The sequence below is a fragment of the Abrus precatorius genome, unplaced genomic scaffold (assembly GCF_003935025.1).
Source record: "Abrus precatorius isolate BTA unplaced genomic scaffold, Abrus_2018 Scaffold11, whole genome shotgun sequence".
Lineage (NCBI taxonomy): Eukaryota > Viridiplantae > Streptophyta > Magnoliopsida > Fabales > Fabaceae > Abrus > Abrus precatorius.
Window position 1 is genome coordinate 14,935,747 of NW_020874303.1, and position 121,896 is coordinate 15,057,642.

The 121,896-nt window shown below is 32.6% G+C and overlaps 6 protein-coding genes and 1 pseudogene across 12 annotated transcripts; 4 read left to right on the forward strand and 3 right to left on the reverse strand.

The window, feature by feature from the left end:
* The first annotated feature begins 15,550 nt into the window (after positions 1-15,550).
* LOC113855663 (disease resistance protein RPM1-like) lies at positions 15,551-18,358 on the forward strand. Its single transcript, XM_027487294.1, has one exon. It carries the CDS (start codon positions 15,551-15,553, stop codon positions 18,356-18,358), a length of 2,808 nt encoding a protein of 935 aa, XP_027343095.1.
* Positions 18,359-30,250: 11,892 nt separating this feature from the next.
* On the reverse strand, positions 30,251-31,102 carry LOC113855664. Its single transcript, XM_027487295.1, has 2 exons — positions 30,767-31,102; positions 30,251-30,691 (listed from the first exon to the last, which is right to left on the reverse strand). Exons 1-2 carry the CDS (start codon positions 31,100-31,102, stop codon positions 30,251-30,253), a joined length of 777 nt encoding a protein of 258 aa, XP_027343096.1.
* An 11,202-nt stretch (positions 31,103-42,304) lies between these two features.
* On the reverse strand, positions 42,305-50,344 carry LOC113854493 (disease resistance protein RPM1-like). 2 transcript variants are annotated; one of them, XM_027485502.1, is made up of 4 exons: positions 50,263-50,344; positions 49,944-50,018; positions 46,074-48,973; positions 42,305-42,612 (listed from the first exon to the last, which is right to left on the reverse strand). In XM_027485502.1, the coding sequence occupies exon 3, from the start codon at positions 48,924-48,926 to the stop codon at positions 46,119-46,121; it is 2,808 nt and encodes a 935-aa protein (XP_027341303.1). In that variant the 5' UTR covers positions 48,927-48,973; positions 49,944-50,018; positions 50,263-50,344; the 3' UTR covers positions 42,305-42,612; positions 46,074-46,118. The 2 variants fall into 2 exon arrangements, with proteins under 2 accessions (XP_027341303.1, XP_027341304.1); XM_027485503.1 differs by having other exon boundaries at positions 50,221-50,266.
* Positions 44,359-45,422, forward strand: LOC113855666 (annotated as a pseudogene).
* Positions 50,345-66,019: 15,675 nt separating the features above from the next.
* LOC113854494 (alpha-humulene 10-hydroxylase-like) lies at positions 66,020-75,227 on the forward strand. 3 transcript variants are annotated; one of them, XR_003502770.1, is made up of 8 exons: positions 66,020-66,444; positions 67,299-67,498; positions 67,745-68,389; positions 68,746-68,896; positions 69,318-69,467; positions 74,028-74,074; positions 74,204-74,373; positions 74,723-75,225. XR_003502770.1 is itself a non-coding variant. In XM_027485504.1 (7 exons), the coding sequence occupies exons 1-7, from the start codon at positions 66,150-66,152 to the stop codon at positions 74,828-74,830; spliced, it is 1,677 nt and encodes a 558-aa protein (XP_027341305.1). In that variant the 5' UTR covers positions 66,020-66,149; the 3' UTR covers positions 74,831-75,087. The 3 variants fall into 3 exon arrangements, 2 of the variants coding, with proteins under 2 accessions (XP_027341305.1, XP_027341306.1); XM_027485504.1 differs by lacking the exon at positions 74,028-74,074 and having other exon boundaries at positions 69,318-69,452; positions 74,231-74,373; positions 74,723-75,087; XM_027485505.1 differs by lacking the exon at positions 74,028-74,074 and having other exon boundaries at positions 66,025-66,666; positions 74,723-75,227.
* An 8,997-nt stretch (positions 75,228-84,224) lies between these two features.
* LOC113854492 (disease resistance protein RPM1-like) lies at positions 84,225-88,045 on the forward strand. The gene is made up of 2 exons (XM_027485501.1): positions 84,225-87,187; positions 87,822-88,045. Exon 1 carries the CDS (start codon positions 84,329-84,331, stop codon positions 87,176-87,178), a length of 2,850 nt encoding a protein of 949 aa, XP_027341302.1. The 5' UTR covers positions 84,225-84,328; the 3' UTR covers positions 87,179-87,187; positions 87,822-88,045.
* Positions 88,046-91,153: 3,108 nt separating this feature from the next.
* On the reverse strand, positions 91,154-99,315 carry LOC113854556 (dr1-associated corepressor-like). Of its 4 annotated transcripts, none has more exons than XM_027485603.1 (8): positions 99,101-99,315; positions 98,205-98,293; positions 96,830-96,926; positions 95,536-95,608; positions 95,366-95,459; positions 92,544-92,684; positions 92,392-92,449; positions 91,241-92,005 (listed from the first exon to the last, which is right to left on the reverse strand). In XM_027485603.1, the coding sequence occupies exons 2-8, from the start codon at positions 98,231-98,233 to the stop codon at positions 91,535-91,537; spliced, it is 963 nt and encodes a 320-aa protein (XP_027341404.1). In that variant the 5' UTR covers positions 98,234-98,293; positions 99,101-99,315; the 3' UTR covers positions 91,241-91,534. The 4 variants fall into 4 exon arrangements, with proteins under 4 accessions (XP_027341408.1, XP_027341404.1, XP_027341406.1 ...); XM_027485605.1 differs by having other exon boundaries at positions 98,160-98,293; XM_027485606.1 differs by lacking the exon at positions 98,205-98,293.
* Between the last annotated feature and the right edge of the window lie 22,581 nt (positions 99,316-121,896).

A 121,896-nucleotide genomic window follows, 5' to 3' on the forward strand; every position in this document is an offset into this window, starting at 1 on the left:
TTAGCATTTGCTTCTCATAATGTTGTAATTAATACTTAACAAAATTTGAGTTTGGAGCTTTCTCATTATCTCTTGGTGCATGCTTGATTGAGGTAAATCATTTCATATTCAAGTTGTGTACTAGAAGACTAATGTAAAATGCTGCCCAAATTTTGTCAAGTAAAAAATATAACATTTAAGTAGCAATTGTTAATTAAGGTATGAAAAAGTTTGTTCTCAAATGGGATAGGGCCCTACCATGTGAGAGTTAATAAGACATTCACATTTGTAAATATCGTAACCGTAGTTGGAGCAAATATGGATCGAAGTTGGATGGTAGCTTATCGTTTAAGTGAAGAATATGAAGACAGAGTCAAAGAGTTTATTAGATTTACAATTAAGCATGCAACTGATCTCAACCATATTCCCTGTCCTTGTTGGTGTTGTTTGAATATGTTACAAGTAAATGCGGAAGAATTAGAAGAACATCTAATGTGTAATGGAATAGATGAAAAATATACTTATTGGACAAAGCACAGTGAGATACAAGGTGGAAGTACATCAACTAACATGGAATCGAGTGTCAATTAATCAGAGACATTTAGAACAAATGAGAGTGGCCATGCTGAACAAATTTCAAATGTTGTCGAAGAAGATCTTAGAGATTGTCCAAAGATGTTTGAGAGGCTGAAAGATGATGCAGATACAGGCGGTCAGCTAAGGGATATGCTCAGTTGGAGCAAGATTTGGTATGTAATTTTGTGTCATATGTAACCTTGTAACAGTTTTTTGACTCTTATGTTTTCTTTAACGAGGGCATTTAATCTTAATTTTTGTGCAGATTTCTACATCTGGGTCTAATTTGACCTCAGTACCTCAACATGTCTTATGGAAAGCTGCTAGGGTCAACAAACAAGGTGGCATTGATGACGAAGGAGTTCAAAAAATGGTTCATGAATTTGTAAGGGGTTATTGCTAATGTGTTAGTATATTTGTTATATATAAAGTTGTGTATAAATTCTCCTTTAATGACGTGCAAGTTTATGTTATGTTTAATGTAGGAAACCTTTTCACAGGTCACTCTAGACGCTGAGTCTGACTCAACAGTCCGAAATGACATACTCTCTCAAGCACTTGGTGTAAGAGAGCATCCAGGTCGTGTGAGGGCTGTAGGTTTTGGTGTGATCCAAAAATCTGCATTTGGGCCAGCACCATTATGTCCACATCTATCATCTACCGAGTGGCTAAACATGAAGCATTGGGTAGCGCATTTGACCAATGTAGTGACACAGTTGACAGGGGGTCAGCAACTACCCCCATTCATGTCAGGTCAGATGCCGCTTAACCCTACTGCTTCCCCACCACCATGTATGCCACCCCTTTTCAATATTGCTCCTTAAATGCAACCAATGGCGGACATTGGTCCAAAATGACTAGAGATGCACCTTCTACCAGCCATAGAGGTAGCTGCACACCAATTTCATCTGTTGACATTCCAAAGGTATTTAAGCTCCACTAAATCATTATTTACCTTTTAATGTTTACTACTTTTGATTTAATTAGAAAAGAATATAACAAACTTGTTTTTGTAGGGTGATCATGATTGTTTGCTATACTTGAACACTCCTTTTTGCCTGGTTGCAAGAGAGAGAGTATATCATACAGTGGTTGGGGACTCCTTACATAATATAACTCTTCCTCTAGAGCATGGTAAGGTTTCACTAGAGGTAATGCAACGACATGAGGAGGAGTCTGCATTGCCTGTCCCAAATGAACAAGCAAACGTAATTTGCCTGAGAGATGCCATTAGTACTTATGTTACTTGGCCATTTTTCCTAACCACTTTAAGACCCAAGGTATGTATGCAAGTTTCTTTATAGTTTGGACGACTAGATGTTACAATTAATACATATATATTTTAGGTTACCCCTTCATCAATTAAAGGGTTAGGGAAAGAGACAGGCTATTTAAAAGGGTCTATTGCTGGTCCATCTAATAAAGGTAGAAATGCTTGTGTATCATTAGAGATTCTTCAGTTGGCAGAAGCCCAAGGTGATGCACGCTTGCATATGATAAAGCTTTTTGTGAGAAGTGATTAAGCCATTGATACAGCTACAATTCATCTAACAACTCTACACTGGGGTAAAGAGTTTTATGACATTTTGGGGAAGGAAAACATTTTAGAGGTCATACGTCAACATTGGTTGAGTGCTTCTAGCATTAACCTTTACATACGATAAATTACTTTACAAATTTTGTAATTCTTTAGCAATTTATAACTTTTTGTATATTTCATTGTATAATGCATTTCAATTCTACTTTTGCAATAGAAGATATTTGTGTGAAGCTTACTTACATGGGACAACAATGGAAAATAGATTCTTATTTATATCTCCGTATGAAATGGACAAAAAGCTCAACCCGAACCCACATCAACATATAGCTGAAATGTTGAAGCGTCATATAGGTGAAGATCACTTGATTTTTGCACCTTATAATGTTGGGTAGGTCAATCTGATTGGGACTCTGCTTTATGTTTTATAAATTAGCATATAACTTTTAATTCTTGTAATCTTAAACATATATTTATACTATTGGTAGGCAACATTGGGTCTTGGTTGCAATCAATACCTCTGACAAGACTAAGTATTATATTGATCCTCTACGCAAGCAGTTGAAGATCAAAACACATATGCAGAACTTATTTAATAAGTAAGCATTCATTTATGTCAAACAACTATGATTAATGTTAAGTGGTTCAAATGTATGTAAGTTCTTTCATGAACCATTGTTAGTGCTCTTGTCACGTATCGAGTAGAGAGGGAAGTCCAACCCTCTAGGACAAAGATGCATCAAACAAGATGGGTCACTATACAGGTAACACTATATCATACAATATGTTTTTAATTTTTAGGTAAATATTAATAACACTATATATCTATATTAGTTAATGCTGGTTTATTTATTTTTATCTTCCACACAATGTCCAAAGCAAACAAATAATGATGACTGTGGATATTATGTGTGTCTATTCATTGGGGATGCTTTGCATCATGGACAAACTGTAATCCCAGTTAATGTAAGACCCTTACATATGCTAACTGTCTACCATATGCTTATTATTTGACTTAATTAATTAATTAGTTTTTGTATTTTATTGTTTTGAATTCAATACTTTCCAGAGGTGCAGATGCCAACTTTTCCTAACAACAGAATTCATTAAGTGCAAAAAGAGTTGTGTGCATATTTGTACCATAGATATTTAAAGGAGACATTAAGCACAATAGATTTGTAGTATTTTTTTACAATACTTAGACAATTTTTTCAAGGCATTAGGCAAAAAGTGTAAATATGAGATAATTTTTCTCCCGTCAATGTAAACTCTAATTGTAATATGTACATGTGAATTGTAATTGAATAATATAATGTGCAATTGCTTTGAAATTCTGGTATATCAGGCTCTATTTGTAATTTATATTTTGATTGAACTGGTTCTGAATACTGTATGCTTTATCAAGTATGCTAAAAATTAAAATTATGGTAGTTTTAATAAAATAATTCAATAAATTTCCTTAACTTTGGAGAGTGGTTCACGTAAAACTGCTTTGCAAAGTTCGCTTGTGAGAGCGGTTCACCAAATAACCGCTCTCAGAACTAACATAAAGAGAGCAGTTAAAGGAAACCGCTCTCAAAATTGAACTTCGCAGAGCAGTTATGAAAGAACCATTCTTATAAGTGCAAGATAAGAGAGCGGTTAGTTGTGAACCGCTCTCTTTGGTCCACCTTTTGAGAGCGGTTCACTCGTAACCGCTCTCCAATGTGCTATATGAATAGAGAGCAGTTATGCGGTTAACCGCTCTCTTTAGTTAACTTCTAAGAGCGGTTATGCGCATAACTGCTCTCCAAAGTATACATTTCAGAGCGATTATTTGGTAGCACTTATAACTAGATCAGTGCATGTAAATGTATACCTTCTTAAAACCACCACCCAGATATATGATACATACAAGTGATACAACTTGGAAAAGATAACAGTAACATGTTTTGAAGATATAAAATGACAGGTTTTGAAGGTCTAAAGAGCAATTTTACAAATATTTACAAAGAACTAAATGATAAATATATGAAAACTAGTATTATAGATAGAAAAGTCGTCTGTAATTTATAGACGAAAAAATTGGTCTGTAATCCATCTGTGATATATTTTACTATTTTTTTTACTTTTGTTTATATACAATTATTCCTACTTGTTCTTAATTATCACAATTTATAAACATAATAAAAACTACAAAATTAAATCTAAAAATTCAAAAATGATTTATAAAATGTAAAATTTAAATGTCATTACAAATGAAGACATAAGCACCCAAATAAATAATGTTAAAAATATAATACAAGTACCCATCACGAATAATCTGTATGATCATCATCCAAAGGAGCATCGCCATCGGTAGACAAGGAATTGAAAGAGGAATGACGCATGGAGGTGAAAAGTGGTGGAGTTGGAGCTAGTGGAGGAGGAAGAAGATCTGTGGAGCTGCTTGCTCTCATGAGCTCAAAATATGCATGCATCTGCTGCATCATAATATGTTGCTGCTCCATCTGCTGCTAGACCTTTCTTTGCATCCTCGATGCCACCTTCTTCTCTATCTTCTTCTCCATTTTCCTTGCCTACTTCTTTTTCCATCCACTTTCCTTACTCTTCCACATCTCCTCATTCTGCTTCTAGAGTTCTTCATTGAGGGCATGGACCTGAGTGCGGACCATATCCTCCACTTCCTTAAGTGCAAGAGAAAGGACATCTTCAGTGACAGATGCAAGGGATATGGAGTGTGCAAAGTGACCCCTCATGCCATAAATGTGACCTTTATAAAGGTCACCCATTGTTTGTGACCACATAGCATCCTCATCAACTGGCTCTGGATCCTGAGAAGATGTCTCCTTAAGCCTTTGAACATAGTCGTCCTATAGTTCAGTTCAAATAATTAGATATTAGTTTGGAGAACTATTTAATAAATCAATAAAAATAACATATAGTATCAATAACATAGTAAATTGGCCAATAATATGCTTTATTTTTTAGACCTTTGGACAAGTTATATAGGTCAATATCTGCGATACCATTACTGGAATCACGCACCTACACATACCATTAAATATGTCAATTGATTGAATAAGAATAATATAAAAGAGTTGGTAAACTAAATTGTTAGGAAAATTCCACGACGTACATAACTTTTGAACCATGATGGAAATTGATTAAGGCATTCGTGACCATATAATTGTTCATAATATCTATAAACATTGCAACATCATTAATTAGTTTCGACTAACCATGATTGGGAAAAGTCATTAAAGTAATCATAAGTCACTTACGTTCTGAATAGTTGAACTTCATCACAATTTGATAAGATGTGCAAGTGTACGACATTTGATTCATCACCTAAGATCCATCTTTCTACACATTTTCCAGATGCACAACCTGGTTGGTTGAATATAGATAAAGTAGGCTCATTATTGCTTTCCCCCATCATCATTTCGACCAACCCGAGTCCTCCTTGATTGAACATAAATGTTCGAAATAGTATGTACAAAAATTTGATGTCTCCTTTGATATATATGGCCGACATACGGATCCTTCCACTTGAGCTCTATTTTTCATAGTCCTCCTTTTGAGCCCTCTGATTTCTCGTTCAAATGGATATATCCACCTGTATTGTACTCGTTCTAATTTGGACAAAATCATAGGAAAATTTTTCTCCATCACTAATAGGTCTTCAACCCTAAGAGTAGGTGAAAACATGTCCCTAAAGTACTCACTCAACTCAGTCAATGACTTCCAAACATAGTCAAATGCAACAGGTAGAAGACACTCCATGAATATATGACAATAATGACTTTTCATCACAAAAAATATTTCTTGTTCAACATTCACACAACGATTGAGGTTTAAAGAGTAACTGTCAGGAATTTTCAAGTCCTTCACCCACTTACACACATCTTGTCTTTGTGGTAAAGTCAGAGTGTAACTTGCTTTTGGCTTTGACCATTGACCATCTGCAAATTATTGTAACCTTAATTCTGGACTCCTACAATACTCTTCTAAATCTTGTCTTGCCTTTACATTATCTTTAGTTCGACCAGTGTCTATTACAGTATTCATGATATTATCAAATACATTTTTTTTTTCACATTCATCACATCTAAACAATGGCAAACTAAGTTATCCTTCCAATATGAGAGCTCCCAAAATATACTTTGTTTAGTCCATTTATGTGTCATCCTATAACCAGAAAGCTAATGGATTTTCCTACTTCTATTATTTTTGGCAAGTGTTTAACTCTATCCCATAATTGATGACCATTTAAATAGAAGGGAGGGTCCTCATTCTCAACACTTGCTTTCCTAAATTTGTAGGCTTGATGCCCATAAGGATATTCCATATCTAAAATTCTCCTATGACAATCAAACTATGAATTTTTTCCTCTATGTTTCAAAGTAAATGCCTTTGTATCCTCCATATAAATTGGGCATGGTAATTTTCCTTGAGTCATTCATCCAGACATCATTCCATAAGCAGAAAAATCATTTATCATCCACATTAGTGTTGCCTTCATATTAAATTTTGGCTTCCTTGATAGATCATAAGTTACTACACCCTCACACCACAACTCTTTCAACTCATCAATCAATTTTAGCCTTTGGATTTTCTAGACCATGAATTATACAAGTCAAGAACAAATATGAATTTTTCATGCTCATTTCGGGAGGAAGATTACAAGGTGTAACAACAATAGGCCAACAAAAGTATGGTTTATTAAACTGATTGTTTAGAGTGAACCCATCAGCACATAACCCTAACCTTACATTTTTAGGATTAGATGTAAACTCAGGAAACACTTGATCAAAATGTTGCATGTCTCACCATGAGATGGATAAGTCATTATCCTATCACTCCTTTTATTTTCAACATGCCACGTCATGTAAGGAGCTGAGCTCATAGATGCATACAACCTTTTTAGCATAAGAACTAAAGGCAAATAATGCATTCTAGTTTGCGGTACATCTTTATGTTTACCACTTCTACCCCCTCTTCTTGGTTTAAACCTAGGCTTTCCACAAAATTTGCAATTGGTCAAAACAACATCATCTTTGTAATATAGCATGCAGCCTTTCAAACAAAAATCAATTTTGACTTCTTTTAATCTATGTTTGGAAACTAATTTTTTTGCTTGGTAAAAGTCTTTTGGGATTAAGTCCAGTTAAGGACTAAGTTCACTAATTAATGTAGTCCATTGATCAAATAAACTATGACTTTGATTGCCTTCTGACTTTATGCTTAAAATTTTTATTGCTAAAGATAACTTTGAATGCACACATCCATCCCATAAAGGCTTCTTCGCTGCCTCTAAAAGATTATAAAACCTTGCAGCCTCTCTCTATTAGGTTCTTGTTCAGCTTCAAAATCATGAAAAATTCTAAATTTATGACCAACAACATCATAAACCATTTCTTGATAATGACTATTGCTTTCTTCTCAACTTACATTACCTACATCCTCATCTGATTGCAATATATTTGAATTGCCTACTTAATTTTCCATATTAACTACTTCTCCATGCTCAGTGCATATCCAGTAATCATGTTTAAATCCAAACTTATACAAATCATACCTAATTGAATCAATATCTAAAAACTTTCTACACTTGCAGTTAGAACATGGACACCTAACTTTTTGGTTAGTGATGAATTGCTGCGAATTACAATAAACACATATGAATTCCTCTACACCCTTAAAGAATTCAGATTTTATTCCCCTTTGACTTGGGTGCAACCTATCATACATCTACTGACGATTTCTGAGAAACATTTGGATCAAGAACTATTAACCCTAATACAAATACACAATATTATATCAACCTTATATTATACATTACACAAATTTTTAATATAAATTTTAGCAAAATCTCCCCTAATACAAGTCAATTTCCTTACGTTTGTTTACACCCAATACAAAAATCAAAATTTTCACCACACATAACTAATATATTATTTAACAATATATTAATCAATGCATATATAGCACAAACACATCACAATCCTAAACTGTTCTAAAGCACATCCCCTTGTAACTCCACAACATGCATATTCTACAAACTCCGCAAACATAAACAATCCCACAACACACAATAATCAAGTTCAGAGAAGAACCTCTACGCCTTTCCCCCCGAGTCATACAATCTCCAATCTTATAACTCTATCATAGAAATTTTAAATCTCTAAAATACATCAAAAATTAAAAAACTAAACCGATTAAAAGTTAGAGTATCGTACTAGGAATACAATGATGCAAATTATCTTTCAAATGGATGCTCCAATCACTTGCAAAGGCTAAAAAACTGAAGCTCCTAGAGAGAGACACAGAGAGAGAGGCAAAAGAGAGAGAAAATTATGCAAAATGAGGAAGATGGAGGAGGTGCAAATTATCTTTCATAGTGAATGTTTGTAACATGTTTAATGCACACTTTCAACAAAAGTCATCGGAGACAACCTAGGCTTGCATCCTAGACTACATAAAATTTCTGCATACTTTGATAAAAATTGGCAACAAATCTTTATGCAATCTGAGCCATCATCATCATAATTGAAAGAAACTAATCGAGAAGAATTTACGGCAAATGATTTCATCTTTACACTTCTCAGTGTTCTCTTTTAAATTAATTCTAATTCCAGTTTGCTTATGATTGCCAACTACTCATACTAAATCTATTAACACCCAATGATCATGCAATGTTAACAGTCTTTTCCCTTAAATATCACCCCAATGATCATGCAAAGTGAAAGGAAGAGAAAACATAAAATGCTTATGAGCTGTTAATTTAATAACAATTGAAAAGGAAGAGTCCATCTAATCCTTTTTCTTATTTTATCCTATAAATTCATTAACTATATGTGGTATGATTAGGGATGGCAATGGGTAGGGTATGGGTAGAGTACTACAGTACCCATCCCCATACCTGTGTTTTAAAAAAATACCCGTACCCGGCCCCATACCCGCATGGGTATGAACATTAATCCTCGTACTCGTACCCTCTAGGTACTCGCATACCCGTCTTGTACCCATTACCCTCCCTTGTTTGAAAAAAAAATATTTATAAAGAAAAATATGTTTATATAACTTCACATAAGTAGCATAATAATACAAAAATTCAATATGTAGTTGCCGAACAAGGTACAAATATAGATAAAAAATAAATATTCAAAGATCATAAATGTTAAATGTATCTTAATATAATAATTTTCTAAACTAAAATTCGTAGAAACAATAAGAAAAACTAAACACACAAGTTATTTGTCAGTGATAATCCTATCTTGTGTGAGATTTGATTGTTGATAATGTCAGAACGACAACGAAATAGATTTGTACAATGGTTGTCCCTTCGTGTGGGATCACTTAGTAACCTCTTGTGACGACATTAACAACTAACTCTAATGAATAACATTTCATAGTTATTAAATTTTAGCGAGACAAACATTGAGAATGAGAATAGAGTTAGAGTTAGAGTAGAGAAGTTCAATACTAACAACAGAAAGTTGATACATAAAATATTTTTTTTAACTTTTGAATTTGAAATTATAAGAAAAATAATAGATTTAATTAAAATAATATAATATGATTAATATATATATATATATATATATATATATATATATTAATACTAGTATTTTTTAACTCATATACAATACGAAAGTATTTTATCAAAAATATAAATTTTTGAAAAATTATTTTAGTGAATTAAATATTTATAATGTATATAAATTTAAAAAAAAAGAATTTGAATAAAAGATAAATAGTTACAATAAAATTTTATAATAAAGAAATATACGTGTATATTAAAAAAATTATACTTTTTTATCTTAAAAAATTAACAAATAAAAATTAACAATAATTTTTTATATTTATATCTTTTCAAAAACCTCTTTGATTGTGAATAAATAGTAAGAATAATATTATTTAGATTCAATAGATTATAGTTGTGCTTGTAATACATATGTTACATAGAAAAATATTATTTTAAATTAAAATATAAAAATAAAATTTAAATATTATTAATAAATAATAAGTTTACGGTAATAGTAAGTGATTGTAAAATTTATAAAATATTTATAATATATTTTTTATTTATCATTCACTTTATGATTTAAATATCAATATGATTTTAGTAACAAAACTATTTGTGTAAAAAATATTTTATGTGTGTCATATTTAAATAATATTTTAAAAAAAGTCAATCTTATATTAACTATGTAATAATTAAATTGTGTTAGCTTAATTAAATGATATAAAATAGTAAATAAATTTTTCTATTAAAAATATAAACCAAAATAAATTTTTTGGTTTACTTTATTATTAAATATATTTTTATATTAATCTTATATAACTTCACATAAGTAATATAATAATACAAAAATTCAATGCATAATTGTAGAATAAAGTTCAAGCATATATATATATATATATATATATATATATATATATATATATATATATATGGGCCGGGGTGGGTACTTAGATACCTATATCCACACCCATCCCCATTAAAATTTGCGAGTTTTTACCCACACCCATACCCGTACCCATATAGCGGGTAAATACCCTACCCATTGTAGGTAAATTTTGCGGGTATCCATCGGATACTTTACCCATTGTCATCCCTAGGTACGATCACCTACAATATAATTAATTATGGTATATTTAAAAGTTGTCAATCCGACATACAAATATAGCGTAATAGGATAACACCAATCAAGAATGAAAATACAAAATTATCATAAATCATAAAAATCTCATAGAGTCATGCAAAGAATCGACCATAACCCTAACTATAGATTTAGTTAGACTTAATATAAAAGAAAATTAAAATAATAATAAACTAATCCATAGTAATCGAAAAGTGAACACAAACTTATGAGTTTCCAATGGAAAAGAGATCAAGAGAGCTCTTGATTAGACGAGCTCCCAAAACTCACATGATCGTCAGCAACTAGCCAACACCAAGGTTGAAAGATGTGAAAAGAGATGTGAGGTATGAGAAAATATCGAAACACTAATAAAAATGTTTTCTTAAGTCGTTGCCTTTACGTTCCTATAATAGAGTTTAAAAATTCTAAAATTGCTTTAGAATTAGACTTCTCGCAAGTAAGCATGACCATGCACACGGTTGAAAGTGCTAAAAGGAGTAAGATCAAATGAGTAAGAAGAGTGAGAATAAAATTTTTCTATAAAAGCATGGCAGGTGAAGGAATAGGAAGGGAGAACAAATTGAGGGGTATATAGACACACTACGACAGAAATGAGCTTTTGAAGCGCTAATTTAGATAGCGATTAATAAAAATCACTTTGTAATTATATATATTAGAGAGCATTCTCTATTAACCGCTCTCAGATCTATACTTTTGAAAGCGGTTAACAGAGAACCGCTATCAAATCTATACTTCTGAGAGCTGTTCTTTGTTAACCGCTCTCAGAACTATACTTCTGAGAGCGGTTCTCTATTAAGCGCTCTCTAAAGTCACACATTAGAGAGCGGTTAATAAAGAACCGCTCTCTAATCTCATTCTTGGAGAGCGGTTAATAAAGAACTGCTCTCTAATGTTATTAAAGTCATTTATAAATCAACATGCTCAACGCATTTCTTCTTCATAGCTAACAAAGTTGGTCTCTTTCACTGTAGGTTTCTTCTCTGCTCTCTTATGTTTTCTTCATCTTCTCTGTTAGTCTGCTCTCTTTGCCTTATCTTGCTAACAAATTAGTTTTTTTTCTATCTGTAAGTACCTTCTCATTCTATGTTAGTCTGCTCTCTTTATCTTCTTTACGCTAACAAATTAGTTTTTTTATATCTGTATGTATTTCTTTATTCTCTCTTTCTTTCTTCTTCTCTTTTTTAACGGTGAATCATTCATTCTCTCTTTCTTTCTTTTTCTCTCTATTAATGTTAAAAATTATCCTATTAATTTATTCTCTTTTTTCTTTGCTTACTTGTGTTTCGTTCATGCAGATGTGGACTACTTGGTTAATACCAAATATATAAACTCAAGATTCAATTTTGATTTGTGATAAAAATGAAGAAAACTCAAAGAAATTAATTCCAAATTTTGATTTAAACGTAATAATAAATTTTTATTTTGCAACAGAAAACTCAAAGAAATCAATTTCAAATTTCACGGTTTAAATTTATACTTTGGAGAGCGGTTTCACACAGAACCGCTCTCTAATGTTATACCTATACTTTGGAGAGCAGTTTCGCCTGAAACCGCTCTCTAATCTTAATATCTGATAGCAGTTCTTTAATCACTCTCTTAAATATAATACATCTGATAGCACAAGATTTTAGAGCAGTTCTAAACGTTCTTTAATTTAAAATGGAACCGCTCTCAGATCTACATTTTGGCATAGTGACAACTACGATATTGGGAAAGGAATACGATGTACAATAGGTTAACACCCTTGACCTAGATATGGGACATTAGGTCGAACTACATGTAAACATGGGAACACTGATGTAGTGTATCTCATAACGATAAGAATGGGACTAGGTAGAGTTCTAACACTAGGCCCGTGTCTATATAATATGAAAGTAACAACGTTGATATAGATGTGCAGTTGTCCATTGCCCCATCATTTTAAAGTGGAAGAGAGGACGTGTCATTAATAACTCTTTTCTATAATTACAAACAGTAAAAAATCTATTTGAGTTATAGTCTAAGGTTGAATTATAGGCATTAAACTATTTCTAATCTTAAATATTATTATATGTGTATAAGAAAAACACTCATGTAATTAATTTTGCTATATACAAATATGGCATTGAATGATTTTAAATAAATCTTAAATTTTTGCATATGTATCTATAAAATTAAAACTTTTAATATTTATATATAACTTCTTAAAAAGCTTTAGCCAAAATTGTTGACGATAAATTACTAAGCACTTTTGACCCGTGCTTGATAGATGTGAATCTTCGTGGGAAATACTGGTAGACTTATATGGTCATTAACAGTTTGAAATTGCGGACATCGAGATGCCTTTAATGCCTTTCCTTCAAATTGCTTTGGGATCGATGGAGAGTGAGAGATTTTGTTATACCTAATAAAGATAATTGTGTTAAAATGAAGAGAATACGATGATGCTGCTAAAACAAGCCCAACTTTGAAATTAGCAATTCCAATAATCATGATTATACAACACTTTCCGCAATTAATGTTCCTTCCCAAGTGTTTCCACCGTAATCAAAACTTTCTTACAAACATGTCACAACGGTGCCACAAACAAAACATAAAATTAAAGGACAATGGTCCCTTTTCATACTATATACATAGAGGCACTTTCCTTAAACAAATCTTTTTCTATTAATTTATTAACACTACGCTTGTGGTTTATTTTTCTAATAACAAAGTTATGATTGGGTTTTAAAAATATAAATATTTCAAATTTTTTTTGTCAAATTAAAATATTATTATTTTTTTTTAAAAATGCATATTATTTTTAGCACCAACTATTATTATTTTATTAATATTATAGCTATAATATTTAATATTTCTTTCTAATATTATATATTTTATTTTAATAGTTTCATTATATTTTTACAATAACTATATTTTAATAATTAGATTTTGTACCTGTACGGTGACCAAGTTTATATAAAAAGTAATAATTTAATTAATCTAATTGCGTATAGTGTTTTAAAAAAAAATTAAGAAGTATGATATGTGAACGAACACTGTTCAAAAATAAATAAATCAATAGACAAGTGGTCTCTAAAAAGAAATATTTTTTTAATAAAATTTATGATAAACAGATAAATATTAAGTATTAGGCATGACTTCCCAACCCATGCCACGTTTCTTTTTTACCATAACCTCTCTGTCTGAATCGAATTATTTATAGTTTCATAATGTTGTTTAGTAAAATTAAATTTTTATTTATGTTACAGTAATCAATAAAAATAAATTATTTTAAAAATTTAAAATTATATGAGTAAATAAATTTTTAAACTTTTTCCATATTCATAATGTGTGTTTTAAATCAATATTTTTTTATATTTTAAAATTTTATACTCATAAAATTTAAATTTTTCATTTAATAAACTTTTTATAACATTTTATTCTTATATTAATGTATATTTTTATTTTTTTCTATTTGATATATACAATAAGAATCTTATGCTTTATTTAAGATTATTGTATTTTTATATTCTTATTTATGAAAAATAAAAAATGTTTATAAAAATATAAAAAATAAGTGAATATTTTAGAATATAAAATATTAATTAACATTTAGATGATTGAATGAAAACCTAAAAAATAAATTTTAAAAACTTTAAAATAAAATAAAATAGCATGTGACGTTATATTGAAAGAACTTTAATTTACTTACAGGCTTACAGCTTCTATTTATTGATATTTACGTTATAAGGAAAATAAAATTATTAATAATATATTTTTTTAACATTTTCATCTAATCATAGTAAGACTCATTTCATATTTATTATAATATTAAATTTAAAATTTATATCTACAATATATTTTGATTGGTTAATAGTATAATTGTTTTACACTAATAATATATCAAAATTAAACGCCTAAAATAATTTACTGTAAAATTGAATTAAGGGGATAAGTAAATTTAAAACATCTTTAAGATAAAAAATTATTTCTTAATTTTTATATCTTTAAATTTTATGTTGTGCAATTTCATTCATGTACAATATGATTCACAACAAAATGAAGCTTTACTCAAAATATACTTAACATATAACACTTAATTATGTAAGAAGAGTTTTAAGTTTTTACTTTATTTTATTTTATAAAATAAGACTTATAGAATAAGTTCAAGTATTTTATACTATTTTTATGACTCATGGATAACATTTTAACTGTATATTTTAAATTATTTTTTAAGTATTTCTTGTGCGATGCACGAGTCACACACATTAGATACAACTGATTTTTTGAATTACATCAAGTATTGATATGTTTAAAATTAGAGTTTCATGTTCTGATTTATTATGATAATAATTTAAACACGAGCTATGGGGTCTTCATGTGGTAAGCTATTGATGCTTCCTAGTAATGCATTGAATGTCCTCTAATATGATATGATGAGCGTTTAAATTGCCAATTCAGACAGTCATGATTATACAAGACTTTCTGCAAAGTAGCACTAACTTGTTGGTGAGACAGGTAATTAAAACTTTATTACATATTAATTAAACATGTTACATGGTACCATAAAAAAAAAACAACATAAAATTAAATAAATAAAGAAATAGACAAGTGGTCTCAAAAAGAAATAATTTTTTAATAAAAATTAAGATAACAGATAATATTGAGTATTAAGCATGACTTCCAACTGCTACGTTTCTTTTTTATCATACCCTTTCTTTTCTGTCTGAATCGAATTATTTATAGTTTTATACCATTTAAAATTATAACACTTGCTTGTTATAGATTTACATAAAGATGCAAGCTTGGAAGATGAAGTGAAATGAAGGAGGGATAGAAAGAAAAAATGGCAGAAACTGCGGTATCGTTTGCTTTGGAGCAAATGCTCCAACTCTTGCATGAAAAAGGAACTCTAATAGGAGAAGTGCATAAAGAATTTGTAGAGATAAAAGATGAACTCGAAAGCATTCAAGCCTTCCTTAAAGATGCAGATAGAAGGGCTTCTGATGAGGGAAATTCGAAGGATGGAATAAAAATTTGGGTGAAGCAGTTGAGAGAATTGTCCTTCCGCATAGAAGATGTCATTGCTGAGTACAACATTTACGAGGCACATGAAACCAATCATCATCACGGATTCATAGATTTTGTCAAAAAGATTTTTCACTTTGTGAAAATACTAAGGCCTCTTCACCGACTAGCAGATGAGGTTCAAGACATTAAATCATCAGTTCGTGGAATCAAAGAAAGAAGTGAAAGGTATAACTTTCAGTCTGAAGATGGATCAAGCGGCGCTCGAGGGAACCATAGTGGCAAATGGCATGATCCTCGATTAGTTTCTCTTTTCATCGAAGAATCTGAAGTCGTGGGATTCGAGAAACCAACTGAACAATTGGTTGGTTGGTTGATGAATGGAGCAACAGCTCGCACTGTAATTTCAGTGGTTGGGATGGGGGGACTAGGCAAGACAACTCTTGCTAAGAAAGTTTTTGACAACCAGCAAGTGAAAGGACACTTTGATTGTCGTGCATTCATCATTGTTTCTCAATCATATACCGTAGAAGGCTTGCTGAGAAACATGTTGAACAAGTTCTGTGAAGCGACCAAAGAGCCTCTTCCTCAAGGTATAAAGACAATGGACAAGATGTCACTCATTACTGCAGCCAGGCGTTACATGCAAAACAAGAGGTATGTTATCTTTTTCGATGATGTATGGAAACAAGATTTCTGGGATGAGATCCAACTTGCCACCCTAGATAACAACATGGCAAGTAGGATAGTAATCACAACTAGAAACTTGGCTGTTGCCAACTACTGCAAGAAAGATTCTCATGTTCAAGTGCACAATTTGCAACCCTTGCCTCCAAACAAGGCAGGGGAACTCTTTAGCAAGAAGGCATTTCAAAATGATTTTAATGGAAATTGTCCATTGGAGCTCGAAGATATGTCTCATGAAATTGTTCAAAAATGTGAGGGGCTACCACTTGCAATTGTAGCCATTGGAGGTCTTTTGTCAACCAAAGACAAAACTCTGTTTGAATGGAGCAAACTCAGCCAAAACCTTAGTTTTGAGCTAGAGAGAAATCCCCATTTAACTAGTTTGACTAGAATTTTGGGCCTCAGTTATGATGACTTGCCTTACTATTTGAAATCATGTATCTTGTATTTTGGGATATATCCAGAGGACTATTCCATTAGATGCATGAGGTTAGTTAGGCAATGGATAGCTGAAGGGTTTGTTACAAACCAAGACGCAAAACCTTTGGAGGAAGTTGCACAAGAGTACTTGTTAGAGTTGATCCACAGAAGCTTGGTTCAAGTCTCCAAAGTTGACTATGATGGGAAAGCTTTAAGCTGCCGAATACATGATTTACTTCGGGAAATGATCATTAGAAAAATGAAGGATTTAAGCTTTTGTCGTGTTGTTTATGAAGATGATCAACCAAGCTTTGATGCAACAACACGACGCTTGGCCGTAGCAACTACATCTAACGATGCTTTAAGAAGCATTGAACAACACACTTCCATCCGATCCATGTTCATGTTTGAAGCACCATTGCCAGATCACTTTATGGAGAGTTTCTTTGCAAAATCTAAGCTTGTCAAAGTATTGGATTTCGAAGGCATTTCATTGAATTATGTCCCTTATGATTTGGGGAATATTTTCCACTTGAGGTACCTGAGCCTGAGGAAGACAAATGTTAAGCACATTCCGGAATCCATTGGTGAACTACAGAACCTAGAAACCTTAGATCTTAAAGAAACACTAGTGCGTGACTTGCCAGGTGAGATAAACAAGCTTACAAAGCTGCGCCATCTTTTAGTTTATCACAGAGATACCAGTTATAGTATTAATGGTGAAACTGGAGTGAGGCTGAAGGAAAATATTGGAAACTTGACACTTCTTCAAAAGCTTTATCATGTAGAAGCAGACCATGGTGGATTCAACCTAATAATAGAGCTAAGAAAGTTGAGGCAATTAAGGAAGTTGGGCTTAAAGAATGTAAGGAGAGAATATGGGAACATTTTGTGTGACTCAATACAAGAGATGAGTTGCCTTGAATCTCTTTCTATTTGTGCAATAACTGAAGAAGAAATCATGGATTTGCAATTTATCTCATCTCTCCCTCAACTTCGAAGACTTCACTTGTTTGGTCGCTTAGAGAAGTTGCCAAATTGGGTTCCAAGACTTGAGTATCTTGTTAGGTTGTCCATTCACTATTCCAAGTTGAAGGGTGATCCACTGAAGTCACTTAAAGATCTGCCAAGTTTGTTGAGGCTGTCAATTTCAGGTGAAGCCTATGTTGGTGAAAAGTTACATTTTGAAGTGGGATTTCAGAAATTGAAGAGACTATTTCTGGTGGAGTTGAGTAAAGTGAACTCCATTGTTATAGAGAATGGATCTTTACCAGCTCTTGAACGAATCAAGATGATGCGGTTGCCCCAACTGAAGGAGATGCCCTGTGGCTTCCACTTGCTTCAAAACCTTGAACATTTGTATTTGACTGATATGTCAAATGAATTCAACCAAAGCATTGATCCAAATGATGGACCCATGTACTGGGTCATCCAGCACGTTCAAATGGTATCAATTAGAGAGAAGGTCGGTCAAAATGACTACAACTATCACACTATTCGTCATCCAAAGGAGAAATAAATGCAAGTCAAAACATCTAGGACCCGCCTTTATCAAATAAGGTACGTACCCTTTTCTTCTAAAGGAACATACAATATATAGCTTTTATCATATATAGTTCATATTTACCAATGCAAATTTAAAGTTGAGTTATATGTTATTACTCCTTTAATGATAAATATACAACTTCTTTGCTTGCAATTCTTCTGATGACAGGTTGACATATATATAGATATCCTTCGTTTTTATGTTGTTTTTCAAATTTTGTAGGCTTCTCAAGGCGGTGCAAGTTTCAAATTCTCAACATGTCTTTCACAACAGGAGCAGTCATTGGGCTTATATTGCTGTAATGCGTATGAACAACCTCGTTCAATTTCTTTGTTATCTATGGTGTGTTTTGGAGAATTTCTCTCCGCTGTTTGTATGTGTTTTTTCTATGGAATGAAAACATAAATACTATGTAATTCCTAATCTGTGTTACAGCAGGGTGGTATATATTTGCTCCGTCTGTTTTACATTCAGGTTATTATAATATACTTTTATTTATATATTTACGTAAAAGTTTAAGTTAATATTTTTTTTGGGTTTTGTTAATCAATGTTCTTAAAACATTGGTTTACAAATTAGAAGTGAAATTTTTTTATTAAAAATTGTAGTAGACTACATTAATAACTACGGAAGAAGGCGTATTTATTATATTTTTTTGAGAAAAATTATCTATTTTTTTTTCTATGATCAATGCCCACAGGACATTTATTAGCATTTGACTTGTTCTTTTACAAATGTTATTTGATTTATATAATATATTAGTTTAATTCCAGTTTTAATTTCAAGTTAGATTATGTGCGAATTTGGTGTCTGAAGTTTGTTTTAAGCTAATCAAGTTATTTTATTTTTAAAATTATATAAATTTAGATATAGAAGAAAATCAATGGGAGACTAAGTGTGCATAATTTTAAAGATAGAGGGTAATTAGCTTGAAAACAATTCGAAGGGTGCAAAACCACAGAACCAAAACTCCAGTTAAGCCTAAAATATTTATACTAATCAAATACTTTAAGAATTAAAAAATATTATTAATAGAAAGTAAATTAATAAAGTTATTAATTAATTATAATAAAATAATTAATTTTTTTGTCTATATATTTTTTTTCACTCTTTGCAGAGATAAATAAAACCAATTATAGTATATTATTATTGTCCTTTCTTAAAATATCTTTTCTTAATCAAATTGGGGTGTAACATGCATGTATACTATTTATTTTGGTCATGAAATAAATTAAATAAAAAAATTATATATTTTTCTTGAATAATTAAATTTTATTAAAACTATTAGTTCATCCTTTAAAATGATATCATATTTCGGATTTAATTTTATTAAATCTACATTTTCTCTTGGATGTTCCTGAAAAAATTTCTAATTTGTGTGGATTCTTCCCATAATTGTTAAAGAGTTCTTAATCAAATTACCACACACTTGAAATTGAGTTTAATTTTACAAAGAAATACTCCTCTTATTTCTCTAGAAGAGATGAAAATGTAAATAATATCACTTAGTGAATAGTTGACTCAATCTCTTGCTATTTGAAAACATTTTCCACTTCAATTAATTTTTTTTTACATTGAAAGTAAGCATAAGATAACAAATTTAGTTTATCACTAAGATTTTGAATATTCTCCTAAATTCAAGTTCATTATATTTGACCTCTTCTTTAGAAAAAGATAATAAACAATTCTTAACCATTATCTTTCTTCGTTAAATCATCCATATAACATATAAGAAGAAAGTTCAAATATTTGATATTATTCTCTTTGATTAAAATCTCAATTCAACCAATGATTTTATTAGATATCTTGCAACTAAAATTCATCCTTTTCTTATTTAATTTCTCCACCACCACAAATTATTGTTAAAATTAAGGCATGATACACTTTTAATTTTTGGAAAAACTCAAGTAATCTATTTTGGATATAGGAAAGAGTTCTCAGAGATTTTTTTTTTCTTTTAGAATATATAACAATCTCCTGTTAATTTTGAAAGAATTAAAAGACTCTTCCAATGTATATTATTTATGAATTCAATAGAATTCATAAGTATATCGGAAGAAACCCTCGGTAAAAGGTTTTCAGACAAAGATTACTTTCTTCTTTACTGCAACTTCTTTTTTATACAATGTTTCATGGAAGCAAATATTTAAACTTAGCAGGTTAATGTTTTGATAAACATTGAATTCATGAAGTGGTTATGCCATGAACATTTAGCATGTTTCTAATTTAGAAAAATTGTTCTAAGTCCAGTAAATTATTCCAAACCAAATTCTAATGTATATTGGTTAAAGGAAAAGTTTTGAGATTTTTTTTTGGTTATGTTTAGGCTCCAGAATAATTTTTTTGGGACTAAACCCCAGTTTTTCTTTTAAATGTGCTTGGGCTTAGTAATTTATTTTATACTTGGAAAATCTTTGCATGTTCGATGTTCACCTAGCTAACAGGGCAGAAGTTTCAGAAACTTAAGAAAAATGTGTTCGAGTCTCCAATTTATGTTATTTCGCTGGCGCGTATATGAAAATTTGAAATTTGAATTGATTATACATCGGTTCCCAGAAACAACCGATGTAGAATGTACATTTTACATCGATTATTTTTACAACCGATGTAGAAAAGTTTGCATAAATTTAAAAAATGCCACTGCATTTTTTTTACATCGGTTATTTTTACAACCGATGTAGAAAGTACTTTTCACATCGGTTCTTTTGACAACAAATGTGAAAAAATTTGCAAAAATTTCAAAAATGTCATTGCATCTTTTTCTACCTTGTTTAACAAAAAATCAATGTAAAATCCTATTATAAAAAGTATTTTTTTTACTAGTGAATTGATTTTATATGCAATTAGACATGGATCAAGAAATAACATTTTATTGTAAAATAGTATTCTCACAAGAAAATTAAGGATTTTACTTGGCAATTCTTAAATCTCTAACCTCCTTTTTCTTTGCTCTTACTTCTCAACTTCAAGATTGATCTTCAATGACGATACAATGTCTATGTGAAGTAAGAATGAAAGGAGAGAAGAAATGAGAGTGTTGTGTGTGTAAAGGAAAAATACAAAAGTGTTAGAAGAGGCCTTAAAAACAAACTGCAAAAGTCTTTATACATAGAGTTAGAGTAAATCTACTAATAAGTTTCTCATATAATACCTATAACATCCTTATTTATTTAATACAGTAAGGATAGAAAATTTTGAAATTGAAAAGAGAGAAACTAAACTAATTTGTTTGCTCGTAGAATACCAAGTACGGGAATATAAAACTTTCATTTAATGTGCTCATATTTATAAAAATTTAAAATAATAAAGCAATACGAAACAAACAAATTTAAGTGAAAAGTTGAAATAACATTAATGTACATTGTTATCATTTACAAAATTTAACTTCAAAAATACTTTAGAACTCATCTACATCATTTACAAAACACAAAATATGACAAGTCTTAGTGAGCAATGTATCCATGATGAATACACACTTTATAGATATTTTGTTTGGTTTTTATAAAGTTTTAATAGAAAAAAATAGACTTAGAGATTGTAAATAACATTAAAATCTCATTTAGGTAAAAAAAAACAATAGCTTTCTTAATTTTTGTCTTATTTCCATTAATTTTTGTGAATATATTTTGCAATTTTGATCGTTTGAATAATTATATAGGAAATTCTAGACAAATTTCATGAATTTTTGGCTCTTTGGAAAAATATAAACTGAGAGTAACCACTCTCAGATACCAGAGTGATCACTACAAGGAGCTGATTTCAAGGGATAGGCCAGAGTAACCACTTTCAAATACCAGAGTGATCACTCTAGAAGCTCCAGGCCAAGTCTCTATGCGTAAACACTCTCAGAAGTGAGAGTAATCACTCCAGAGACGTCCAGAAGGAAGTCCCTGCGCGTAAACACTCTCAGAAGTGATAGTGATCACTCCAGAAAGCTCCAGACTCAAAGTGCCTACACGTAATCACTCTCGGAAGTGAGAGTGATCACTCCAGAAAGGAAAAAAATCTGAAGTTGCTGCGCGTAAACACTCTTGTTTACAGAGTAATCACTATGGGGCTATGTCAGACTTAGTATATATAGATTTTTAGAAATTAGGGTACGGATCCTTTGCATAATTTTAGATTCTTTTGCCAATTTGGGAGCATTTTGCAGAGCTTGGGATCCTTAGGTGACAACCAAGGGCAATCTTAGGGTTTGATTTGCAATTTTCCTTCACTTTTCTTTAATTCTTGCATTGATGTCATTGAATTCCTTTATCTTTCATCTTAATTTTGTAAGACCCATCCTCATGGAGGGCTAAACTTTCTTGTAATCCTTAGTGAGTTCATGTATTCTTGAATTCCTGGGTATGAATGTCAATATAATTCTCTTTCCTTCATGAATTTATTTTCCCCAACTCTTTGAATTGAATTAATGTTTGAATGAGGGGGACATTGCTTAATTAACCTTAATTCGTTTTAATGAAATTCTTAACTTGGTTTGCTTAATCCTAAGTTAATTTCTAAGGTTGCGTAATCTTAGGGAAAAGGGCTGGAGCCCATGTAAATTGCTTAATTCATATGGGACTTTAAGGTTAATTCATGCTTTTTGAGTCACCCTAATTCAGAGGAAGAGGAAAATTATTGAATCTTGAGAAGGATAGGGATAGAATTACATGAATAAACTAAGGATTGCACATTTTATTGATTGGATTTATTAATTTCATTACTTGCCTTTACATTAAAATTGGAATCACACAAAACCCCCTTGTTTTAATTGTTTTCATAGTAAATGTTTACAACATGTTCAATGTATGTTACAAACTAAAGTCATCAGAGACAACCTAGGTTTGCACCCTAGTTACTACAAATTTTTCTGCATATTTTGATGAAGATTGACAACAAATCTTTATGCAAAACGTGAAAATTATTCATCATCAATCCACCCCCAAAAGATTGTAGAAGATCCTAGTCATCTTCTTCAAACCATTCCTCTATCTCTCAAGATCTCCGAAATCGAGGTCCTCTTCTGAATCGAGATAATGATCACCAAAATCAGTAGTGGCCTCAACGCTTGTGACCCACTCAAAAGTTACCCGGATTGGTCTTCCGAGATGGTCATGATCATGATATATAAACAAATAGGTAACTGCTGTTGGATTCTTGACCGTACCTTTATAAATATATACACATAGGGTATGGTGGATCCTATTATTTACAGGAAAATCTAACAACGCTTTGTAATATAATTCCATTTCCAACATTATAATATGGTGGGGTATATCATCAACATGTACAACTAACTTAAAATAGCATGTTCTTTGATATTCATTAAATACATAATTTAACCTATATTGTACAAAACTATCTATCAGTCTAATCCTTTCTTGAGCTGCTATCATCCTGGTTCTTTGAAAAGTTTTTGTAAGGATGAGTCTTTCTTCTCATTACCAAACATGTATTCACAACAATCAAGTAACAGAAATAATGAAAACTACACTAATTCATCATACATTAGAATTTATGTTTATATGCATACAATGATTAACACTTATTCAATTTATCACATTTCTTTCCTATGAGTACTTTGGATTCTTATTTTAAATTTTTACTGTCCCTGGGATCCCTTGAGGTCTTCTTTAGCGTTTATAGTTGTTGGATAGCCACAACACACTTGTCCTTATTATTTTCCTTTCTCATTCCACTTTCCTCTCATTCCATTTCTTTTTTCATATTTCTCATCGAAACATAACTTGATATCTCCATGTTAATATTTTGTTCATTTTTTCCTCTTTCTATTTTATCCAAGTATATTAACTATATCCTGTACCAATCAAACATTGTTAGAGGTTGATCACCCCTAGACACAGTCCACAACATACATACATATATGCTTAAAATAGAGATCATTCAAATCATCAAACACAAAAAAACATATTTCAATCTAACATATACTCATAATCATGCATCACACCATAACATTTTTATGAGTTCAAATATACTATGTTTTCAACAATGAGACAAAGCTCTCCTTACATTGAAATGAAAGTTTAGAAAGGGATTTGTGAAGAATCTTGCTTAAGAAGCTGAGTTCTTCTTAAATATCACAAGAGATCCTTTTAGAGGTCAGAAAAAAAGAATATACTAAGGAAATGGAAGATCAAGCTTCAAGAATTTACCAAATAGCAAGAGGAATGAACTTCAAAGCTTGGATCGAGAAAGATTAAGGTTTATCAAAGATTTTCTGAGAAAAAGGAAGAGAGAAGTCAGAGAAACTGAGGGTTGATTGTAACTTAGATTATAATCCAAGTTTTCTAACTTGAAAACTCTTAAATATCCCACAACTCATGACATTCTCACTATAGCAAGCCCTTCTCTCACTACAGCAAAAAAACCAAACATTATTCTCTCTTGTTGCCTGTCATTTTAGCTATAGTGAGAGCTCCTCGCCACAACGAGAGTGTTGTTTGATTATTCTTATCCACAACGAGAAAGCTTTAGAAAGCATGATTCTAGATTATCTTTCTGGCTTTAGCAAGACATATCTTGCTACAATGAGAAATCTTGCAACTCACACACCTAAAACTCTCCTAATTTTAAACAACATGCATTAATAATTCACACACAATACAAAAATAATAAAATAGCAAAATAAGGGTGTTACAACTCTTTCACTCTTCTAGGAATTTCGTCCTCGAAATTCACTAGCTTAGAAGAGATAAGGATATGTTATCCTCATTTGGTTTTCAAGTTCCCAAGTTGCATCTCCTTCATTATATGCACTCCATATCACTTTCACTAAAAAGATGGTCTTTCCTTTCAACTATTTGGTTTGATGATCAACAATTCTTACAAGAAATACCTCATAAGAAAGGTTCTCTCGAACTTGGACAGGATCAAGCTTGATTACATGAGAAGGATCAGGGATGTATTTTCTAAGTTAAGACACATGGAAGACTGGATGTAGATTTAAAAAGCTTTGTGGTAAGGCTATTTGATAAGATATAAAGCCAATTCTTTGCAGAATTTCAAAGGATCCACTAAACTTAGGCGACAACTGTTTGGATTTCAAAGCTTTACCGACTCTAATGGTGGGTAAAACCTTCAAAAACACATGATCTCCCACTTGAAATTCTAAAGGCTTCCTTCGACCATCATAGTAACTCTTCTGTCTATCTTGAGAAACTTTGATATTTTCCCTAATCATCTTGATTTGATCATTCTGCCTTTGAACTAAGTCAGGTGCGTATAGAATTGTTTCTCCAAACTCGTACCAACACAAAGACATTCTACACTATATTTTGTACAATGCCTTGTATGGTGCCATCCCAATGCTAGCGTGATAAGTGTTGTTGTAAATGAATTCTACCAAAGGTAGACATTCATCCCAAGCTCTTTGTTGCTCCATTACGCAGGCTCATAAAAATTCTTCAAGAGTTTGGATGGTTTGCTCTATTTGTCCATTGGACTGAGGATGATATGTTGAACTAAGTTTTAACTTAGTCCCTAATTATCTTTGCAAAATTTTCCATAATTTGGAAGTAAATCTCAAGTCTCGGTCAAACACGATGCTTATAGGCACTCCATGTAGCCTAACTATCTCCTTAAAATACAATTATGTTACTTTTTCCATCTTGTACTTTATGTCGATTGGAAGAAAATGATCAGTCTTGATTAGTCTATCCATAACCACTCATATTGTGTCATGATTCTATTTTGTCCTCAGCAAACTGGACACGAAGTCTGATACATGCAAATTGGATTGAAATTATAGCAGTATTTTTTTTCCCGTAAAATTCCTAACTAACAAGTATACTAAATAGTTATAGTAAGTAATAAAATTTAGAAATCAATATGAGTCCTAAGTATCATCCACAAGGATCTTATTTTCAATTACCAATTCACAATTCAACAATTATTTGAGCCACACAATTCATTTAGAAGATTTGTAAACATGTAAAAGTAAGGAATAAAAACAATGAAAGGTGACAATTGTGCTATAAAAATAGAATACGAAATTTGTATTAAAAAGGCTATATAAAAAATAGTTAGGAATCACTTCACCAGATTAGCTTTGGACAAATTAGCCTTGGGCGTAGCTACTCTAAATGCTTGGAGTGAACACGCGCAAGGTTCTATCATAATTTCTACTGTTGGAGTGTTCACTTTTACCACCTAGAGTTGCTACTCACTTGCTCTTTATGGATTTCTTCTTCAAAGTGTTAACTCTATGTGCTTAAAGTGGGTACGCCTAACACATAACACTTAATTCTTCATCTTTTAAGCTCAATTCCTCTACTTTCTTCTCTTCAATCGTCAACTTAAACATTTTCAGCTCAAGCTTCTCCACAGGAATTAAATCTTTTTAAGTCAAATTGTTCAGAATTAGAATAAAATCTAAAATTTTCAACTATTTACACAACTAAGAATATTGATGCAATTTTTATGGTGTTTCTAAGTTTATTTGACACTTTACTACTTATTTATTAACAAAAACTATACTAAAAATATAGTAAAATGTGGATTTATCAAAGTCCACGGAAATGCTATCCTATTTTCACTTAAGAATTTCCAGTGGTTGCAATTCTCCTGGCATACGTTGGTGCTCTGTTTCTTACTTCCGACAGGTTAGACATTTCGCCACATACTCTGCCACCTCTTTCTTCATCCCATACCACCAAAAGTTTTTCAAAAATCTTCGTTGTCCCCATGTGGAAACTCAACTTATTTTTGTGGGCTTCCTCCAAAATCATCTATTTCAGCCCTGCATTCTGAGGGATACACACTTTATCCTTGAATATTATTAATCCATTTGCATCACATTGAAATTCCATGTCCTTGCCTTCATCCCTTTGTTGTATCATCTCTTGTAAATATGAATCTTCTTGTTGCTCAACTCGAACTTGTTCTAGAAAGTCATTGCTGATCTTCAAGGTTCCCAAATAAGGGTTATGGGGTCGTAACTTTATCACCAAGTTCAAATCTCTAAATTCTTTAATTAACTTCCATTCCTTTACCATCATGGCGGAAATATGCAAACTTTCTACTTAACGCGTTTGCAACTACATTTGCTTCCTTAGGGTGGTAGGACAATGTGAAGTCACAATCTTTCAAAAATTTCATTCACATCCGTTGTCGCATGTTCAGCTCTTTTTGGTTGAACAAGTATTTCAAACTCTTATGGTCATTGAAGACCTCGAATTTTACTCCAAAAAGGTAGTGTCTCCATATCTTTAATGCAAAGATCACTATTGCTAGCTCCCAATCATGTGTGTGGAGTTAACTTCATGTGGTCATAATTGCCTAGAAGCATGCACAATTACTCTCCCATCTTTGGTTGAGGATCTGGCAGAATTAATATAGGGACTGATGTCAATCTCTCCTTCAACTTTTGAAAACTTACTTCATATGTTTCATTCCATTCAAATTCTTTCCCTTTCTGGTCAGCTTCATCAGAGGCAATACTATCCTAGAAAATCTTTCAATGAATTTTCTATAATAGCCAGCGAATCCTAACAAGCTTTGAACTTCTGTCGGAGTTGTCGGTCTTGACCATTGAGCCATTGCTTCTACCATAGTTGGATCTACCATGATTCCTTCCTTAGACACTACATGTCTTAGAAATTATATTTACAATAAAAAGAACTCACATTTTGAAAACTTTGGGTACAATTGTCTTTCACTTAAAATTTGCAGAATAATCCTTAGGTGTTTGGCATGTTCTTCGTGGCCCTTTAAATATATCAAAATGTCATTTATAAATACCACCACGAATTGGTCAAGGTGTTGATAGAAGATTCAATTCAAGTAATCCATGAATACTGCCAGAGCATTGGTCACACTAAAAGGCATAGCTAAGTATTCGTAGTGGTCGTAGTGGGTTCTAAATGTAGTTTTTGGAATATCTTCACTCTTCACACATATTATATGATAGCCTGATCAGAGGTCGATCTTCAAGAATACATATGTCTCTTGTAGTTGATCCATTAGATCATTTATCCTGGGAAGAGGATATTTATTCTTGATTGTCACCTTGTTCAGTTAGCGATAGTCCACGTACATCCTTATACTCCCGTCTTTCTTTTTTACCAATAGTTCAGGTGTAACGCCCCGAATTTCAGTAATATTATTTATTGTATTTATATAAATCTAAATGCATATATGTGTGTGTATTGTGTGTATGCATAACTGGATAGGGTTGAAATGGGTTAAGTGCCTAAGTGCAAGGCGTGATACTAGGCTGTTCTTGCTACAGCAAGAGGACTCTCACTGTAGCGAGAACGCCCTGGGAGAAAGGACTGAAACTGTCACCTTCTCGCTGTAGCGAGAAAGAGACAGTTTAGGGTGTATTTTTGGGTGCAGTCTCGCTATAGCGAGATTCTGCAGAAACTAGAGTGCAGTTTTCTCTGGTTTTTCGCTGTAGCGAGAGGGTGTGTCGCTGCAGCGAGGTATCTCGCTGCAGTAAGAGTGTCGCGACCAGAAAAGGATTTAAAGGGGGTAAGGGCTCAGGGAGAGTTATTTCTCCCTCTCCCTTCGAAATTCCTTTGATCCTCTCGTTCCCAAAGCCTTATTCCACCGATTAATTGCCTCAGAAGTCGTTCGGGAGCTTGATTGAAGGTTGAATCCATGTGGGGAACGCTTGGAGGTAAGTTTTAATGGTTAGGGTTTCAATTTTTCATCGCCTTTCTCTGTTTTCGTGGTTCCCCTGGGTTCTCATTGAGTTTCTCCATGTGTTTAGGAAGAAATTTGTGAAGGGAAGCACTTCTTGATGGATTTAGCATGTGGGCCTTCAATCCAAGGTAAGGGGGGACTCTATCCTACTCTTTTGTGCATGAATTGTTGTTATTTTGCTTAATATTGTGTTGTGACTAAGTTAGAGGGTAGGAAATTGCTGAGAAATGTAATGTGGACCATGTACCGTGATGTGTGAACATTATGTGTGTTGACCTGAAATTGATGGATTGTATGTAAATGTTGTATGATAGAATGAGTGCATGCATGCTGAGTGTTGTGAATGGGTATGGACACTTGTGCCGTGTATTTGAATAAATATTGTGAAAATGTGGGCCCAAGGGCCGTGTAATATGAACGATAATTGTAGCTTGCGTGTCGTGTGCTGTGAATTGAATATAGGTTGTGTGCCGTGTGTAAGCATGATTACTACATGCATGAATGAAAATGTGTGAATGGGTGTATTAGCGCTGTTGTAATGTGCTGTGAATGGTTCAGGGATACACTGAAGGTGTGGAATATGAGGACGATAGAAATACCTTAGGGAAGAGACAGTAGTGGTGATACCGACTGTGGAACGGGTGCACCACGGGCCACACACTCTCTTCCTGACTAGACCTTTGACTGTTACCTTTGTTGAGCGACCTGTAATTGCCCACATGGTATCCGTGAGGCGGGGGTAACTGGCGACCATTCATGGTGAAAATTTATGATCACAGTGCCACAGTGAGTGTGGCTGGCGTGCATGTGCATGAGTTTATGTGTTGTACTTATGGATGTGAAATGCTGTCGATGTCGTGAGTGCATCGGTGTTAAATTGACCTGAGCTGTGTGATAATGCTGCTTATGATTGTGTTTATTTAATGTATTGGAAATGTTCTGAAGGTGAGACTCTACGTTGATTGTGTGTTTTTGGGTAGTGTAGAGTACTCACCCTTACATTCATTTTTCAGGTAATCAAGACGATCAGCATCGGACTCAGTGAAGGGATAGATGGACTGCTATAGGACATAACTTTTATTTTGAAATTGTTGTAACTAAACTAGTCTTGTAGCAGTCATTTGATATTAATTTGTAACCCTTCCCTTATTTCGAAGTATTTTATGAAAATTGGTTATTCTAATTGGTGAAATTATTATTAAATCAAAATTAAATTTAAGGTGTTACATCAGACGCTTCCCAAGGTGATACACTGGGTATCGCAAATTGCCTTTCCAACAAGTTTTCTACTTGCTTCTTTACTTCAACTAATTCAATTGGCGACATTCGATAAGGTGTAATGGAGACTGGGCTTGCTTCTGGCATGAGATCAATTATGAACTCAATCTCCCTTTCTAGTGATAATTCGGTCACATCCTTTGAGAAAACCTCTAAGAATTCATTCACCACTGCTATGCTCTCCACCTTCCTACTTCTTTCTACCTCAATAAAGAATAACACCATAAAGGCCTTGGCATTGTTCATGCTCCTTGAGTCACTCCCGCTTAGGAATCTAGAATCTCCCGATACCTTAGCATCGAAAATTAGTGTTTTCTCTTTACAGTTAAGAAGGATATGATTGGATGACAACCAATCCATTCCTAACACAATGTCTAGCTAGGAAAAGGGTAGGCAAATCAAATCTACCAAAAAATTTCTATCATGAATAATTACAGAACAGCCTAAACATACATGTGAAGTCACAACAAGTTGATCTGTGGGAGTAGATACTACAACAGTACAAGGCAAGGAAGAAACAGGTAATTTAAGACAACTTATACAATCCAAAGAGACAAAAGGATGTGTAGAACTAGAGTCAAATAGAACATCAACAAATTTGTCTTTTAGAATACATTTATCTCGAATGAGGTCATCAGATTTTGTTGCTTCAGAGCCAGTCATGGCAAACACCTTGCCTTGAACATTGGACTTTGATCCACCACTGCCCTTAGGTGATGACTTGTTGCTTCCACTGATACTTTCGCTCCTTTGGGGTGCAAACCAATAAGCATTGGTTAGATGCCCCATCTTTCCACAATGGCCACAGACAGTAGTTGGCTGAGGGCAATTCTTGATCATATGAGGTCTTCCACATCAAAAGCACTTCAATGGTTCTCGAGGAACGTTGAAGTTGTAGCTACCTCCTCTACGAGGTGCAGTCCCACTCGCCTAAGATTGGGCTAGACCTAAATAGGGTCTCCTCTAGAATCTTGGAGGTCTTTTGTCTTGCCTCACTGATCCCCTAACTCTATTATCTACAGACTTTTCCTTTGAATTGACTTCATAAACCCGACACTTACTCACCAAGGTAGGAAGGTCCATTACTTGGAATATGCTAACAGCCATGCATATATCAGCTCTTAGCCCATTCTCGAATTGGGCGTATAGATCTTCATTGCCACTTTCATGCATGAAAGTGGGGCCAATATTTCATTAACTCATAAAATTTGACAGCATGCTCCCTTACTAACATGTTTCCTTGTTTCAACTTAAGGAACTCCTTGGCTTTCTACATTTGCAGGTCTCTCAGAAAATAGTTTCCTAAGAAGCAAATTTTGAATGCCTTCCAAGAGATGTATCCATCTTCTTAAGGTAGAGTTTGGCTGGCAAATCTCCACTAGTCCTTTTGCCTCTCCATTCAACATATAAGTGGCATAACCCACTTTATGTTCTTCGTGGTAGCTCATTGCGCTGAAAATATTTTCTATATCTACAATCCACCTTTGGGCTCCTTCAAGGTCAAACTTCCTCTCCAACTTCAGAGTTATGCTTTATGAAAGACGATAGTCTCTTGTACTCTGCTACTTCAGCATCCTAGTTTTGTACTAGAGTTTCTAGCACTCGTGTCATGCGATTCATAATTTCATTTGTAACTCTTACGAGTCTACCTTTACCAGCCATGATTCTATATTAGAAGAAGTCAATCAAACTCATCAACAACTATTATTCATGCCAGTGCACATATACAATCAAGGCAAACAAGTCACACACATCCCTATTTGAAGAACCAAACAGGCTATTCTAGCCAATTAACTCATATTCTTGTTAAACAAGAATATAAGAGCATATAGCAGAAACAAACTAGTTCAATACCCCAATCCAATTTGGAAGATCTGCTCTGATACCAAATTATAACACAGTAAGGAAGGAAAATTTTGAAATTGAAAAGAGGGAAACTAAATTAATTCATTTGCTCACAGAACATTCAGAAATATAAAACTTTCATTTAATATGCTCATATTTATAAAAATTTAAAATAATAAAGCAATAGGACACAAATGAATTTAAGTGAAAAGTTGAAATAACATTAATATACATTGTTATCATTTAGAAAATATAACTTTAAAAATACTTTAGAACTCATCTACATCATTTATAAAATACAAAATATGACAAGTCCTAGTGAGTAGTGTATCCACCCCAAAAGACTGTAAAAGATCCTAGTCATCTTCCCCAAGCCATCTTTTTATCTTTGCAAGATCCTTGGAATCGAGGTCCTCATCTGACTTGAGATAATGATCACTAGAATCAGTAGTGGCCTCAACACCTGTGACTCGCTCAAAAGTTATAGTTGGTCTTCTAAGATGGCCATTATCATTATATGTAAATAGATAGGTCACTGCTGTCAGAGTCCTAACTGTATCTCTATAAATATATAGATATAGGATATGGTGAATCCTATTATTTACAGGAAAATCTAAGAACATTCTGTAATATAATTTTATTTCCAACATGATAATATGGCGAGGTATATCATCAGCATGTACAGCCAACTTAAAATAACATGTTCTTTGATACTCGTTAAATACATAATTTAACCTATATTGTACAGAATTATCTATCAGTCTAATCCTCTCTCAGGGTGCTATCATCTTGGTTCCCTGAAAATTTTTTGTAAGGATGAACCTTTCTTCTTATTACCAAACATGTATTCATAACAATCAAGAAGCACAAATAAGGACAAATACATTAATCCATCAGACATTACAATTTATGTTTATATGCATACAATGATTAACATTTATTTAATTTATCACATTTCTTTCCTATTAGTACTTTGGGTTCTCATTTCACATTTTCACTGCCCCTAGGATCCCTTGAGGCCTTCCTTAGCATTGATAGTTGCTGGATAGCCATAGTTACACTGATACAACATGTGCCCACTCAACCTTTTTTAGCAAAAGCATGATCAGAAGTTTATGTCAAGAAATGAGTGTGAGGTCTATGATGCTTTTACTCTTAGTTGTTATATGTAATTCAAGAAGACCATCCACAACCCTTATTTTTCTAACATTTCTCAAATTACCTCCAACTTCCACACTCCTAGTGTATCTTTGAACTTTTTCCACACTTGTCCTTATTGTTTTTCTTTTTCATTCCACTTTCCTCTCTCATTCCACTTCTCTTTTCATTTTTCTCATCAAAACATAACTTGATATCTCCATGTTAATATTTTGTTCATCCTTTGATCTTTCTATTTTATTCAAGTACATTAACTATATCTTGTACCAATCAAACATTTCCGGAGGTTGGTCATCCCCAAACTCAGTCGGCAACATACATATATATATGCTTAAAATAAAGATCATTCAAATCATCAGATACAAAAAAACATGTTTCAATCTAACATATATTCATAATCATGCATCACACCATGACATTTTCATGAATACAAATATACCATGTTTTCAGCAATGAGACAAAGCTCTCTTTACCTCAAATGAAAGTTTAGAAAAGGATTTGTGAAGGATCTTACTTAAAAAGCTGAAATCTTTCTAAATATCACAAGAGATTCTTTTAGAGGTGAGAAAACAAGAATATACTAAGGAAATGGAAGACTAAGCTTCAAGAACTTACCAAATAGCAAGAGGAATGAATTTCAAAGCTTGGATTAGAGAAAGATTGAGGTTTATCAATGATTTTTTGAGAAAAAGGCGGAGAGAAGTCAGAGGAACAGAGGGTTAGTCGTAACTTGGATTATAATCCAAGTTTCTTAACTTGAAAACCTTTAAATACCCCTCAACTTGCTATATTCTTGGTACAACGAGCTATCTCTTGCTACAACAAGCTCTTCTCTCGCTACAGTGAAAAAATCAGACATCATTTTCCCTTGATGTCTGTTATTTTAGCTACAGTAAGAGCTCTTTGCTATAGAGAGAGTGTTGTTGGGTCATCCTTATCCACTTCTGGCTACAGCGATGATCCCTCGTTACTGCGAAAGGGCTTCAGTGAGCTTGATTCTAGATGATCTTTTGTTTGGAGGGCAAGTGTATCCATCAAAAAATAATAAAGGGTTCTCAAATTAAGTTCCCGAAATATCGTCCCACAAGGATTGTTTTTCAATTACTAAGAATTTCCTAATTCAATTGTTTAAGCTTCAAAGATACGAGATTAATTAAAAGCAAGAATTTATAAAATCAATTATAAAACTAAGAACTAAGAGCAAGGAATACAAATGCACGTCTTGGTTGAACTTATCGGAGAGGAACCTACGGCATATGGGTTTTCTCATTCAATCCTTTATGTTATTTTTCTATTTAACTCTAAATTTGATTTCCTTGTGATTATCAATCATTCATACGAATACTATTACTACCCAATGGTCATGCAATATTAATATTCTTTTCTCTAAATCAACATCTCCAATAGTCATGCAAGACATTAATTTAAGAAAGCTTTAGGAGCCTACGAAATTGTTAATTTAATAACGATTAGAAGAGAAAGATTGATTTAGTTCACCTAATCCTTTGTCTTGTTTTACCGTATAGATCTATTAATTAACCGAGGTACGGTCGCCTAACGATATAATTAATTAGGATTAAGAGAGAAGTGCAATAGGATCAAATCTAATCACGAAATGGAAATCAAATTTAGATTCAAACATCAAAATTCCATAAATTCATGAACAATAGTTTCCATAGCCCTAGCTATGGACTTAGTTACTCATGCTAAAGAAAAGGACTAAAACAATCATAAACAAAGCCATAATCAAAAGAAATAGCAAACTAGAGTATGAGATGTGTTCCCGGTCTTCAAGTACGATCGCTTGAAGCTCCAAGTCTCACCAAGCATGTGCCAAGGATCTCATGCAAGAGAGACGAGATCAGATGTATTCTAGAGCCAAGGCCAAGATGTAAAAACGGTTCTTTTACGATGCATCAGATCTTCCCTTTTATTGGATTTGAAAACCCTAAAAACTATTCATAATTGGGCTTCCCGCAAATGAGCACGGTTGTGCAAGGCCTTAAGCACGACCGTGCATGGGCTCGAAGCATCCTCATGCTTATTGAATGGGTCTGGGCGTGCTGACTACTGCGAAGCTTAATCTTCCATCAATTTGGGCTCATAATGCACCCAAAATCTACTTGCATCCTCTTTATACCAAACTGCACAATTAATATATAAATTAGTGTAAAACCCAAATAAAATAAAGGTCAAATATGAATATATGGGCTGTAAAAGAGGGCCTAATTACAGACTTATCATCTTTCTCGCTATAGTGAGACATATCTCGCTACAGCTTACAGTGAGAAATCCTACAACTGACACACCTAAAACTCTCCAAATTTTAAACAACATACATTAACAATTCACATACAATACAAAAATAATAAAATAGCAAAATAGGGGTGTTATAATAGCAATTTTGAATATTAGTTTCTTATTTATTTATTTAAATTACTTCATTAATTCCTCAGTAAATCGCTAGGTAGCTAACTCTTTATCGTTAACAGACCTTTAAAAAATGTTAACTTTGTCATTAAGTGACAAATAAATGCTAAAATGATGTTGTTTCTCACCTTATCCTCCCTCTTTTCTCTTCTCCTCAAAGCCATGCGGTTAAGGTGATAGCTCATATTTTGTTCCCACATTTTTAGTCTTATTGCATCCTTTACATGTCTTTTCATTCCCTTATTTCTTCCATTTAATATGTTTTTGCATTTATCATGTTAATTAGGAATTTTCGTAAATACTATACTTTTATTCATGTTTTCTATTCTGACCTTTAGTTACTAATTTGGCCATAACTTTTTTCTGTAGATATCCTTTTTGGGTCATTCTTTTTGCATTGGATTCCTTACTTCCAGGGCTTCAATTTGGACATATAGATTATGCTATTTGGAGTCTGGAGCTATTTTCTACGAATTTTAGAAGTTTAGACTTTTAGTTTGACTTTTGTATAGCTTTTGTTTTGCTTTTGTTTTGCGGTTTTGTTGTATTTATTTTTGGCCCAGCTTTGGCCCATTCGGTTTTGCTCTTTCAGAACTACTATTTATAGAGGCCAAGGGCTGATTTGGAAGCACTTTTAATTCATTTTTTTTCATTTTTCAGTTTTTGTAATACTTTTCCCACTTCTAATAGAACCTTTCATTTTTTTCCCATTCTTTTTCTTCTTTTCTTGCACTTTTCCATTCTGAATTCTTATTATGTTGAAAGGCGATTAAATTTCTGTAATTTCCATATGATTTCTTCCATGTTTCTTCTCCAATTACGTTGACAAAGTCCAGATCGCATTTGTTCAAGACGTTTTTTATGCTCCGAGTTTGTTTACTGATCTTACACTTTTGCGATTGCATAGAAAGCATTGTTTGATTGAATTGTGCATTGTTCTTAATCGTATAATAAGCAATTGATTAATTGTTTGTTGTGCGGAAGAGATTTAAACAATTCAGTTTTCATTCTCAGTTTTGGATTTGTGTGTTTTGGATCTTGGTTTGATCATATTTGATTACTTGCATTACAATTTACGTTTGATTCCTTGCGTTTAATTCTCTGCATTTAATTCCCTGCGTTTGATTCTCTGCAATTTAATCTTCTGCATTTAATCATAAAACTCCCCCAAACATAAACGTTTTCATAAACCTTATCCTCCCTCTTTTCTCTTCTCCTCAAAGCCATGCGGTTAAGGCAATTGGATGCCTCCAAAACTTCCATCACCTCTCTTTCTCTCTCTTCCCATCTCCTCAAAGCTATGCTGCTCACAGTGGTTGACATCCCCAAAGCCCCTATCACTTCTCTCTCTTTACCCCTCTCATTGAAGCTATCCCACTACAACTTAACCCCTCATAATGGTTCATAGTTTTGTCCCACAATCAATCTATCTCTCTCTTTATTTGTTTCCATCATCCTCTTCAACCACTAAGATCCAAAACATAAAAATTAAAGCTCATAAATTGCAAGACAAAGACATTATTGTTCTTGTCATCCTCTTAATCTCGGAATTGATAAGAGCTCATAACTTGCAGGCCAAAGTCATTGTTCCTATCACTCTCCTCAATCCCTTGATATCACATATTTTGATGGTCATTTTAACTCTTGTTAATCATAGTTTTATTTTTAAATAGAGGTTTATTGATTATTAGAAATTAATAAACTTAGGACATTAAAATGCAAAAACTTTCATTATTTTTCGATTTTATTCTCATCTTGACCTTTCTATTCTGTACATGGCATAACTTTTGTTACAGAGGTAAGATTGAGATGATCTTAATGTCTCCAGAAAGCTAAGAAAAATATCTACAACTTTGTATCTCAGACAAATTCTAATTCAAAATGTAACAGAGTCAAATATCATGTTAAAGATATTGCGTCTCTACTCTAAAATTTGAATTTTATAATTGTGTATTTTTGAACTTTTGGCCCTATTATATTGTGAATTGGTGGGCATATATAGTGTCTAATCAGTTGTTGTAGTAGGCCAAATTACTTATTAGTATAAATAAATCTTTGTGTAATAAAATATTTATATCATAACTTAGATATTAAAATATTATTATATAAATCTTTACCATTATCTGTGTAATTTAAATATTAAAAAGAGTACTCAAAATATTTAAAAAAAATAACAGAAGTAGTTAGCCGTACAATATATTAAATTCATATATTAAGAGATAAAAAAAATATATTTAGAGTAATAAACTTTTTTTTTTTTAAAGAAAACAAGTTTTACCCACTTATAAAGAAAGTGGCTGAATAGAAAAGGATCATGTATCTAAATGTTATGCAACTAAAAATGGGAAAGGAAAATAATAAAATTAATTATAATACATTAATTTGATAGTATTTATAATGTTTAGATAGTCATAAAATTTATGTAGATCTCACACTTAATTTAATTATTCTCACTTGTAATTTTATTATTTTCTTCTGCTTTTATAGTTTTCAATAAACGTTATCAAATGATTGAAAAGAAAAAACTTATATATTATTTTATAGATAATAAATAAATTATAAAAATGAAAAGTTGATTGATAGAAAACATTTGTTAAAGATTTATCAAGAAAATAGTTTCAAGCAAAGTAAAAAATGTTAAATCAGTGCATCATTAAAATGATGAGAAAAAAAGTAATAGGATGATAATTATGTTTATTACTAATTGAAGTGAATACAATTCAGTTTAGTTAATATTGTTGAAAAATATATTATTGGTCAATTATATGGTGGTTACTTATTGTAAGCGTTTCTATTTAAGACTAGTATAGAAATGACTTTTGACATGAGTTAAAAAGAGTTTTTTACATCAATTAGTATGCCGATGTAGTAAGTGGTGATGTTCCACATTGGTTAACAACAATGTAGAAAAAATATATTCTACATCGGTTATAATGCAACCGATGTAGTAAATACACCTTTTATATTGACTTTTCAGAGTAACCAATGTAGAATATGTAATCTTTCTACATCGGTTATGATCACAACCGATGTAAAAAGTGTTCATTTACTTTTAAATATATGTTTTAATTAATGCAACTCTACAAAACTTGAAATATAAAAAAATATCACACTTTCTGATTAAGAACATCCACAATTATATATATATATATATATATATAATGAATACGTACATATATAAATCAATACATATTGTCTTAATCGATCATTGAAAGTTTACAAAGAAAATGAACTGATACCGAAAATAAATTGTACCCAATGTGTTCTGATATCTTTAATTTCCTCTTCAAGGATTGGATCAAAATTTGCAAATATCTACAAAATCAAATAACAAATAAGCATTAGTTTTATAATTATAAACAAGCAAATATTCCATGTTTTTACATTCAATTATATCGTACTTACCAAATTTCAAGATTCTATAATGCTAGCTGTGATGACAATTAGCATATGCTTCATGATATAATACCCACACTCCCAACTCTGCTTTTGTTTGTGTGACTAGAAGAATAAAAAATATTTTAATATCAAATAAGAAAAAAAAACAAAATATAAAACAAAATTCTAAGGTGAACATACACGTGGACAGATCCATATACGCTTCTTTCTATTCACATTCTTATCCTCTAATAGATTACACGCTTCCATAGATCTAATGATGATGAACATTACCATAAAGAAGTGAGTTAGGTAAATGTTTATGCTAGTATAAATAAGTTAAACAAATTGAATACATGTGAAGATGACTTACAAATCAATTATGGCCTTGATTTCTTTTTTGGGCTTATTCCATAACGAACATAGGAAAATGACTTTGTTACTTTTTGGATAGAGTATACAATTGCCAATGTTGCTTATAAACCAATTTCACACCACATTAGCAACTATAAAGCTAATTATATAACAAAACTAATTTACAAAAACATACTTATAATGGAAGGGTGCAAGGTAGCAATGCTTCTTTCATTCACACAACCTCTTCTGAATAGATTCATGCTTGTTTCCCAAGCCCTAAATTTGAAGAGGGTCAAGGAACCCAAATAAATGATCCACACCCTTTGTAAGTGCATGTTGATGTAGATAACTATAATATGGTACAATAAAAATAAATATTAGTGATTGAACATAGTACACATTAACAAATTCTAAAAAACTAACAAGAATGAACTCACATTAACCATGCTTGAATAACCGAAATGCAAAGTAGCTCCTCACTCATTGCAACCTCCATGATGTCCTTTTGTGTGAGGTATAATGGTATTGAAGAACCATTTCCATTTATTCCAACATCAAAGTCCAACTGCATAGGTTTCTTCCCTAGCTTCATTGCCATTAGGCATAAGCGTTGAAGCACATCAAGTTCATGGTCCTTTTTTTTTTTTTTTAGGAATAGGGGCCTTTGCAGTTTCAACAATATCCTATACAATTATTAATGTTGTTAATAGTTAGGTACATAGGAAAAATTTCAAATAATAATTATGTAAAAAATAAATGAAATGAAGTATACCTCATTAGAAGGAAATTTTTATCTTCACATATGTTCTCAAAAACATGTCTCTGAAAAGACTCTTCCCCAATATCACGTATCATATCTTCCAATTGATTATTCATGTCTACATCAACCTCAGTTGTTTGGGACAAGTCAGGCATATTTCCTAATTCATGGTAACATATCCATGTTGTATAACTCTTGCAAAATTCATCACAGAGCACATATTCTCTTGTATCTTTAACACTCAATTGCCTTAAATTCAAACACTTCACATTTCTTTGCACAAATTGTAAAAACTGTTTGACCCCATTCTCATACTCGTCATCTGTACGTCTACAATTTATTCAACTATGATCCATAGCTACATAAAGAGTTAACAATTGAAGGATGGTTAAACAAAGAAACAAATCAAGTTATGAACCCTAACTAGTAAATATCTATCATTACAATATATTAAACTGAGAAAAGAGAACCACAATTGCTAATTATTCATCAATGACAACAAAAAAGATACATCTCCAATATTAATCAAACATATTTCTAGTCAATGGTTGCTTAAGTCCTTAGTTGAATCACCTTAAAATTTCAACTTCTTAATTTATTTAATACATAGTACACTTCAACATGCCTTATGCAAACTAACTCATCATTGATTTAGTATAACAACTTGTCCAATCCATTAAGACACTCATAGCCTACCATGGTATTCGCTCCTCTTTACAATTACAGTGGCTACTTGCTAATCATACCATAAAATCTTTATAGATTTTGCCCCTTGTATGTTGTTGTACAGCTAAAAATTAATGTGTCCTATGCCTAATTTAAACTATATGATTTTTATCCAGTCTTGTTACACCTATTCCACTAAAAATTTTATTGAGGAGTTTTATCAAACAGGTAGTGTGCGCATGCAGTAAGGATTACCAAAATTGACACATACAATGGCAGAGTTCAAAATCCACTATTCTATGTTAAATAAAAGGAACAATGCAATATTAATCCATATTTATTCTGCAATGAAGGATGGAGTTGAATCCAATAATCAAAGCAAATTAATAAACTATTATACAAATAGGTAAAGTCACTTACTTCAAAGGTAGCCGTGACAAAGTGCGAAGTAATCTTCAGAAAAATGAGATTGTTGCTATCGCTGAGGTTGTACAAGGGAAAAACAATAATCCCTAAACATGAAACTTGTGAGAAAAATGTGTACATGAAGTTAAAACATATAAAATCAAATTCGAAAGTGATTTACGTACCTTATATGACACAGAAGGAAGTTTGAGTTGTAAAAACAAACTTCTATACCTTGCCCGAGAGAGAGAAGAAACAAAAATTGATGTACTCTATATATTGAACAAATGAAAAGTGATTGTTCATAAGCGGTAAAATGAAGTTATAAACACTCTTCTACAATGGTTGTAAGTAACAACTGATATAAAAAATATTTAACAGCGATTGTCAATTACAACCGATGTAGTAAACACATTTAACATCAGTTTTGACATCAGTTTCAAAATTGATGTAGAAAAGTTTGTTAAAATTTCAAAAATGTCACGGCTTTTGTTTTTGTATTGGTTTTTTGTTAACCGATGTAGATTTCTTTTGTAGAAAACCATTTCTGTACCTGTGTAAGCACAGACTTGTATTTCCATAGATGTTTGAATGAACATCTTTCTATACCACAAAATAGTTCTCCCTCGATTCTTGCTATAGTGCAGCAACTCTAATAATACTAATAAAATGATATTTTTTCAAATAAATTTTTAATTTAAATATTTTTCAAATCATGTATACATTCATAAAAATCTGTTCATTAACATGGCATCAACTTTCATGTAGAAAGAGAAAGAATTTTGAAAAAAAATTGAAGAAAGAGAAAAGGCCGTAAATTGAGAGTAAGACAAATGAAATACGTGAAATTTGAATAAAGCAATAGGATAAATTAAAAAATGTCAAATTAATAAATTGATCTTTAGTTTGAATTAAAAAATCGATTGTAATGCTGAAAGATTAGTGATAATTATTGATTTAATGCATAAATAGATAATCACGCATGAATTTTAACAAAAGCAGAGGTAATTTATTTATTAAGTAATTTCTACAATGTCCTCTCAAGTTAAACATAATAAAAAAAATTGTACTATATTTGCACTCCATGGAAAAATAAAATAAGAAACACAAACAAACCGTGAAGAGAAACTTCTACAACAGAACACACTAAATATTGAATATTACATAAAGTGAACGGGGGTTCACATGCATTACGATACTCTACTTTTTTGGGCATTAAAATGTCGAAGAACAAAGAAACCATAAATCCCTTGTTGTGAACCGAATGTTGAATTTGAAACTTCCACCCGCCCTGAGAACCCTACGGATTTTGTAGAACAACGTCAAGACCAAGGAGTTAATATACTTACATTCATAGCAAGTATATCTTATAAGAACACTTAATTAGTGTAAGAAATGAAAACATTCAATGACATATGTTAAGATTAAATTTAACCATTCAAATTATGCAGTTCTTTCGTGTTCTTTTCCTGCATGGCTTATTATATAATCTAAGTATGATTGTTCTTTCAAATATTGGAGTGCTAAGCTACAAATAATGGTGAGTTGAACAAATTTTTTGGACTAAAATCATAATATACTTGTCACCCATTACTTCCTTACTTTATCACCTATGTCCTTGTCATCTCACCTCTGCTAATGCTTGTCTTGTAATAATTATTGCACTAGTAGATTTTGACTTTATAATAATTGTCACAATATTAATTTGCATCTTTTCAATATTTTTTTAGGTAAAAATTCTGATATGTATTCTTTTTTTTTTTTTACTCTCCTAACTAAAGTTTGGGTGATAATCAAGATGCTGAACTTAAGTTTGATACCACAGAGGACATTCCTATGCCACAATCATTTCAGGTAATTTCTTAAGAGTTGCATACAGTTTATCAAGTTCAATTTTTTTATTCGTTATGTATTATAGATAATCATAGTATTTTAACAATATATTTTGGTTTCTTATAAATGAATGGGTGCCAAATGGTGAAGAATTAAAGCCTAGGGTAGGACAGCAATTCGATCCATTAGAAGACGGTGAGAAGTCTTATAAAAGATATGCACACAGTGTCGGATTTAGTGTTCGTTGCTCATCAGAAAGTAAAAACAAAGGTGGATTGAAGCGGTGGACGTATTTTGTTTGCTCAAAAGAAGGTTACAAACTAGATAAAGCAAAAAGTGTGGAACAAGGTGAATCAACAGTTAAGGCTCGAAGAAGTCTTAAAAGAGAAGATGTAATGCGAAGGTTGCTTTTAAACTGTTAGAAGGAGGTAAACATGAACTTGCTTGATTTCATTAAAGTCATACCCATGAACTTGCCTCACCTAGGAAGAGACAGTTTCTTAGATCAGCAAGAAAAGTGAATCCTGTTCATACGAGTTTATTATATGCATATGGTAAGGCAAATGTTGGGCCTTCAAAAACATATTACTTATTGAAAGAACAATTTGGAGGGTATGAAAATGTTGGGTGCACACAAAGGGATCTCCAAAATTTTTTAAGAGATTTAAAGACCTTGACTAAAGATTTTGATGCATATGTATTTGTTGATAATTTTAAGAAAAAGCAAGAGGTGAATCCATCATTCTACTATGCATATGAAGTAGATGTTGAAGGTAGGCTGAAATATGTCTTTTGGGCAGATGGAATTTGTAGTAAAAATTACTCCTTGTTCGGGGATGTAGTTTCATTTGACACCACGTATGGAACAAATAAATATTCGATGATTTTTGTTCCATTTACTGGAGTAAATCACCATCGACAATCTATTACTTTTGGAACTTCCTTTCTAGTAGCTGAGAAAGTTGATTCATTAATTTGGTGTGTTTGAAAGGTTTTTGGATGCAATGGGAGGACATCAACCAAATCTTATAACAGATAAAGATCCTGCCACGAAAATTGCAACAGAGAAGATTTATTATTCTTCTGCTCATAGATTTTGCATGTGGCACATCATGAAAAAAGTTTTTGAAAAAGTAAGAGTTTGCTCGAATGCTAATGATGAGTTCAATAATAATTTACCCCTAATGAATTTGCAGCAGCATGGAAATCTATAATGATTAAATTTGAGTTGCAAAAGAATGATTGGCTCTCGCATATGTATGACATTCGAAATATGTGGATCCCAGATTACTTTAAACGCATATTTTTGTGTGGGATGTTGAGAACAACCACAAGATCAAAAAGTGAAAATTCTTTCTATTGGAACTTCTTGAATTCTAATATTGGCTTGGTTGAATATTGGATGAGGTTTGAGTCTGCAATAGAAGCACAGAGGCATAAGGAGTTACTTGCTGATAATGATTCATTCCATTCATTACCAGTATTGAAGTTGGATCGTAGTTTAGAGAAGCATGGAAGAGATGTTTACACTCATGAGAACTTTTAGATATTTCAGAAAGAGTTATAAACTGCTTGTGTGGACTGTGGAGTTGAAAATAAGGAAGAAAAGGATGAAATGGAAATATTACACATAGTTGACAATGGTGAAGCCAATGGTAAAGTACGAGAAGTGGTTTATAGTGATTTTGATCAGAGTGCAAGTTTTTCATGCAAAATGTTCCAATCTCAAGGCATGCCATGTATACTTTGTGTTCTAAAGGAAAAGGGTTTAAATGAAATACCAAGTAATTATGTTGTGAATAGGTGGAGCAAGTTGGCAACTAGCAAACCGATTTTTGATGTTGATGGCAAGGTCTTGGAAGGGTTTTCTGAACTAAAAAATGAGAGTCAACTCATATCAATGCATGGGATCACTTATTTAGGTGTATGCATATGGCTGGACAATGTAAGGAGAAATTACTTATTGTAATAAATGGAGTTGTTAACATTGAAAAGCAATTGTCTAAGTTTAAAGGTGATTCAATGCAAAGCAAGACCAAAGAATTAGAGTCTTTCATTGGATTCAATCTACCTAAAGAAGTAGAAATTCATCCTCCGCAGTTTTTAAACACAAAAGGAAGTGGTGAACGAATTAAAGGAGGAAAAGAGAAAGCCATTGAACAACAACAAAAAAGAACTAGACTTTGTAAAGCATGTGGCCAGTATGAATATCATAACAGCCGTAATTGTCCTGAAAAATCATCTTTAATTTTAGTAAGAAATCTCCTTCTCATGTAAAGGCCCAAGTGCAAGTGCAAGTGCAAGATTTAGAAAGCAAGTGCAGAACTCAGAAGGGTGATGCTGAAGTGATTTCAATCAAGCATGGCAATAAGGTTGGCAATATGGTGATGGCAGACTTGCCCAAACTCTAACTCGTGCCTAATGTTGGTTTATGGTGATGGTAGGTAAGGTTGGAGATTCAGTTATGGCAAAGTGTGGTGACCATGAAAATTTGGTGAAGGAAAGTGGTTGTGGAGCGCACGGGAATGTCAAAAGAGATAGTAACGGAGAGCATGAAACAAAACAATGAAGAACATGGGAAGAACAACGCACTGCATATGTTTGCAGAAAACGGAAGGTGAAACATAGTGGGTGATAGCTGCGGGAAAGAGAATAGGATGTCACGTGAGCTTTTAGTTCTAAGAATTAATCTGAATGGTTAAATTTAATCTAACAGATATCATTGAGTGTTCTCATTTCTCACAATAATTAAGTATTTCATACGAAATACTCCCTATATATACATGGTGAGAGAGCAGTTGTATATTCGTCATTGAAGAAGATCAATAACGTATAACTCAATTTTAATTTGTGTTGATAAATACAAACTATATATGATAAAAGATCCATTATCTCATATATGCTTTTAGAAGGAAAGAGTAAGAGTACCTTTATTTTTGAGAAGGGGTGGCTCCAAGGTATTTTGAATTCTATTTAGACCTCTTTTGGATGGCAAATAGTGCGATACCTGTAGTTTGGACCAACCTTCTCTCTAATTGATACCATTTGAACGTGCTGGATGACCCAGTACATGGGTCCATCATTCGGATCAATGCTTTTGTTGAATTCATTTGACATATCAGTTAAATACATATTTTCAAGGTTTTGAAGCAAGTGGAAGCCAGGGGGCAACTCCTTCAGTTGGGGCAAGCCCATCATATTAACTCTTTCAAGAGCTGGCAAAGTTCCATTGTCTAGAACAATGAAACTCAGTTTACTCAGATTCATAAGAAAAAGTCTCTTCAATTTCTGAAATCCCACTTCAAAATGCAACTTTTCACCAACATATGCTTCGCCTGAAATCGAGAGACGCATCAAATTCGGCAGATCTTTAAGTGACTTCAGTGGATCATCCTTCAACTTGGAAAAGCGAATGGACAACCTAACAAGATACTCAAGTCTTGGAATGCAATTAGGAAACTTCTCTAAGCGACCAAACAAGTGAAGTCGTCGGAGTTGAGGGAGAGATGAGATAAATTGCAAATCAATGGTCTCATCTTCAGTTATTGAACAAATATAAAGAGTTTCAAGGCAATTCATTTCTTGGATTGAGTCACACAAAATGTTCCCATATTCCATCTTCACATTCTTTAAGCCCAATTTCCTTAACTGCCTCAACTTTCTTAGCTCTGTTATTAGGTTGAATCCACCATGGTCTGCCTCTACATGATAAAGCTTTTGAAGAAATGTCAAGTTTCCAATATTTTCCTTCAGCCTCACTCCAGTTTCACCATTAATACTATAACTGGTATCTCTGTGGTAAACTAAAAGATGGCGTAACTTTGTAAGCTTGTTTATCTCACTTGGCAAGTCACGCACTAGTGTTTCCTTTAGATCCAAGGTTTCTAGGTTGTGCAGTTTACCAATAGATTTTGGAATGTCCTTAACATTAGTTTTCCTTAAGCTCAAGTACCTCAAGTGAAAAATACTCCCCAAGTCATAGGGAACATAATTCAATGAAGTGCCTTCAAAATCCAATACTTTGACAAGCTTAGATTTTGAAAAGAAACTCTTCATAAAGTGATCTGGCAGTTCACTTGCTTCAAACATGAACATGGACCGGATGGAAGTATGTTGTGTAATGCTTCTTAAGGCATCATTGGAAGTAGTTGCAACGGCCAAGCGTCGAGCTGTTGCATCAAAGCTTTGTTGATCACCTTCATAAACAACACGGCAAAAACTTAAGTCCTTCATTTTTCTAATGATAATTTCACGTAGCAAATCATGGATTCTACAGCTTAGAGCTTTCCCATCATAGTCAACTTTTGAGACTTGGACCAAGCTTCTGTGGATCAACTCTAACAAGTACTCTCGTGCAACTTCCTCCAAAGGTTTTACCTCTTGGTTTATAACAAACCCTTCAGCTATCCATTGCCTAACTAACCTCGTGCACCTAATGGAATAGTCCTCTGGATATATCCCAAAATACAAGATACATGATTTCAAATAGTAAGGCAAGTCATCATAACTGAGGCACAAAATTCTAGTCAAACTAGTTAAATGTGGATTTCTCTCAAGTTCAACACTAAGGTTTTGGCAGATTTTGCTCCATTCAAATACAGTTTTGTCTTTGGTTGACATAAGACCTCCAATGGCTACAATTGCAAGTGGTAGCCCCTCACATTTTTTAACAATTTCATTAGACATATCTTTGAGCTCCAAAGGACAATTTCCACTAAAATCAGTTTGAAATGCCTTCTTGCAAAATAGTTCCCATGCTTTGTTTGGAGACAAGGGTTGCAACTTATGCACTTGAACATGGGAATCTTTCTTGCAGTAGTTGGCAACATCCAAGTTTCTAGTTGTGATCACTATCCTACTGCCCTTGTTGTTATTGAGTGTGGCAAGTTGGATCTCATCCCAAAAATCTAATTTCCACACATCATCAAAGAAGATTACATACCTCTTGTTTTGCAAGTAATGCCTTGCTGCAGTAATGAGTGACATCTTGTCCATCGTCTTTATATCTTGAGGAAGAAGCTCCTTAGTCTCTTCACAGAACTTGTTCAACAAGCTTTTCAACAAGGATTCTATGGCATATGATTGAGAAACAATGATGAAAGCACAACAATCGAAGTGTCCTTTCACTTGCTGGCTGTCAAAAACTTTCTTAGCAAGAGTGGTCTTTCCAAGTCCTCCCATACCTACCACTGAAATTACAGTGCGAGCTGTTGCTCCATTCATTAACCAACCAACCAATTGTTCAGTTGGTTTCTCGAATCCCACAACTTCAGATTCTTCTATGAAAAGAGAAACTAATCGAGGATCATGCCATTTTCCACTTTGGTTCCTTCCAGCGCTGCTAGATCCATCTTCAGACTGAAAGTTATAGCTTTTACTTCCTTCTTTGATATTATGAACTGATGATTTAATGTCTTGAATCTCATATGCTAGTTGACGAAGAGGCATTAGAGTTTTCACAGAGTGAAAAATCTTTTGGAGCAAAGCTATGCATCGATGAGGATGATTGGTTTCATGTGCAACATAAATGTTGTACTCAGCAATGACGTCTTCTATGCGGAAAGATAATTCTCTCAACTTTTTCACCCAAATTTTGATTCCATTCTCCAAATTTTCCTCATCAGAAGCCCTTCTATCTGCATCTTTAAGGAAGTTTTGAATGATTTGTAGTTCATTTTTTATCTCTACAAATTCTTTATGCACTCCTCCAATTAGAGTTGCCTCTTCATGCAAGAGTTGGACCACTTGCTCCAAAGCAAACGAAACCACAATTTCTGCCATTTTCTTTGTATCCCTATTACATTTCACCTCATCTTGCTAGCTTGCATCTGTGATGTACATCCAACAGTGAAGTGTTATAAAATTAAAAGGTATAAAAGTAGAAATAATTCAATAAACTGAAAGAAAGGTTATGGTAAAAAATTTACCTAATACTTAATACTTCTGTTCATCATATGTTTTATTAAAACAAAAATTCTTGTATAATCATCACTATCAGAATTGGCAATTTCAACATTGAGCTTGTTTTACCAGCATGGTCTTACTAGAGAGATCACAGACTTACACGTGTGTAAATGATTAGGTTGTTACATTTTTGTGAGGATTAATGAATCTTCAATTGTACATCACATTGGACTGTATATATCAGACCATAACCTTATACATTTTGTAGCATAGTTCATGTGCTCCGTATATAACTTCCATTTTGGAATTGAATGCCGGAGCTTGTATTAATATTTTCGTATTGTCATGTTATAATGATAATAAGAGCTTTACTATTTTATAAGATACATTTTTCTTATCTTTTACTCTATAATACGATAATCTTGTGTAAAGTTCGAACATCATGACAACATAATCCCATTTCCAAATTGCATTTATATATCGCTTTAACCGAATTTCCAAAATGACCTCCCGGTTTAGAAGCATATGAAATGTTTTACTTTGCAAAGATGCAGAACATACTATCAGAAGATAAGCATTTATATATACAATCAGAGCACCCAATGTTTTATCAAAACATGCATATTTTTATAAATGCAGAACATAGAATCATTTATACATTACTCCTGAAAATTCCAGCTCCAAAATTGCTCCTATCAGAAGTTGTAACTTAGGAACTACAGGCAGCATTGATTAAAGGTCATATGTAACACTAGCAATAAACTAAAAGTATTAAATTCAAACTTTTAATCTTATGGATGTCAACAAACAGACACTTCTTCCATGGCGAAATACAGAAATAGCAGCACAGAACTACAAAAATGAACAGCTCAAAAGGACAGTATGTAATTGTACCTCAACGATACTGTGCATGGAACTCAATTCCTCAAATTCAACTATACCAAAACAGAACCCATGCTGCAAGAAACCCTGAATTACAAAAAAGGCTATTAAGCTAAAACCAAATCGAAAAACATGATTGATTGGAGATAAGACACGATTTAAACCATATGAAATCACTGCTCACAGCAACGAGCTATGGAGAAAAAGCTATTCATAACTTATGGAGAAGCTTGATCTCTAAACAAAAATAATTATCGAAATTAAAAATAAGAAATAGCATAATTTCTACCTTTATTAAAAAATAAGAAAAAAACAAGTGAAGAAAATTAACCTTTGTGTGTGCTTGCTCTGGTCTGCATAGAAAAGGAGCATCAATGCGTTTGTCATGATTTGAATTTTCAAAATAGGTGGCCATTTGCACTTCGTTGACTTCTTAGTTCATATCTTTTTAAGTTTACTCAATCATAGCAGGGATGATCAGTTATGTTAGATTATGTGAACTCACTTTGGTATCTTTTATTTTCTAAAGTTTTATTTTTTTAAAAACAGTTATGTATTAATAACGATCCTTCAAAATTTAATAAATAATGTTTTATAACATAATACTATATTTATATTGTTATTATTTATTTTAAAATATTAATTTTATTTTTATATTTTATTATTTTATAACATAATTTATACGCTGAAAATGATGTAAAGTTGATTCAGTTGATAGGAATTTTTAACCTAATAGTTTGATTGATTAATTTTGTATTTTATAAAAAATTTATTACGTGATGTAAGTGTTTAAAGTTATATCTACTGTCAATAAATCTTGACTAATATTTTTAGCTTAATTATAATTTTAATTTCTTTAAAATTTGTTTTGTCTGGTGCTATTTTGATTCTTTTAATTGAACACTTGTTCAAATTTTGGTCCCTCAACTTGTAATTGTATGATTTTGATCCTTTTAATTAATATTATTTTTTTACTTTTATATCTCAACTTTTAATTGTAAAATTTTAATTTTATATTTATTTATTTATTTGCATTATTTAACTTATCATTCAAATTTTAACAGGGTAAGGAGTGTCTATGTTCATTATTGTATTGTTAATTATATTGATAATTTTATATGTTTATGTTCAAAGAAGAAAAAGTTTTTGGAGAAATTTATCAAGGAGACTAATAATATGTTTGGATGGATTGAATGTGAAAGAAAAGAAATTGAGATGGGCGATTTTGTGAAAAAAACAAATTCCTTGTTTGGATGCTTTGTGTTGAAAAGTGGGTCCAAAATGTTTTTTCTCCACCCTTTAGTCGTGATTTAAACAATGGAATGTGGTTATTTTTTTTAGTTTAAGAGTTAAATAATTTTTAAATAATAAAAATATAAAAATAATTTTAAAAAGTAAAGCTACTTAAAAAAATTATATCAAAAGTTCTAATTTTTATTAAATTCAATTTAATATTATTATTATAAAAACATTTTTTATATAACATATTTATTTCTTTTCATTCTCTTTTCTATTCATAAAAGCAAGTAGAAAGAATTTTTTACAATTCTTTCTCTTCTGTTTCTACCCATATAATCAGCACCTCTTTTCCAAACTTATTTTATTTTATTTCTCACTCTCTTATTTCTTTCCTTTCTATTTCACCTCTTATCCAAAATATCAACCTTACAACGATGTAGATTAAAAGATGCAGCACATTTGATTACGAAATAAGAGAGAAAAATATAGTGACCTTATATTGCGGCAAATTTATTATAATATTGTAAATTAAAAAATAATTTATTATTTTATAGCAAATCTGAAACAATTTCTCAATCTGGGGTTTTTTTGTCACGTGAATCAATTTTTTGCCATAACGGCTGGCGAAAGTAATTAATTTTTGAATTTTTTATATGAAATATGACTTCTTAAAGCAGTTAGTTTAAAACCGCTCTCATAACTCTATTTTAGAGAGTGGTTTCTTATGAACCGCTTTCATAACTCTATTTTAGAGAACGGTTCCTTATGAACCGCTCTGAAATTTCAATATTAGAGAGCGGTTCCATTTGAACCGCTCTCAAAAGTCATGTAAGTGAGCGGTTCCATATGAATCGCTCTCAGAAGTACATATTAGAGAGCGGTCCTGCCGGAACCGCTTTCTTAGATTTAAAATGGACGGCTGGGGAGATTTTGATACACGTGGCAACATCTGAGATGATTCGCGCTGCTACTGGCGAAAGTTTATTTCGCCCTGCAGTTAGCGAAACCGTTCAGGCATTGTAATTATATAAAACTAAATATAGTTTACTTGAGTTAAATAAAATAATTATATAAAACTAAATATAATAATTTATACTTAGTTTGATTGTAATAAATAATTTTTACACCTATAATGAAGTAAAATTTTAAAATTGTAAAATTTTAAATGCAGTAATCATAATTTATATGAAATGTATGTATAAAATTTGTATGTAAATAATAAAAAATTTTACTTTTAAAAATGTAATATTATTTATATGATTATAAACTAAATGTAATATATGTAAATTTAAATTATAAAAATAAAAAAATAAAAATATAATTAAATTTTATGCTAGTAATTAGAGTTTTGTATTTATATAAAATTTATGTAGATTTAAATTAGAAATATAAAAAAATAAAAATGTAATTTAATTTTATGCAGTAAGTAGAGTTTTGTATTTAAATAAAATTTGTATGTAAATAATAATATTTTTTACTTTAAAAAACGTAATAGTATTATATAATTATAAATTAAATGTAATTTATGTAGATTTAAATTAGAAATATGAAAAAATTAAAATGTAATTTAATTTTATGCTAGTAATTAGAGTTTTGTATTTATATAAAATTTGTATGTAAAATTTATGTAGATTTGTATTTAGAATAATTAAAAATTTATATATCTTTAGTTATAATATGTATAGAATATAGGTTAGTATATTTAAAAAGAATTTATTTATTTAATTTTGTTTATATACACCTAATTTTTCAATTTATAATATATTGTAATGAATATAATATGATGTCATTACAATGTGATAATGATTTGTTAGAAAATTTGTTTGACCTTTATAAAATATGTATTATTAATATGTTAGTAAAATATAAATTATTATTATTATTGAATGAAATTTTTTTACTAATATTTTTTGTTGTTGTATAGATGGCATCATCTTCACAACAAAGTAGGGTTATTAATCCCGAGCCAGAAGATCCATCAAAATTAACATGACTAACATGACTTTTGAGAGCGGTTCAAATGGAACCGCTCTCTAAAATAGGGTTATGAGAGCGGTTCATAAGGAACCGCTCTCTAAAATAGAGTTATGAGAGCGGTTTTAAACTAACCGCTCTAAGAAGTCATATTTCGTATTTTTTGTGGTGAAACAGATATTAAAAAATTAAAAAATTAATTACTTTCGCTAGCCGTATGGCGAAAAATTGATCCACGTGGCAAAAAAATCTCAGATTGAGAAATTGTTTCAGATTTGTTATAAAATAATAAATTGTTTTTTAATTTTCAATATTATAATAAATTTGCCTATATCTGCACATTATCATGAGACAGTATTTCTACTCAAATCAGTCAAACGAACAAAGACTCGTTGGCATACTTAACATCTACTTCATCACTTTTTTGAATGACAAGTTATCCTTATGACTATGAATACGAATATTATGCACCAAAATAACCAAAAATTAAGAAAATTAAATAATTTAAAATATAACTTATTTTAAAATAATTTTTTATCATATAATATAAAAAAATTAACTAAATATCAACAACTAATATATATTAATAATCATAAATTTAAGACGTAAAACACTTAAAAATAATTTCAAATTCAAAAATATAAAAAAAAAATTCTTTTATTGCGTTAACTTTTATTATTTTGCAAAATGTCTTAGGAAAGAGGATCAAGTAGGGAGGGCACTCCTCCCTCACAAATTGAAGGACTTAACAAAGATTTAAAAAAAATGTTTCAATGGAAAAATGAAGCAGTAAGGAATATTTAAGAGACGTTGGCAAATAATGCAAAAAGGCAGCAACATGATCATTCTCCATATGCCCATGGAGATTTTAATAGTTCTTCAAGAGAAAGAAGAAGAGATAGGAGGAATGATGAAGAAAGGATGTGCGATAAAAGGAGAGATAATAGAGGGAGGATGAATGAAAAGAGAAGGAGAGAAGAAGGTGTAAAGGTGAGATAAAATGAAAGAATTAATGGAGTTAAAATAAAGATTCATAGTTTTCATAGAAGGAATGATGTTGTACATATACTTAGAGTGAGAATTAAAGATAGAGCAAATATTCTCATGTCATGATTATAGTGAAAAGAAAAAAAGAACGTAAAAGTAGCTTCCCTAGAGTTTCATGACTACTCATTAGTGTGCTAAGATCAAATTCCAATGGAGTGAATGAGATATGATGAGGAGCCTGTAGTCACATCAATTAAAATGAAGAATCTAATGTGCAAGAGATTTGTTCTTACATACTACAATAGGGAGCTCCATACAAAGTTTCAAAGTTTGAGGCAAGGTGGAAAAAGTTTTAACGACTACTACAAAGAAATGGAAGTTGTCATGATAAGAGCTAATGTTTTGAAGAAAGAGAAGCAACAATGACCCTTTTCTTGAATGGGTTGAATCATGAGACCATGACATCTATGACATAGTGAAACTTTATCCCTATGTAGAATTTGAATATTTAGTTTATCAAGCAATTAAAATAGAAGCACAACTCAAAAGAAATGGGATTTTGAAAAAGAATGTCTCTTTTTATAACTCAAAAGGATGGAAAGAACGAGTGAAAAAGGAGAGAACATCAACTAAAGACACAACTTTCCAAAGTGATAAACCTTCACCTAAAATTTCTTTTAAACATAGGAAAATCAAATGCTTTAAATACCTTTAAAAGGGCCATATGTCCTCTTGGGAAGACCTTAGCAGTTTGACAAAAAAGTTATTCATGATGGTCATTCTAACAAGTTCACATTTGTACATAAAGGGTGCACAATCACTTTAGTCTCCATGACATCTAGTCAAGTGTGTGAGGATCAAATAGTCTTGAGGTTGAGAAGAGAGCAAGAGAGAAAAGAAAAAAAAATGAAAACAAAAAGAGTGAGTTTGAAGGCAAGCTTAAAAAAAGGGAAAAAAAAATGAAGATACTTACAAGTAAAAAAGAAAAGAGTGAAAAGAAAAGTGAAGAGAAAAATCAATGTGAAATGAGAGAAAATTTGTTTGTGAGAGAAAAATAAGTGAGGAAAGCTTTGTTGGCCTATCAGCCTATGTATCTACTTTTGTGTAAAGAAAGTTCTTATCATTAATTTATTGATTCATTTGCTAACAATATTTTGTCTAGTGATGTTTCCTCTCTTTTGCAGGAATTTGAAAATATCTTTCCTAAAGAATTGTATCATGGCCTGCCTCCAATTAGAGGGATATAACATCAAATTGACTTGATTTCAGGAGCAACATTACCTAATTGAGCTACATACAAAAGTAATCCTCAAGAAACTCTCAAGAGATTTTAAAAAAAAAAGTATAAGGATTGTTAGAGAAAGGATAGGTGAAGGAAAGCCTAACCCCTTGTGTTGTACCAATCATCTTAGTGTTCAAGAAAGATGGAAGTTGGAGGATGTGCACTGATTGTCGGGTCATCAACAACATCATTGTAAAGTATAAACACTCTATACCCATTTGGATTATTTATTCGATGAATTGTTTGGTGCTTGTTATTTTTCTAAGATTAATCTTAAGAGTGGATATCACTAAATAAAAATTAGGGAGGGGAATATATGTTTGCCTTATATTGAATTTCATATAACAGGACATTTCATTCAACTATCATGCATTCACCATTTGAGGCTATTTATGGATTTAATCCCCTCATTTCGCTTGATTTGTTGCCACTGCCTATTGATGGCAATGCCAAAACTAAATTTGTTAGAAAGTTGCACAAAAAGGTGAAGGCTCAAATTGGAAAAAAAAAAAAAAAAAAAGTGAAGCAACAAGCATAATATGCTAACAAGAGTGGATGGACCATTTCAAGTCTTAGAGAGGATTGAAGATAATGCATACAAAGTGGACTTACTAAGTAAATATGGTGTTAATGCTACTTTTAATGTATCTGATTTATTTCTCTTTGATGTAAGTGATGAAAAATCAAATTTGAGAATAAATTCTCTTGAAGAACGAGGGATTGATAGGAATCAAAGAAAGCCCATTGAAGACAAATGTTTGAAGGCATTGGAAGGTTTTAAGGACCAATGATAAGGGTAAAGAAAAAGAGAATAAAAGGAGACCTAAAGAAGATGATTGTTGTCCTATTTGAAAGTAGATCCAATTTAGAGTTAGAAAAATCTAAAATGGTCAATTTCATATCCTTAGAGAACTTAAACTCCAATGGATCCTATTAGGATTTAATTACTATGTTTAGTTTAGTTATTTTAATGTTAGACATAACTTACTTTGAGCTTTTATTTAGGATAAAACTTGTTTTATTTAATTCATTTGAAGTCAGGTTTGTTAGAACAAGAAATCCATTAGAGTTTGTGTTAGTGTTGGTTTATGAGTGCTAGACATATATAAGTTCTTGTAAATATACTTTTAATTAGTTTTTAATATAATTTGAAATTAAACACTATTGTGAGACCGTGTGACTTTAGGTTCTTGAGTGAACCAATTTTTCTTGATCTTATCAAGAGTCCAAAGCTCTTATGGTGATCGTTTCTTTGGCTTATTAATCTTGTGATTGTAGTTTCATCCCCAATCTCTAGTCTAATTCTTTATCTATTTTTGCTTTTATTGTTTTGCTTCTTGTTTCAATTATTATTTTTACCCTAATAATTCTATTTTTGGTCGTATACAATCTAATTTAAGATTGTTTAATTTGACAATACGGATCATGATTGTCATCATAAAATTGTACCAGATGGATAAACTAATGATTGTAAATTATTTGTCATTGATATTGATGTGAATTAATTTTACAAGAAAAGTGGTTGAAAACGCTTAGTACAAAAGTGAGGCAAATATTGTTGGTGTGACCATAAGAGATAGTTAAGTACCCAAGTACTATAAAAGATTAAGTCTAGCTAACTTGTGTGGTCAGCATTGAGAATTATGCTAACCTATCCTGACAAACACTTGAGCATTCCATGATTGGTGTGAGCGTGTAATGCCAGAAGTGACCATAAAGGAAATTGTGCACTAAAATTTATGTTCCCAGTAAGGGAGGATGTAACTATGACATCGTTCGGATTGCGAGTACATAACTCTCAATCTTCACCCCAAAATTAAAAAAATTAGATAATTAATTACTCCATAGAGAAAACACAAATAAAAGACATTGCAATGCTTGATTGACTATTTGATTAATTAATTATGTCTATTTATTTATTCATTAATTAATTGGTATTGCCTTGTGATATAATTTATGAATGTATATACTCATCCTTTCTTTGTTTTATGTCCTTTAACAATGTTATGAATGTAGAATAACTTTCATCCAAGTAGACCAGAGGGGTAAGGGATGAGTTGTTGCAGCTATATGTTATCTGTTATATAAATTATGTGTTTAAGAGTTATTACATAGACCTCTTGTATCTATTATGATATATTAAATATGTTGAGAAAAAATAGAACACTTTGTAACTTATTTAGCACTCTATATTATGACACTGCATAACATTAATGCAATTAATTAATTCTAATATACCTTATAAAAGAAAATTTTAGACTTGTAAATTTACTTCAGACAAAAATAAAAATGAAGATTGTAACACCTTAAATTTAATTTTTAAAATAAATAAATTTCATAAAATGGGAATAATAAAAATATTCATTCAAAAGATTTTCCAAGGCATAATTCAGCAAAGTATTTTAAAAATAAGAATGGATTACAATTTAAGTCAAATAATCACTACAGGACTTAATTAATACATTTTAGTTACAAAACAAAATAAATATGATAAGTCCTATAGCAGTGTCATCCATCCCTTCACTGAGCCCAGTATTGATCGTCTTAGTCATCTAAAAAATAAATGTAAGGGTGAGTACTCTACACTATCACACACATAAACAAGCATAGAGTCTCACCTTGCTCATTCCACATATAAACAATTTCTAACATGTTTTAAATCATGCATCAACAAGTACAAAGCATTGGTTCTATTATTTCATTCTCATTCACACACAGGTGCACTCGTTGCACCATTAAACAGCCCATACATACACATGTGTTCACTACACATTAGCCATGCTCACTATGATCACAATTTTTCTGCCATAGATGGTTGTCGGATAGCCCCCGCTTCACAGATACAACATGTGCGGTCATGAACCCCTTGACAAATGTAACACCTTAAATTTAATTTCCATAAATAAGAAATTTCACAAATTTTTGAGATAATAAAATTTTCATTTTTAATTCAAGTTTCATTAACTATTTCAAATAAAGGAAGGGGTTACAATTTATATCATACAATTGCTATAAGACTTATTTAAATACATCAGTTTTCCAAAATAATATCCTAAGTCCTATAGGAGTTCCATCCACCCCTTCACTGAGTCTGGTGCTAATCGTCTTGATCACCTGAAAAATGAATGTAAGGATGAGTATTCTACGCTACCAAAACACAATCAAACTTAGAGTCTCACCTCCAACACATTTCCAATATCTTAAACAAACACAATTACAGACAGCATTTCACATTCATAAGTACAAAACACAAATACATGCATGCGCACACCAGCCACACTCACTATAGCACTGTGATCACATATTTATACCATGAATGGTCGCCGGTTACCCCCGCCTCACGGATACCACGTGGGCAGTCACGGGTCGCTTAGTAAAGGTAATGGTCAGAGGTCTAGTCAGGAAGAGACATCGGTGTCACCACCACTCCCTCTTTCCCAAGGTATTTCTACCGTCCTCATCTCCCACACTCCAGTGTATCACTGAACCATTCACAGCACATTACGACGGCGCTAACACGCCCATTCACGCATGCAATAATCATGCTTAAACACGGCACACAACCCACATTGCATTCAAATACACGGCACTAGGCCTACATTCATTTCACATTACACGGCATATAGCCAATATTCATCTATATTACACGGCCCTCGGGCCCACATTTGTTCACACACCGCAATACATAGCAAAATTCCATCAACCACATATCCTCTCATCCATACACATAATATTCATATATCACGGCATATGGTCCATATCATATTTCATAGTAATTTCCTATTCTCTAGTCAGCCACATCACAATATTCAACTAAATAACAGTAAATCGCATACAAAGAGTAGGGTAGAGTCCTCTCTTACCTCGGATTGAAGACCCACATCCGAACTCAACTACGGAAATGCCCCCCACATGACTTTTAGCCTAAATACATGGAAGAATTCCCTGAGAACCCCGAAAATCACCAAGAACAGAGAAAGGGAAGGAAAACGAAAACCCTAACCATTTAAAACTCATCTCCAAGCGTTCCCCACATAAATTCGAGCTCCAATCTCACTCCCGAACGGCTTTGGAGGCAATTAATCGGTGGAAAGGGCTTTGGGCATGAGAGGATCGAAGGGAGAGGGAGAAATAACTCTCCCTGAACCCTAACTCCCTTTAAATCCTTTGCTGGTCACGACACTCTCGCTCCAGCGAGATATAGACGTCGCTGCAGCGACACACCCTCTCGCTACAGTGAAAAAACTAGAGAAAACTGCACTCTGATTTCTGCAGAATCTCGATACAGCGAGACCTTCTCGCTATAGCGAGACTGCACCCAGAAATGTACCTCAAATTGTCACTTTCTCGCTACAGCGAGAAGGTGACAGTTTTAGTCCTTCCTTCCAGAGCCCTCTCGCTACAGTGAGAATCCTCTCGCTGCAGCGAGAGCAGCCCAGTATCTCGCCCTATACGTAGGCACTTAGTCTAACCAGTCATGCATACACACATATACACACATCCATGTATTTAATACACATAAAACATCATTATCAATAAAATCAACACACACACACACACACACATATATATATATATATATGCATTTAGATTTATATAAATAACAATAATTAATATTACAAAATTCGGGGCGTTACAACAAAGGTATTAGTTAGGGGCCTGTAGTGCACCCATGCTTACTGTCGGTGTCACCACCACTTTCTCTTTCCTAAAGTATTTCTACCGCCCCATATTTCACACCCCAGTGTATTGTTGAACCATGCATAACTTTTCTCATATTCAAACACAACCACAATCGTATCTAACATGCCATTCACACACATTCCCAACCACTCAAATTATTCACTTTCACACGGCATGTATGCCCACATTCAATTGTATTACATTTGAAACACACAACACTTCCAACATGATTTTGAGTACATTCAAACCATTTCCAACACACACACTATTCAACACCAACCACATTATAGCCAACCACACAATTTTCATCACATTTCCTCACAAATCATGTTCAACGCGAAATATGCATCAACACACACATATCCCTACATTTCATCCTAACCACATTGCAATACATAGTCAAATAAACGAGTACATTGCAGTATTTCACCCTAAATACATGGAAGAATTCCATGAGAAACCGAGAAAACAAAGAAAGGGACAAAGGAATGAAACCTTAGCCCATAAAACTCACCTTCAAATGCTCCAAACACAATCTTCACCTTCAATCTAACTCCCAAATGGCTTTAGAGGCAATTTATACGGTAAGAATGGGTTTTACGTCGAGAGAATCAAAGGAGTTTCGAAGAAAGGAATAAGAAATAAATTTCCCAAACCCTAAACCCTTCAAATACCCCTCTGATTGTGACGCTCTCGCTATAGCGAGATATTCTCATCTCGCTATCTCGCTGCAGCGATGTAACATCTTTCTTTTCTTTAAATAATTTACATCAAATAATTTATGGTTTAAATACCTTTTAACTACTTCCAAATAGGGCTAATTTCAAAAACCTACTTCATAATTTTATTTTATTTTAATGCCTAACTAATTTTTATTCAATTTTATACCTGACGTTAACTTTCTGTCAGTTAAATAGTGACGTGGCTAACAGTTTGCATCACCGTCGATCTCTCTCATCCACCTCACCATTAAACCACCATGTCAGGATCCTATATCAGTATTTTTTAATTTTAACCTAAAAGTTGCGTTTTGGGTGATGTGAGGGAAAGAGGGCCAAATCTAAAACTTTAATTGAAGAAGAAGGATAGAATGAAGACGCTGAAGAGGGAAAAAGGGACAAATCTAAAATTCTAATTGAAGAAGAAGCACAGAACAAAGACTTTGAAAAGGGAAAGAGGGTCAAATCTAAAACCCTAATTGAAGAATAAGCAATGAACAAAGATGTTGAAGACGAACTCGAAAGGAAAAAGAAGAAGCAGAGAAGGAAAAAGAATGTTAGGATTCTCTATCGTGTGTTGTCGTTATCCATATGGGGTTCCATTTCGATTCTTCGTCTTAAGGAAATAAGTAGTGTGGATGGTTCATCGTGCTCATCTTCTGCACAAGCTGTGACTTGCAAATGTAAGAAGCCCACTATAATTTTGACCTCATAGAGTAAGGATAATCCTGGTATAAGGTTTTGGAGATGCTCTAGTTGGAATGTAAGTTCAATTGGTTGTATTTGTTATGAATTTGTGATTGTGTTTATAAATTTGTTTATATTTGGTTTGAAGGAACCTAATTCTTGCAATTATTTTTGTTAGGTTAAAGAGCTTGTAGATGGGGACAATGGTTTGTTATGTTGAAAGAAATCCATATAATTCAAAAGTTGAAGGCAAAGATCAATGATTTAATGGAGGTTAAAAAAGCAACTGGGGAGAAAATGGCAAAAACCAAAGAAGAGATGGTGAGACTTCAGCAAGAATGTCATTATCTCCATCAATAACTTGCATTAATGAAGCTTAAAATATCCCACAAAAAGACAAAGATTGTTGTTGAGATTGCTATTGAGAGGAATAGGGTGAAGATTTTAGGATATTTAGTGATTGTGCTTTAGTTTTTCATTACCATTGTAGGTATTGTAGTAGCAATGAATATTGTGGTATGAAAGTTTTAAATGTTGACAGTTTGTAATTTAATGAAGTGAAAGTTGTTTTGAATATGGTTGAATGAATTCAATGACATAAGATTTATGCTCATGACTCTGTTCACTGTATTTTTTATTTTGTTCAGCCTATTAAATTTGGTTCAATGACATAAGATTTATGCTGCACATTGTTTAATGTAATCAAAAGGTATAGAAAGTGGTTCATAAAAAGGTACCCATTCACATGAATACTAACTTAAATAAGCTACTACACATTGTTTCTAAGACAATATAACATAAAGTACTATTCCCTCTCCCAAAATGGTTCCCAAAAAAATACAATTTTCATTCAGATCTAGTTGGTTGACTTGGTGCAGTTGATAAAGGTGGTAGAGTTGACCCTTTATTTAGATATGTAGAAATGACTTGATTCATCTAATCAAATAATAGAGGATTAGCCTCTTTAAAAATTTTGGTGCTTCATGGATGTTGGAGGTGGAGATGCTGATGTTGGGGGTGGGGATGTTGATGTTAGGGGTGGTGATGGTGTTGTTAGGGGTAGGGATTAAGCACATCATCAAAACCAGAGATGCACACGGTCAAAGTACATGACCATGTACAGCGAGACCCTCTCGCTGCAGAGAGAATAGCCCAGTATTACACCCTGCACTTAGGCACTTAGCCTATTTTCGGCTTATCCAGTCATGGATACAATATATATCCAAAATACACACACACACACACACACACACACACACACACACACATATATATATATATGTATATATATATATATATATTTATATAAATAATAATAATTAATATTACAAAATTAGGGACGTTACATATAACACTTTCTTAATAATTGCCCCTATGATCCCTTGAAGATTTCATAACATAGATAGCTGCTGATTAGCCACAATATCACATATACACGTGTGCCGCCCTGGCTCCTTTAAGCAAAGGTATAGTCAGGAGTTTCGTTAAGAAATAAGAGTATGGCCTGTGAATGTCTATTTTTTAGCAAATTATTGTGCACTCTTTTATCGTTAACATTCACAATCCTCATTTCTTCAAGATTTTCTAAATCTTCTCCGGAATCTATACCCCAAGTGTATCTCTATACTATCTATACTTATTCCCTTTCTATTTCTCAACATTTCTCATTTTCATATTCTTTTTATCGATCAATATGTTATAATATGTGAGTTATGATTTATATAAATTCATGGATCACAATATATATTATAATACACCCTTTAATATGCTATAATATATATTGTAATCACCCTTTTCAAGTTCATCATAATCATGCATCTCATTCTTTCTCTTTCATATATCACATACTTTCAGAATCAACACTTCAATTATTCATGTGAATTCACTCAATTTGAATACATTCCAGCTATCAATTCATATATATATATATATATATATATATATATATATATATACACATGTGTATATATATATATATATATATGTATATATATATACTTATTGCATCATACTAGTCTACTAAGAAAGTTATCACACAACATCACACCATACAATCAGTACACTATATCAATCTAGCACAGAAATTATCATAAATCTCACAGCATACAATCAAACAATATGCCGAAGGTCGAACAGATTTGGACTCAGTCCAACTTGTACAATCTCAATATGGTCTTCTAACCTAAAGTTCATTATTTTGTGTCCTTTATTACTTAACTCACATACATTTTAAGTAGCTTAGTTCTAAAACTTCTTAATGTTATTCTAGCCCATATCTTTTTCTAGGAATCTGATTTCATTAGTTTCAAATAAATCCAAAACCTTTCTTTATACTAAAAATACATTTTTCACATATGATTTCATAAAAATTATAGATTATTACAAAAATAGGTTATTCAGATTCTTCTAAGATCTCTATATATCTATATAAAACTAAAGCTCGAGAATACTCCCCTTACTTGGTAACGGTTCCGAGAGATCTACAAAGAGGTTCCATGATATCAATGAGAATATCGTCTGAAAGATGAAGTTTCCTAAGTGTTTTAAGATAGATGTCTTATTATGAGAAGAAAACCGAAGAAAAGGAATAAAATAGAGATATGAGCTCTAAGAAACTTACTTAGATCTGAATGAAATGGATGTTTGAGCTCAGATCTGGAAGAGATTCCAAGAGAGTTCTCTTTAGAGAGAGGAAGGAGAGAAAACAGAGAAAATGAAGAGAGAAAATCGTTTGGTGAGAAATAAATGTTTTTGAGGCTGAGGTTCCTTAAATATCCTTCTAAACTCGTGCGATCTCGCTTGAGTGATAAGATTCTCACTTGAGTGAGCTTCCATCCTTGCCTTAGCGAGACAACTAGACAGCGAGACTATTAATTTTTCTGATATTCTGGCTTGAGCAGTAACACTCTCGCTTGAGCGAGATACAATCTCGCCTGAGTGAGATCTATCTTCCTTGAGCGAGATTGAGTCCAGAGGGTACCCTATCTTTCCTATGACTCCTCGCCTGAGCGAGCTTTATCTCGCTTGAGCGAGCTACTCCCAGCCTGAGTGAGACCCTTTTCTCGCCTGTGTGAGAGGACAGTTGGGGCAACATTATCTCATTTCACTGGAGCGAGAAAGTTCTAGAACATTCTCCTTTTAGGAAATCTTACGTCGCTTGAGCGAGATATCTTTTATTCAAATTCCTATTTTTCCTATCCAAGAGTAACAAAATTAAGGGTGTTACAATTCTTCCATCCTTTTAGGCATTTCGTCCCCGAAATTCACTTACTAATGCTCATATTTTCAAAATTTCTCAAAATCTCAAAACTTTAACAGATCCAATAATTAATAAAACGTTTCTTGAAATACCAAATTCTAGTGAATTTAGTGAACTATTTTTTTATAATTTATTTAGATATAAGCTTTATGATTAGGTTTTACAATATAAATATTACAATCAATAGTTACATCTTTTATCACCCTTTTCCCTTCAAGAATATGAGCTTGCTCTACTATGCAGTGGTATTTAATGACCTATTGAAGGTCTCAGTATGAAATAGGTCATTAAAAAGGTTAATAGGCCAATGTCTAAAAGTTTATGACAGATAATAAGCTAAACTTAAATTTTAAAATTATTAAATAGATTTAAACCTATTTATGTAAAGTCTTGCCTATCTTATCCTATTTCTATTCCCACCTTCAAATAATAAAGTTCTACAATTCAGTCATGTAATTCTACTTTGTAAGGTGAAACGACATCTTCTTAAACATTGATTTTTATAAGACAAATGAAATAGAACTCCAAAAGATAATTAAAAATGCCTTTAAGTTGCTTTAAGAGTTCAATATTAACATGATGAAGTATGCGAGTTTTAGTAATACTAAATCTATTCTAAGTCATTATGTGATTTATTGAAAATTGTTGATAAAAAATTTATCTTATCTACTTACATATAAATAATTTGTTGAAGTCTCTTCCATCTCGCTAATAAAAAATTATAATAAATAATGTGTATTCGTAAAAAAAAAATTATAATAAACTTCAGTACTTAAATTAAAGTTATTGATTTGTTAGACAATCTCTTTCATTCAAAGTTAATTATATTTAAATTTAATTTTTATTATATAAAATACATGTAAACCAATTAATTTTAAGAATTACATGTAATATGTAATTTATTTTATTTTATTTTTTAAAAAAATTCTAGAAAGAAGAAAATCTTAATTAACCTTTTTAATAAATATATTAAATTTTTTATTAAAAATAATATATATATTTATATTAATATAAGTCTAAAAATTTTATACTTAATCAAAAAATTTTATTGTTATAATTTATTATTTAATAATTATTAAATATAAATTAAATAAAAAAATTATTAAAAATTATTAAATTTATATATATATTTATTTATTAAACCTTTTGGTACGTGTGGGTCACATCACGAAACTGATGATAGTCGAGGCATCGATTTTGGGCCACGTGGTTGCTCGCATCACCACCCCAATATTCTGATGATCGCCATAAGAACGTGACACGACCATATTCCAACAGACACAAACGTCGTCGTATGGTTGTGTCCGTGACCCCGTGAGAGAACCACTAACAAGAAGTCAGAGCAAACAGGAACTCCATCATCATTCATTCACTCATTGGATGAGAAAATGAGTAACGCTTCATGTGCTATTGAGTCTTCTCTGCCCACAACCTTCTTGGGTCTTCTTCTTCTTCATCACTCTTCTAATTGTGTGATCCACACTCCTTCTCAACTTCTCAGAGACTTTGCAACACGAGAATTCAATGCCTTTCTTTGGCTCTTTCTCGTTGTTATCACCACCCTTTTGCTTAGAAGACTCTTCAGCCTCTTTAGTTTGTGGCACAGAGCTAAAACCATTCCTGGACCTCCCTCTCCCTCTTTCTTTGGCCACTGCAAGCTCTTTTGCACCGATAGTCTCACTGGTCACTTTTCTTTCTTTTTTTTACTGCCCCGTGAATTGGTTGAATTTGCAGTTATTTCCAGAATCACTTTTTTTTTTTTCTGTGAGTGTTATACGGAACTTGTGAAGAGAATTTTGGGTTTGGTCTATTAATCTTGGTCAAGGTTGTTGAATCGATATTAAATTTGAATCGGGAATCATATGAAGGGTAGGATACTTGGATTTGGAGGCTCAATGAAAAATGGTTATTTTCTGAATCAGTTTTTTGGGTTTAGCCTGTAAAGCTTGATTTTGCAACTTATTGGGCGGTTTGCTTATATGGGGTCTTGTGTTGTGCTGGTATGTGATCTGTTTGGAAGTTGATATCAGTTTTCTGTTGTTGCTCTTTCGGGAATTTGTTGTGGATCAAAATGGTTCGTTGAATATTGTGAAGTTCATGCCTTTTTGGTTACGAGTTGGTAGGGTTGATGGATCGTGTTATATATGGAAAGAGAAGAAGAATTTGTTCATTTGCTTCCTTTTGGTTGTTTAACAGAATTTACATAATATTTCTGATGCATGCATCATCACCCTTTTGTTAGTAGGAATTAGGAAGTCATTACTAAAGTAAAAGATGGCATTAGAGTTCAAAGAATAGTTAATATCGGTTTCTTTCTTTCCTTTTTGATTTGATGATTGAGATATTTAATACCAATCTTTTATTTTGCACCTGTATTTCTTGTTGAATATGGATTAAAGTTTTTTGTTGAATAATGTCAAACTTGGCTTCTTTTGCATGTATAGTATTATTTTTTCCTTTGGTTTTGAGTAATGAATGAAATTATAGCCTGATCAGAATCTTTTGACTAATTATATACTTGGCCCTTTGATTTCCAGATGTTCTGTCAAAATCCCATGAGAAGTATGGACCAATTATTAAGCTCTGGTTAGGTCCCATTCAGCTTCTGGTGTCAGTTAAGGATCCAATGCTGATTCAGGAGATGCTTATAAAGGCTGAGGATAAGTTACCTTTTACTGAAAAAGCATTTCATCTGGCCTTTGGGCAATCAAGCCTCTTTTCCCCTTCCTTTGAGAAGGTGACATGTGAACTGTAATATTTCTAATTGGAGTTATGAGATGAATTATGTGATTTGTTCTGCAATATTAAAATGCTCTTTCGGTTTTAAGACCTTTTGAGTTCTGATCAAACTACTCTTTTGTTCTTGCATAATATGTTTTCATTAAGCATCTCAAGTGTTGTCTTCTGATATCATAGATCATGTCGTTTTATGTATTCTCATTCTGACTATAGCAACTTGGAATTTAATTTAAATTGTCTTTAGGTGCAAACGAGAAGGGAATTGTTGGCAACAGAATTGAATGAAAGATTGGTGAAGATTGCTGATATGATACCTACAAAGGTTGCAGACTTTCTCACAGATAAAATAGAAAATATGAAAACCAAAGGAAGTATTGATTCTAGGTTGGTTTCTCAACACATGGCTTTCACCATAATGGGATCCGCATTCTTTGGAGATGGTTTCTTGGCCTGGCCAAAGGCTGCAATGTATGAGGAACTGCTTATGATGATTGCTAAAGATGCTTGCTTTTGGGCCTCCTATAATGTTACTCCTTTCTGGATACGTGGATTTTGGAGGTATCAATGTTTATGCAAAAATTTGAAATGCTTAACTCAAGACATCCTTCAACATTGCAGAAAAGGCTGTAAATTATTTGGTCATATGGACCAAGAAGTACATAACAACAGTTCCAACAAAGAAATGAAGTCAGCACATGGTGCACAATGCTGTTCTGATGATGAATTCCAAAATTCCTATTTCTTTCGTGACCTTAACAATCATCAAGGTGTTAAAGAGGAATCTTGTGGGAACATCATGCGTGTGATGTTTCATGGATGTCAAACTACAGCTGCTTTAATTGCGAATGTATTAACTAGGCTTGTCATGCATCCAGAAATACAGGATAAGGTTTCAATCTGTTTTTCCTGTCTTCGTTCCTGTCTTCACTTGCACTTTACCTCTTATTTGGCATCTGTTTGTGGCTCTTTCTTCTATGTCCGTCTGTTTTAGCCATGGAAAATATTAAATTTAATTGTGTTGAGATGAAATTTCTTAAACAGATTGTTGCACGTTTAACAAACAGTTATTCTATTATCTTTTTGAAGAAAAACCATATTTCTGTTAGACTAGGATTTCATTTATATGCTCAAGGGTTGTTTACTGCATGATTTTCAACAACAAATGCTGCATTTTCTTAGTTGATTGAGCATATTCTTGATATTCGCAAGGTGTTGGCAGTTATTTATTTTCACGTGCTTTTTCAGGTTTATTCAGAGATTAACATGATAATGAGAAACCCATCGAAATATGAGCATGAAGATGTTTATAGGATGCCTTTGTTATTGGCTACAGTATATGAATCTGCACGTCTTCTTCCCTCTGGTCCCATGCTGCATAGGTGTTCTTTGAAGCATGGTGAGATATTGCTCTGAAGCAAGAGTACTGTACAGTATGCAATTATTTATTTAAGCCAGAGCTTCTGGTGTAGAAAAACTAGTCGATTTATAATCTTTTATGGTTTTCTGTTTAGTTTAGGCACTACATACATGTTCTTATTTGTGCATTACTACTTTGTTACGCACTAACATTGTTTGAGGGAGAACAGTTAGGAGCTTGTATCTCATCTCTACTACCGCTTGATAAGTCATTATTAGTAGTTTTATGCATGATTTAAAAATACAAAAATTAAATTCAAATATTCTATTTCCGACATTTCATTGAAATGCCTGGTATGATGTGCATGCATGATGTGTTAAAATTTTCAGGATTGCCTTTAAACATTTCTATCTAAACTGCTGCTTGTATTTGTTTTCATTAATGTTCATTTTTTTGTCAGATTTGAGCTTTGCAACTGGTGTAACAATACCTGCTGGGGCTGTATTGGTTGTACCTGTTGAATTGGTACAGAAGGATGACTCCAGTTGGGGAAGTGATGCAAGTGATTTTAATCCATACCGATTTCTCTCAACTGGTACAAAGGGATTAGGTATGAGTCTTGATGCTTCAAAACCATAATTTGTATATCAGGAATAAAGATTCAGAGAAAAAACAAGAAAAAAAGATGAAAAGAGAAACACACACAACACAGTGTGTGTGTGTGTGAGAGAGAGAGAGAGAGTGAGAGAGAGAGAGGAACATAATTATATATGTTGAAATATTCTATAACAAAAAGTTAGACTGAAACATCTAAGGTTCAAAAACATGGGCTCGTGTCTAACACCCTAACCTTACCCCGTCAAACACACGGTGGTTCTATGAAAGCAAATTCATCAACGACTTTGTCTCTTTTGAACCTTTCAAAATTTACCTTTCCATATATCCCCACAAGGCACAAACTAAACAACAGAAGGGATGCTGAGTGTGGACGTATCATAACCAAAGGCTGGAAATTGTTGAATCAGATTCATAGGTGTGGGGGTGGGTAGCTGTTAGAACTGGTACAGCAAGGAAAGAGAAAAAATGACTGAATTGTATTACTAAGAATTAACATAGTTCTGCACCCCATGTAAGTGTAGACTGTTATCATTCAATGCCAGAAATGCTTGAGTGATCTTGGCAACTCTCCTACACAAACTTTTTCACTTCCAAAAAGACACCTCAATTCTCCTAACTATGACCTTTATAACAGCCATCCCTTGTAACTTCCTCCTAACTGCTTCCTAATTATGAGCTAACTGATCGTTTCTCTAGGTTGGGCCTTAATATTAACTAGCTCACTCTTCCTTTTCCTATAATATACTCTTTTCATTATGGGCTTATTGCTATCAAAACTTTCCCCCAAAGCTTTCACCTTGTCCTCAAGGTGAAAATATGGAAATTGAGACTGCAAAAGAATAAGTTGCGCCCAAGAATCTTCACATTCTGCTATACCTTTCCATTTGATCAAAACTTCAGGATCCTCTTTATCATTATACTGCCATCCTAAGATGTCTTGTGGATGGGGTTGTAACTCCCATTCTGCAGTTAGCTCTTTTGGTAAGGAATGCGGTGTAGCTAGGTCCAAGACACTTTCTTTAAAAGGCATACATGGAAAACTGGATGAATTCTGCTATAATCAGGTAGCTGTAAACAATAAGCTATTGTACCTACCTTCTGTAGGACTTGATAAGGACTGCAAAATCATGGCACTAACTTTTCATTGCATTTTCTAGCCAAGGACTTCATCTTATAAGGGTGTTTCTTCAAGTATACCCAATCTCACACCTGGAATTTCACTTCTCTCCTTTTCTTATCTTCCTGTGATTTCATCCATTTCTGTGCTGTCTCCAATTTCTGCTTTAACTATTGCAGCATTTCATCCTTATCTTGTGCAAGTTGATTGACTGCTTCTATTTCAGAGGGAAAAGTGTCACATCTAGAAAGAAGAGGTGAATCTCTACCATTTAGTGCCTAAAAATGTGTCATTTTTGTTGAGCTGTTATAATTGGTGTTGTACCAATATTCTGCCTAAGCCAAACCAAAAGGCCATTGTTTGGGATTGGTGCCTGAAAAACAGAACAAGTATGCTTCCAAACATTGGTTGACAACTTTTGTTTGCCATATGTCTGCAGATGGTAGCCAATGCTGTACTTCAACTTTGTCCCAGCCTATTTAAATAATGCAGCCCAAAAATGGTTGAGAAATAATTGATCCCTATCTATCACAATAGAAGAGGGGAATCCATGTAGCTTAACTATCTCTAAAGGACTGCACAGACCTGCTAAAAATATGCTTAAAGCCACTGACTCCACTCTCGCCAACAATTCATCAAAGGCCTCCAAATACTCTCCCAAAGTGTTTGTTTGCTTCAATCTTGTTAATTCTGATAAAGGATCAATGTAGTTACCCTCATCAAGCCTACAACCCATAACAACAACTACTAAGCCTTATCTCGCTAGGTGAAGTCAGTTGCATGGATCACACAACATCATTGAGCTCGGTCAAAAAATAAATTTTTAGAAATTTGGTTAATCATTTTTTGGGTCTCCCTCGTTCTCTCTTTGTCGGACTAAAAGTCATGCAATCCACTCTCCTTACTGACACCACCAAAGGTCTTTCTGCATATGCCTAAATCACCTTAAATAATTTTCAATCATCTTTTTCACTATAGGTGCTACTCCAATATTCTCTCGTGTATTATCATTTTGTATCTTGTCATTTCTCATGTGTCCACTCATTCACCTTAAACATTTTCATTTCTCTCTCTCTCACCTTTTTTTTTTATGTTGTTCCTTTAAGGCTCAACATTTACTACCATATAGGATAGCTAGTCGCACTGCAGTACGATAAAACTTTTCTTTTAGTTTGATAGATATTTTATAATCACAAATAACTTCTGCTGGTTTTTTCCAGTTTAACCACCCAACTTGTATTCTGTGACTAAGGATCACATCATAAAGAATTTGTCTCCAATTCAATTTTCTTTATTTCTCTGTACACTGTACAGTGGAATGTTGTGGCCATGCAAAAGCCTTCCCCTCCATAGTCATCATTAGAAGTTTAGATTTCTGAGTTTCACATACATCTTCTAATGCAAAGTAGTGCTCACATTTGGCTCTCCATTCTTTGTACCCAATCCCATCAAAAGGTGGAAAAGGAAACTTGGGTGCCTTGGTAACCAACTTTTGTCAAAATTCGCATCTTTGTCTTTTCTGTTATAAAACATTTCCAAGACTTGGGTCATCTTTCATGTTGTGTTCCATCATCTTTTCCATCATTTCCTTGAGTGCTGCAATGGATTGTTCTATCAAATTCAGTTGCTCCTTAGTTTCTCATTGCATTTCATCAAATTGTGTCTCAAACTCCTTCAAAACCATCTTCTTTCTTCACCCAATTGCAGAACAAGAATTTTCTAAATAAGAACCTGTTTTCTTTCAAGAATCTTGCACAACATAACTCCTTGGGTGACTTTAGATCACAAACACTCCAACTCGAAATCAAGCGTTAAGTGTTGAAATCAAGAATCAAAATCTTGCCTCTAAACCAGATTGGAGCTCTGATGCAGTGTTAGAACTGGTACAGCAAGAAAAGAGAAAAAATGATTGAATTGCATTACTAAGAATGAACACAGTTCTGTACCCAATGTAAGTGCAGACTGTTATCTTACTATGCCAGAAATATTCAGGATACTGATAATTCTCCTACACAAACTTTTTCACTTCCAAAAAGACACCTGAATTCTCCTAGCACTCAGTACCTTTATAACAACCATCCCTTGTAACTACCTCCTAACTGCTTCCTAATTTTGAGCTAACTGATTGTTTCTCTAGGTTGACCCTTAACATTAACTGGCCCACTCTTCCTTTTCATATAATATACTCTTTTCATTATGAGCTTATTGCTATTAGTAGCTGAGCAGAGGTTGAGAGAGAAGTGGAAGACAATGTGTTAGCATTCAATTTTGCCTGACTATAAAAAATACAAATACAATAACAGCAAAATCTATACCACTCGAAGAGATCTGTTATATGGATCACATGATGTTATTGAGTTTAGTCAATTACTAAATTTTTAAAAATATTATTTATCTTGAGATACCTTTTAATGATTTCGTCCAGGGTTCTTGTTCTTTTTTTTACTCTTTTCATGAGGCTAAAATCATACAATCAACCCTTTTCACTAGTGCTTCTAGTGGCCCTTTTTGCTTGTCTAAACCACCTTAGCCGATTTTTTGTTAAATTCTCCTAAATATGTGTTACCTGAATCTCGACTTGTGTATAATCATTTGTTATATTGTCTTTCTTCATGTGGTCACACTTCCATCTTAATATTTTCATTTATATTACCTCCACTCCTTTTTTTTTTTTTTTTTTTTTTTTTCATTTAGTTCCTTTAAAGCCCAACAATTACTTACCCTACAGTTTTTTCATTTAGTTCCTTTATAGTTTGATAAACTTTTTTTTTTTTTTTTTTTTATCTTGGTAGGTACTTTGTAATTATAAATAACTCTTAATGTCATATCTAATTTTAACTTCCAAATCATTTTCATTTCATTACTTACTAAACTTGTAATGCATATATTTTGTTTTGTTCCTACTCAAGCTAAAACTCTTTGATTCCAATGTTTGTCTCCAAAATTCTAAGTTCAAAGTTAACCTTTTCCCTTGATTCCTCAATCAAGACTGTCATAATCTCTGTCATTATTAAACTCAAGGTTTAGTCATGATGTAAACAAGACGTATAAGAAAGTTATTAGTCATGTTTCTCAGAATTCTCACTTATAGCATCGCATCATACATGTCATCATTAATCAATGTATGAGTTTTGATAAGTTTTATGCTGGCTGCTATGGGCTGAACACAACCCACCCAGGCTTTAATGGAAAAAAAAATGCCGATTAAATAAAAATTGTTTTGCAAGTACCAATTCCTGGTCTGTAGAAATTATATTGGTGTGTGTTCTTCTATACTATGTATGGAGATAGAAAATGATGATATTTTCCGTTGTTAATGCATGTGTTTCTTAATTCAAGCTTATCCACTATGATGTAGAAGTTGTTTTAGGTCTCTGTTTGAGTGGCTTTTGTCAGCTCACCGTTCCTAGTTTTTTTTTTTTTTTTTCCATGTAGTTGGGGACATGTTGAAAAGAAAAAGATTGCATACTTTGGGATGAAAAGTGACTAGTTTGGCAAATATAGAATTCAACCCCTTTTCATCAAAACTTTTCTGATATGTCCTCTATAAGTGGTAGGGGAGATTTTGTTGCTCATCTGTCACTAATTATTTGATATTGTAACTTTTTCAGGAGCCATCGAAGAACCTTCTGTCACAGGATTTGACACATTTGTACTAAATGATCCAAATGAAAATGCAGCATTTCTTCCTTTTGGATCTGGTACACGTGCTTGTGTTGGGCAGAAATTTATTATCCAACTTGTTGCCTCATCGTTGGCATCTTTGCTAAAAAAATATGAGGTTCGTCCTGTGAATCAGGAGTATTGCTCTTGCTACCTATGTTATGACAGGGAGACATGAACACAATCTTTATCATAAAACTGCATAACATCGAACATATAAATCTTGTCAATTTGGAAAAAGCAAAAACATAATCGGGAATGGAAAAAGTGAGGAAATGGATGTTATATAGCAAACAGAATCAATGTCAACTATGTGAATGCAAATAGTTGGTGGTACACTTATTGTGATGTGGCAAATAGTGGCTTGTAACTTATAAGAAGTTTGCGTTCTTTCTTCAATCTGAATATAGATATAGTGTTTTATTGGTACTTAATATATAACATATATCATTGTTCTTTGAATACAGATAAGGTTTGACTCAGGATCTGAAAATGAATCAAAACCAACCTCAAAGAATCATCCTCTTCAGCATCATCCTAATTCTCCAATATTATTCATGAGGCGGGGCCATTGAAGGAAAAGAAGTGCAAGCATATACTATGTAGAAAAAGTTGTTGTAATTTAAGTCAGTGACACAGAAAAATGTGTGGACCTTTTTAATTTTTCTCACTATACTCCTTTTTCCAGGTTGAATGGGGAATCTCTCCTTTGGCTCATTATGGTCATTTGGGAGGATGTAACCTGAGTTTCTTAGCTCAAGGTTTTTTACCTCCTTGTCAGCAAACATTGCCCTAGTGTTGGCTTTTTAAGCACTTTGGCACATTTTTTTGTTGGCTTCAGGCCATGGAGCCTTGGGTTTTCGTTCCCCTTCACTGGATGTGGACCTCGGTCTTTTCTAATGTTATCAACTTTTTTACTTCTGAAGGAAGTTTGTACTTTATCTTGATAAGATTAGAATAAAATATACTTCCATATATACTGTGTCTTAACTATCAAAACTTTCACATCTGTTTGGCCAAAAGGCAGGTTAACTATAATGCTATTTATATGCTTTATATGTAAACTAAATGCAAATTACTGCAATTTTTTTGTGGCACAGTTATTTATATAATCTAATATTATAATTAATATAACGTTATACTTTTGTTTCCTTTCCTTATAACATGTTTATTATTTCAGGCATAACAGGGACATATTCTAAAGTTAGATTACTTCAGCGAATACAGTTCCATGTAATCCAAAATTAGAGCCGGTTTGGTTTCTGAAAATGTTTTCTGTTTTTATTTTGAATTACAAAACTATCACTTTGTTTTCATTTTGTTTTCTATTTTCTAAAATACAGAAGTTGAATCATGAGTACCAAGTAATAGTTTAGGAGAGTGACAAAGTTAGAAAAAAATAATAAATATTTTTTTAGCAAAAGTCACATTTAAGAATGAAAGGAGTATATGTTTAAGGTATAAAACTAAATTTAATGGAGTTCTCTTGTTAGAATTGTTCATGATTGGTTTTTTATTGATTTAAATAAAACTCTTGGTAGAAAGCTATCTATTCTGGGGTATCTGTTTTGTAATTGATAAATATTGGATATCATATCAGAATCTATAGTTGTATTCAATTCATGATGGGTAAAACTATTACAATTCTTTATGAATGGGTATGGTATGAACTATTGCAACCTTCATAAAGATCCTCTCTTCCTTTTCTCTATAAATGCGTCTTATGACACATGGTCATAATTTTAGAGAATTGTATATTTTTTATATCAATTCTTGAGAAGGAATAGAAAGTCTTACACTTTCTTTAAACAACATTTTTTTTTTCTTTAATTTTGTATTCTAATTTATGCAACTATGATCATTGTATCTATATTATTATTCATTCTTAGTGAATATGAAACCATATATATATATATATTATGATTTGTTGATATTAGTTATAAAATTTATACACTTACACCACTTAATAATTTTTTAGACAATATTAAATTGATTCAACTATTTGAAAGTTCTTGTCAAATAAATTAGCTTTATAAAATTATAAAACAAAATATAAGTAAATATCAAATTTTAATTAATATACTTACAAAAGTTTAAATTATGTAAAATTTGATATACATAATCATCCACATAATATAACATGATTCAAAGTTTAAATTGATCAACTTTAAATTCTATAAAAAGTTATTAAATGTAAGTGTTTAAATTTGATATTTGTTGTCAATGAATCTTAATTTTATTTCTATATTATTTTTTATGAGTGGGAATTACAAAGAGCAAGAAACCGTAGCCTCAAGTGCAACATCCCCATAGCATCCATAACAAATTAGCTAAGGTGCAGTCCAGGTTAACTGTAAAAGTTTCCTAATTTCAATGACTAAGGGAAAGCAAGGATGAAATTGATCCACGCAATTGAGTCAACTCTAACGCCATGGTACAATCAGTATCACACAAAATAATCTGATAACTATCATTCCAAGCTTTATCAAAAGCATGAAAAAGAGCAATCAATCCAGTAATCCAATTCCCCATATGATCTCGAAACAAACCTCCAAAACCTACTCTCCTTGGGTTACCAAAGTGGTTGCCATCAATGTTGATTTTGATCGCTGGAGATGTAAGTGCTTCTCATCTAACCTAACAACTTTGTCGTTGATGCCGGTTATATACTTTCTCGACATCTGCTAAAAGAATGTGGATGTGACTAATAGTTCATCAAAGGTCTCAAAGTTGATCTCCAAATATAGATGCATTTCTAGCTTTCCATAGGATCCAGATGGTTGTTGCAAACAGGACACCATTGGTCCTTTAAGATTGTTGACCAACCAATCCAAACATTTGCCGTATAGAATTCTGGATGTCTATCTAGCTTCAAGTGTTGCCAAACACGAATTGAATAAGCATTAAAATGGATGAAGCTTTAGAGAAAAACGTCCAACCCAAAAATAGGGAAACGATCTACCATTCCAGCTAGCAACAAGAAACCCTTAGCAGCTTCCGAGGTTAGATCCAATTCTTCGGGAATATCTAATAGAACCTTACAAGGTAAAAGATTCAGAGAGAAAACTGAATATACTTGTTGATTGAAGTTTACAAAAAAAATCAAAATTATAGAAACTAATACAATAAGAATTTATATGGCCAGCCTCATGTAAAGTTACTGCTAATTACACATAGCACATGGGAATAAAACTCACAATAGAATAATTAGAACAGTTAATTTTCTAACTAACTATTTATCTCATGACAGTGAGCTGTCTTGCTACTGAGTTGTCTTGGTAGTTAGTTCTATTACCCTCACATAAGTTGATGCGTGGTAGACATCAACCATACCAAGCTTGTATTGGATAATGCAGAGAAAAAGTATTAGGAGGCAAAGGCTTAGTGAGAATGTCAACCGATTGGTTGCTGGATGATACAGGAGCAATTTGCATACACCATTGAAAAACTTCTCTCTTATGAAGTGGCAATCTATCTCAAGATGCTTGGTTCTTTCATGGAACACTGGATTTGTAGCCAAGTGTCTTGCACTTTAGTTGTCACAGAATAAGGTAGCAAACTTATCACATTTGATATTGAGATCATATAAGATATAGGTGAGCCAAAGAAACTCTGAAGTAGCATCACCTAGGGCCCTATATTAAGCTTTTGTGGAAGATTTGCAAAACTGTGGATTGCTTCTTCAATTTCCAGCTTATTAGAGACTTTCCAAGTTGAAAGCAATACCCAGACACTGACCTACGGCTATTTGGACACCTTGCCCAGTCAGAATCACTGAATCCAAGTATTTGCAGTGATGAATCTCTAGGCAAAAATATGCCTAGGCCTGAGAATTCTTGAGGTATCGGAGCACTTGTGTGGCAGCTGTATAGTGTCCATGTGTAGGAGCATGCATAAATTGACTAAGCTATTGTGTAACATACATTATGTCGGGTATAGTATTGGTGAGATATATCAACTTGCCAATCAATCTTCTATATGTTAGAAGGTCTGAATAGGGCTTTGTGAAGGAAAAGGGATCCTTGCATGAGAATTGTATAGTGCCTATAAGTGTGGCTTTAGTCACAGTACCATTTGGCAACTTGACCTCTAAAGGATCAATTGCTTTGTGAGAAATGAATAAACTCAGTGAACTACATATGTGATCTGAGGCTCCTGAATCTAGAATTCAAGCTTAAGCAAAATGTTGATCATTAAGATAGATACCTGTATTGTTTGATTTGGCACCTGAAGGTTCATTGTTCTTCCAAATTGATACTTGATTAGTATTTTGTGATGTGTTCCCAAGTTCAGTCTATTTCAGCAGGTTGAGTAAGCCTTTGTATTGTTCCTCTGTGAAAAAGTTATCTCTAGTTTCAGCCTCCTATAGATTGCCTTCCATGCATCTTCCTCATTTCTACTGCTGACATTATTGGCAGTAGAAACATTCAAGTTCTTCTCCTTCATGGTTGATGGATAACCATGTTTCTTGTAACACATATTAGTAGTGTGTCCTTCTCTGCCCCAGTAGGTGCACATTTTTTATTTTCCTCTGCCTTTGCCATAGCTGCCATATCCTCCTCTTCGACCATCAGCATGATTAACATTGACTTTCATTTCTTCGAAGGAACCAAGACAATTATGTCTTTCATGTTGCAGTATCATTGAAAAGCTTTATTTAATGAAGGTAGGGAATCAATGACCAAAATCTGAGATCTGATGGATGAGTAGTCATCATTCAGTCCAGTCAGAAAACCGAATTACCTTGTCTTGTTCTTTGTAGAGCTTAGCATTCTGCATAGTCAAATAGGAACACTTCACAGTGTATATGTAGAGAGACCTATTCCAATTCTTCCCAAAGAGTCTTCAATTCTGTAACATTCAAAGTTCCTGGCTTTAAAGTGAAAATTTCTTGTTGCAATTCTAAAATTCTAATCATATCTCCCTGTGCAAATCGTTCTTTGAAATCTTTCCACACCTCGGATGACAGATCAATGTACACTATGCTTTGTACAATTGATGTTGAAACTCAGTGAAATGAACAAGATTATTACATCTCTCCCACGACTCAAACATAGGCTCGAAACTTGTAGGCATCATACTTGAATCATTGACAAATTTGAACTTGTTTTTCGAAATCAGCATTCTCTTCATCAATCATGACCATATGTGATAATTGTTTTCATTGAGAACCGATGAAACCAGAGAAATTGAAGGATTTTCACTTGGATGGATGTGATAGAGACTTGTAGGATCTTCTGTAGGATTGAGATCATTGTCGTTAGAGAGGAAAGAATCAAGCTCTGAAGTTTAGGAGCTTTGGTACCATAAAAGATTTAGAGAGAAAATTGAATATATTTGTTAATTGAAGTTTATCGAAAAAAAATCAAAATCATAGAAACAAATACAATAGGAATTTATATGGTCAGCTTGATATAATGTTACTACTAATTACACATAGCACAGAAAAATAAAACTCACAACAAAATAACTAGAACAGTTAATTTTGTAACTAACTATTCTCCATATGGCACTGAGCTGTCTTGCCACTGAATTGTCTTGGTAGCTAGTTTTATTACAAGGGAAAGGTTTTCCAATGGAATCCACTAAGCTCAGAAGTCGACTGAGAAAATCCTTATCTAAAGGACTAATCAACTTTTTGAACAAAATAATCTTTAGTCTAAAAATAAAAATGTTTATTGCTCCAATAAATATAAAGTCAAGGGCATATGTTATTTCGATCCTTCCAAAATGGAACTAGAGCTAGAGTAGGAACAATCTTAAAAACTTCTTTTTCAAGGACACCTTACTTCTATTAGCTAACTCGATGTAAAGCTAGAACAACTTTAACCTCCCCCCAACACAATCCTTAAAGTCACAAACCTTCACCCACCCCTAACTGCCATATTTCACAACACAATAAAGATATAAAACAAAATAAACAAATTTGTGATCAATTTATTATTTATGTTGTACTTCTCCATTGTTCACTTTTAGTGTAACTTAAATTCTAGTTTCTCTATAATCATCGTCAATAACTGTACTAAAATTACTAATACTTAATAATCATACAATATTAATATTTTTTTATAATCTATTATCTTGATGGTCATGCAAGACAGAAAGAGAAAAAAATATAAAAAGTTTATGAGTTTGTTAATTTAATAACTAATTGAAAGAGAAAAATAAAGTTTGGTTCATTTAATTGTTTGGCCCATTTTATCCTATGGTTCAATTAACAAAAGGTGGTATAGTCGCCTACAATGCAATAATTATGATTTGTAAGAGTGATCAATTCAAACATATAAATGTAAGCACATTAGAGCAAAACCAATATAAAAGGGAAGTCACAATTACCCTTAAACTACAAAATCACATAAATTATGCAAATGATCCATCATAACTCTAGTTATGAATTTAAGTACTCGTCATGAAATAAAAAGGGAAAAACAGTTGTAAAGAAATTCATACTCAGCCGTCGGTTGCAAGCCCTAATTGTCCTTACAAAAGAGGTTTTTTATCCCTAAAAATTCTCTAAATCAGTTACACAAAAAAAAGAAGCACGACCATGTATATCCTCTAGTACAATTTTGCATGGTCACGAAACACTTTCAAAATGACTGTTAAACAAGATCATGCTTCCTACTGTGTGTAACCATATTTTCTATTAAATTGTATTCAATTGTGACCAAAATGTTTCTCAATTCACTAATAATTTTTTCATGTTAAACTACAATAAATAATAACAAAATCAATGTAATTTTCTCATTAAATACAGCCAATTATAAGAAAATAAGCTAAAACAACACCCCAAATATAGACTTATCATCCACCTTAAATGAATCATTGGTTAGGCCCATCTCAAATTTAGTATAACCCTAAGCACCAACTGTTACATAAATGCCTCTCTACTATCCGATAACTCTAACATTATTGATACATTATTAGTTTTATTGGATGCGTCATGCAAATTATACAGATGCTACACACATTTTTGTATCTCAATAATTATAGTATATATATATATATATGAAAGGAATCTCTTGACTGAGATACTTTATCTCACAATCTTATATCTTTACCTTAATCAAATTTTTATTGACTTGGACATTAGAATTTTTCTAACAGGAACACTATCCTTTGAGAATCCTGAGAGCACTGTAAGTTATTGCAACAACACTTATACCACCTTGTATAAGAAGTTTAGGCCACTCTAAACTCCCCTTTATGCTGCAGACATATTTCTCAAACTTAAGAGTTAGATTTTTCAAGGAAAAAGAGAGAAAAATAATATTTTATTTTAAAATTAAGAGAATTATGTATTGTTAATAAAAATAAAGAAAGGATTTATACATTAAATTATGTTAATTTATTATTTTTTAAAATTATTAAATTAGAGACTATTTATTTAAATTTTTCACTCTTTTTCTTCTTCTGAAAAAAGTAACCCCAATTATATATTACTAAGCATTCCAAACAAGACTAGCATTCAACTATTAGTCATGCTTAGTTATTTCATACCTAGTCTTGATAATTAATTTACTTAGATTAAATTCTGGATATGAGTTTTAGTATTTAATTTTCGAAGGTGACTAATATCATCTATAATCTTATTTTTAAAAGAAATTAAAAGTACAATAAAAGAAATTGCGATGTAAAAAGTAAAAACATCTACTTATATGTATTTTCGGAATATTTGCTCTACACAATGCATCTTCTTTAAATCGTATATTAGAATGGAACATTTAGTAATTCGATTATGTTAGCAATTATGAGTAAGTGTGATTCATTTTCACCTTTAGAAACTACATGTTTAGTTCTGTTGATATTTATTTACAAATTAATTCTTATGTTTAAAAATTGTACGTTTTAATTCTTATACATAAAAATCTTACGTTTTAATCTTTATACAAGTATTTTATTGGAATTTATTTTTTTGTCATTGACAATGTTACAGCAGAAAGGATTAAAATGTTACAAAACACTCGTATAAAAATTACAATATAAATTTTTTAAATGTAGAAACTAATTTATAAACGACTTTGTACTGTAAAGACCAAATATTTTAATAGATTTATTTAGAAAAAAAATTAAAATAAAGTATTAAATAAAAGAATAATGAATTTTTAAGAGACTACAAATCCATATTATCTCAAAAATCATTATTTATGGTTTAAGATAATATATATTGATTGATATAAAACTTATTAATTTGGTGAATACATAGATTAATTAAAAAAGTTATAACTATAGTCAATAAAATACTAAGAATAATTTACGTTTGATAAAGACTTTTTTATGATTGAAAAAGATATTAGATGTCTTAATATTTTATTCATTGATAAAATATCTAATTGATAAAAAAATATTATAAAAATTAATTAATGAAATTTTGAATCTGTACAGTAAAAGGATTTACTTATATAATGATAGAAAAATTAAGAATTTATTCATGTAATAAAATTATCATTTAAGATATTGAATAATGAAATAACTTTACATCTCAAAAAAAAAAAAAAAAATATATATATATATATATATATATATATAATTAAGATGGTTACATATTAAAAAAATATTATAAAAATTCTAACACTGAAATTTTATTTATTTATCTGAAAGTAGAATAAAAGGTAAAAATATAAATTAAATAAAAATTTTATTAATAAAAAATTAAGTGTGTTAGGAAAACTAAATTTTATTATCATAAGTTTTTTTTTTTAACTAAGTTTAAAGTCTTATATTCTCTGAAAAATTATAATAGGTTAAAATTTATATATATTGTCTATATAATTTGTAAATTAATATATATATATATATATATATATATATTTGTAAAGATTATATTTTATTAATTCTTACTGTGTTATATTTTAATTCTTTTATTATTGATAATATTATAATAATATAGACTAAAATATAATAAAATATTAATATAAAACTAATTAGTAAATAAATATAACATAATAACTATATATATATATAATATTAATTTTTTAAACTTAAATCTGTTTTAAGATTTGGGACCGCTCACTAACATCTTAATTATAAATAATATAATAAAATTAGTCTGAGTGATAAATAATTCAGTATAACTTAAATAAGATTTTGAGTTGTGAATCTTAGTAAATGTTAAAAATTTTTAGTAATAAACTTATTTATTACATTTAAGTATGTGACTCATGTGAAATTTAGATTAAATTAGATAAAAAATTAAAAAAAATTTAATTAATAATAAATTGTTGTAGTGGTTGAACTTAATTTTTTTATATATTAATTAAGCTTGTCGTATCTCGACAGAAAAATAGAAAAAACAAAGTATGTACAGAAACAATATCACTTTATAAAAGAATAGTGTAACCACGTGAAATTCTTTAATCATGGAAAGACAAACTTGTTCAAGAAAAAAGTATGATATACCAAAACCACAGACTAGAGAAAAGAATAATTGAAAAATACGACCGGAGAAAGTTGGAAGGCATCCACTTTGCACGTTCCCTTTCTTTTACTTTTGGAGCTTAATTTTCCTTGCTACCATTCCCAGCACCCCACATAGTTGAAATGCTAGATGCCCATAAAAACATATTGCGATGTAGCATAAATTATCTGGTTTATCTTTTTACTTTTTATTGCCTAAATTAAATTCATAGCATTATTTGTCAAGGTAATTTGATATGCTAAAATTAAAAAGTTATAGTAATGAGTATAACACTTAAAATAGTGTTTGTTGCCTCCTTGATGCATGAAGGAAAATAAGATATCATTAAATTTGCAGGTTCTCCAAGCGAAGTAAGATTATTTCAAAGACCAAGACTCTGTCAGAGTTACATTACATTATTAATCCTATTTCTATATCTAAATGGATGGTGAGGGTTGTACTTTTTTTTTTCTTTAATGAGTGATGATCCACCTAACGCTCCAAACTTATCCAAAGCAATTAAAGTAGGCACAAAGTGGAATTAAAAGCATGTCCCTTTAAACCCATTATTCAAAATGAGCAAAGCTAGCTGTAGTACCAAAAAATCACCAAAACTTCATACTTGCTAGAATTGACAAAATAGCAAGCTAATATCATGATGAGATGAAGTGAAATAATGGCAGAAACTGCAGTATCATTTGTTTTGCAGCAGCTGTACCAACTTATAATAGAAGAAAGAAGTTTGCTGAAAGGCCTAAGAAGTGATTTTTCAGACATCAAACATGAATTAGAGAGCATCAAAGCCTTCTTAAAGGATGCAGATAGAAAAGCTGGAGATGATGGAGGAGACACTAATGAAGGAATAAAAACATGGGTGAAGCAACTAAGAGAAGCATCTTTTCACATAGAAGATGTTATTGATGAATACATCATGGATGTGGCATATGAGGTCAACTATCATCATCCACAATGGATGGTCTCACTTCAAAAGACTGTTAACCTAATCAAAACCCTGAAGCCACGTCATAGGATTGCATCTGAGATTCAAGATATCAAGTTATTACTTAGAGGAATCAAAGAAAGAAGTGACAAGTATCAGTTTCAATCTTCATCATCACTTGAAGATGGATCAAGCAGTTCTAGTGGAGCAAAAGATGTCAAATGGGGTGACCCTAGAATGGCTTCTCATTTCATTGAAGAAACTGAAGTTGTGGGATTTGAATCACCAAGAGATGAACTGACTGGTTACTTGTTGGAGGGAACCAAGGAGAGTTCATTGGTTGCTGTGGTAGGCATGGGAGGACTTGGAAAAACTACTCTTGCAAAGCATGTTTTTGACAACCAACAAGTGAAAGGTCACTTTCATTGTCGTTCTTTTATCACAGTTTCTCAATCATACACTGTGAGAGGGCTATTGATAGAGATGGTAACGAAATTTTGCAAGGATGCTAATGAGCCTCTTCCAAAGGGCCTACATAACATGGATGATACCACATTAATCACAGAAGTGAGGCAATACCTTCAGTTGAAGAGGTATTTGGTGTTGTTTGATGATGTATGGAAAGAAAATTTTTCTGATGAGATTGAGCATGCCTTGCCTAATAATAACAAAGGTGGTAGAATTATAATCACTACTAGAATGATGCATGTTGCAGACTATTTTAAGAAGTCATTTTTTGTTCATGTTCACCAGCTACAACATTTGCATCCAAACAAAGCATGGGAACTCTTTTGCAAGAAGGCATTTAGATCTACGCATGATAAGCAGTGTCCAAATGAACTTGAGGACATGTCCAAAGAAATTGTTCAAAAATGTGGAGGGCTACCACTAGCAATTGTTGCCATTGGTGGTCTCTTGTCAACAAAAGCAAAAACCATGTTTGAATGGAGAAAGGTAATTCAGAATCTAAGAATTGAGTTGGAGCATAATGCACATTTAACTAGTTTAACAAGGATTTTATCTCTTAGTTATGATGATCTTTCTCACAACTTGAAATCATGCATGTTGTATTTTGGTATGTATCCTGAGGACTACTCCATCAAACGTAAGAGATTGACTAGGCAATGGATGGCTGAAGGTTTTGTTAAAAGAGAGGAGAAAAGACCTATGGAGGAGGTTGCTGAAGAGAACTTGACAGAATTAATTCATAGAAGTTTGGTTCAAGTGTCCAGAGTTGGCTTTGATGGTAAAGTTAAAAGTTGTCAAGTTCATGATTTATTGCGTGAAGTACTCATTAGAAAAATGAAAGATTTGAGTGTTTGCCACATAATGCATGAAGATGATGAGCTAGATACAGTTGGAATAACTAGGCGATTTTCTATTGCTACTTGTTCCAACAATGTGTTAAGAAGGACAAATAACTCTGGCATTCGAGCTATTTTTGTTTTTGACAAAAGTGAATTGCGTAAGGATTTTGTTGGTAGATTATGTGCCAAGTTCAAGCTTTTGAAAATTCTTGATTTTGAAAGTACTTTGTTGAATTATGTTCCTGAAAATTTGGGCAATCTTTTTCACCTAAGGTACTTGAACTTGAGTCATACAAAAGTAGAGGTTCTTCCTAGATCCATTGGTAAGTTGCTAAACTTAGAAACCTTGGATCTAAGACAAACACATGTGCATGTGTTACCAAGAGAGATAAACAACCTCACAAAGCTAAGGCTTCTTCCAGCTTACTATAGAAAATATGAAGGACAGTATTCTATGTTGAACTTTACAATTGGGGTGAAAATGCAAAAGGGTATTGGATGCTTAAAGTCCTTACAAAAGCTTTACTTTTTGGAGGCTGATCATGGTGGATTAGACCTTATGCATGAGCTCAAAATGTTGAAACAGTTAAGGAAGTTAGGTATAAGGCGCATGCAAACAGAATATGCAAATGCCTTATCTATTGCAATAGGAGAGATGAACCTCCTTGAATCTCTCAATGTTAGTGCTATTGCTGAGGATGAAGTCATTGACTTGAATTTTGTTTCAGCTCCACCACCCCAACTTCGAGTGTTGAATTTGAAAGCTCGTGTAACAAAGTTGCCTGAATGGATTCCAAAACTTGAGTATCTTGTCAAATTAAGGCTTGGTTTATCCATGTTAGAAGAAGATCCATTAGACTCACTAAAAGACTTGCCCAATTTATTAAGGCTCAATTTGTGGGACAATGCATATGTTGGCGAAAGTTTGCATTTTAAAAAGGAAGGATTTCCAAAGCTAAAGGAACTTGATCTCACTAGATTAAATACATTAAATTCTATCTCTATAGCCAAAGGAGCTTTGCTTGGTCTTGAACACTTCAGATTTAAAGATAACCCACAATTGAAGGTGGTGCCTCATGATCTCAAACACTTGGAAAACCTTAAATTTCTTGGCTTTGCTGATATGCCAGCTGAATTAGTAGAAAGCATTGATCCCGATAAGGTTGGACAAGACTATTCAATTATTAAGCACATTGAACTTGTACTTATTCGTCAGAATGTGGGACCAAAATTTCATGACTATGAGTTGCGCCCTATTCCCACATCAGCTAATGTCTGAAATATGAAGGTACCTTTTCTTCATACCATGCAATGTTGTTTCTATAAACGTTTGAAATTATATTATAATGCTATTTTCAACAGTATATGATTGTTACATTTTTGTTTTTCTCTATTTTATCTTTCTTCATGTCATACATCAACCTTCCCTTAATAAAGGTGGATTGTTACGTAGTTCAAACAAAATTATGCTTTATGCATCCATAACTACTTTAAGAAAATCAATTGGTTCTTTTAATTTGTTAATAATAAGATTAAATGATTTGGGAACATTCCAAAGTTATTTTCAGTTTTTTTGAACTGGCTATGTCTATATGCGTTGTACTCGTATAAGTACTACTACAGTGTGTGTCTATATATATCAATCAAATAATAAAGCATACCATTTTGTTGATTGAAGGGGGGGCTGTATTCTTTTGTTATAAATTGTGTTGGTGTTAAATTCTATTTTTTTTATATTCATCATCTTGCATGAACTCTTGTTTTTTGTTATTTGCTAATTTAATGAACTCTATTTCATAAGATGTACAACAACTTACAAGAATTTTTATTTAGCATTAAAATATAATTAAATTAAAATCAATTTGCTTGAATACTTTTATAGACTGCTGAAAATTGACTATTTCTTGTGTCTCTATGGACAGGTTCAAATTTTCCATTTTGCAGCTCACAAACGATGCACTTACTCTGATCATCCCCAAATAAAATTTTTGCCTCAACTTAGCGTGTGACTTTTGGTTTTAGTACATTTCTATTTTGTGTCATTTGGAGTGTTCGTAATTGATTGTGGGAGCCTTCAGTTTTTATTTTTTATGTCTTAAAACTTGTAATTAAGACCATTTCATTGGAATTGGTATTCTCTTTTTCTGTTCATGATTGAGGCAAATTTGCTGTTATAAATTACAGAATTTTACTCTATTTTAAAATTTTAGTGTACCTCCAGTTGTCGTTATAGCAACAAGTTACGAGAACTTAAGATCAAGATCACATTTTATTAAAAAAAAAATTAAAATATTTAAATTTTAATATAACATAAACATATATAGAGAAAGGATTTACTTCAGATTAAGAATGATAATGGGTAAAATAATTGATGAGTACTCGCTAAACAGCTACAGGTACCTAAGTATTCAACCTACTCCATACCTGCTTTTATATATATATATATATATATATATATATATATATATATATATATATATATAAGTATAAATTAATATATTAACAAAAAATTAATGTATTAATAATGTATTTGTCATTATAAATAATATATAATTATTTTAATTTAAAATTAAAAAACATACCCTCCCCTCCATTCCCATTCAAAAACCTCTCAAACATACCCTAAGAATTTAAAAAAACAAGAACCTAATTCATTTTTAGTTTTTAAAAAATTTTTGTTTATACTTTAAAAAATTTTGGTCAAGATAAATATTTCATTATTTATTTTATATAATTTTATCTTTTATATTTTTCAGTTCTTTTATAGGTCATAATTATTTTATTTTTTAATAAAAAAATTTTTTATTTTAAATTTTTGAGTAATATTATCTTTCAATTTATAATTTTCTATTTTTAAAATTTTTTCTATGCAAAATAAAATGTCAAAAAATTTAATATAAATATTTATGTTACTCAAATAAAATAATGCATATTTAAAGATATAAAAATTTATCTAATTAAATTTATTTTTTAAGGTTAACATAAAAATATATTTACCAATAAACTAAATCATAAAAATAATTTTTTTCATATTTTTAATAGAAAATTTTATTTACTATTTTATATCGTTTAATTAGACTAATATAATTTAATTATTACATGGTTAATATAAAAATTAATTCATATTATGTACTTATATGTTCTAATTTCTTTAGGTATGGCTAGTGCAAAATAATATCTATTATTTTGACTTTACAATAAATAAATAATTATTTTTTTTTTTTTTAGGTACTAGAGAGTGAAAGTATATGACTCTCAAGTTTATGAGTTGATTATTTTAGTTGATCTTGAAGATTATTTGTGAAATTTTGCATATAATTTTTAGGTACTTTGGTTTAGAAAGTTAATATATTAAAATATACTTAACACTTGTGATCTCTGAATATTTATTTTCTATTTATGTTTGAACTTTGTTATGAAATTATGTATCAAATTTTTGTATTATTATACTACTAATGTAAAATTATATAAGTATATCTTTTTATAAATTTTTTTTTTTTAAACAAACCCAAGTAATAAGGGTGGGTATGGGTACCCAGAAGGTACGAGTATGGGAATTAAACTTACTACTCATATAAATATAAAACTAGGTACAATATCTTTTTAAAACGTAGATATGGAGATAAGTACTATAGTACTTTATCCGTTGTCGTCCATATTCCAGATGGTAATATATTAAAAAAACGAAAAAGAAATTAATGAGGAGTTAAAAATCTTTTCAATCGTACCGAAAAAATCAAACATCTTACTTTAAAAGGAAGGGGAGAGCATAGGGTCTTTTTTCAATTAAATTTTTTTTTTTATTATTCATCCAAACCAACAAGTGAAATTTTTTTTTATCAAACATTAAACATTTTTCATTATATTTTTCAATATTATTTCTTTTTCTTTTATTTCACCCCCGATGCAAACAGGACCTAAGTCTTAGTTACTTATTTCATTAAGTAAATTTTTATAAACATAAAATTTAATTAATCCAATTGTAAAATTTTGTATATCTTTATTTTTCACTCCTAACACTTTCCTGTCATCGAACAGTGTGCCAATGATGAAACTAGCAGCGTGGTTGTGGAAGAAAAACCTTTTGATTAGGTTGAGGATTTAGAGGAAGTTTTAGTAGTTGTGTCCAATGTTTTCTATGTCATCCGATTCCGAGAACGTCTCTAGTGTGGAAGATTCAATTCTGATGGTGATGGCACAATGTTAAAAATAAAATAAAAACAAAAATTGAATAGTTTGAGATTAATTTAAGGTAAATTTTCAAGTTTAGGAGTTTTGTAACATCCTTCGTTTAGAACCAATTTCTAGATAAATTAAAATAAATTTTAAAAATGGAAGTGAAAGAAAATTGTAGCACCATGTTAATGTCACTCGGCTACTTTGGAAATGAGTGCAAATAGAATATATATATATATATATATATATATATATATATATATATATATATATTGCAAAAAGCAACTCCTAATCTTTATTTGAGTGTTTAGAAAAAGGAAAAGGATATCAGGGGAGAAAGGACAAAAAAGAAAAATATAAAAAAGTCTAAATTAAGAAGATTAAAAAAACATAAATTTATGAAAATTTGGAAGGATTTATAAAAATTTTCCGTCACATTTAAAAATCTTGAAATAAAAGTTATTATCAAATACTTTTTTTTTTCTATTCAAATTATCTTTCAAAGCTTTAAAAAATCACAATTTTCAAAAGAGGGAATAATAGTTTGAGAGAGAAAACATGCAAATGAATTCAGAACAAACAAGAATCCCATGAGACTTAACTGAACACCCCAAAATGGCTTCCAATAACTGAATGAACCTTAAATATGATTAAAGAACAACACCTTGAAAATTAAGAGATTAAAATTGAAAATGTTATTTAAAGGGATAGACAAATTTTTTCAATATGTATCCTTTTCTAATGGGAGGGACAAGGAAAGAAACATGCGACTTCAATCTAATCAAGAAGTGCTTTTGGCAGTTGAATCCAAACAAGTTACTCGTTTCTTTAGACTTCAAAACTTGGATAAAAAGAGGCATCAGTTTGTACCTTCGTTAACTGTGTCTGGAATTAAATATTGAAATAAAATGTGAAACGTCTAAATGCAATTGTATAATATAATTGAAATTACATTTAATTTATAAAACGATTAAACAGGCATTAGTGCTTTTTAACATACTTATTAGCATATTTGGATTTGCAATTAGATATTTCTAAATCCGCGTTTACTTTGATGCTACTAATTGCAGTTTTTGCCCTTGAATCCACGTTTATAGGTCTTCTAACACGAATCCAATCACTGGATCATGCATGCAACGAATATCTTGAATAACACAGCATAATGAAATCAACTAGTAACTAAAGCTTTACCAAGTGTTTGACCCTGTACTAGCAGGGTGGTTGTCAACAAACATCCATTTAAAGCCTAAAAGTGCAAGAAGCTAACATTACTGCTAAAAAGAGAAAAAAGCTACATCTGCTACACGAAAACAGATACATACCAGATAAAGAAGGGATGATCATATATTTAGCATGTGACTCATGCAGGTGATTACTATAGTCATCAAAGCATAAGTATGTACTTATTCTTCTGTTATCACAAGCTTTTTTAGCACGAATCACCCAAAGTGTAGATTATTTATCCTTCCTCATCATAATCTTCCTCATCCTCTTGTAGCCTATTGCCAAGGTTAGCAAGCTGCATAGTGTCAATGGCCATCTTGTCCACATCAGAAAGGGACCAACCCGGAATTTCTTCATGCTTAATTTCTGTTGCCGCAGGTTCAGGCAATGAGGCCTGAGCTGCTACGCTGGTATTTTTGTCTTCATTTTCATTTAAGTTGGCATTCAAATCAATGTTACGGAAAGATTGAGTACTTTCCTCAGAAACTGCAGTGTTCTCCTTTGATAACTCCTTGGATTCTGGATCATCTATTGCTACAGTTGTATTAGGAATATCTTTGCTACTTTGGTGGACTGAGGTACAAGGCTCAGATTCAACCTGCTGATGACTGGCCTCTCTTTCTACATTTCGAGCTCCTCGACCACGGCCTCTTCCTCTACCTCGGCCTCTTCCCCTACCAGTAGTACCAGTGTGCCCCAACTCATGCTGCGATAAAACAAAAAATGTTATTGACCAAAACAGTAGTCCAGGACTAGGCCATTTTTCATTTTGCAAACAGGATAAAATTTCCCTTCCTCCCAAAATAAATTTGAATGAAAAATGCCACTTCAAAACTAAAAGAAAATATCCCCTTATTGATCACATACTTGAAGCAATTTATATATTACAAAATTTAGGTGCAGCTTAAACATGATAGTTAGATATAATTCAATGGAAGAAATAAACAGCAATCGTTTTCTCCAAGGAGTTATGAGATGGTGCAAGTATGTCAATTATTGTACCATTGTCAATGTGGTTTTATTATATTTTACTTTGTCTAATAAATATAATTAGTTAAGTATTATCAAGGACTTTCATGAAAGTGCAATTACCATCTTACTCCTCTTAGTCTCTTCATCACTATCATTGCCATCATCACCAACAGCTTTCCTGGTAGAATATAGCATTCTTAACACATTAATTGATTATATGCATAGATAATCAGACACAATAAAGAATAGATAAAGGTTGTTGAACTTCAAACCTTCTCTTTGGAAGGGCACGATCATCAGCCCCAACCTCCGAATGGCCATGGCCATGGCCATGTCCATGCCCATAATCAGGAACCCGGCTGACAATGTCTCTCAGAAAGTCAAAGACATTATAACTTTGTACACAATGTTTCCTACAATATAAATTAACGACTGGTCAGACTATACTTGTGAATATTAAAGATATATATGAGACTGAAAAGCAGGGAAGAGAAGTGGTATCACATGATAATTAAACAGGTCCTAAATACTACACAGTTTAATATAACAATGTGAAAACAGACATCAGAGAAAGTAAATTTGTAACTCCTAAGGTTAGTTACGTGTCCCCATTTTTAGGTGCTCTCAAGTCTCAACTACTCAGCGTGTTTGGTTAATAGGATGTCATGCTCACATGTAATAGTTGTCTTCTGTTTAAATATAGCATGTTATACAAAAGAAAACACAAAATGTATGTATTTTGAAATGTCAATGATTAAGTAAAAACTACAATACGAGATTGCTTGCTTGACTTGGATCAACAAAAATAAACCAAATACGGTAAATGTATGCATGGACAAATTTTCTTAAGCAAGAGAATCTCCTAGATATTAACTGGTAGGATCTATGACCCTCCAACAAAAAGTGTAATGTTTTAGGATGGTAGGATCTGTAAAAGTAGCATTTTACACACAACACCACCCAAGCCTGATCACATTAACTGGAGTAAGTTACACGAATTCCATCATGCCATTGTCCTCAATCAAGTCACCCACATGTAACTCAATGCGTCTCCACTGAGTCTTCCTGGGTTTCTCTCTACCTTCCAATGCCCCATCCCACCCCCATATTTGTAATATTCATATCATATTAGCCTAGTATGATATGTGCATCGTGAGTCTGAGGAAGAAGGAAAGTGTAGATCGCAGTGCTTAGGAAGAAGAGAGTGTGGGTCCAGTGCTGAGGAAGAAACACTTTGCTCAAGAAGAAGAGATTGTGGGTTGGGAACTGAGGAAGAAGACTTTGGGTCACGGTCAGCGGTGCTGAGGAACTTTGGGTCGCCATTGCTGTGTTGAGGAAGAAAACACTGCGTCGTGGAGAAAGGGGCAAGTGAGAAGGGAAGAATGAAAAAAAAAAAAAAAAAAAAACCCTAACATCTAAGATTAAATAAGGCGGGTCAAAAAAACAGGCCTGGTCAAATCAGGTAATCGGGTTTTTTAAAGAATATGGGGTTCCATCAAACTCGTCCAGGATCGCACGCTTGCACGATTTCACGAGGAAGATCGTGCGATCCCAGCGATCTCGGAAAATTGCGTTGCAAGGCAGGAACGGGATCGCAGGCGCTGCAAAAGCTCGTGGAATCGTCTGATCTTACGTGTAAGATCGCGATTTTGACTACACTGATACTAGGGCTAGTGAATGTCGCCACCATGCCCATACCATGTTAAATGGTTTTCAATCATTTTCTCTTCTACAGGTGTCGTTATTTTTATGACTTTTTGCTGACAATCACAGTTGATTACCAACCAGTGGCATTCTAGTCCATCATTACATATTTACATGGTGGAGGCTATATATATATATATATATACAGAGAGAGAAAGAGAGACATGCACATGAAGATCAGTATAGAATATGTATACTCATACTATGCAATATCAACAATCTCAGATATACTTCTTAGTAACAGTATCAAATTTGTTGTACATAAAAAGTGTAACAAAAGGGGACATATGTGACATAAAAGACTTCAAGATGTTGGCACATTTCCTTTGAATAAAATGTACAAATTAAACTGATTTTGGCACCAGGAAGCATGCTTCATAACAATTACCAAAAATAGAAACAAAAAATACAAGTAGAATGTTTAGTGAAATGAAGCTACAGAGAAAACTAATCAAATCTGTTGCAAGAGCTGATGGTAATTAGCATCCATTAGCATAGTTTAATTAGCCTCACTGTGTTTCGTCACTCATCACTCAAACCTTAACACTAAGGGTATGTTTGGGAGTAGTGTTTTGGAGGAAAAGAAAAGGGAGGGTAAAATTTATTCTAATAAATATTTTCCCATTTGATAAATTTTCAGAATACAAGCAATAAAATGACAAATTAGCATAAACATGATGACTTAATGTTTTGCTTCTTTCTATAAACATTATATAACTCTCTCAATTTAAAAATAAAAATCGTCTCCTTTACCTTTCCCTCCCAAACATAACCAAAAGGAACGTGATAGGAATTGTACCCCGCCCTCTAGGTGGGGAAAAGTCTACCAGCGAAAATCAAAGACTATTGGGCCTTAATGTGTTAGGGGCAAAAGGGGAAACTTGTAGCAAGTTAGTTAGAACTGACTCTGTTATATGGAAAGTGGCTGTAAGGGGTGGGTATCGTGGATTACAATTGTAATTTTGGGTAGGAGAGATTTTCTCTTGCTGGGGGGAGCATTGCTCTCAGGATTTCTTCTCTCTTTTCCCTCTTTTTATTTCTTTGCCTTTCTGTTCTGTAAGTATCTTTGATACAGTCCGTATCAGAACGTGTTAAATGATTTTTTCCAATCAGAAGCTGACTTTAATGAAGTTATCAATTTCAACAGACTCATGAAATCTGCTGAGATGTAAAACCTAAAAGCTTAACATTTAGGATGACTTGATCAAACATGACAACAAATCTGACCCTTTTTGACCAATCAATGAGGAGTTTGAATTTTGCTACCACAATTCCTAATAATTAAAACAAAATTCAGCACAGGGTAATATAGATCTATTATTGGACACACTTGAAGCCTAAAGGTTGCTTGAAGAAAAAACAATACAAATTAAAAGATTCCTTGACTTACAAATGCAATGCATTCATGGTCTTTGCTCCTCTCTGAAGAGTTATTTCGTAGGTGCGATCACAAAGATCTTGCAAGAATAACTCCAGAGCTTTAGCTGTTAAAAATTTAAGAGTGGTGTCAACATGAGCTGTGGCCAAGAATTAATTAGGCAGTAAGTAAAAGCAACTTACATACTAAAACAGGAACTGCTAGTGCTATCTTTCCAACATCCTCATCTGCTTGCATTATTTTCTTTATCCGAGCCTGAAAATTAATGTTGCCATCAAATAAAGCATTCTTTTAAAATATGGAACAGAAAAGAGGAATAAATGAAATGAAAATCAGGTTTTAAACATTCCTACTGGTGAGGAAGAACAGTATGACTCAAATGAAAATGCATTTTCCATTTCATAGAAAGACCCCCCACCCCTTCCCCTTCAGTGGGTTTGGAACATGGTGATTGGTATGTCTCTCAGCTCTAATAAAATAAAGCACACAAGATAAAAGCCAAAGAAAGTAATCACACATATCATTAATTAGACATAACTTCTGTATACTGAGAATGTAGAATGGGAACATTGATAGATAGCACCTGGCTATAGAGCATCAAATGGATTATGGAATGGCACAATAATGCTAAATTCTCTCTTACGAATAATGACATAAGAATATTCCCTAAAGGAAGAATAGCATTTTGATACACCACACTATCAGGAATTTATCAAATCAGCCTATTAAAAGCTTGAGAAATTAGCTCAACCTAATTTTTAGGATAGTAATGATAAGAAGAAAAAGTAAATCAGGACTCAAAACACTACGTTACTATAAATTCCATAAACTACTTGCCACCTCATTCTCAGCATTGGCACTTCAAATAGTAAACACATTGTAACAGGGAATAATGACAGGCATAAATATTTTGATAAATCTTCTTCAGCACAATGAAACATAAAACTAACCAGAAAACATTTCAACACACTAAAATAACAAATAAACAGGTTAAGATTGGATATTGGAAGTACATAATAGTTAAAAGGGTTAACATGAATGACGTGCTGAAGATTAGCAGACCTCACACAAATCTTTATCTTTGAATGCTTTTTCTTGCATGTAGTTCCAGTTTGAAAACAAGGACCTATTTATTTATTTATTCAATAGAACTGAGCTTATTTTGAAGATATAATTGCTTTTCACATCAGCTTCCTGAGAGCTTTCAGAAAAATAAAATAAAACAATATTTCTTGAAGAAAAGCCATTGCCAAATACACACTAAATACGACGATTATGGAGGATAATGAATCCCCCCACCAAACAAAGTAGCAAAGAAAAAAGTAGCAAAGACTCAATTAAGCTACACAACAATATCTGTGCATGTTTTGAAACAGTAATTAGTATTACATAAAAAGAAAAAGCCGTTAGTACAGCACCATAAAGAGGTTATACACACAATCATGTCCCATAATAAGTTAAGAAGTAGTGAGACACCTTAAATATGTGAGCACTCTGGTCCAACAAATGTACTATATGACAGCAAAAACAGCACATTTCTGCAAAACATTTGCCACCATTTTGCCACGGCCCACTGTTCCAAAGTAAAAGGAATGAAAGACCCAGCTAAGCATAACCAAAAACCCAAACAAATTGTTTGTGACCTATTCATTTTTACATTGCCTGATAGCTACTTTCTTTTTACAATTATTTGTCTGCCGTGCTTTGGGAATGTTAAAATTTTAATTTCCCTTTGGAACAGATTCTCTTCATGTTTCAAAGATCCTGGCAAAACAAGGATGCACAATTTTACAGTAGCGTGCAATTTATGCAATGTATGGTGTACTTGGTTGGAGGATAAGCAGTCTCCTAAGTTTCCACAATTAAGTGCAGGAAGAATGACTTACATAAGGACACACAGAATTATAGATAAAGTAAGAAAAAGATAAGTAGATAATAGTAGGTTTGTAACAGAATTAGACCAGTAGGTTTGTAACAGAATTAGACCAGTCATAAAAATGGATTTTGACAGGACTCCAGAGAACTAACTCAGTTATTCTGAGTTCTTCTATTGAATGTAAAAGAAAAGGCTCATAGAGCTTACAAGGCCACAGTGGTGCCAGGCTCCTCAGAGAAAAATAATTCCTCATAAATAACAAAAGACTATCCTACCCTCCCCATGCACAAATCAACCCCATGTTATTCCTTTCCAATCACATGTAGCCCCCCTTACCAACATTCTAACAGAATGCCACCTCATCTAACTTACTAGCCCAACACCTCTCATACCTCTCCTAGAGTACACTTTCCAGTATCCTTTTTGGTAATTGGCCCAGTAACACATTACCATCCTTAGCTGTATTCCCTCCTATTAAGAAACTTAGGGTTAACTCACTCCCAAAACTAGCTCGTCAGAGGAGAACTATCCAAGTCCTTATAAGGAGTATTTTGTCTCTTTTCCTAGGCAATGTGGGATATCTTAACCCCTCCCCCCAACATCCAAGGCTGGACATCTGCAAGTAGTCCAACAGGACTGGATATCTATGTGCAGTCCAACATCCAAACTGAACTCTAATACCATCTTCAGAAACTTGAGCCTAACTCACTCCCAAAAGTTAGTTCGTAAAAGGAGGACTACTCAAGTCCTTATAAAGAGTATTTTGTCTCTATTCCTAGCCAAAGTAAGACATCTTAAAACCTCTTAATTCATCAATTGGCACACTGACCCTTTCAGATTTCTACAAGGATGTAGTTCAACTGTAGGAGGAGGCATTCTCCATCCAATTGTACAAGTTCCATTCACATTGTTGGAGAGTGAACAAGTTACCTGCATATATGATCACAACAACAAGCAAAAAAACTTGACACTTACATCCATGACTTCATTTTGGACAATGTCATTCTACAATCTGCTCCATTACGTTTAACTAATCTGTCTCTCTGAGGGTATTACCTAACAGTCTAAGAGCATAATTTGCACTGTCATCACACACATATTTAACAAGCTTCACTTCATGTCATCGAGATAATGAGGAATATGTCCATGAACTATCATTAACCTCCAAACTTATTGTCAAAAATCATGTCCCAGTACATCTTTACAAGTATACTTTATACAATAAAGTGATGTTTGCTGCAGTGGAAACAACAAAGGAACAATTATATCCCTAACACCAAGCATTATAGAAGGATCATTGAAGAAACAAAAGTAACAAATTGCTCACCACAAATTTCCAGCTCATTAGAATAATTAAAAGGGAGGGCCATAGAGAACGGTTAATGCCATGTAAACACAGTTATATTTATTCAAAACCTAAACATATAAAATACCTATCATAAAGCTCCACAGCAGTCTCAACTCAAGAATCATTAATTTTGACACCAACTCCAATCACAGAACCCAAAATATAGCTAAAAACAAAAATTCCAAAACCCAAACTAAACCAATCATCTAAAACAAACATCAAAAGCCCCCAAAAAACCCTCCAATCACTGCAAACCAATCTAGTTCAATTATCAACCACAAACAAAGAAATTCCCAGAAATTACACTAAATTACAGTGATCCGACTTCATCATGTCACTCAACCTAATTGAACCCACGACCCAGACCAAAAAAACAAAACTCTCAATTACCATCAAACAAAATAAGAAATATTCAATTAAAGTTAGAAAAAAATTACTTTCACTTTCCACAACTTTCCTAGATGCCAAACTCTACAATGACACGCAAAGGAAAAAAAATTGAAACTGAAAGAAAATCACTTACAGCGGGGAAACGGGTATCGAGTTTCTTCCTCATGGTATCAGATATGGGTGCAAGAAAACGATGATTCCCGAAAAGAAGAAGAGAATAGAAAACGATGATGGAGAAGACAAAATCAAAGCAAGCGTAGCGATCTCATCTTAGATCCGAAGGTGACTGTCTCTGAAACCAACGAGGTATTGATTCAGCGGAATATCCGTCCGTACGACTTTGACGAAGAAAATAAGAAAATCCGAATTCAGATGACGATCCAAGGAAACGCATTCATTACACGGCTGTGACAGAATGATCACGACGGACTAATGGATAAACAACACCTGTTTACCGTGATTAAAAAAAATTTGAAATGAAAAAAAAAAATTTAAATATGAAATTTGAAAATATTACAAACTAAAATATAAAATTTTAGAGATGATTACGGGGAATACGAAAGTTCAGAAATTGTCAGAGTACTTTTTTAATAAAATTAATTAATTTTTAAAATATTGAATTTTAATTCTATAAATTAATTATTTTTAGTTCAAAATTATCAATAAAATTTTTAAATTCTTATATTTTATTCAAAAATAAATGAAAATTTTAAATTTTCATATTTTTATAATTTTCTTAAAATCTTATATTTTGATATACATTATTAATATCATGTAACAAAAGGTAAGGGTTTTTTTTTTTAAATAAATATGAGATACTATGTTATTGAGTATTATGATAAGACAAATATTAGAATCATATTTTTTTAATATATTTTTTTATTAGTTAAAATTTATTTAAAATTAAAAATATAAAAATATTTAATAAAAAAGAGTGACACTCACGTGATTTTTTTAATTTTTAATAAATTTTAATTAATAATATAAAATGTGTTAAAAAAATATATTAAAAAATGTGTTGCTAACATACTCTTACGATAAACTAATAAGCATATAAAATAACTAATAATTATTATTTTAATTTTACTTATAGTCTTAAATTTAAGTATCATGAAATGCAATCTATTCTCAATGGTCTAAACAAAAAAAAAATATTACAATAAAATAACTTGAAATAAGATATTATTATTGGCTATGCTCTTAAATCTGAATCTCATAAAATGCAATTGTATTAAATATTTTAAGGCATTTTATAGTGATTTAAACAAAAAATGTGTTAAAATAAAATAAATTTAAATATAATATTATTTTTTTATTTTTATACTCCTTTATTTTTATATTTATTTGTTATCTATATTTTTTATCTTTTTTTATTCCTTTTCTATTACATTATTTATTAGAGTTAATTATGTTTTCTATACATAGGAAAATATCACTCTTTAACATAAGTACTTAAAAAATTATTAGAAAAATGTGTTAGGATTTAGTCTTTAACATTTTTAAAATGTAAGAATTTAGTCTTTACCGTTAATTTTGAGATATTAAGTGATGAGCCGAACGCTCGTTAGTGCCAGTCATGTTATATTTTATTATTTAAAAATTAAATTTTTAATAAAAAAAAGTCCTTTAAAATATTGATACTCATAGTTTTCTCTTTCTTTATGCAAAATGAAAGACTTTTTTACAAATATTAATTTATATTATAAAATATAAAAAAATAATGATGATATGTCAATTGTAACACCCCTCACTTTGCTATTGTGTTAGGATCTTTCTTTGTGTTCTATTATTTTGCTTATTATCTGAAGTTCTAATTTGTTAGTGATTGGAATAATTGCGAGGTATAAAAAGTTACTTGTTTTCTTTTTTTGAGCTTTGATTTCATGGTGTGATAATTATTGTGATTTTAAGTGGCTTCATGTTATTCATCTATTCTTATTATTGATCCAAATTGTTTAGCTATCAAATCTTGAGAGGGGAGAAATTAGCCAAAATAGGTCGTGTTCTATTTTCATGTAAATTGCTAAACTTTGATATCAGAGCCAGGTTTTTTACGTAGCGTTCTAAATTGCTAAACTCTGATATCATCCTTTATAAGATAGTAGTTCAGAAAACCCCAAAATCTGAAAATAATTTTTTTTTCCTCCTTCATACAATCACAAGTATAGTCTCCTTTCTCTGAGAGAGTTAACATGCATATGATTTTCTCATCTCATCATTTTATACTTCAATTTCAATAGTATAATGATATAAGATCAACACAACTCAACATCTGAAAATACCTCAATAGATTAAGCATAAGTGTGCGGAAACGTCAAGTACTTAAATGAAACAGATCGGTTAACAATCCAAATACAACATAACTTAAATAAACCAAACTTCCTAAGAGCAGTTCCCCTAAAATATAAGTAAATAAATAGACATCAATCATAAGAAGAGTAATCCTCAATGGGATCAGACTCCTTAGAAGATGTAGGGGAAGCAGAGCTAAAGGAAGCAGCAGCAACAGAGTCTCCACCATTCTCCTATGTTCATCCAACAGTGCAAGGAGGTGAACGGGTATCAGCAGTAGGTAACAAGGTAGAGGGGTATGCAGGATGCTTGTAGGAAGGCAAAGTAGTGTACCTAATGGAGGATTCCACCACTTGGACATCCATCTCCATTAGCACAGGTGGAGAAGCAAGGTGCATAAAAGAAAATGGCACAAGTGTAGGAACTGGCCTAATAATAGGAGTACGAGGGTCAATAGACATAGGAGTCAGGGAAGCAGACAAGGCAGGGTAAGGTAACTGAGTGTCACCAGGAGAAACAGAAAAAACAATCTTAATAGGGATGTCGGCAGCATACTGGGTGATCCACGAACCTCCACTCTCCAATCCATGAATCACTCGAGCAAATCCGCAGAAGATACTTTGTTGAGTCACAGAGTCAAACACCCACATGTCCTCCTCAGAAGGAAGGATCCACACCTTCACCTTGTTCTTGTCCATCTATATAAATAAAAGAAGAACGACACAAGGCAACACAAACAAAGGGGTGAGTTCTCCAAATACAAACATCAATCATGAGCCATACCCCAAGGGAGGCGGCGTCACAGTCACAATTCAGTCCAACAATCAACACTCAACATAATTGAACATTCAATAACATAGTAGGTGATAAATATATTCATAATCATAGCCAATCTTACAAGTACTTAATCATCCCTAATAGTAACGCAAATGATGCATGAATGCAGGTTCCGATCTCACCCATATAGTCACTCATGTGTCAATAATATGCAGATGATGCATGGGGATCCCATTCCTCTATGAATGGTGACTTGCCCAGCTTTTAGCATAGAGATAGATAGATAGACTCAAGTCGTATGGTGAACGGAGGACTCCATTCCCTACTCTGTACAGTGATATCATGGATAGAAATAGAATAATAGCACATCAGTCGATGTGTAGTGCCATCCGGCACGTTCAGGAATGGACCTCGACGACCCTAGTGTTATGGAGTTCACGTCAGGTTTGGCTAAGGTCTTGCAAGTGGGTCACGACCCGGCTATAGGGAGCTCAGCTGCCATGTGCCACTTAGGTCGGATGTTCCTCCTTTCACCACCCCTAGAAGGTCTAATTTGGACCAAACTTCCAATACCTACAGCTGTGCCTCTGTTATGCCATCAAGTCGTTTCACAAGATAATATGATGCATGAAGTAGCATTTTCAGTTTTCTTGTGATAGTTTTCTCAATTCATTTCGTTTAGCCGCTTGGAGGCTATTGCACAGTAATAATAGAAGTCATCATGGACTTAGCAACATGGATAGATAATCTCCATAAGTCACATGCCGTAGCATGGATAGATAGATTCCATGAGTTTCTCAATAATTCTCAATGAGTTCATAATAATTCAAGATAGTATATTTCAGGAACTCCAAGCATAACATGGATCTCTCATCATAATTTCATAATCTCATGGTTTTATAAATTCATACTCATGGATAATTTTAGTGTAGCATATAATATATTGGACCATAGCTTAGGCAATTCATTCAAGCCCTCTTGATTCATTTCCTTTTTCTCAATTTACTCTTTTTCTTTCATATTTCAAACCTAATCTCTCTTGTAACTTAGTACAATCCCATTTCTCAATCCTTGCAATCTTGCCATTCAAGTTCATCCTAACAATTTCATTTATTTCCATCAATCTCTAACACCTTCTAAACCATAAATCATTCAACTCAAACTCTTGTTCTCTTGATTCTTTCCTCTCGATTTTTCTCTCCATGAAAGAACAAATCATCAACCTTAGTTCCTCTCTAAACCATTAATTAACAAGTTGATTCACAATAATCTAAGTTGTTACCTCTCGATTTTTCGCTCTTTATTATGGAAGTTCAATCAAACTTAAGTACTTTCTATAACATCAAGTGAATCAAATAAATTCTCAAACAATCTAAGTCCTTTCCTCTTAATTTCTCACATTTTTCTTATATGGCCACTTGCTGATTTTTCAGTCTTAGTACTCAATAGCTTATAAGACAACTAGATCACAGCATTTCCAATCATCCCAATCATATTCACGGTCCATTTCAATCAAACAGCCCTCAAGGGCACTAGATCATCAAAGTCACAACATTATATAATTACTTTTACTGCACATCATTATAATTCATCAAGTATTTCATAGTGAGATGCAAATGATGTATGTGATGCTATCAAAGTGGTAATTCCATGGCATAAATCATATTAAATAGCAAGCAACTTAAATTTTCAGCCAAGCATCACATCAAGCTTCTTCACGGTTTTCTAAGAGCAAATTCCAAGGATGAATAGTATTTCATCTCACATCATTCACATTTTTCCAGCAATTCACCCAAATAATTTTCATAAATTTCCAACACCATAACATGGTAAAATCAAGACATGCACTTACTTTCATCCAAGGTCAATCATACAAGTTTGCAAGCAATAATCAACCTTTCACACAAGCATAGTCCAACACGGTTCAATCGAATCCAGCCAAGGTAATGCACTTTTCAATTTCATTTTAGCTTCCTTACACAAAACAAGGCATGCAAGGTGTATTTCAACCTTTTATAGTGTTTTATATATCCAAAACCGAGGCTGTCCACTTGAATTAGCCTTTCCTTTTGTGTAATTTCTTTTTAAAGTTCACATTAACCTTTTCCAAATAGTTTCAAGACTTCCAAATACAAAAGTTCAAGCCTTTCTCTTAAAAATCAAAATTGTCCAGCACTACTACTCAATTTTCGTCAAGTCCAAACTAGGTAAAATAGAGAAAAACCAACATGCAAATAGACGGTTACATCATCCAAGTGCAGGGGTTTTATTTTTAAGGGGTGTTCATGCTTCCAAGGGCAAAACCGAGGCAACTCAAGGTCTAACTAGCACTCAAACACTTAATTTTTTTTTCCAAAATCATGAAAGTAACTTATTTTAAGGAAGATCAAGCTTTTGGGAAAAGAAATATTAAACATGCAAAGGTGGAAAGTTAACATGCAGCACCTTGTCATGTCATCCAAGTACAAATCTTTTGGTTAGAAAGAAAAGACAAACCAAGTAAAGGGAACCGAAACACAAAAAGGCTGCAATCAACATGCAATGGATGAAACTTAACATTCAACTCACGGTTTCATGGCTCCAAAGGGTTAATCATTATTTGAACGAGAAATCCAGCAAAATAAGTGAAAAACTGAGACATGCACAAGAAGGAATTAACATGCAATTATCAAAAACTCAAACTTTCCAAAGAATTTCTCCATGCAAAACAAAACTGAGACTTTAGAAGTGAGGAAAATGAAGTACAAAGTGGAAACTCAACATGCAAAAGATGAAATCAACTTATCCAAGATCATTAAAGGTAAAAAAATAATCTTCCTAATGATTTTTCACAATTTCAACCAAGGGAAAGCAAATCAAAAATGAAAAAGTGAGAACTCCTCCTTGCCTTTGAGTTTTTTAGCGTGAAATGGAAGAGAAGAGGGCTGGAAATGGTAGATCTCCAAGGAATGCTTGCTGGACCGAGAAAACAACACCAAGAATCTTCAAGTTCCTCCTCCAAAGTGAGCTCCTCCAACACGAAATTTAAAAGAAAAGGTGGAGGAGATGTTGGTGAGGTAAAGGTGGTGTGTTTGTATGGTTTGGATGAGGGATTTGTGAGGTTTTCGGGGCTGGAACTTCTCGGTTCCTTTGAGAAAGTTTGAGAGAGTGAGAGACTTTGAGAGGATGAGAAGTGATGAAGCAAAGTGTGAGAGAAATGAGAGAGAGGTCTCGGTTTTGGAGTTATAAAATGAGCAAATGGAATAATCCAATCAATTTATATGGAGGGTTAATGTGTTAATTGCCTAATGCCACTAAACACTCACGGTTTGGCTTACTTGGCAAGGTTCCAAAGTTCAAAACTACACAAGGTCTAATTGAGATAAATTTGAAGTGAAATTGGTACAAATGGTGCAAGAAAGGTTGTCACGGTTTTTCAAGTGGGAATAGTGAATTTTAGGGAGACTTGCAAGCAAAGTTTACACATTTTAGCAAGCTAGATGCATGGAATGGTGTAGGGCTACATACACACAGTTTTGGTGGAGCAATTCCCAAAAATTGGCATAAAATTCCAAAGACAAGATTTTGGGTAGAATTTGCATGTATTTTGATTGGCCGGAAAAGAATGTGACATGACTTGGTTGACATGTGGACGGGACATTTGACATGGTGCTAAATTGAAGAAAAGGTAATTGATTAAGACAATCATGGTGTCGGCATTTGGAAGACAAGAAAAGAATGTTCCAAAATGATTATGTTTGCAAATCGGGAGACAAAATCTTCTTGCATGAAATTCTTGTGGCCGATACTAGATTTTGGAAGATTCGGGCAATTACAATGTTTGCAAATTGGAGGACAAGGTCTCGTTGCAGGAAAATCTAGTGGTCGATACTAGATTTGGAAATCTTCGAAGTAATGATTACTAGATTTCGTGAGATTCCATGGTGATTTGATTTTCTTTCTTGTATGTCTCTGTCACCTCTTCCAAGTAAGATTTCACTCCAAAATGAATTTTATCTCCCTAATCTTGAAGTCCAAGTGTTTGCATGTGACTTTTCTTCCTTTACATGTCTCAGATTTTTTTTGAAAATCAAGTGTGCAATTTCAATTTTCCCATGGATGCTTATATTTTCATGTTTTGATACTTTAAGCTTTTTAGAAAAACTTTGTGGTCCAAAATTGGTGTTGGTGCAACATGGAATGCGTGAATCTTACTTGTTTGTCTCGATTTTACTTAGAATGATGTTAGAATCCATAGTCCAGCCATGCATGTCTTGATTTTGGTAAAAGAGAATACGTACAAGATGAAATGTGTTTTTTCTTTTGGTTTTGTGGTCACCAAACCGTGAATGGTTGCATTTTGATTCTATTTTCTTGAAGTCTAATCGAAATGGTTTTGTTCTTGAAATGGTGCTGAAAAATATAATCTAAGTATGTATGTCCTGTACTTTGATGAATGCAAGTGTGTACGGGCTTAAAGACTATACCTTTCTTGGGTTGATTGTTTGAAAATTGTGAGTGATCATGTATTACCTTCTATGGTTCTGTTTTCTTGAGGTTTAAATGATATGTGGATGAAAAAATTGAAGTTCTTGCTGTCTTGGTGTCAGTTGAACCATGAAATGTGGTGAAAATGTTGATTGCTTGAATCATGCATTCATAAGTAAAGGAACCAATAAATTAAATTGGTGTGCTACTGTTTTGTGATGGAAACTTACGTGTGGCCTTAAATATTTTCATGCCTTGGATCCTTTGAGACAGGAATTGAACAATATGTCAAGTATGAACTACACCGTGCTTTCTAAACAAAAATTAAAATGTGTTTTGAGTGGAATTGGTAAATTTAGCCTTAAGTGTTTAAGAAATGTGAAGAAGGACATAATTATGTTAGAAGTTGAAATTAAGTACAGTGTCTTTCATTGAGAGAGAAAAATCCAAGGAGTGAGTATAAGGGATTTTAGAATTGGAAAGTGAAAAACTAGAGTGAAATATGGACTTAGTGTAGTTTGGACACTAAAATAAAGTATAGATCATTTCTAAAATTTCACTTAGTTAAGGGAATTAGATTATTGGTAGTGTGAGCAATATAATAGACTTTGATTTGATAAGTTCTAAATAAAGTTTTGGAACAAAAAGGAGGAAAAAAAAGCAAAGGATTAGTTAAAAGAAAAGGAATAAGCATAATTGACCGAGAGTTGTAACACCTTAAATTTTTTGTAACCTTGATAATTATTATATATATGTGTGTGTGTGTAAATGTAATTGAATATTGGATTTGGTACTTGAGTGCGTAGTAAATGTTAAATGGTGATGTGTATAAATGCATATGAGTGCGGATAGATGTGTATATATGATTGGATTGGATTTTCTGATGCTAAAAACATGTTAAGAGTGTAATATTGGGCTGTCCTTGCTGCAACATGAGGATTCTCGCTATAGCGAGAGGACCCTGGGTAAAAGGCATGCATCAGTTGCCTTCTCGCTGTAGCAACAGAGTGACAGTTTGGGGCGCATTTCTGGGACCAATCTCACTGTAGCGAGATTCTGCAGAAACCAGAGTGCAGATTCCTTTGAATTTTTTGCGACACGCCTCCCCTCGCTGCAGCGAGACTATCTCGTTGTAGCGAGAGTGTTGCGATCAGAAAGGATTTAAAGGGGGTTAGGGTTCAGAAAAGGTTATTTCTCCCATTCCCTTCGAAGTTCCTTGGATCCTCTCATTTGCAGACCCTTTTCCACCGATTAAATTACCTCCAAAGCCGTTCGGAAGCTAGATTGAAGGTTGAATCCGTGTGAGGAACGCTTGTAGGTGAGTTTTAAATGATTTTTGGTGATTTCTGGGATTTTCATGGAGTTTCTCCATGTGTTTAGGCTGAGATCTGTGTGGGGAGCACGTTCGAGGTTGAGTTCAAGTATGGGTCTTCAATCCAAGGTAGGGGGACTCTATCCTACTCTATTATGTGTGATTTGCTGTTAATTGTTGAATATTATGTGTGTTTACTTGAAATTGATGAATGTGAGTTGTATGCTAGATGTTGCATGATAAAATGAATATTGTGAACAAATGTGGGCTCGAGGGCTGTGTAATATAGATAAATATTGGCTATGTGACATGTAATATGTAATGAATTTGGACCTAGTGCCGTGTATTTGAATGCAATGTGGGCTATGTGCCGTGTGTAAGCATGATTATTGTATGCGTGAATGGAATATATGTGAATGAGCGTGTTAGAGCCATTTTAATGTGCTGTGAATCGTTCAGCGATACACTGGGGGTGTGGAAGATGAGGACGACAGAAATACCGTGGGGAAGGGGAGAGTGGTGGTAACATCGACTGTAAAACGGGTGCACCACAGGCCACACACTCTCTTCCTGACTAGACCTCTGACCACTACCTTTGCTGAGCGACTCGTAACTGCCCACGTGGTATCTGTGAGGCGGGGGTAACCGACAACTATTCATGATGTGAATCTATGATCACAGTGCCACAGTGAGCGTTGCTAGCATGCTCATGCACGGGATTGTTTTCATTATTTGTATTTATGAATGTGACGTGCTGTGGATACCGTGAGTGCATCGATGTTGCACTAGAATGAGCTGTGTGATAATGTTGCCTTCGAATATGTCTATGTAATGTGTTAAAATGATTCGGAGGTGAGACTCCATAGTTATTTGTGTGTTTTGAGTAGTGTAAAGTACCTCACCCTTACATTTATTTTTCAGGTAATCAAGACGATCAGCACCAGACTTAGTGAAGGGACGGATGAACTGCTATAGAACTTATATTTTATTTTGAAAAATGTTGTAATTGAACTAGTCTTGTAGCAGTTATTTGATATTAATTTGTAACCCTTCTTTTATTTCGAAATATCTTAAGAAAATTTGGTTATTTGAATTTGTGAAATTATTATTTAACTGAAATTAAAATTTAGGTGTTACAAGGCTAACATGACTAACTAATGAAATTAAGAGTAGATTGACCAAATGTGTGAGTATAAACTTATTGTTGTTTAATTGAGATGTTGCACTTGATAAAATGAATACTGTAAGAGAAATGAGAATGTGTTATGGTTCCATGTAAATGATGGACAGTTAAAACTATGAACTATTCTATAATCCCATGGAAGTACTCTATGTGCAGATCTATTGAAAGTCTTATGCTGGCTAAATGACGTGATACTGTGCTGGGTAGCCTTATAAAAGGTAAATGACATGATACTGTGTTGGGAAGCCTTATACTGGCTAAATGATGTTGTACTGTTCTGGAAAGCCTTATATTGGCTTAATAATGTTATATTGTGCTGGAAAGCTTTATATTAGCTAAATGATGTTATACTGTGCTAGAAAGCCTTATACTGGCCGAATGAGTTATACAAAGAATCTGTTAAAGAAATAATTCAATGACATGCATCATATTTGCATGTCTTGTAAGGCAACGAACAGAGAGTACACTGAGGATGGTGGAAGTTTGGTTCAAGTTGAAGGAACCTATTCAAGGTGGTAAAAGGAGAAAAATGACCTAGGGGGCGAAGTCTAGCTCACTATCGCCGAGTTGTGACCTTGCAAACCTTTGCCAAACCTGACAAGAACTACACATACCATTGTCATTGAGGTTCATTCCCGAACTAAAGTAGTGCGTCTGCTTACTTGAAATAAAGATGTTCTTGTGCTATTATATTTGTAGTAAGGAATGGAGTCCTCCGATCGCCTTGTGACTACAATTTATTGTAAGGCTTTATGCAAGTACTAAGTGTGCAAGTCCCCAGCCATAGAGGTGATGGGATCCCTATGCATGGCATACATAAATGATGGGATCCCCTCGTCGGTTACCCCAGCATCACAAATACCATGCGTGCGATCACGAGTCGCTCGGCAAAGGTGTTGGTCAGAGCTCTAGTCAAGAGGAGAGTATGTGGCCTGTGGTGCACCCACGCTCACTGTTGGTGTTACTACCACTCTCTCTTCCCTAAGGTATTTCTACTGTCTCCATTTTTCACACCTCTAGTGTATTGCTGAACCATTCATAGCATATTCACAACTGCATTTAAAATGCCTCATTCACACACATTTCAATTGCATATGATATTCACATTCGTACACGGCACACAGGCCCACATTCATTCACAGTACACGGCACACAAGCCCACATTCATTCACAACTCACGACACGCAGGCCCACATTCATTCACATTACACGACATATATGTCATATTCACCCACATCACACTTAAGCATTAAATCTTCATTAGACTTCACCACACTCAATACACAATCACCCACAATGGGTTCAACCACCTCATCACACATCACATTGCATTTAAACACATAATAATTTCCATCAACACACATTTTCTATTCTCTATCTCAGTCATATTGCAATATTTAGCAAAATAAACGATAATCAAAACACAATGAGATAGGATAGAGTCTCTCCTTACCTCAAATGAAGACTCAACTCAATCTAACGTTAGAAAACATTCTCCACACAAATTCCGTCCCTAAAACACATGGAAATCAAAGAGAACCTAGAAAATAAAGAAGAGAGACAAAAAGTCAAAAATCTAACCATTAAAACTCACCTCTAAGCGTTGTCAATATGAATTCAACCCTCAATCTAGCTCACAAACGACTTTGGAGGCAATTTAATTGGTAAAATAGGATTTTGGATCGAGAGAATCGAAGAGATTTTAAAGAGAGGAATGAGAAATGAATTTCCCAAACCCTAACTCCTTCAAATACCCCTCTGGTTGCAACACTCTCGGTAACAGTGACACCCTTTGTTACTACAGCGAAAGCCTCAAAGGAAACTGCATCCTAGTTTTTGTAGAATCTCACTACATCGAAACTGCACCCATAATTACATCCCAAACTGTCACCTTCTCATTATAGCGAGAGGTCTCTCGCTGCAACAAATAGACAACAGTTTCACGCCTTCCTCCTAGGCCTCTCTTGCTACAACGAGAACACCCTACACCCTATACTCAGCCTATTTCAAAAAGTTTAGTATAGTTAACCTCAATGCACAATCAACATCCACATCACATTTTACAAACATACACATATTTACTCGTATATTCTCATCACCCTTTAATATTCATCATTATCATCATATAATTCACATCAATTCATCACGCACTCAAGTGCACATTTCAACATCCATTCATATATACACATTAATAATTAATATTACAAAATTCAGGGTGTTACATAAGAGACTTTGGAAAACTCCTCAAAAACTCTTCGAAAAGACATTCAATCTTGTTTTTGAGTAATTTTAGCTATTCTCAGTCCAGGGGCTAGAAAAATCCTCAGAAACTTCTCGAAAAGAACCTTCAATCTTATGGACTTGGAATAATTTTCTACTACTCTCCTGTCTGTCTTTCGAGCAATTTTGGCTGTCAAGGGCTTCAAAAATCCCTAAAAAACTTCTCGGAAGGCCTCTCATCTTGTGGACTTAGAATATTGAGGGCTCTCTTTGTAATTCCTCAGAAATCGCCATTTCCATCATACAAAGGCGCTTCTTTAGACCCTCAAAACTCCTCGAAGTGTAGATCCTTTAATATGATTTTATAACTTAGAAAATTTTTCTTACCCCAAACAGGACTCAAAAAAAAGTCTAAAAATAACAGAAGGAGGAGTGGGAAGGGAGCCCGGTTAAAAAGAAATTGAAGTTGAAAAATCAGGGAGAAAGGAAAAAAGTTGAAATTGCAGAACGAGAGGGGGAAGGAGAAAAATTGAAGTCATAGAACGAGAAGGAGAGGGAACAAAAAATATAAAATTGTAGATTCCAGGAAGACGAGAACAAAATTAAAAGTTGCACAATCGGAGGAGAAACAACTCACTGCAGAAGAAACTTGGTTGAAGATTTTTAGTTTCCTTGAACTCTCTAAACCCTGTCAAGAAAGATCCAGCACAAGCCATCATTCCAACTTTTTGCAAACCCGGCTATTATTGTACATGTGTATCTGTTTATCAAGTTTTGTATGTTTTGTTTTCGTGTTCTAGTAAGTATATTTTTGTCTCATGCCACTTTCCTTTTTCTTCATTTTGGCTAAGTTATGGATGCAACAACTTTAACCACATAACCCATAATCTAGTAACAGTTTAATGGCAATGCATTATGCTCTACGAGCCTATGTATATAATCTCATTTACTAATTCTCTAGTCGAAAGATAGCAATAGAAAAGGGATTACAGGTTCCATGTTATACTCATTTGAGAAATCTTATCTCTTTTAATTAACAGAGACAATAATAAAATAGTATTAGTAATATTAAAAATTAAAATTTCTTTAGTAATCTTCATGTTATTATTATTATTATTATTATTATTATTATTATTATTATTATTGTAACATCCTTCTTTCATATATAAATAATTTACATTAATAACTTATATTATTAAAAACAAGATTAAGAAAATTGGTAAGAATTTGTATATTTTGAAGAAATGGTACAATATGAGAATACAAATTAATAAAATTGACAAATTTACAAAATCTATCAAATTAATATTTCATTGTCAATGACATAAAAATACATGAATAAATGTATATATTGAATATATTAACTTAATTATATATGAACAGTTCTTTTCTCACAATCCTTGATGAGTATGATCCTAGAACAGATTAACTATCTCCATCTCTTTTCCTTCATTGCCTAAAAATATCAATACGGGTGAGTATATCCTGCCTTACTAACTTTCTTTTATTATGAATTATTATAAAAGTAACTAAAGTTATTGTCATACCCTATCCTATTTCATTATCAACATTTTACTCAATTCATATTGACACTCATCACATCCAAGTACATATAATAATAAAACTATTAATCAGAACATATATTACACTTCATTTATTATACAAATATTTCTATGTTGACTTGTATGTCATTATACATGTATCATATCATCTCAATTAATATGTCACAATACATGTGTCCCAGTCACACCTATTGATGTACTACAACACATATCATAACAACATAAATCAATTTGTTACGATACATATATTATAATCATACAAATTCTATACTATTTCACATCTATAACACTTTCATAATAATTGCCCCTGGGATCTTTTGAGGACTCATAGCATAGATAGCTGCTGGTTAGCCGCAACATCACGGATACACGTGTGTCATCCTGTCCCTTTTTAGCAAAGGTATAGTCATAAGCTTCGTCAGGAAATGAAAGTGTGGCCTGTGAATGTATTTTTTTTACAATAAATTATCGTGCACCTTTTTATCGTTAGCATTCAGCATCCTCATTTCTCCAAAATTTTTCAAATCTTCTCTGGACTCTATACCCTAAGTGTATCGCTGTACTATCTATACTTATTCTCTTTCTCAATATTTCTCATTTTCCCATGCTTTCTATCGATCAACATGTCATAATACGTGAGTCATGCTTTATATAATTATGTGTATCACTATATATATATATATATATATATATATATATATATTATAATACACTCTTCAATGTACCATAATATATTTATCGTAATTACCCTTTTAAATTGTTTTGGCCCACGTATCATAATCATGCATTTCATTCTTTCTTAATCATATTCTATTTACTCATTTATATATATATATATATATATATATATATATATATATATATATATATATATCACATGCTTTCAAAATCAATCAACACTTCAATCATTCATGTGAATCTACTCAGCTTCGATACATTTTAGCTATCACCACCATATCTATACTTATTACGTCATGCCAGTCTAACATAGAAAGTTATCATACAATATCACACCATACAATAAGTACAATATGCCAAAGGTCGAACACCTTCAGACTCAATTCAACTCGTATAATTTTCATATGGTCTTCTATCCTAAAGTTCAATATTTTGTGTCTTGTATTACGTAACTCGTATACATTCTAAATAACTTAACCTTAAAATTTCTTAATGTTGTTTTAACTTATAACTTTCTCTAAGAATTCGATTTCATTAATTCCAAATAAACTCAAAACCTTTCTTAATACCAAAAATATACTTTTATCATATGATTCTCATAAAAATTTGTAGATCTTTTCTAAAGTAGGTTACTCAGATTTCTTGTAGAATCACTATATCTATCTATCTATATTTCTGCACTTTTACATTCTGCATTTCATTTAGTAGTCCTGCTATTGCCTACTTTCCTTTCAGTCTTTTATATTTTCCTTTGATCCACTTTGGGTAATCTAGTATCAAAGCCTGATGGGGAAGTAGGAATATAACTGTTGATTATTTATAACTATGTTCTTCTGGATTTGGATGTTTGTTATTGTTTAAATCCTTATGCTTTTGTATACTTGTTTATTTTATGAAAAACTTTTACTGGAAGTACAACAGTTCTTAGTTCTTTTGAATAGGGCTGTAGTAGTAAGTCCTGTGTGGTTGAAGGGCAGTAAGGCTAAGTTGACGATGCTATATTCAAAAGAAACTAAGAACATAAGAAGCTGGTGGCTATAGTAGAAGAATTTCTGAATTTGTAAATTAAAAAAAAAGTCCACAAATAACTAGATCTAGTTGAAAGAGTTATAGATAATTAACAGATATGTTTTTATGGAACCAAATGAGGGTAATGTGCCAGATATATATTCTGTGATGTCTCATCTTTTGTGCTCCTTCTCCCGTATCTCCTTTTGTTCTGGTTCTAGCTCCTCCTCCTCCTCTCCAACCAAAAATACAGTTTTCAATATCAAGAGAAATAGCCTCCTGAAATTACACCCAAAATTGATGAAGAAGTTCGTTTTGAAGAGATCAATCAAAGTATGGATGACTGGACCATTTCAGAAATCCCTCAGGATACATTATATGTTCCTGAAGAACAATCTAAGAAAAACAGTTCTGATTATATTATCAAGATTGTTGAGAATAATATCCTTTTAGGTAAAGACATAGGAGAAGAATTTCATCTCCTTTCTAAATCCTCCATTAATGATCACAAAAGAAAATATAAATACCTCCACATAGGATGTGTTCAGGTAGCAATTAAACCTTTAATAGACATAGGCATAAATGTTGCTGTCTTAATTTGTCTTAGGGATGTTCGCCATAACAAATTTGATGATTCCCTTATAGGAACAGTTGAAACTAGTCTCGGTCAAGGTCTGATCTATTTTAATTGTTTTTCCAATAAAATGGTGGGTCTCATGGATGAACACATCCTAGACTCTCTTTTTCTCAATATTTGCTTTCATGGTTTAGACATGAAAGAGGGATCTATTCCCACAACCCTTATCTATAGGATTCAGTATAAGGTTATGAACTCTTGTGCGTCTAGAGTCCTTCTTAAACCACAAAGAGGAGAGACTACTTTGTTTATCGTTGATATGATAAAGGCTAACGTCTCTTTACCCAGAATTATTAAATAGGATGAAGTTACTCTCCTAGAAAAATGGGTGATGGATAAAGCCTCACCCTGTATTCCTCGTCCTGCTCCTCAAATCCAGGATATTTCTCAGGACAATTCTGGAAAGGTTGAGATAACCTTTGATAGGAGAAATTCTTTCTCCTCTAGGATTGATGCTTATAGCAATCGATCTGATTTTGTTTCTGCTAGAAGATCATTCTCTTCTGGATCTCATTTCAAGTCTGAAATTCCCAGATCTATTAATCATGATCCTTCTATAAATTTACAAGGTTTAGATACTTCCTCTAGGATTCCTAAAAATGTATACTGAACCTCTGAAAAAGAAGAAGAAAACCAGAGTATCCAATCTCCAACCTACTCTTCCCTTAATGAGTCTTATGATGTTATCTCATAAATTCATTATAAATAAAGAATCCCTTAGGAAAGATTTCTACTCTAACGAATGGAAACCTCAAAGAGAGTGGTTCTTTCAAAATTACAAGGAAACAAATAGGTCTGATATCCAAGAGACATTCTATCAATTTCTCAAAAAAGTCAAAAATAATATTCCTTTCTTTGACTAGTATCATGCTTATTCCATTCATAACAATATTGACTATCCTTGGCAAGAAGATGTTATTAGCACTTCTTCTGCTAATCTTATATCTTGGTAGATTAAAGATGGATAAATTGTTCAAAGTGAACTGCCACCTAATACTCAATATCAATTACCAAACTTGAAAGACAAAAGCGGTAACCATGTTACTGCTACCCTTTTCAAAACCAAAAATCCTGACAAACCATCACTCCCAATGATATTCAAGGCCTTATGGAACAAGCCAATTATACCAACAAATACCTTCAGGTTTTAAGAGAAAAAATCTCTAAGAATCCTGTTAAACCCAAGGTGGAAGACATAGTTTCTGCCTCTTCCCAATCTCATTGAGAAAAACCCCTCTTCAAGCCTTTTAAGATTAGCGCTAAAGCTAAACAAAAAATCCTTAAGCTTAGACAAAAAGAAAAAGCCAAAGCCATTGATGACAACCAGAATGAGCTACTTAGTAAAATTACTAGTTTGCTCACTACTGTCCCTGATGTTCCTCAAGCCTCTGAAAAATCTAGCGCTAAACCTAGGACTAGATCTCTAGCCAAAACTATCAATGCCCTCTCTAAAGCTGATTTAGAGTAAAATTCTTAGACAAAATCCATTTTAGCCATCAATCCAGTTAATAACTGAAAAAATTCTTCTAAACTTTATTATAATAGAGCTATTGTTCCTGATCTTATAATAGAGGATAAACAAGATTATATCTAGAGTTTTAATTCTAATGATATTTATATTTAGAATATTGATGGATTATCTGAATATAATATCATTGCCAAACTCCAAAACATGTCGGTTGTCACTATAGGCTATTTTACCAATCAAAATATGCCTGAAGACACTATTGTTTACATTCTAGTAGCAGGTTTTACTGGTCAACTCAAAGGATGGTGGGATAATTATCTCACTGAAACTGATAGAGAAAATATTCTCTCTGTAGTAAAAATTGATGATAAAGGTAAAACCATTGTCAATGATAATGAACAGCTCCCTAATGCGGTGTATACTTTGTTATATACCATATCCCAACATTTTCTTGGAGACCCTTCTTTGTGGAGAGAAAGGTCTGGTGAACTTCTTTCTAATCTTAGATGTAAATCCTTAGAAAACTTCAAATGGTATAAAGATACCTTTATGTCTAGGGTCTTAACTAGAGAAGACTGTAACCAAGCCTATTGGAAGGAGAAATACCTTGATGGGCTTTCAAAGTCTTTCGGAGACCTTATTAGAAGTAAACTCCGAAGTCACTCTCCTAATGGAGAAATTAATTATGACAGTTATGACTATGGTCAACTTACTGCTATAATTATCAATAATGTCATTAAAGTTTGTCAAAAGGATAAACTCCAGAAGTAGCTTGCTAAAGAAAGAGCCTTGAACAAGAAAGAATTAGGATCTTTCTGCAAGCAATTTGGTCTTCCATCTTGCTCTACCAAAAAGAAAAAACAAACTCCCAAAAAGGAGATTGTTGAAACCTATAGGAAACCTTACAAAAGAAAGTATAATAGTAAACCTCCTTCCAAGAAACAAGGAGAAAATGTCATCCCTAATAATATTTCCAAAAAACCTAGAACAGGTGTAACATGTTACAACTGTGGTAAACCCGGCCATATCAGTAAATATTGTAGGTTGAACAAGAAATTAGCAACCTTAACCTTGATCTTTCTGTTGAAGATTAAATCAACAACCTCCTTATTGAATCTTCTGAAGAAGATTTTGTCAAAAAATCTGATGAGGATGTCAACCAAATCCAAAATGATGATCAAATCTCTTCTTCTGATAGTGATGATACTCCAGAAATTAATGTTTTGACAAAAGAACAAGATCTTCTTATTGAAGCAATAAGTTCTATTTCTGATCTTCAAGAAAGGAAAGAATTTTTGAACAAATTTAAAGAGGTTTTAGAATTAAAACCTAAACCCAGAGAATACTTTACTTCAAATAAATTTGACATAACAAATATTTTTAAAAGATTAGAAAAGAATCTAATATCAAACCAACCACTATTCATGATCTCCAGATTGAGATTAACAACCTCAAGAAAGAGATTAGAGAGATTAAAGAACAACAACAAATTCATCAAGTTATTCTTTCCCAACTAGATGATGAACCTGATATTGAGAAAGAAAAACTTCCTGAAGAAAATGATTCTGAAAAGGTCAATTCTGATGATAATCTGGAAGAGACTTTTATGTGTTTGATCAACAAGGTCAAAATTCAAAAATTTTATATTAACATCAGAATCATTATTGATGATTTTGTTCTTAATACTTTAGCCCTCTTTGATACAGGTGCTGGTTCAAATTGTATTTTAGAAGGATTAGTCCCTACAAAGTATTTTGAAAAGACTTCTGAAAAACTCAGCACTACTAGTGGTTTGAAGCTCAAAATTAATTGTAAGTTATCCAAAGCTGTTATAGAAAATCAAGGGTTTAAGATTGAAACAAACTTTCTCCTTGTAAAAAATTTAAAAAATGAAATAATTTTGGGAACACCTTTTATTAAAGCTCTTTTCCTATTACAAATTTCGGAAGAAGGTATTTCTACTTATCATTTAGGTAAACAAATAACCTTCAAATTTTCTAGTAAACTTTTTATTAAAAATATCAATTCTATTCAAAGCAAAAATAATCAAATTAATTTTTTGAAAGAAGAAGTTTCTTTTGCCAACATTGAGAAACAATTGAAAAATCCTTCACTTCAGAAGAAGGTCCAATCCCTTCTTGAAGATATTCAATCTTCTATTTGTTCTGACTTGCTTAACGCATTTTGGAATAGGAAGAAACATATTGTTAGTCTTCCTTATGAGTCAGATTTTAAGGATAGCCAAATCCCTACCAAAGCTAGGCCTATTCAAATGAATGAAGAACTCCTTCAATATTGCCAGAAAGAGATCAAAGATCTCTTAAACAAAAAACTAATTAGGAAAAGTAAGAGTCCTTGGTCATGCTCTGCTTTTTATGTCAATAAACCTGCAGAATTAGAAAGAGGTACTCCCAGGTTGGTTATCAACTACAAACCTCTTAACCAAGCCCTCCAGTAGATTAGGTATCCTATTCCCAATAAAAAAATCTTCTTAACAGATTAAATTCTGCTAAGATCTTTTCAAAATTTGACATGAAATCTGGATTTTGGCAAATCCAAATTTGTGAGAATGATAGGTATAAGACTGCCTTCACTGTGCCCTTTGGGCATTACGAATGGAATGTTATGCCCTTTGGCTTAAAAAATGCCCCTTCTGAGTTTCAAAAGATTATGAATGATATTTTTAATCCTTATTCAAAATTTATCATTATCTATATTGATGATGTTTTAATCTTTTCCCATTCCATTGATCAACATTTTAAACATATAAATGTTTTTGTCAATGTTATCAAACATAATGGACTTGTTGTTTCCAAGTCTAAAATTAATCTCTTTGAAACCAATATTAGATTCCTTGGTCACAATATTCATCAAGGAACTATCATTCCCATCAGCAGGTCCATTGAATTTGCTGACAAATTTCCTAACAGAATCCTTGATAAAACCCAGTTACAAAGGTTTTTAGGATGTTTAAATTATGTAGGTGATTTTATTCCACACCTCAACAATATTGTTAAGCCCTTACATGATAAGCTTAAAAAGAATCCTCCTTCTTGGACCGATGTCCATACCAATGTCGTCAAAGAAATTAAAATAGATTCAGAGAGATAAGTTGTTTTTATCTCCCTATTCCTCGAGCCTTCAAAATTGTTGAAACAGATGCCTCTGACATAGGTTATGGTGGCATTCTCAAACAAAGAATTGAGTCGCATGAACATATCATTGCATATACTTCAAAACATTGAAATTCTGCACAACAGAATTATTCAACTATTAAAAAAGAAGTTTTAGCAATTGTTTTATGCGTTTCAAAATTTCAATCTGATTTATTAAATCAAAAATTTCTTATTAGAGTAGATTGTAAGTCTGCTAAAGAAATTTTACAAAAAGATGTTAAAAATCTTGCCTCAAAACAAGTTTTTGCAAGATGGCAAGCAATTTTAAGTGTTTCTGATTTTGACATAGAATATCTTAAAGGCACTTCTAATTCCCTTCCTGATTATCTTACCCATGAATATTTACAGGATAAGTGAGATGCCTAGAAAGGCAACAACCCCATCTCGGGGTGGGACTTCTCGAGGAGGAAGAGTGATGCTTGCCCTTACTCTAAATAAATCAAAACCAAAATCTACTTCGACAGGTTCAAAATCTGTATCTTCTGGGTCATCTACCCCCATTGAGTCATCAACTCATAAGGCAATCCAAATTGTTGAGTCATCAACCCAAAAATCTGGAACTCCAAAAGAATCTTCCAAAAAGACTAATTTTTCTATCAAAACAACCAAACAAACTAAAGCAGATTATGCTTTACCAATTAGAACTCTTTTAACTGTCCAACAAGGAAGCTTAAGTAGCTTACCAAAGAAATCTTGGATAGATATTACCTCTGAAGAAGATATGGAAATTTAGCAAGCCTAAACACTATAATCCAGTCTTTTAACCAATCTCAAAAAACAATCAGCAATCCAAACAAAGCAGAAAATACCCTCAATCTCCAAAGAGATAAACAGAAATCTTCAAATCCTAACCATTATATGGCAAAAGGGAAATTCTCTTTAGTCATACAAATGAGCCTGAATTTTGGGATAAAAATCCCTATAAAGTCATCTCTAAAATTTTCCCACCTGATTTTCATTTTAGACCATACGCTGCAAATAAAACCAGACAATTCTATGAGTTTATTTTAGTGGATTCAGACTTTGTTTCCATTAAACATTACAAGGATAAAAAAGACCTTTCCATTATAACCCATTCCATAATCCAAATCCTAAAAGTCTTAATCCCTAAGACATTTGGTAAAAATCTGAATTCTTATAAAAAGTTTTCTCAACCTTTTGACCCAGTAGGTTACAATTACTGGGATTACATTGATGCATGGACAAGAAGCTTCTAGTTCCAGAATAAACTTAATCGACATTCTTGGTTAATATATTTTAGAAAGAATAAGAGTTATGATTTTTCAAATTGGTTTCTCCAATGGTGGGACTATTTTGGACCAATTGAAGATATCCTTCCTACACTTGTTAAAGAAGGATATAAGATCTACAAAGGTAGATATCTGCGAGAATCAAGAATTCCAGCAGATCTCAAATATTTTTCTGATTTTGCTTTAGCATGGGTATTCTCGTGGCAATATAGATATGGCAAGACAGAAAATGAAGAAACTCTTCCTCTGCTTCACAGATACTCTTTTATAAAATGGTGGAATCAGTTCAATGCTGACCATGCTGGACCATCTGGTGTTGCCGAATATTTTGGGAAAAATCCCAAATTATTAAATTTGGCAGATCCAGCAACATTTCAATTTCTGAATCAGAAATAAAAAATTGCAGTTTTTTTATCAAGTTGCGATTCAAAAGAAAAAATGAAGAAAAATTTACAAGATGTTCTTCTTCTCTTACAAAGTCAGGATGAAGGTGAATCATCTACAAAACAAAATACCAATGCATATGACATATATCAAAATGAAGACGACTGCTTCGGTATTGACATCCAAGAACTTTAATTTGTAATTGTAGTAAATAGTTCCAGTTATCAACCGGAACTGTAGAAACAGTTTTTATTTTTATTTTCTTTAAAAGGAGTCCTCGACCATGATGTGAGGCTCCCTTTCATTTTACAATCCAAGAGAGTTTTAGAGAGAGAAGCCTGAGTGAAAATTTCCTTGTCAGCCTTTCTCTTTGAGATTTCTGAATAAAAGTTTGTTGTTTCAAGTTTATTTTCTCTCTTCTCCCTCTTAGGCGATTCTGTTCGGACTACCGTCATCCAACTTTCTTCTCTTCTCCCTCTACTAGATTTGTGCTGGTTCTAAGGCAGTAGCAGGAT

What these genes read in the sequence shown, in the direction of transcription:
- LOC113855663 (XM_027487294.1), top strand. Translation starts at nt 15,551, where the DNA reads ATGGCAGAAACTGCGGTATCGTTTGCTTTGGAGCAAATGCTCCAACTC.
- LOC113855664 (XM_027487295.1), bottom strand. Translation starts at nt 31,102, where the DNA reads ATGGGGCATCTAACCAATGCTTATTGGTTTGCACCCCAAAGGAGCGAA. An exon ending in AACTTGTTGTGACTTCACAT is followed by an intron (nt 30,692 to 30,766) that starts GTATGTTTAGGC and finishes CCCTTTTCCTAG; the next exon opens with CTAGACATTGTGTTAGGAAT.
- LOC113854493 (XM_027485502.1), bottom strand. Translation starts at nt 48,926, where the DNA reads ATGGCAGAAATTGTGGTTTCGTTTGCTTTGGAGCAAGTGGTCCAACTC.
- LOC113854494 (XM_027485504.1), top strand. Translation starts at nt 66,150, where the DNA reads ATGAGTAACGCTTCATGTGCTATTGAGTCTTCTCTGCCCACAACCTTC. An exon ending in TTGCACCGATAGTCTCACTG is followed by an intron (nt 66,445 to 67,298) that starts GTCACTTTTCTT and finishes TTTGATTTCCAG; the next exon opens with ATGTTCTGTCAAAATCCCAT. An exon ending in ATCCAGAAATACAGGATAAG is followed by an intron (nt 68,390 to 68,745) that starts GTTTCAATCTGT and finishes GTGCTTTTTCAG; the next exon opens with GTTTATTCAGAGATTAACAT.
- LOC113854492 (XM_027485501.1), top strand. Translation starts at nt 84,329, where the DNA reads ATGGCAGAAACTGCAGTATCATTTGTTTTGCAGCAGCTGTACCAACTT.
- LOC113854556 (XM_027485603.1), bottom strand. Translation starts at nt 98,233, where the DNA reads ATGACATTGTCCAAAATGAAGTCATGGAT. An exon ending in TCCAAAATGAAGTCATGGAT is followed by an intron (nt 96,927 to 98,204) that starts GTAAGTGTCAAG and finishes ACTTTGGAACAG; the next exon opens with TGGGCCGTGGCAAAATGGTG. An exon ending in AGAGTGCTCACATATTTAAG is followed by an intron (nt 95,609 to 96,829) that starts GTGTCTCACTAC and finishes ATTAATTTTCAG; the next exon opens with GCTCGGATAAAGAAAATAAT.